Below are 144,179 nucleotides of genomic sequence, written 5' to 3' on the forward strand. Positions count from 1 at the left end.
AATATGGTGTAGCTGCATGTACATGTACGGTGTCCCTGAACGTTACGTCTGCACACAGAAAGCTCGGACAGCAGCGTGCTCTGCTCTGCGTGTCATTTACTATTTCATCCTTTCATTCAGAGGCTCAGACCTGGACAGATGAAGGTACTTATCCAGAAATGGTTCATTACCTTTTGAGCAGCTGGAGAACACGAAGCATACTTTATTTATCTGATCTCCTCGTGCCTCAGAAACAGAGGAATAAGAGCCGGTTGAGTCTGTCTGACCTTAGTTCACCGTGATGAAAATACAGATTTCAGTTATTAAACTACAGCCTTCACCGTGGTCCAATTCTCTGCTAAAGTCACAAAAGTCGACACTTCATTTCAGCACCTCACTGAGACTTCACAGCGCTAAACCGCGGTGAGCGGGAAGGTCTGGCCACGGACGGCTCACCGTATCTTGAGAACGAGGCGTCTGCTGCTGTTCAGCGCTGTGTGAAGAAAACTCGGGCACCATTACGCTCTAATGTAGAGCGAGACCTCGGAGAGACTGTAACTAATTACCTGTCCGGACACTTTGAAAGTCAAAGAGAGAGAATTATCGCCGTGGCATCTACTGTCCGCAGTGACAGCTATCCGTGTTGCTGGTGGGAAACGGATCGCGGCCGCCGCCGGCTTTTGACTTTTGAGGTGTGAGTGAGCCGCGTTGTGCGTAATGAGATACAAGATTGAAGCCTGTAGGAATTGTTCATCTAACTTTGCCTGTTAATGAATTGCATTTTTCATTACGCGATCTCGATGTAGTTCGCTCTCTTTCTCTGCATTTGACTTTTTTTTCCTTTCTGCTGCAGCAGGGCTCCACTTTCCCAACAGGGATCATTAAACTTTCATTTCATCAAATCTAAGAACCTTGTAAGCTGCACTTGGACATTTTCTGGCAAGCCACTGAACTTGCTGCGGTCTGTTTTATCCAAATTATTCAGGGTGTTGACTTCTTGCATCTTCTGAACACACTGTGTGTAATAATACATGCACACACGGCCTCAGAGGCCCGACGTCCCTCACTTGTGCCACATTGGAGACATCTTTTACACTGGTGAGCCTCTATATGTGGTCATGTCTCTGCATCGCTCTGCCGTTCTCACATTACAGTAGTTACATGTGTGCCTGTGTAATAAATGAGTGTATTAGAGAGAACCCACATTTGTGTCTCACACTATGCGCCTTCTGGGGACAATAACTTTTTCACACACTCACACTAAGGGGACTCACAAAAACCTGGGGCAGAAAATCTCGCGTTCAAACAGTCAGTGATTCATTTTTGAAGTGTGAGGTTTGTTAATGGATCGAAGGTTGAGTTAAGGTTGATGTTTGTTAGCGTGCCGGCTGAAGGCGGGATAACGCAGATTACCATTATTATATCTGCCGTCATAGTGACCAATACATTTAGTATGTTGATCGCAATGGGTGGAATAGTGCAGGAGTGAAAGTGGAATGATCTATGATAAGCATTTATCGATCCAAGAGGCTTGGTACCAATTTGACATTGAGATTGTGTTGCATGAGTCAGATGTACGATCATACGGACAGAAACCCACCATAGTGAACAATACCTGCAGTCTGTGTCTGGTCATGCGTGTGTCCCCCTGCTTACAAAGCGGTTAGCTGGTTGAATTTTGTTAGTAATGTAGCACCAAAGTTCCTTTAGAACATTAAAGAGTTTTAAAATTGAATTAAACGAAGATGATTCTGTACCTGGAAGACCTTTAGGTCCCCAACGATTGTTTTAACCAGCAGGCACTCGCTTCTCCGTGCGCTTTCATTCAGGGTGTGTCGACATCTGTGTACACGCGTGTGCGTTACCTCCCTCTGTGCACTGGAAGTACCAATGCTCTTTCTGTTGTGGTACACGATGTGCTCATGGCGTCCCAATGCGCCGCTGTAACTCGGCAGACGAGGGGATCGGCTCAGCAATGAGTCGGCATTTTAGCGCTTTGGGCCTTTTGGGCTTTAATCATCCCTCTGCAGAGCCACATAATCACCGCTGCTCGCTAACTCTCCACGGCAGTCATCAAGAATGCGCCTCGATGCCGCCGCCAATCTGAGTAATAAATAACCTGCGATCGTCAGAGGAATGAACTCTGGGGATAAATACAAAACAGCAGGAGCTTTTTCTTCCGTGACTGGGTTAGGGTTAGGGTTACTAACCTGGATCACCCAGCGCCGGGAGAGAGGGGACAGGTCCTCTCTGCAAGCAGTAAGTATTAATTATTATAATAATAATAATCAAAAGGTACCAAGCAGTTTTGACAAGTGGGGTCATTTGTGGCCGCTGTGTGACTTTAACCAGCGTCCGCTGGTGCTCAGTGAAGAAGCGTGAACTCACCCGGGTTGAAGCTGCCGGGCCGAACCGACGCTCTGCAAGAAACTCCTTTAAAAAAATGGTCTTTAGTAGCGGATTTCTTTTCTGGCCAAAACCACTGAGACGGCAGATTGGCACAAGATTTCGATGGAACCGACAAACCTTCGATTCTAGCAGATCACTGGAGGTCTTTCGGTCGCACTCGTGGCTTTTTTTGGTCCCAGATCTCATTTCTCGCTCGGTGAGTTGAGCGAGCGGAGAAGCAATAATGAGACGCGCGTGATGATTGACGTGAATGACAGATCGCATCACATGAATGGACTCAGAGAGAAGGTGTGTGTGTGTGTGTGTGTGTGTGTGTGCGCTTAAGAAGTGGCAGCAGACAGTGTGTATCCCTGACAGGAGGAGGTCAAAGGCTCAGTGGCAGCTTTAGTGAGACTCACAGCAATTACGGTTATTGACACCGTGTGTGTGTGTGTGTGTGTGTGTGTGAGAGAGGTTGTTTAAATGACTGACAGGCGTAAGTCCTGACAGTGTAGATAAAAAAAGAAAAGCATCACTCCGGTATTGACTGTGTGTGTTTGTGTGTTTTATTTGCTTGCATTAAATATTCTGTGTGTGTGTGTGTGTGTGTGTGTGTGTGTGTGTGTGTGTGTGTGTGTGTGTGTGTGGGTAATACAGTTGTGTGGGGTGATATTTACATTTCATCCACCAAGGCAGTAAATGTGAGCGGCAGCTCTGCCACAGTGTGTGTGTGTGTGTGTGTGTGTGTGTGTGTGTGTGTACATGCATTGCCTAGCTGTGCGTAGTAATACCACGTTGGACCAATGTGGTTCTCTCAGGATTTCTCCCCAAAATTGTGACAATACTTTGTTTTATTTTGGCCCATTCATTTACGTCGCCTTGCAACTACGTCACTAGGAACTAATAAACGGAAGGTCTTCTACCTTCTCTGATAGACGATATAACGCACACTTCTCGCTAGAAATGCCATCGAAATGCATACAAATGCTTTCTTAAAATATTGTGTTTTTTGCGATTTTGATCCCCCCAAAATTGTGACAATACTGCGCTGGTCCAAGTAGTATTACACGTATGTACTGTGACTTTGGGGGGTGACTGCTGACTCAGCGCAGGAATCAGCGCGGATCCCTGAGACTGTTTCATGCAACAACTTCTCTCGCAAATGCGAAAATGAGTGTCGTTGTTTGAGTTGAACTTATTTTTAGTCGTCTCTGATTTGAAAAGGTGTGGAGCCGCGCTCGTACTCCATCTTGTCAGGAGTTTGTGCGCCGTGTTTATCAGACCAAAACAGACTCCTGTCATTTACTTAAAAGCCAAATCCGTCATCCAAAAATAAGCCAAAGTCAGAGTGACACATGAAGAAGGGAAAGCTTTTTATAGAGGAACTATCCGCCGCCGCCGATCCACACGTGGGAGAGTTGAAGACGGGTGGAGGACGTCTTTTCAATCTTAACAAGATTAAAGCCCAAAAAGTGTAAAGATGAGAAGCAAGCGATGTTTGGTTGGATGCAGAATATTAAAGTTGTGACGGAGCCACGTAGAATCTACCGGATGGTGTTTCCTTCAAATATATACACCTTCATGTCATATAACTATTATTAGTTACTATATTATGTAGTGTTGTAGATAGTCATTCTGATAGCACCGCCAATATTTGAGGCTTTCGGAGAGATGTAACATAAATAGAGTCCAAAATCTTGGTAACGGCAGACACAGTGGGACATGGGACATCTCCTGATGCATCGTAATCGTGGCCAATGAGCTTTTCTATCAACGCAGCTAAAGGGATTTCATTCATAACGCTGAAAACCATCCTCCTGACACACTGCGTTACCATAGTTACCCTCTGACTCGAGCCCAAGCGTCACCATGTCGGTGTAAAGGGGGAACAGGAAGACAGAGCTGGATGACAAAGTAGGTTGAATTGTGTCCTGGATGGATGAGGGGATAGACGGATGGCTAAAGGGATGGATGAGGGGATAGACGGATGGATGAGGGGATAGATGGATGGATGAGGGGATGGATGAGAGGATTGAGGAGAGGATGGATGAGGGGATGGAGGAGGGGATGGATGAGGGGATAGATGGATGGATGAGGGGATGGATGAGAGGATGGAGGAGAGGATGGATGAGGGGATGGAGGAGGGGATGGATGAGGGGATAGACGGATGGATGAGGGGATAGATGAGGGGATGGAGGAGGGGATGGATGAGGGGATAGACGGATGGCTGGACGGATGGATGAGGGGATAGATGGATGGCTGGACGGATGGATTTGGCGATGGATGAGGGGATAGACAGATTTCTGGACGGATGGATGAGGGGATAGACGGATGGCTGGACGGATGGATGAGGGGATGGAGGAGGGGATGGATGAGGGGATGGATGAGGGGATAGACGGATGGATGAGGGGATAGACGGATGGATGGACGGATGGATGAGGGGATGGATGAGGGGATAGACGGATGGATGGACGGATGGATGAGGGGATGGATGAGGGGATAGATGGATGGATGAGGGGATGGAGGAGGGGATGGACGGATGGATGAGGGGATGGATGTGGGGATAGATGGATGGATGGACGGATGGATGAGGTGATGGACGGATGGATGGACGGATGGATGGGGGGATGGAGGAGGGGATGGATGAGGGGATAGACGGATGAATGGACGGATGGATGAGGGGATGGATGTGGGGATAGATGGATGGATGGACGGATGGATGAGGTGATGGACGGATGGATGGACGGATGGATGGGGGGTCAACTACACTATACAATAGGAAGTAAATTGAATTTTTCATTGGAACAGTTTTGCACTTATTTTTCTTTATTCTCTATTCGTTCTCAGAGTTTTACCCAAACTGAACTTAATGATCCGCAAAAGTTTTAATTCACAAAACAGAAAACACTGAGATTGTAAAATCTGTCCCATTTGTCCGTGCCAGCTTGAATGTGGATCTCCTGACTTCACGCCGCGAGGTGGCTTCTGGATTCCACCGTTTTTTTTGTCAGTTTCCCAACTGTGAGCTGAGTCAGCCGGGTGGCGAGTAACGCTCGGCTCTTCTGCGGTTCGCCGGCCAGGCTGCGGGGGAGGGGGGGGGGTCGGTGGGGGGGGTTTGGACCTCGCCGCGCCAGTCAGGCTCCACGTGACTCCTCGCTCACACGTCTCTCCGCCAAATCGGCGAACGGCGTCGGCCGTGCGGGCTGCCAGCGGGACGCGTTTACGCACCACATGTTGTCCTGCTATTCGCACATTGGCCAACGGTAAACGGTCCCGGTGTTAAAACCCGCTGGGACTGTGACGGACACGAGAGGTCTGAACACATAGAATACAAAACAGTCTTTACCGTTGGAATTATTACATTACGACACGTGTCATTTATCTGACGCTTCCCCAGACCTCCCACACCTGTCAATCAAAATCTGATCTCCACAAACATTTCAGTTACATGAAGTGTGATCTGATACCATCAGAGGCCCCACAAGGTCATAATGCAAAATACCGGAGCCTTTATTGATCAGTGACCCGGCTGCTGCTTGACGAGCAGGTCAGCAAAGCTTTTTATTGGCTGGGGTCAGAAAACCAAACCTCAAGGCACAAAGTGGATTTCTTCTCTGTGCAGGTTGACCGAGATGTTTGTGTATATTTGTGGAGGGAAATCATTCCAGCTTCATTTTCTTTTATTCCTCATGATTGCCTTTCTCTTTGCCCCCCCTTCCCCCCGCGAGCTTCAGTATACATAACCAGAGGAACGCGGCTTGTCCGACTCCACTGAGGTTTAACTCTGTGGGCTTATCTCTGCCTCCAGACCAGTTCTGTTCAACTCCAGTTTGGCATGTGTGAGCGCACACACACACACACACACACACACACACACACACACACACACACACACACAAAGAAAGAATCATTTTTCCTGATTGCAGTTCATCCGTCCTTCTGTCTTTGTCTGAAACCCACAGTAGCTCATATTCTGGAAGAGCTGCTCGGAATCTGTTAGTGAGTCTGAGGGGAAACTCGCTGGGATTCGTCCTTCATCATATAAACCCAGATTATACACCCAGTCCCATCATTTATCTCTGTGTATTATAATTATATTATACTATTATATATATTATATGTATGTATACTTGTATTATTGTACATCATTTAACTGATCTTTCTATGATGAACGAAGGTGGAAACGTGCATATTCCATTAGATTAGATTGTTGCTTATTCAATGCACTCGGCCTTTTGTTGTTGGGTACCATTGGGATCGATGGACTGTCGGGTTTGCTGTTCTCTGGTCACACATGACGCTCTTATGTGGTGATTTAGTTGATGCCCGTTTCCATGGTGACCACTTGCTTTAGCCTTCCACCTGTGCTGACTGTTAAAACCAGCACCCGACCGCTCACACAGCAGCAGACTTCTGTCCCCAGAAGGCACAAACTTTAGAATGACCGTGGGTGAGCGTTTCGTCCCCCCCCCCCCCCCGGAGCAGGACAGGTAGCGCAAGATGAAGCTGCAGGAGACAGATTGGATCGATGCGAGAGCTTTTCACAGCACTTAGCCTCCGTCTTTGAGAAGTCTGAGCGGCCCTCAGCGGCACACTTTGCAGTCAGCGATCATTTGAACGTTTTGGTCTATTAAAACTCCGACGGTTGCTCCAAAACATCGTGAAGCGGGCGAGTTTGTGAATGTTTGATTTGCAACAATAGAGGAAACTGGTGAAGCTTAATGTGGAACCCTGAGCGGTGATTTGTCTCGTACGGATAGGGGGGGTCGGTCCAACATCAATAACTGCACCTCGTCTCCGTCCTGTTCACAGTGTCTGAATGCTGCGCTCGTCTTCTGACAGCCCGTCCTGCCGGGGGGAAGCAGTGTGTGTAGATGTGCGCAGAGCCCGGGGGGCTGCGGTGAACACGGCCCACCAAACGATCCGCAACGACTACAAGAAAACACAAATTAATTGTGGGGGGGGGGGACAGAAACCAAATGAAAAAGAGGACCGAGGACGAGCAACAAAGGAATCATTTGAAGCCATTGTGGCGCTTGGATCATCAGCGGGAAAATAAATGAATTATTCTGTGCGTTTGCTGCTCTTTTTGCTTTTGGTCGCGCTTCTGATTTGGGGCCTCGGGCGCCTCACCGAATCAGACCATATCAGGTGTGTCCGTGGTTCTCCAGACGCGTGCAAAGTGGAAACGGCCACTGGGTCGAGTGTTTTTCGGGGAGCTGAACAAAGGCCGAGGCCCTGAAGGCAGCGAAGAGCTGGAGAGAGAGAGAGACACAGGAAAAGAGACGCGTCCCGTTGGGCTCCGTCTAACGGAGAAAGACCGTTCCTGTAGTTCGATGTCGAGCAGAAGGTCGAACAACAACAACAGTTTCTCTGGTCACTTCTCTACATTTCAATTCAACGCCGTTTCTCTCGGTCGGGTCGGTGAAGTGGCTCCATGCTGGCTCTAAAACCCGAGACGGGAGGTCTTTCAGTGGGCGACAAGGCCGCGTGCACGGAGCGAAGATGTCAGTGAAGTCAGCGAGAAACGCCTGGAGGCTTGTGGACGTCCCGCTGAGAGCTTCAGACCAGCTGGGGGCTGTTTCACCGTCACTCTGCGACCTGGCGGTCATTTTCTGAGACGTTCACGGAACAAACTGAATATTGGAACAAGGGTCTTTTGAGCCCGACCACATCTGTCAACTTTTCAATGCAGACTTAATCACAATGTTTGGGGTTGTTAAAAGTGGATCATAACATGGAGACCCTGGTTATAAAGCTGAGGTATGTTGGTGGTAATAATACTTTTTTTCATCGTGAACATGTTCATTACCTTCAAAGGGCCACTTCGGGGTAAATGAGGCACTTTTTCAATAAACATCAGCCACAAAACCTCGTGGCTGAAAGCGTCAGTGAAATATGAAGTCAAATCCTCCATCTGCTCCGTTTACACTCAACAGCTTTCTAACCTCAAGAGACGAGGACGAGGAGACAGAAGACACAAACATGCCAGAAGTCCAGGGCCGCGTGTGTGTGTGCATATGAGCCATATGTGTGTGTGTGCATGTGAGCGTATATGTGTGTGTGTGTGCGTGCATGTGAGCCATATGTGTGTGCGTGTGTTACATTTATGATGATTAAACCTCAGGTTGGGAGGAGTTCAAGGCTGCTGTACTGCCTCGAAAGGCTGATCTTCCATTACTGAGTGTGTGCACGTGTGAGTGTGTGAGTGTGTGCACGTGCGAGTGCGTGTGCACGTGTGAGTGTGTGAGTGTGTGCACGTGCGAGTGCGTGTGCACGTGTGCATTTGACAGTAATTGCACCCTTGTTGCAGACTTCTGTGCCGTTTGAGTGCACACGTTTCTTTTGTTTGCAACCTCTTCTTTGTTTTGATATGTCTGTGCGTGTGTGTGTGTGTGTGTGTGTGTCTGTGTGTGTGTGCGTGCGTGTGTGTGTTTGCGGGTAAAGTGATATTTATTTGAATCTTACCTATTTCACAGATATAAATAAACCATATTTATGGCTGATATGGCGGCTGAGGCAGATTCAGCTGACAGCTGCAGTGTGCATGTATGTGCGTGTGTGTGTGTGTGTGTGTGTGTGTGTGTGTCCATGCTCACTCTTTGTGTCCTGGGACTGCAGCTTCCTACATGCAGACATTTAGCCTCTTTGGAATATGTGCGATGGAAGTGACTTAAAGTGCTTCAATGAAACTCTTTAATGTTCTCTAAGTGCGTCGCAGCCTGAACACACACACACACACACACACACACACACACACACACATATCATCGTACATGTTTTGTCAGTACTGCAAGATGGCAAAATGTGTTGCTGGATCCCGTGTGCTCAGCAGTGCGGGTTGCTGAATATTCAGTGATAGACACTTGATTGTTATTCGCCTGCTGGCTGGTGTGTACCTGCCAGAAACACACACACACACACACACACACACACACACACACGCACACACACAGGCAGCGAGGCTTCGGGCCTCGTTGCGTGTGGCGTTTTGGAAAGGAGCGCGTGTTGTTGTCAGGGTGTCGAACAGCTGAAGCACCTTTTGACGAGTCGTCGTTTTCAGCTCTCCTCATTTTTGAGGGTGATTCCAATCAATTTACGGCGGGACGGGGGGACGGGGACAGGGGGGACAGAGGGACGGGGGGACAGGGGGGACGGGGTCTGCAGCCACTCATGTGAAGGACATTGTTCATCTCTCTGACTCAAAGACAGACAAAAGACAAAAGCTGCCAGACATCGATGGACGGGAGGCAGCAGTGAAGGCATTTGGTGAGTTTACAGCTTTCGGATGCCAAAAAATAAAAAATACTTTTATTGATATCAGGGGGGACGGGGGGGACGAGGGGGGGGGACTCCTCTGGTTCCATTTCTATGAGAAACTACTTCTCTTGATTTATTCCCTCAGTAAACATTGTGAACCAGAGTTTGTGGTCTCTGGTTTCAAGTCTTCTTCGATGCGCCATGATGTTCATTCAAGTATCAAGTAACGCAAGCAGGTTGCTCACGTGTGTTTCCACGGCGACGTCACACACGGCAAAGCGGCCTGTGGTTACTCGTCATTAGTGACTCACAGATCCGTGTGGATCCGGTGGAAGGACACACACAGCGCGTTCACACCTCAGCTGTCTCCACCAGTCACTTGTTTACGTTTGGCTGCCAGCTGTTGGATGCAGCTGGAATGGAGGCTCCACGAGGGGATCAGAGCTGTTCTGAATGCACGATGTGGAGCGGCGGCGGCGGCGGATACTCAGAGAGGGATTTCGGTTACTTCGGGGAGACGCTTCGTGTGACAACACCCAAATGCACACTGACAAAACAACAACAACACACAGCTGTCATGGGCCTAATCAGGTACAAAAGTGATGGGACCAACTCAGAGACGGACAACGAAACACACACCGAATACAAAGTGGATCTCACCTCCATGCTACCGTGTGTGTGTGTGTGTGTGTGTCTGTGTGTGTGTGTGTGTGCGCTTCCACACAACCTGCATTAAGCAGAAACCAGGACTTGGACACACAGAGATGTGTGAGTCACACTGATTAGTCAGTCTGTGAAAGCAGCCAAGCCGTGGTTAGTATGCGGGGGGTGTGTGTGTGTGTGTGTGTGTGGGCGCTTGTGCATGATGGGCAGGTAGCGTATTAGCCTGCGAGGAGCTAGGTCCTTGTTAGCATGTGTGTGTGTGGGCTTGTGGGTCCTTGTTAGCAGGCATCAGGCAGGCTGGTAGATGTAGAGTGACAGAAAGGTTCACGGCGTTCTCTCACACCCACCGACATAGACACACACACACACACACACACACACACACACACACACACACACACACACACACACACACACACACCTGTTTTCCCAACTTATGGGGACATTACATTGACTTTTATTCATTTCCATAAAGCAGTAGTCATGTCCTTGTGTACCTACGTACTGAGAGGTGATTAGTTGTTGCTCATCTGGTTCCATATCGGTTTGGGTCCTTAACTGCTTCTAAAATAATGAGGATATTTGGGTTTTTCATACAAGTGACCACTGGAGAAATCATAACGAAACTGTCATGCGATGGTGCACAGTGCCTTGGTTCTGTCATGCGATGGTGCACGGTGCTTTGGTTCTGTCATGCGATGGTGCACGGTGCCTTGGTTCTGTCATGCGATGGTGCATGGTGCTTTGGTTCTGTCATGCGATGGTGCACGATGCCTCGGTTCTGCCATGCGATGGTGCACAGTGCTTTGGTTCTGCCATGCGATGGTGCACGATGCCTTGGTTCTGTCATGCGATGGTGCACGGTGCTTTGGTTCTGTCATGCGATGGTGCGCGGTGCCTCGGTTCTGCCATGCGATGGTGCACAGTGCCTTGGTTCTGTCATGCGATGGTGCGCGGTGCCTCGGTTCTGTTATGCGATGGTGCACGTTGCTTTGGTTCTGCCATGCAATGGTGCACGGTGCCTCGGTTCTGCCATGCGATGATGCACGGTGCCTCGGTTCTGTCATGCGATGGTGCACGGTCTCTTGGTTCTGCCATGCGATGGTGCGCGGTGCCTCGGTTCTGTTATGCGATGGTGCACGATGCCTCGGTTCTGCCATGCGATGGTGCACGGTGCCTTGGTTCCCATAAAAAAAAGGAGATGTTTTATTGTCAGGTTGCTACGCTGGACGTCCATCCGTCAGTGTGATTCACCGCTCGGGGCGTAGCTTGTTTCCATCAGATGTTCAGTGGCTCTGGTGCTTGAGGATGTTTTCTGCCCTCTGATTTGCTCCAAATCTTCTTCTACTTTCACGGCTGCATATAGAATGTTAATGTGGGGCCACAGAGGGACACTGAGCTCCAGTATTACCGCGGCAGTGCATCGGTCTGCAGAGCGGCGCGTCGGCTCCATCTGCTTCTACTTGCGCTCACGTCCTGTGGTCCAGATGTGGAGGCTCGCGTTTCTCCAGGTGTAGGTTTGACCTCTTCAACTTAATACCAGTGAGTTTGGGCTTTGAGTTGAATATAAGAACATATCTGATGTGTGTGACTGGTGTAGTGAAAGGCTAGCAAACACTTCCTCCAGCAAAGGCCTTTTTTTTGTTTGGGAAAAAGCATGAGGAGGGTCAGCACCTCCATCTTCATCCCTGTCTTGTAGAAGTGCGCTAGCTTTTATGTATTTGTTATAAATGAAATGACAAAGTGACTGACTGAAAGCAAAGCAAAGCTGGGTTTGGCTAATATCCGGTGCAGCCTGATGCTCTGCAGCGTCTCTGGGCTCTGTGCTTCAGTGTTTACCTACAGGAGAGCGGGATGAGCGGTGGTTCCACACATTATAATATGTGCAGATTTCTGTGATTGATCGGCTCATTAGAGAACTGCAACCTAAGATTTCTGCTTTGATAATCCAGGACAACGTTACCCGCTTAGAAAACCCGATTGCAGACACGAGATGCAATAAGAGCATCTCTCGTGTTTTCCAGAGCAAAAGATAACTCGTAATGAAACAATACTTTACGCCGTCACACCAGTAGGACAGAAGACACGTTGCACCATAGGGCAATATAGCAAAATAAAAACACAACTACCAGTAAATGAATCATAAAGGTGAATAAGAAGTTATACGTTATAAGATGGAAGTGCTACTGCATTGAATATTGTTGAATATTTATGATGCCCCCCCCCCTCCCTTAGGGGTCTGTGTATGTGTGAATGCATGTGCATGGCGGCAGGAGGTGACATTTCAAACAGACATGAGTTGATTATTATATCTTATTACAGTCTTATTAAGCCTTCATCATAATAATAGTTAATTATAATCATATAAACAGTCATAAAACGTCTTATTACAGACTTATTACTGTCTTATTACAGATGTATTACAGTCTTATTACAGACTTGTTACAGTCTTATTACAGACGTATTACCGTCTTATTACAGATGTATTACAGTCTTATTACAGACTTGTTACAGTCTTATTACAGACGTATTACAGTCTTATTATAGACGTACTACAGTCTTACTACAGACTTATTACAATCTTAATATGTTGTATTACAGACTTATTACCGTCTTATTACAGACGTATTACAGTCTTATTATAGATGTACTACAGTCTTATTACAGACGTATTACAGTCTTATTAGAGACTTATTACCGTCTTATTACAGACGTATTACAGTCTTATTATAGACGTACTACAGTCTTACTACTAATAAAGCCTTGTGGCGCTTGTGGAATCCGCTGAGGCGTCAGTAGGATGAGGCTCTGGCCTCGCACTCTCGGATATCGACCTTTGACCTGAGTGATTGTTGCAGAGAATGAAGGAACTTTCTTGTGTTGCTGAGCAGAGGAAACCAGCTGTGTAGGGTGGGGGTGGGGTGTTTTTACTTCGGGAGGATGCTGACGTCACCTGTCACAACTGCTGAGTCACTGTTATTGATCGACACCCCCAGCCCGGCTCATAGATTATGGTAATTTGGTCCAATGGGCCGGAACATTCCTTACTTACTTTCCCTTAAAATGAAATAATCAACATCTCACATACAAATTGGCCCCAGGTGCTCTCTCTCTCTCTCTCTCTCTCTCTCTCTCTCTCTCTCTCTCTCTCTCTCTCTCTCTCTCTCTCTCACACACACACACTCGCGTTCTGGCATCATCAGCATTCATGAACGTGGGTCTTTATAGATCGGCTCATCTGCAAAACCGATGCAAGCGCATCCTCAGACGCCTACGTGGCTGTTTGAAATGTGTCCTCTGCATTTGTAACATTCCACTCTTCTCTCTCCCTCCTCCTCCCCCCTCTCTCTCCCTCCCTCCCCCTCTCTCTCTGTCACAAACACAATGGATGCACACACCTGTTTGGCGAAGAACCTCCGCGGTGTTAAAGTGTTTACTGCCTAACAATGGATGTCTGTGGGGTTCTTTGGTAGCAGCGCTGAGGTTTCTCAGAGGACGTTTGTGTATTCTGTAAAAGCAGAAGTAACCGGATGTGACACCTCGTCCTCTCTGACTCTATTTGAATTCGGTTCACTTTGACGGGGGTTTATTGGCATGAAAGTAAAGAATAATGCTGCCAAGGAGTCAAGCGACAAAAGGAAAATTTGCCCACCGAGTTCTCATTTCCACTCGTGTGTATTTGTGTGAGTTTGTGTGTTTGTGTCCCAGCGTCAAATCACTGACTGTGTTTGGCTGCCATCTGAATAAAGACTCTGGACTGCAGAGGCACGGGGGGGCTGTTGCACTGTACGTGGGGAATTGAGACCATTTCTGTTTGTCGTTGTGTGCGTGTCGTTGTGTGTGTTTAGGACAGCAGGGGCAGAGAGCACGAATCCCATTAACAGCAGGAGTTTGTGGAGGGAAAATTGCATTTTTTTCAAGTTTTTTAAAGGCCTCGTTATCGAGTCGAGTTGGACAATTACCATCTTGCAACCGAAAATTGCCTCCCACCATTTCTCCACCCTGCTGCCCTCCCTCCCATCACTCTGTACCCCACCCTACCTCCTTTCCACCCCACCTCATTTGCTCATGAGCCTCCTCCTCCTCCTCTTCTTATAACCGTCCCTTTTTACCGCATCTTTATCCTCGTACGTTCCCGCATTTCGGCCTCTTTCATTGTCCAGGCGGATGGGAGGAGAAGCTGATGGATGGTGGCAAAGGCAGAAAGAAATTGGCAAACATGAGCTTAGGCCGAGGTGGAGGACACACATATTGACTCGCGCGCGCACACACGGGCCGAGCTGAGGACGAGCTGGTAATTGACAGTGCAGCGTCCATCCGTCCATGAACTCCCAGCCTGTCTTTAAAAACCCAATGAAAGAGTTTCTGTCTCAGCGCGGCTGCTTCAGCCAAAGTGGGATTACGGGATGGAGACACTCACATCACATGTCAGTTATATAAATTGGAGTTCTGTGTGCTTTGGGAGTTTAATTGAATCCGGAGTGCAGTTGCGGCTGGTGGGTTTCTTTTTGGTTGAGCCAGTTTCAGTTAACGTCCCAGTATGACGGGTATCAAACGCGCATTCAGCCCAAGCTGAGACAAGCGGAGAGGACGCGCAGGAGAAGCATTTTGCGCAGATATCTTAATTTACAAATATTACCGGGTAAATAATCCACGTTCCAAAAATTTCGTCAGAAATACGCAAATATTGACTATTTGTAAATAATATTTTTAATGTAACAAACTACGCAAATGTTCTTTTTCTTCTTCCCGTTGCTCATGTTGCCCTCTATGGACCAGCCGCCAGTCCAATATTTTGCCAACCTGGATTAATGTCCTAAAATATTATCTTTCTTTTGATTTTGATTTCTTTTACATGAGGGTCTGCTTAGATGGGCTTCATCTGACCAGACCTGAGGCTTCATGAACAGGGCAGAGCTTCGGCCAGGAGACATGAGCTGAAACATTGGAGACGTTACCTTACTTTTTCCTTTACGTTCACTGCTCGTTTCTCTTTCCTAACTAGAAGAAAAGTCCCTCTGGAGATCAACATCACGTTCCACACCAACAGAAGCGTAACAAACAACAAGTAGTGGTGATGGACCCGGAGGAGGTCGGGCGGCCTGGTGCTCTGATGCCGCCTCGTAGGGCCGGTTTCTAGGCTTCAGTTGGTCTTGACTTGACATCATCAGCAACAAATGACGAGCGGCACCCTGAGACACAATTACACACGACTGCAGCGGCAAGAGTGGAAAAACGACTCGGCCCTCTGGGGGGGGGGGAGGCGTTTGGCGATTGGCCGTCGGCAGCAGAAAGGGACGGTGGGACGAAGACGACGCCTGAGACAAAAGGTGCTGCGGGGCTCTTGACCCACAGGCGTCCACGCCTCCTGTTGCGTCCTCGCCGTCGTCTCACACCTACCGGACGCGAGTCAAGTGCCGAGCAGGCGGAGACCACGAGTGCTGATTGGCTATCGGACGAAGCGCCGACGCTTTCCCGATGCGATGTTTAGAGCGCGCTGCGGTCGCTGCTGTTTGATTTCCCCCGTGTGTCTTACAGCGCCGCTCCTGGAATTAGTTACCGCGATCCCACGGACACACACACACACACACACACACGCACGCACACACACACACACACACACGCACACACAGGTTGCCCCTCTAGCGCTTCATCTTCCCTCAAATAATTGACACGCTCCGACCGACCTGCTTAGTAAATAAACAGCACAAGGCTCAAAGAGTCGACGGGCTCCGGACACCTTCAAGGTCCTATTAATCAGTCCAGGTGCAATTTGTTTAAAGATTCAAGTGGCGGCTGTGCGAGCGCCTCGCCCCCGTTAACAAGCCTCGTTCGGCGCCTTTATGCACGCAAGCTGCAACCTTCCGAGGTCGTCTCCTCTTTGTTTGGAATGGAGAATGGTTTTCGGAGGAGAATTTAACAAGGCACCCGTGAAAAGACACGTCGCCTCAATAACCCAGAAGACATGCGGCCCTCTGCTGGGACTCCTGGGAGCCGCCGTCCAGCGAGCCCCCCTCCTGCGTGTCCCACAGGCCCTGAAAAACTCCTCTACCAGGATGCATCAGTTACGGTGTCCTACGAGAAGGTGGAGACAGGAGGCCGCTGCCTGCGTCCCCTGGGAAACAGGTGTTGGTTTTTAGCGAACCGCAACTTGTGTCTTTTTAAGTAGCACAATTTCTATTAAACCTAAACCACTATCTTATCCTAAATCAAACCCTGTACTTCATGGTCCCGGGGTGGAGACGTAACGAGCGCTCGTGCGTCCTGGACTTTCCTCCCGAAGGAGGCGAGCAGGAGGCCTCGTTACCGGGCGCCAGATCCGCTGGCTTAGGAGCTCCACGGTGGTCCACACTCGGGTTTCTCTTAAACCAGGAATCCCCCTTTTCCACCAACAGCGTTACCGGACACCTCGCAGAGAAAAGTCGCAATGAGGCCTTTCGTCACAATAAAACGGCCGGCTCACGGTCCTGAAACGGCTTCAACGCCTTAATTACGCGACTCACTCAGGCCGCCTGGTTAGAATCTGAAAAAACTGTAGCTGAGAAAATGATCAATGCGAGTGAATCTCAAGTGCTGGTGGTGTCAACCGGTTTTCCACAGTCATGTGACACGTGTCAAAGAACCACTTACAGACGATTGCACGGACATTGTGAAAAAGCTGTGAAAACGTAGGAAGCAGCCGCCCACGCATGTATTTTATAATTGATCATCGATAACGACTGAGTAGCCTGAGAGTTTATTAAGTCTCCACCTTATCGATCCCCCCCATCTCCAGCTTTGTGTCCATGCAGAAAATCATCTCAGTAAATAAATCCTTCGCCGCGACATGCAGATTCAGGGAATGAAATCCATGAAACACCACCCGAGAGAACGTTTGCCAGCAGTTATTTTGAAGAGCTGTAACATACACAGCTGTGCTCTGCAGTTCCTTCTGCAGGCGGCGCGTGAAGAGCTGAGATCTCCTCCGCGTGGGAGGCCGAGCGCCGAGGGAAGGATTTAGGTCCACTTAAGTGACAATATCTTCGCTTTTTCACTCTCCGCTTTTTGTCTGTTTAAACTGACACAAAAATAGCTGTATTGGCAGGTGTGAGTAAAGTTATTATCAACAGGTGAAAGGAGATGAACACGAGGCTCCACAGCAACTCAAACTGCGGTAATTCCATTTATCGTAAAGTTAACAACCCGTTTATCAGTTTTGAAGGGTTATGATGCCTGAAGCGACGCTGCTGTTGGTTTTACACTTTTATACATTTCCCCACTCAGCTCTTTAAACGAAGCAAAGTTCCACAGACTCGGGGAGTCTTGTTATCAAAGGTCATAAAGCGCCGACGCCGCGGCGCCCAGCTGCCATCTCGCCTGATTAGCGGGACATAATTGGTCTCGGCGAGTGCGTAACATTCATACGGCTGTCAGGCGGCTGTGGAGACGAGGAGCGACGGGGCGGACAGGGTGATGGAGAGGGGGAGAGAGGTAGATAACGAAGGGGGGTGGGGGGGGGAGGCGACGCGGCCAAGGTGAAAGGGGGAGACGGTAAGTGAGGCGGTGACGACAGAGACCGATTGGGCGGGGACAAAGGGACAAATAGAGAAGGAATAAAACGCCTTTTGTCCTGCTGCGGAGGGACGAGGGGACGGCCTCCGTGGAGACGATGGAGGAGGGGACGTCAAAAAGGTGGAGACTGGAAGAGGAGACGGACCCTCAACGTCTCACGGAAGACATGACTGTACAAAACACCATTTAAACATTGATAATACTTCTGTAGGCTTCATGCTATTATGCATGCATGTGAACACCCTTATAAATACTACATTTTCTTATATACTGCTGAGTTCAATGTGATTTGACCTTAAATTATTTAGGAACCATCTGGTTGGAATGTGGAGGCTCCGGCTAGTTTACTCTATAAACCTTTTAATTTGCGGCATCTTGCTCCAAAGCAGAAGATAAGACGTCGCGGTTTTATTTCACGTGACTATTCAGTACTATTCAGCTCCCTACACATCAAATTCTGAACATTTATTTTCTAAACAGTTACTCGGACGATACAAGATCAGATCATAGCAGATGTCTCCATAACGATGCTAACGATGCTAACGATGCTAACGGAATGGGTTCTACTGTTGTCTGACGGTTGGTCTCTACTCCCCTTAGTTTGGATTTAAATATATTCAGCATCCTTAGTTACTTGTTAGATATTCAAGGCCCCCAGAGGATGAACCCTCAATGTCAATCAACAGAGAAACAACAAGCAAATGTTTGCATACAAACAAGCAAAGGTGAACAATTTACCTGCCTGACATCAGCCTGTGAGCATTGTCATGACCGATAGCATAGCGTTAGCATATGTTTGACAGTATTTGTGTCTCTCTGATGTGTGAGTATTACTGGTGTCTCCAGTGGAGACTCCATGGCGCCGGCCGTGGTCACCGGCAGACGCACACGACCTCCTGCTGACACACGTTTGCCTTTAAAGCACTTACCAAATGTTATTCCTGGTAAAGGCTCCAACTGCGTCATTAAAATGAGATATCAGTGTGATTAAATAAAGGATAAAGGACGAAGGAGAGCAGCGATTGGTCAAGTGGAGCTGAGAGGTGGATCAGACTGGGGGGGTGTAGAGGAACCAAGAGGAAATATAAATCCTGTTAAGGTGGCATTAATGTTCTTAAGCATACTGATAGTTGGTGTGTGTGTGTGTGTGTGCGTGTGCATGTGTGTGTGTGTGTGTGTGCGAGGCAGCCCAGCAGCGCTCTGGGCTCATTAAGCTACAGGGGAGAATAGCTAAAAGGATTCGAATTAAAATGGATTATCTACGCATGAAATACTGGAACCAAAGAGGTGGAGACGGAGGGAGAGAACGGGGGAGACGGGCTGCATGTGTGAGAGAAGTTGAGAATATAAATATGTATGTCGAGGAATATACGCGGGGAAGAGATGAAAAGAGGAAATGGGGGACAGAGATGAGGGAGAGAGACCGGCGGAGAAGATGAGGTCTGAGATTTAAGATGCGGCCACAGATTGAGAAATCTGCAGAGTGTAACGGAAGGAGCAAGTGGAGATGGAGAGATATAAAGGAGGGAGAAGAAGATGACAAATCAGGACAGAAACCCCAGAGAGAGAGAGAGAGGTGGGAGACGGGAGCGCCGAAAAGTGAGACAGAAATGAAGCAGAATGAAAGGAGGCCGGCCGGAGACAGGACGGAAGGAAGACAGGAGGACGTGACGGAGAGAGGACGGAAGGGACATCCACAACGTGACGCCCCCTTTGCTTTTATACCCACAATCCACCAGCTGCAGACTGCCGGTGGATTCAGGAGAGACGTGCTGGTTGTGGCTGATGGAAGGACGACTCTACTCAAAGCCAAAACCTCCTCCCACCAGCGTCGAAGCGTCGAACAGTTGATACAACGATCCGTGTTTCGGAGCTGGAGGACGCTAAGAGGCAGATCGCAGTGAATCAAGCGCTCCCTGATTGGTTTCCAAGCTGAGATACCAGGAGGAGGAACGATTTGACTTGGGCGTCTTCTCGGGTCTTTACCAGGAATCTGCAAAACGCAGCCAGGCGGATCTGCAAACGCTGGCTTCAATCGGGGAGTAGGACGCTGATGGGGGGTGTTAGCCTCACTGACGTAGCAGCCTTCATCAGAACTCCTCATGTGAGCGACGGTCCTGCCCCCTATGACCCCCCACGACCCCCCACAACCCCTCCTGCACCCATCCAGGGTTTGGACCAAGTCTCTAACACATGCTCTCTTCTGGGGGACAGACAGGAGACCAGGACAGCTGCTCTCTGTCGGTCCAACTGACCCCTTTTGACTGCAGAAGAGTGTGGGGCAGGGGGGGGGGGGGGGGGGGGGGGGGGGGGGGTTGATCCGGCAGACCCCGACACATGCCACTCGCCCTCTGGGACCGAGTGGACTCAGCTGTGGCTGTGAGAGAAGAGGTTGGGGGGGGGGTGGAGGTGAATGACACTGACACCCCAACGCCCCCCAGCACAGGAAATGGGCAATGACACGATCACGATTTGGGAGAGGGAGCCGCATGCAGCCTGACAACATGGGTGGATAGACACACGGGGGGGTGCGGTTGTGCGTTGTTGTGATGTCACACTTGGATCCCAAACACACAAAGTCATATTTAAACTCCACGCAGCAGATGTGAGGTGTGTCTTTATTTGTGTGTGTGTGTGTGTGTGTGTGTGTGTGTGAGGACAGCATTTCTTCCTTCTGGAATTTTAAAACATTTTGGAAGTTTTCACTCTTCACGGGCGTCGCGTCCTAAGACTTCAGCTCAAAGCTTGAGGACGAATAGTCCCAAGATACATCTGAAAAATAAAAAGCCTTCATATTCTTCCTCCAATTTAAATAACCAACAAGATCAGATGAATCTGAGCATCAACGGATTGAAACGGTACATCTTTGTTTACTGTTAAATATTTGCTCACAAGGGAAAGACAGAGAGCTTGTCTGGTTCTTTGTGCCATGTGGTGTTTGATTGGATGGGAAAGGCAGATTAAAACACGACGTCTGCAACACAAGTCTGAACAGCTGACTGTTGTTTAATGACTCGGTGGGAAGCCCCATCGAGACCGTTAGAAAAACAAAGGAATTCTCTTTTTAAGGATACCGGATTAAAACCTCGTGCTGGTTGTTTTAGGGACAACCTGCTTCCACTGTGAACAGAAGTCGCAGCGATGCCGTCTCCAGGTCAAACTGGTCTAGTTTGCTGCAGGTCCGTCAGAGAGAACTACCAGGGGGTCTGGACCCTCGAGAACCAGAAGCAGGTTCCATTGTGAGTTCGCCAGATGCAAAAGGATCTGGATCTGAAGAAATATAATTCACTCCAGAGAGACCCTCCATTGCTGCTTGTCTTACACGTTTTCCTTAATCTGAAGCATTGGGTGTCCCGTGTGTCCCGGTGTGTCCCGGCGGGTCTTAATTGTTAATTGGGCCAGTCAGGAACATCCAAATCCGCCCGTCCTCACAGCGGTCGTGTCGGTTTTTAAATTTCCTCTCAAAGCGGTGAGTTCAGGACAACAAGATGTGGAAGTGATCCCACTTCTGCACCCGGGGGGCTTCACAGGGATCACAGAATCCCCTCAGGGTGCTATTGGCTCTTCATCTCTCAGGGTGAATCAGTGTGTGTGTGTGTGTGTAGTCAATGTTGGACAAATGAGGTGGATCTCTGTGGGGAAATGGTGGATATGTTTCAGCAAACATTTACAATAAATATATTCTACTCAAATAAAAACTGTAGAACTAAAACAACCTGTTTGACAATCAGATTAAAAAGGTCCTGATCCAGGCGGAGTCCTTGTGAGTAGTCGAGCAGCGCGCTGCTTTGGTCCCATGCTGGTCCACCTCGCACAACCACTCTCAGCACATTCGACGCACACGACGCGACAACAACAAGCTGCCACTTACTGGAATTCCCCACTGAGGACATCGAGGCTTTTTACTTACAAATGGCAGAGCGAGTCGCCAGAGTGCATCATGGGAGTCTGTTGTAAAAGCACCTTGAGCCGCTCGCAGGGTTCATATTGATTTTAAAAACGCTCTTAAACATCCGTCATTATGAATGCAGAGTGGGAGGCTGCGCTTCAAGGAAACGGCTCTTTTTGTCCCCTGATGAGAAATCTGTGACTTTCCTCCAGTCGGCGACTGATGGTTTTTCTGAGCCGAGGACAAAAGAACATTATTGTCCTCGCTTCATGTGATGGGCTCACACGTGACGTTCAGCCTCTCGCCCTCTTTATGGATTCATGTACGGCTGTTAGAAGGGAAACACTGTTGTACTTTAATGAAACTGACCCAGTGTTTCCCGGGTGAGTCGACTGTGTCTTTCTGAGGGTTCAGAGATTCAAATGTAAAGTTGAATCATTTGAATTTAGACAGCATTTCAGCAAAGAAATACTGTGTAATACACAGAGTACATTAAATATAAAATGCACATTTTAGTCCGACTATGGATCTATAAACACAGAAGAGCTAACGGGACAACTAGAGACAGACGGATTATTCTTGTTGGTACATCGACGGATTCATAGGAACTAGTCGACACCGTGGGCGTAAAGTACCTGTGAATTCAAACTGAGCAATGATTTGACGACTATCTTTTTAATGTCACTCCCACATTCCATCCTTGAGCTAAAGAATAGTGAAAGTTAGAGAAAGAAAGGAAGTAATGTGTCCAATAAAGACGAACACTAACCTGAGCAGGAAAGGTGGAGATCTGACAGCTTAATGTTGAATCAAGAATCAGGAATCAGGAACATTTATTGCCAAAGTATGTTAGACATGCGAGGAATTTGACTTGGTGGTTGCTGCATGACGTCGGACAGTAAAACAATGAGACAATGGACAAAAAGACAGATAACAGATGCAGGGAAAATGAGATGAATGTCCTCCCCTTCGGTCGAAGGATGTCAAAGCCAACACAAATTTCTGCAGCAGAATCGTCACACTCGATCGACCGGAAGCAGAAATCTTTAGCTTACTCAACACCTGCTCAATCTACACCACTTGTGTGAAACAGGAAGGCTCACATATCTCTACAAATGCTTTGATAAGCCCACAGAGCACAAGAGCTCGTCTCCGTAAGCCAGGCAGCAGGTTCAGGTTCTTCACGCGTCTCAGCAGGGAGACAGGAACATCTGGAGACACCGCTGCGGGGAAATCACGCAATGTGAGAAGTTGTGAGCAGCAGGCGTCCTTATTAAACACACTTCCAGCCCACATAAGTGATGTTTTAAGGGATTCATTTATGTCTCCTTGTGCAAGTGATGAACTGAAATTGAAAGCTAAGACAGCAACGTAACCCCGACGGGCTTTGAGGAAAACAATTAGACAAATATGTTGGAACACATAGAAAACAGAGAGACAGAAAATGCCACTACAGCGATTGTCAGTCAGTATCAGTATTCTACCACACGCACGTTTATAATGATCTAATCAAGTGTCCTCATCCTTAACGAGCTCTCCATCTCAACTCAGCTAATTACAGCACATATTCAGCCAAACCCTCCGATGAGACGCCAGATTAGCGCGGTGAACACAACGGGCCGGATATGGAAGCAGGAGGTGAAAGATGGGCAGCCAGATGTTGGGCGGAGGCGGGAGGAGACACAGAGAAGCTCGCCGGTGTCTCCTGAACACATTAAGAGAGTTTGTACACAGCGACTTCGCGTCCTGTTGAAGTTTCTCCGTCAGCTGAGAGAAGAGAGTCTAAGCCGGCGGCGCTGTCCGTGGTGCTGAAGTAGGAGACGCGTTTATGATTGTGATTTGTTTAAGAGGAGTACTGGTGACATTTCTTCTTTCTTCTTCTTCTTTGTCATTTTTCTGTTTTTCTTTTTTCTTTCTCTCAATGTTTTTAAACCTTTAAACATGTGAAGGCTTTTTCTAAGGTAGCTGTGATTATCTGAGATATTGTTTTTTCTAAGAACGAAGCCTGTTGCAAAGCATTAAAAGTTAATCTGCTGTAGTTGAATCCATTTTTTTATGCTCATAATGAAACAATTACGCCTTCCAAAGTGTGAAGAAAAGCTGCTTCATAGAGTGTATTGGTCATTTTCTAGTTATGCCAGTGTATTTAATTCAAGAAGTGCACTCAATCCTAAGTGGTTATTGTTTTGTAACATTTGTGAACAAATGTTCACCTCCAAGTGCAATTTGTATATTAAAAGTCTGTAGTGCACTGAAGGAAGTTCTACTTCAGTAAATTTATCCTCAAACAAGTTTTGTACCCTTTCTTTTCTCTTCCTAACCTTAGTCCTGAGTTTATAAACTGACATATTTGCTCCTGTTGGGCCACAGAATCGAACGTTTACGACCTTGTGAAGTTATTGTCACGCGCTCCTTCTGTTTGTGTGCGCGAGCTTGTTTCCTCCCAAACTGCCGGCGCCAACGCCGGGTCGGCGGCTGCCGGTTGGTTTATTGCGTATTGGGCGAGCGGACTGAGAGCGGTTCAGATCTTATCAAGCTAAATCAGCACAACCGCATGCATCTTAATGCATATTTGTATCGCATGGGTTATTGGAAAAATGCATCTTACTGGCAGCATGAGTCCTGTGTGAGATGTGTACTCTATAGACTCTATCTTCTCTTATAGAGTCCGTCATCAAGGCCTTCAAGCAGGAAGCCGGTGAGTCCGGGTGCTAAAAACATGTGACCACAGCAGATACAAACCACACAACGTATGACAATTATGGAAGAAAAACGAGATGATGGTTGTTTTTCTACCCACGATATTGTGTATATGAAGTATTTAGAGCATTTTTGTGTACACAGATTAGTGTAAGTGGGTTGTTTAGCTCATGAGCAGTCGATCAACACGGTCATTTACAGGCTATCATTCATTTGCACAGGGATTAGTATTACACCTGTACCTACTAAATGGTTTTCCAATTCCCCCCAAAAAGCAGTGGTCCTCACAACGATAGGTTTGAGAACATCCGTGCGCACACACACACACACCCACCCACACACACGCGTGATTTATGTGACAACATTGCAACAGACGACCTCAGAGGTGGAATCAGCAGCATGTTACTGTAACGCTGGCGTGACTCTGGCCGTCTCAGGACGCTCCGGGGGGGTTCACCTCCGCTCGAATCCATTTCCTGTTCAATCCAGTCAAACACAGCTTGTTGCATTTAGAAGGAGAGTGTGAACCTCTGGCACGGAGTTAATCACCATCTGATATTCACCATCTCATCTCACCTGGTGCATCACATCAGGTACGTGGGTGTGGAGTCATACATGTTAGAACATGAAGGCTAAAAAGGGGCATTTTTGTGAGTATATAGTATTATAGTTCATGTAGTTATTTGCAGCAGGTTAGCTGATGCAAAAGATCAAAAATATCAAAAATTACCAACCTCACAGGATTCAACATCGATACATAAGTGAATGGAACACGATGAAAAGACAATAAAAGTTAAAAAGGTGACAATAAATATTTAAAACGTAAAACTTTAATGAAATATTGCTGTTTAGACACCACTGTGAACTTTACAATTACAAATACACTGTAACCATCGATGCTTTTTCCACACAAACACTAACTCATACGATTAAACGAAGCCGTGCTCGTGTCATCCAGAACTGCTGCGATGTCCCTCTGAGTCCGCGGGGCGCTCCGACCCGAACGCCGGCGGTTTTGGCCGCGCCGCCCGCCGGTCTAGTCGGTCGCAGTGTGTCGGCCGGTCGGCCTCCTGCCACGTGCGCCGTGCCAGCGGCGAGAGGACAAACGGTCTGTTCGTTGGCTGATTGTCAGCGGCGGTGGCGGCTTCCCGCTGAAGGTCGGGGAAGTGCCGCAGGGGCGAGGAGGAGTGCGTGGACGAGCTAATCCGATGCTCGTGAGTCACACTTGGGCACCGGAAAATGCCAAGTGTCATCGCGGGTATGTTTGTGTTTACGTGGCGTCCCTTAGCCTCCTCACACAAACTCAAATCCCACTTCCTCCATGGCTCCGTGCGTCCGTCTGTGTTTCCTCCTCCCTGTCAGTCATGCATATTCTTAGAATCTTAGTTTGCACTATACATAGACGCTGCGTCTTAGCATCGGACGGCAGCTGATACCAGCGTTATTCTCCTGCAGACGATGGTCATCGATGAACTGTAGGTCTTTTAAGAGCAAGAGCAAAGGGTTTTGGTAAATGCTTTACTGCTGTTACTGCCCTGGTGTGCTTTCCTCTGTGAGTATGATTGCCTGGCGTGTGGCTGATTGTTTCCTCCTGTGTCCAATCACTCCACCTTCCCAGTGTATTTAAACCGTCTCCAGGTCGCTTCTTCATTCAGTGTCCCGTTACGTGTCCCGGCGTTTTGCTCGGTGAGTCTGCGTTTGAGTCCTGATGCCCAGCTGACACACCTGACATCCGCCAGACGGTCGTTTGTCATTTTGTTGTTTTAAATTGTTTCATGTTTCATTGTCACCAATGAACTTGTCGTTTGTGTTTGGACGGCAGTGTGTGAGTCCGCTGGTCCTGGTTGTTGTTTCAGAGTCGGCTGAAGACGGATCGCTCACCTCCTGCACACCGTCCGCTTGCCTCCATCTCCTCTGAAGTGTGATGTGGTCTCAAACACAACTCAAACACAGTGTAGATCTGCTGTGTCCCTCCTCTCCCCCCGTCTCGGAGTGACCCATGTTTGCTCCGGTGAGGACGCGTCCCAGCTCGGTCTTTATACCCGTCAGCAAATCGTCAAGGAATCGGTAGCTCAAGGGGCAGTTACTCTCGTCCAATGTCCCCCCTCAACCCTAAACCCTTGGGGCCCCTACTCAACCCTAAACCCTTGGGGCCCCTCCTCAACCCTAAACCCTTAGTGCCCCTCCTCTACCCTAAAACCTTAGGGCCCCTCCTCAACCCTAAACCCTTAGTGCCCCTCCTTTACCCTAAACCCGTAGTGCCCCTCCTCAACCCTAAACCCTTAGTGCCCCTCCTTTACCCTAAACCCTTAGTGCCCCTCCTCAACCCTAAACCCTTAGTGCCCCTCCTAAACCCTTAGTGCCCCTCCTCAACCCTAAACCCTTAGGGCCCCTCCTCTACCCTAAACCCTTAGTGCCCCTCCTTTACCCTAAACCCTTAGGGCCCCTCCTCAACCCTAAGGCCTCAGTGCCCCTCCTCAACCCTAAACCCTTAGTGCCCCTCCTCTACCCTAAACCCTTAGTGCCCCTCCTCAACCTTAAACCCTTAGGGCCCCTCCTCAACCCTAAACCCTTAGTGCCCCTCCTCAACCCTAAACCCTTAGGGCCCCTCCTCAACCCTAAACCCTTAGGGCCCCTCCTCAACCCTAAGTCCTTAGTGCCCCTCCTCAACCCTAAACCGGGCGACGATGGCGCATGAAGTAGAGAGGGAGCACTGGGAACCGCAAGGTTAGTGGTTCAAACCCTGGCTGCTCCATGTCCCATGTCAAAGTGTCCCTGAGCAAGACACCCAACCCGTAATTGCGCCCCGGGCCAAATGTGAAAAACCATGGGTTACAAATGCAATGTAAGTCACTTTGGATAGAAGCGTCAGCTAAATGCTAATGTAAACCCTTAGTGCCCCCCTTAAACCCAGAACCCTTATTGTCCCTTCTTAACCATAAGTCCTGAGATGAGGTCATTTTTTTTAATCAGGTTTTTACTGTTTTCTTGTTAAAACATCTTTACTGACTAAATGAAATATTTGCTGAATGAATGAATAAACGTCTTGTGGGTTTTTCCCTTCGGTCTCTAATCCTTAATGTCCCTGTGTAAACTCAAATATGTCTCATGTTGTGGAGGCACATGACATTCGTCATGCTGAGGTGCAGCTCTCTGTCTCCAGCGCTGCATTCGACTGGTGGATTCACTGCCAACACAACCTCCGAATCCCATTCACTGACTCTCGTTTCAAATTGCAGGTGGTGTCCTGGGTGATATTAAAGTTTCTGTCAGAGCACAATGCATCAAGGACGTGTAGTTGTTAAATAAGATCGGACGGGAAAATTGATTCTTTCCTGGCGTCGTGTGCCGAGAGACGCTGAACTAAATGTCTCCATCGGCCGAGTGTCAAATGAGCTGCTTGTAAAACCAAGGCTCCATTCTCACTATCGGTCATGTGACACGCAGAGGACGTGTGTTCACATCACCTCGGCTCAAAAGCTCTCCAGGTAATTTGACACACAATTCATTTAGGACACACAGGGTGGTTAACAATGTTCCCCCAGCGAGAGACGCTTTTTACATGTTTATGGGTAAAACCAGTGTGGCAAATAACAGCTTTTGGCAGCAATGGACCCCCCCCCCCCACCCCCCCTTCAGACTGCAATCACAGCAAACGGCTGGCTTTGTGGTGCATTACCTTTATATAATGGTTATTGACACAACGGCACTAAATGAAATCACAAAGGCAGCGTGATGGTTCTCACATACACATGTTTTCCATCTGGTTCGTATCGTAAACACAGAGAAACAACAATGTCTATACAGCTCATTTAATATCTACAGGGGGAAAGCGACATGCTTGTAAAGCCAACGTATGCTGCAGTGACTGTGGCCTCAATATCTGCCCGGTTACCGCATGAAGGGTCGACGGAAACACGAGGCCGCTTTCAGGCAGCGGCAAGCCGAAACAAGAGACCCAACTTCCAGATGTCACCCAGTGAAGGGATCTGAAGCTCCTAACGTGTGTGTGTGTCCTCGCAGACAGACGCAACGGGGTTTTAAATGCGCTGCTTGTGACGTTCCGCTGCAGAGTCGATCGTTGAGCCTGAAGTCGGGGAAGCTGAAGCTGGTCTCTGGAAACAGGCAGAAACGGCCCGCTGGGCTTCATCCAGCCGTCACACAATCAACCAGCGGCCAGTTTGAAGCTGAATTCATACGTCACACTCTCTCCTGGCGGGACGCCGTTGCCAAGCAACCTCAGTCTGACGCGTCTGACTCGTCCTGAATTATTAAGAACCTGCGAATCCTCCTTTTTACAGCAGAATCAGATGTTTGAGATGGAAGTTTTGACTTCGATGGATGTTTTGTCACCAGTGGATTTTTAAATCTGTCCCCAATTGCGGTGGCAGCTTTAAAACGTTTAAAAGAAGAAGCTGACAGCTGAAACCAAACCAATCAAAAGTGAATGTAAGATAAGATAAGATGTTCCTTTATTAGTCCCACAGTGGGGAAATTCACTGGATCGCAGCAGCCAAGTGGACAGTGCACCAGATCCATGGTAAAAACCAGCGCAGCAGCATCATGATCATGATGCAAATGAGAAGGATAAGAATAAAAATAACATTTGGTAGGTTAAGAATTTAAACAAACCAAAGCAAGTTTGAGGAGATGTTAAATGTGCTCTTATGAACGTGTCCGTGAGCCTCTGAGAAGATGAAGGTGTCTCTTCTCGTCTTGGACCAATCTCAGTCAATAAAACACATTGCAGGTGAATTCCAAATGACGACGTAAAGCTAGAGGACCACGAATGGAGCGATGAATCCGCTCACACGCGTCGCAGCATCAGGAGCTGCTTGTGATACGAGTCCATTCATTGACTGATGAGGTTAAAAGCGTTTTTCCTTCCGTACGTTTTTATACAGACGGCTTCTTTTTAAATGTCCTCTTCATCTCTTTTAGAAACATGTTTCACACTCATTCGATACGACACGTTTCAGGAATAAGAAGAAAGCCTTTTTGCGTTCGTTCTCATTGGACGATCGACATCGTGTTCAATGTAACATTAATAACATTAGAAGACACTTTAGATCCACACAATGTCACATTACAACCGCAGGAAGTGAAACACCAACAGATAAATATCTATATTTATATCCTCTTTAAGTAAGTAGTGGCTGTTTTAAGAGAAGTCAATCTAAAAATAGATCTTATCATAAATATACTTCGTTTATGGCCAAACTTGCTCCACAGGAAGTTAAATTCTGCTCGCCAGTAATCTGACGACAAACAAATAAACAAATAAATGTCTCATGAAAAGCTGCTACATGAAATCTATTAACACTTCATCTAAAGCATGGCAACAATAAGAAACACTTTAGCTTAAAAACTGTGTATTTAAAGCTAAAACAAACTTGTGTGCTGCGTCAGGTGTCCCGCCCCCCCCGCCCCCTCCGCCCCGACAGGGCTGCCATATGCTTTTCCACTGTGTTTGTGTTTTTGTTGTTGTTTGTTTGTTGTTTATCCACGTTCCAATGGCCCGCCGCATCCGGGCCCCCTACCGGCACCTTGGCCCGTCGTGTGCCGTTTCCATGCCAACCCCCGACCAGGGCGCCCGCCCTAATTGGCTCGCGAACGTGTTGTGGTGATTCATGAGAAAAAGAAAAAACAACATGCGGCGAAATGTGTTTTCTTAACGAGTGAAGACGCAAAACGCCGCGTTCACGCCCAGAAGCCTCAAGGCGGCTCGAAGGAATCCATCTGTAACCAGTTCGCTTCCTTCTTCATCCATTTGTGTTGTGTGGCTTCAGTGTTTAGAACGGCTGTGAGTGTGTGTGTGTGTGAGTGTGTGTGTGTGTGTGCGTGAGTGCGTGTGTGTGTGTGTGTATGTGTGTGCGTGCGTGTGTGTGCGTGTGTGTGTGTGTGTGCGTGTGTGTGTGTGTGTGCGTGCGTGCAGAGGTAACCTTGGTACCGTCAACTGTGAGGAAAATATAGTGAAGCAGCCTCATGCAGGTTTTACATAAATGCATTTATTAAGGAGCGATCATTTCCTCCAGCATCATTTCCTTTGTTAGGCCATGTGTGTATGTGTGTGTGTGTGTGTGTGTGTGTGTGTGTGTGTGTGTGTGTGTTGTGAGCAGGTTCCTCTGAAGGTTATTCTCACACAAGCTGGAAAGACGCTTCACGTTTATTATCACGTTTGATCGGACTAAATACGCTCAGCCGAGAACTGTTTCTACTTATCCAACGTGTTGAACGCGAGACTGAGCTGTGATTGGTTCAAAGCTCCGTAACGCCGGCTCGGCCCACGAACCGGTCCACAATATATCGACACGGCTGGTCCTTCTTCCTCCCAGAAACAAGTCAACATGCAACAGGAGTTTGGGACCTTGTCCCTTTCAGGAAGTAGACGGAGACCGTAGGGGATCGTCTCGTGAGGGGAGGAGTCAAGGGACGTCTTTTCGTTGTATTTTGAATCACTGTCTTGCTCATCGGCCCTTTGTTTTTCTCCTGTTGGCCACTGAAATGCTTTTACATCAGCAAACACTCTCAGAATCCCCCCCCCCCCCCCCCCGCCTGCCCCCCCAACGCCCACTACACATCCTTCTCCACGTTAGCGGTGCGTCGGCTGCATTAAATGCCTCTTTGTATCCCGTTGAGTCATCTGTTTTGAAGTGGCCCACAGAAGAAGCTGAGCGTGTGCCCCCCCCCTCAGCCAACTCGCCTTCCTCACAGCCCCCCCCCCCCCCACCCAGGGTTTCCTCTGGTCCCGCCGTCCACATCCCGCCCAGCTGTCCTGTGAATAGTCCTGGGTGGTTGAAGGCGAGATGGTTTCTCTTCGTGGGGGGGTTGGGGGGGGGTCATGCAATCACATTTGTCCAAAGGTTCTAAGTTGTGTGCTGCTTTAATGAATGTGTGTTTGTGCGCTGTGAATCTTCTAGCGGCACCGGGGGGGCCGTTACATGAAGGGTGTGTTTAATCCACGCGCCTCGGCTCCATAATTATTCCAACAATTCCAAATGCAATCAGCCTTTTATAATCCACAGCGCGCTGCAGGGGAAGAACCGGGGGCCCGTCAGCATGATCCGAGGTTCCTGATCACCGACACACACGGCTCCTCTAATGAAGGAAACACAAACGTAACTTTGAGTTTTTAGTTGATAGAGTCACATTGAATTAATGTTCAGGTCAGAACTCATCAGATGCCTTATTAGCGTCACAGAGTAAATCAGCTTTCACTTAATGTTCTGCCATAGATTCATGGTTTTAAAGATGGTTTCATGCTTGAGCATTGCTGTGTATGAATATATAAACACAGTTTGCATATTTATATAAATATATATATAAAAGGGACATTTTAATGAAGTGCAGCAATTGAAATCAGTGTTTTTTCTTGCAATCAGCCGGTGATTATCTCGGGCGGAGAAGAAACAAACACTTCTATTGTTCAGGTGTTTCTCTGGTTTGGATTCACGGGTCTGCAGCCGTATGTGCTACTTTCAGGAAATAGCCATGGCCTCGCACTGCCTTTTATACCAATACCAATGGAGTCTAAACTCTCTTTTAGCTGCTGAGGTTGTACGAATCAAACTAACCTGCGACTTTTGAACCCCCGAAGACGAACGTCTTTAACTCGCTTCATAGGACACCTCTGAATACGAATGGGAGCGTCTTTGTTTATGAAAATGCTCCTTGATCTGGTCTCTTCTGTCTCTGCTGTGTCTCTGCTGTGTGGACGGGGACGGTGTTGCAGGTTGCAGCTAACGTTCATTCACACAGAACTGCTGATGACAAGCGGCCGTTTGCATGAATCTTTCCACTAAGTTCACATTTATTTAGTGTTTTTTTAATTTAGCGTTCGAGTCACCGTCTTTGTGTCCGAGGAGGACAAGGAGGACGGTGTTGCGTCTGCATGGTAACCCATGAGCATGCTCCCCTCTCTGCTAGCACAGAGGGGAGGATGTATGAGAGCAGGAGAGGTATTTCGGGGGTAGCAGGAGGGTGTGAGGGAGGAGGGGGGGCAGCAGTGATGATGCACATTAAAGGGATCATTTGGCTTGAAGTGAGTAAAAGTGAGAGGAAGGGAAAGAAAGAGGCTGTGGTTGCCACGGACAACGGACTAATGGGAACTCTTTGTTTGATCCTTCTTCACCCCCCTCCTCCCCCCTCCACCTCCTCCACCTCCTCCGCCTCCTCCGCCTCCCTGATCTGTTAATGGTTCCGTTCTTGCATCTCTGTTGCTCGTGTCCGTGGAGGTAAATGTGTTTGTCTTCTTCCACCTCGCGGCCCATCTCCTGCCCACCAGCTGCCCCCCCCTCCCCCCTTCTCACCACTCTTTAGTCTCTACACCAACAACTGGGGGTGTAATATAATAACAATAATAATATATAGTAACATGTACTTATTTTAGAAAGAAAAACTAATATTTCATAGAACCTCCGGGGGGAACTTACAGGGGGGTGGGGGTGTTTAACTCCAAGGTAAACTCAAGGGAGAATCTCTGGCCACTAATATTTCTATAGTCTGATCCTCCAGCTTCCATTCGGACCTTCGTTCTCACCACATCTACATGGAAGATGAGGGTTCAAAGTACGATTATTACCTCTACTTGTTATTCTACATCGTTTACTGCGTACAGATCCGATGGGTCTTCAAACACGCTAGTGTCATTCTTCAATAAGGGATTCATTTGCATGAAATAATTAAAATAACGGTTCTGGGTGAAGAAGTTGTGCAGTTTGCATCACAGCTGAGTTGTGGTCACACATTGGACACGGTGTGTCTCCTGGAGCACCAACCCACCCTGCAATCCTCACACTGACATACTGACGCTTCTTCACCACCACGTGGTGGACAACATGGAATAAACACCAGTTTGGAGTGCAGGACTTTTGTACCAACTACAAACCGCACACAGGCTGCAGCACAATAAGAACAACAAAACATGGAAAGTCAAACAGATGAAGGCACCGTATTAATTATTCACACTCTGGTTTCTGTTATGACAGTGAACACATTTGGTAGGCGAGTCCTGTGAATTCCCAAACTGAGCCGAGTCCACAGATTAATGCTCACTGCACAAAGTTCATAAGCTACAAAAATGTCGGGATAATTGGACCTAAGGGACCGTTTGGTAACACACAGCCTCACACAAGTCACGTTGTGCTGCTTGATAATCAGTCTCCAGAAGTTTGGATGTGACCATTGAAGACAAAGGACCAGCAATTAGAGGCATTAAAAAAGAAATGCGCTTTGATTGTCTCTGCTGACGGTTACTAAGCAACATGCAACTGTCACAGACTGTGGATTCAACCATTTGCACATCGTCTCATTAAAGACATGTTCCTTCCAACATGTGGGCTGCCGGGTGCAGTGACATGTAGTGTTACCCCCCCCCCCCCCCCCCCATATATCACGGTGGGAAGGTGCACGGGTCGCATTCGATGTTCCTCAACAGAACGTGTGTGTGTTACATGGATCTGACTTCTCGTAGTTCTCACGAGCGTTTTATTGGCTACAGCTGCTGTGTCCTTTGTTCCCTTTTACCACTTTGGAGAGTTCATGCGTGTGCGTGTATGCATGCATGTAACTTTTGTCTCAAATGGTATTTGAAAAAGTGAGATATGTGGCTCTTTGGGGGGGGGGGGGGGGGGGGGGGGGGGGGGGTCGTCCACTGCTCAGCGAGGGGCCATTAGATACTAAATGTGTCTTTAAAATGGACAATCTGCGTCAAGTGACCAACAGATCTGCATTTTGCGACGGTTCCCCAAACTGCAAACAGATACTCGACACCGCGGTTGAAGTCGGGGACCCCCCCTCTGGCATTTAACTTCAGTCTTGTCAACGTCCCCCCAGACGAGCTTCCCTATCGTCCCTTCGTCTTTTCATTCCCCCTTCTCTCTCTGACCTTCCCTGCCTGACCTTTACTTAAGAAAAGATGTACATGAGACATCCGGCTCCGTCCTCTTGAATATCCATTTAATATCTCTCACATGCTGCAGCGCCGGCGCTGAACCGCGACCGAGTGCTCTGATGTTTCAGTGAGCAAAGTGTCCTTTTCGAAAGTGTACATATCCGCACCGTGTCAGATGAGCGGCTGTCATCTCATCCGGTCAGCTCCCCGCGTGATTGGACGTGAGACACATGGTCCTCCCGTCTGAGGGACGAAGATCGGGGGCAAGTGAGAGACAAGGTGGGCTGATTAAGGCCGTTACTTTTTGGGTATTTTGAAGAGACGAGTCCAAGTCAGTCCGGAGCAGCTGCTGCTCGCCAGTGAGCGAGGCTTTGTCCCCGTCCTCGTCATGGGACGCCGTCCAGTAGCTGCTGCCGAGGTCTTGACGTAGAACAGTTTTCTATTCAATTAGAGAGCATTGTTTCATGTCGCAGCACAGCAGAGATGTTTCAGCTCGCCGTTGCATCGCTGTTACATGGCGACAAGATAATCATCTAAAAAAAAGAAATGGTGTCGATTGGTGTAAAATGTGAGAAACACGCTGAGGGAATCAGGTGGATGTCCTCTGCTGTTTCCGTAAGGTTTGGAGACCTGACCGTAATTACAATCAGAAAGTCGCTCATAAATATGAGGAAGCGTTTGACGAAGCACAATCAGAAAAAGGACGTTTTGCCGTTGCACTTAATCAAAGCTGTGTGATTAATTCACACCTTGCCTTGATTTGATCTTCACCCCCCCCCCCCCCCCCCCTGCGTGACTCTGTGTAATTTATAGTTGTATTAAAGCCTCCTTCCCACTTCTTCCTCCTTCTCTTCTTCAGCTCTGCATCCGAGCTCTCTGCTTCTCGTCGCCGGTGAAGCCGGTTTAATAATAAATCAGGCCGATCGGATCGGACCCCATCAAGGTACCACAGAAGATTAACATCGTTGATGCAACTACCAGAACTATTCTCTCTCAAATTGAGGACCATCTAGACGCCTGGCGTCCAGACGGCAGGACACCCCCCCCCCCCCCCCCCCCCACCTCCTCGGAGTGATCCACTAAAGCACAGGTGAGTGATTCACAGTAAACCTCTTACCTTCTCGTGTGGATTGGCACGTGTACATTCCCTGGTCCAGCCTGGCCGGGGAGAAGCCTCCGTTGCCATAGCAGCCGGTGCTGATCCATATGCATGACTGACGTGGCGTCTCACACTCGATGGTTTTCCTGGATCTGTCATTTGGGCGAAACGCACCGGCTGCTTTTGGCTCCGTGTCAACGTGGAGTAGAAGTTGTGCGCTGCACATGATGCACGATGATGACATTTACTGACATTTAGAGTAAAACGACAGAAATCCCTGCAGCAGTTTTCTGCAGCCACCTCTAGCTGTTGTTTTTCTTCAGTCGAGCTTCCTGTTCGGTTCCGTCCCACAATGTGCTGATTATCGTAGTATTATATGTTATCATATTATTGGGTATGGAGCTCGTTGTCCCGCCTCTGAGAGGAGAAGCTGGGCGGCTTTTTAAACGCTCATGAATATGTCTATAACATTTTTAAATATCAAGCAGACACACAGAAGAGATGCTAACAGAAGCTCAGTAAACATCTCCCTAACTTAACAGTTTTCAAGGCGGCGCCGTTCTGATGTTGTGTGATGATGTTCTGATGACCTGATTTGGAGAGTTTGGGACCTTCTTCTTTGGGCTGACAGAAAGACTCGACATGTCTGAGATTAGTCTTATCACGATGGATCAGTGTGTAGTTGTGAGATATAATTCAAGAGCCGTGTGACACGTGTGTTGCTCTCCGATAAGAAGACCTGAACCTGATCAAACACCAGCTAAGCTCACTCCACACGAGCCGCTTCACACTCAGATTCCATCTTCCACGTCAACATGGCGCATAAACTCCTTGTTAATCTCTTGATTCTGATCATCGGCTTCATCTCGTTTCCCAGAAAGCAGAATACTTGCAATGTTTAAGCGACAAACACATATGTTGGATTATTCTTAGATTTCTGGAAGTTCTTTAAAAAGCTTTCAAATGCACATTTGCAGTAATATTCTGGAAAAGAATTAAATGTAAATGTTCCACCGTGTGCGCCGGTCGCTTCACATCATCCTCATCGCCATGGCGATAGCGAGGCGCGTTCACATGCAGCCGTCTGAGCATCAACAGCCTGCGGACACGTTTCCTCGACAGTGGTCAGCTTCGTCCCGAGGGAAACATCTCAACATGTTTGTCTGGCGCTGAATGATTGCGTAGCTTCAGGAGCTTTTGAGTGATACAACGTCTCAGAAGGAGACTCTGGCTGATGGATCTTCAGGTGGAAGTGAAGAAAATCTCCACGTCGCTGACAGATGAACACACTCATCCCACTAAGAATCAATCAGAGCAGCAAAGGATCGGAACGAGCTTCAGCATGACTTTGGGACACACGGTGGATGCGTCGTCCTGCTGCCTCCTCTGCCTTTGAATCCGTGTGTGTGTGTCTGTGTGTGTGTGTGCTTATCGATTAGACCCCTGCATTCAATATCAGCTGCTTTTAATGCCGTCAAAAGATCATTTGAAGCTGATTCCGTTGTGATTGCTGCGCGTCACGCTGAATAAAATCACCGATCGACTGCTTAGTGTTGTTCGTGTACTCGTTTGGTGTTGTGTGTATTTGTCGGAGGCACAACCGACACTACACTCCCCAGGGGGTCTCGCTAATCCGCTCATCGCCTCTCCGCTCCATCCGATCCCCCCACTGTTCCTCCCCATTCTGCCGGTCTGCAGTGCCAGGTTCTACTGGGGGGGGGGGTGGAAGGAGTCCAAGCTCTCCCCCCCACGCACCCACACAGACACACACACACAATGACACACCTACGTGCACACATTATTTTCATCGCGAGGCTCTGCTCGCTGCAACACCTCCACCTGGAGGTTCCCTCCTCTTCCGGCCCCTCGTGGTGCTTCGCAGGTCCATTAGTGGAGGGGGGGGGGGGGCTGCAATCGACCCACACATCCTGGACACCCCCCCCCCCCCCCCCCTGCCTGGCCGAGCGCCTGCTGATGTGGAGAGAGGGAGAGCCGTGTGCATTAGCCATGCTAATCTAATTAGCGCGGCCATGATTGAATCCTGCAGGATCGGGCCCGGCGCTGTCGGGGGAGACCGAGGAGCTCGTGTATTATTAAGAGGTTCGGTCCGTCGCCGCGGCGATGGAGAGGTGGGGAAAAGGAAGTTGGGGAGAAATGGTCAGTCAGGGAGACGTAGTAGGAAGGCGCGTAAGAATTAGAAGGAAAGAAAACAGCTAACGCGAAACCATCTCTTTAAAAGTCGGAGTCAGATCGATGAGACACAACGGATGAAAAAACAGAGAAAACTTGCGCAGCAGGAACGACACGATGGGGAAAAAAGACATCTCTAATTGCCCAATTACAGCAGTGAAAGCTAACGCGACTCCTAACGCAAAGTCACAAGCTAAACAAACAAGTTCATCCACATTAAACAGTACGAAGTGGTGAAATAAAACTAAGAACCTTATCAGGCAGGAAGCGGAGCGTGACTGAGCGCCGCTCGCTCGCCACAAGCACGGAAACAAGAAACAGGAAATACAGGATAATAAACCATGTCGTCCATTGCACCTCAGCCGCAAAAGCTCCGGGGCAACGGTCAGGTTCCCCCCCAGAGGACGCCGTGTCCACGTCGAGAGCCCCGTGGAGGCGATAGAAACGCTCCTCCGAAGGGAACTCTTCTCTTCCTCACAAGTGTGTCTCTGGAAGCCTCACTGTCCTCACACCCTCGTGTCTGTCCTAATGAAACCCCTCTCGTCCACTAGTCCGTCCCGCTCGCTTCCTGACGGGCTTATTCAGCCATCTGTCTGTCGCTGGTCAAACTCTGCTCCTCTCGCCTCCACAACTTCCCTCCCGAAACTTCTCCTCCCTCGGCGATCCCTCTTCCCTGGTGTATTGTCTTCATTCGTCCCCCTCACCCGGAGGAGTTCCCTGTTCTCGCGCTGCTCTCGTGGCGTCTGGAACCATCGCGCGCGCAGACGGTTGTTCCCACCGTCGTGCACTCGATCAAAAGAAGCGCAGCGGCCTGATGGTGTTTGGTGGAGGAATCGTTTCTGTTGGGACACCTGAAATGTGTCCCAGTGCAGTGCAGTGTGATGCCGTTCATCTTTCACCTCTTCCCCCGATGCGTCCTGTCAGAAACCACCGTGGAATGTGGTTAATGCCAAAGACCTGCCTCTGCTAATACTCCCTTTCCCTTTTCATTTCCCCTCGTCCTCCGGCGCCTGACTCCTTCCCCTTCACCACTTTGCTTTGTCTCTCTTCATTTAGCTCACTTTGTCTCACAGATGACCTTCCCAGACTCCCCGTCTCTCGTTCCTCTTCCTTCCTTCACCTTTCTTCAGATTGTCTCTCTCGTTTTGTCTCGGGCGTCTCTGTCAGGCTTCATCAAGTGAAAGATAAATCAGCTCCTTTTCCTTCAGTGTTGCTGATACATTTCTGTTTGTTTTTACATTAGAGGGCAAATTATATCATATTAAAACTACTAATCTACGATAACTAAATCTTTAATTACTTTAGAACTTGAATCATGGCGTTATGAATAAAATAACACAATGAGTTACAGTAGCAAAGTAACATTTTAATAATTGATGGTTTATGGACATGCCCAAAAGATAATAATCCAGCTGCTGTAATGTGGATGGATCATCAAAGATCATCTATTAGTGTCCGCGGCAAAAAAACGTGATCTCTAAAAGGCCCCTGACTCCGGTCCTTAAGTCCTTGAATCCTTGAGTCCTTGAGTCCTTTAGTTCATGAGTCCTCGAGTCCGTGAGTCCTTGAGTCCGTGAGTCCTTGAGTCCGTGAGTCCTTGAGTGCGTGAGTCCTTGAGTCCGTGAGTCCTTTAGTCCTTGAGTCCTTGAGTTTGTGAGTCTGTGAGTCCTTGAGTCCGTGAGTCCTTGAGTCCGTGAGTCCTTGAGTCTGTGAGTCCTTGAGTCTGTGAGTCCTTGAGTCCGTGAGTCCTTGAGTCCGTGAGTCCGTGAGTCTGTGAGTCTGTGAGTCCTTGAGTCTGTGAGTCCATGAGTCCTTGAGTGTGTGAGTCTGTGAGTCCTTGAGTCCGTGAGTCCTTGAGTCCGTGAGTCCTTGAGTCTGTGAGTCCTTGAGTCTGTGAGTCCTTGAGTCCGTGAGTCCTTGAGTCCGTGAGTCCGTGAGTCTGTGAGTCCTTGAGTCTGTGAGTCCATGAGTCCTTGAGTGTGTGAGTCTGTGAGTCCGTGAGTCTGTCTGTCCTTGAGTCCTTGAGTCCTTGAGTCTGTGACTCCGTGAGTCCTTGAGTCCGTGAGTCCGTGAGTCCGTCAGTCCGTCAGTCCGTCAGTCCTTGAGTCCTTGAGTCCTTGAGTCCTTGAGTCCGTGAGTACGTGAGTCCTTGAGTCCTTGAGTCCGTGAGTCTGTGAGTCCTTGAGTTTTACGGTGCTGATGCCTCTTAATTTCTCACCATCACTTTCCTTCTTCCTTCCTGCTCCTCTGTGGACCTCGGTGTCTTCCTGCTCTCACATTCTCCCGTTCACTTGCCTGCTGCTGGACTCTCATCTTGTCATCTTGTCCCCCCCCCACTCCTCCCTTGTCTTATTTGATGATCTTCTACTTCTCTCTGACTGGTTGGTGGTTCATTCATGCTGCCGCTGCATTCGTTCCCATCAGCATAATGAGAGTTCTCCTTCTGTTCCACGCTCTTCCCGTCCACGTGTTCCGTCCCCGTCTCATTTCAGAAAAAGCTTCTAACTCATTTCTCAGCTGATAATCTCCCTACTTGTCTTTCCCCTCATGCATTCCATCATATCTGTTAAATATGAAGCCGGTAAACTGTATACGGTAGAATAGCAAACACCATGCGGCTGATGCCAATCGTGGATGGAAGCGTTTCAGACTGCGGATTCTATTTGGACATCCGGTCCGAGGAAACATGGCCGAGTTCCCAGCGACAAAACCAATTACCAACAAACCTGTTCAGGAGTTTAAACAGGTTACGTCAAACGATGGAGCACCTCTCTTTGCTGCAGGACCGCTGTCTATAAATGTATTATATATATATATATATATATATCAAAATCACCAACTGTCCACATTAAAAAACCTCTAAGAAGACAAGAAAAGAAAACGTCACATCCGACGTATCGATTATTTGTGGAAGGTTTTGTGAATCCGCACAATAATAAGACAACGGAGCCCGTTGTGTCTTCAGTCTCCCCTTGCTGCGTCTTGTTGTGCCGAGACCGAGACAGAGGCTGAAAGGGGGACAGACAGAAAGACACCAGTTGGCGCTTACTTCCTCACATCCACGAGGACGCGCTCACGTGTGAATATTATTTACATAATTGAATGAGGTAAATGTTTATAAGAATTCCCAATCAACCAAAATGTCCAACTGAGCGCGAGGGGACACGTCCTCCTGACGGACGGCTTCGGATGTTTGCTCTTGTTTGGAGCTCAATTAGCCGGCAGTTTAACATCTTAACAAGTTGTTGTGCAGATGAAATGTCTGTGCAGACATGCTGCATGTTCTACACAACATGGTGTCTGTGATTGTTGATTATAGATTATAACAGTAAACAATAAGAGAGAATATGTCCAGACTGCCCTCTAATGAACGAACGTATGAAGATGTTGAGGTGAAAGCTGCTACATCGCCGTGGCGACAACAAGGAGGCCAGATAGTCATAACAACAACACACCGCCTGCACCCAGATGAAATATTCATGCATTCGCAGTGTGATCTACTACTTTGAAAAGCATGTGACATGTAAGGGGAAGAGAGAACAGCAGCGTGTCGTTATTCACAGAGATGCATTGACTTATTTGGTTGTGTCGGGGGGTATCAATAGAATGTGCAATAATTATACTCTCCAGAATGAAACTGTATTATTTCTTATTAAATCCCAAAAGATCCTTGAGCGGAGTCGAATGCTTCTTTAAATGATGCTTGTTGACTCGCAGCCTTCAAAAAGCTTTCTACATATATTTACTTTCCGGGCTTTCATTGTTCTTCAGCATGACTCAGCAGCTCTGAGCTCCAGCTAATGCGTTCGGAGGTGATCGCAGCAGGAAACCAGTCACTTCATTGTGAAGGTTTTCATTTCAGAAATGTGTGTTCAGCTGAGCAGCAACGTGACCAAACCAGCTTTTCTACTCTGATGCTTTAGCTTTCCCAGTAGCATCGTCTAGTCTCAGCATCAGGCCTCGCAGCCTGAGAGAGCCCCCTCCGTAGTGACCAGCAGGGGGCGACTCCTCTGCTCCCATAGACGTCTATGAGGAAATGACTCGACTTCTCTGTAGTGACCAGCAGGGGGCGACTCCTCTGCTCCCATAAACGTCTATGAGGAAATGACTCTACTTCTCTGTAGTGACCAGCAGGGGGCGACTCCTCTGCTCCCATAGACGTCTATGAGGAAATGACTCTACTTCTCTGTAGTGACCAGCAGGGGGCGACTCCTCTGCTCCCATAGACGTCCATGAGGAAATGACTCTACTTCTCTGTAGTGACCAGCAGGGGGCGACTCCTCTGCTCCCATAGACGTCTATGAGGAAATGACTCTACTTCTCTGTAGTGACCAGCAGGGGGCGACTCCTCTGCTCCCATAGACGTCTATGAGGAAATGACTCTACTTCTCTGTAGTGACCAGCAGGGGGCGACTCCTCTGCTCCCATAGACGTCTATGAGGAAATGACTCTACTTCTCCGTAGTGACCAGCAGGGGGCGACTCCTCTGCTCCCATAGACGTCTATGAGGAAATGACTCCTGATTTATTCCCTCAGTAAACATTGTAAACATGAGTTTATGGTCTCAGTCTCTAGTTTATAGTCTTCTTCAACACAGCATGATGTTCATTTAGTGGCTTATGGTCCATCTGGAGTCAAACAGACCATAAAGCAGGAGACAATTTAGGGCGGGGCTTACTGTGATTGACACACCAACATGGTAACTTCCGTTCATTGGTTTCGATGCCTGAGACCTATTTCCTGGTGACTAGTAGCACATGTTTGCATACTGTTGTATTCCACTGGAAATAGTGTGTAAGTGTTTTTGGGTTCATGCGCTGGTTTCTGTTCCGGGTACCAAAGAATGGAAATTCTGACTGAACCCTTTTTGAATGAATCACAGACTTAATTCAGAATTGAGATGTTTTCTGCACCAGACGAGCGTTTTATAATGAAATTACTCTTTGGAGGTTTGTGTATCCATCAACGTCAGCGAGAGAACAACAACAAACACACCACGTCATCCATCAGGCTAATCCGTTGCACACGGGGGTGATAATGAGCCTAATAGGACATGGAGGGGTCTTCACTCATCTCAAGTTATCATATGCACTTCATTAAAAACATGACACATGGTTAATGAAGGCACACAGCTTGATTGGTGCTTGACTAAATACGACTCCATGTTCAGCATGAATACACCTCTGTGACCTCCGGTGGCTTAATACATAAACGTGGTCCAGTCGCTGTTAGTACGAGGGTTACTGGGAGGTCAAAACCAGTCACGTTCTATTCCCTTTCATTCATTGGTGGTACTGAGGACGAGGGCTTCACGGCGAGAGTGAGACGTGTCCGGAGGATCAGCCAGACACAACTAATGGGGACTGTGGACACAGAGTTTGAGCTGCAGCAAAACACACACTGGTTTATTGGGCTTATTGTGTGTAGACGTGTGTGTGTGGGGGGGCGGGGGGATTATCTCCTGTGTCACAGGGAGGAACTGTGACTTGAATGTCTTTGATTATTGGAAAAAAGGCTTTCCATTTAATTATTCCAATTATGAAAGTGGATCATTGTGTAAAACCCTGGAATCTATTGATCCGACAACGAGCCAATGAGGCTCCTCTGCTCCTCCAGCTCCTCTGTGAAACATCCGGTAGATTAACAAAAGACACGGAGAGAGCAGACTCCTGCTGAATGAGTGGACTTTCCTCCCAGATGCCACTCGTCCGCCACTGGATCGCTTCATCTTCTCTGCGTCTTTAACCAAACACAAAAAACAGTTCTATTCTTTGATCCCTGGTGGTGCAATGAGATGATTTCATCCTGAAAAGGATGAAACAACGTGAGCCTCCGTCGATCGTCACTTCCTCCTTTGAGCTCCAGATCAACACTCCTTTAATTTAAGATGAGGACATTCTCAGAGACACTTTTAGAGAACAAAAGCAAATGGACGTCAGAAAGAGCAGAAGAAGCACCCAAACATCTGTCTGAAGATCCGTCAACAGCTCCTCGTTTGTTTCCCCTTCGCCTCCGTCTTCGTCTCCTGCTTTCACTTCTTTCACTTCTCCCTGAAGGCCGAGTTCGGCTGTGTCTTCTTCCTCCGTTCCTCCCCACGCTGTCTTCTGACCTGTCTTCCCCTGTCTCCTCCTCTCTCCTGGCCTCCTTCCTTCCTTCCTTTTGTTCTCCTGTTATCTTACCAGCTCCTCTCTCATTTCACATCCCGTCCTTCTCCCTTTCTTCTCTCGTCCCTTCTGTTCTCATCTGGTCTGGAGTTTCTCCCTCCATGTGTCAGCACCAACAAAGCTCGCTGTCCACTCACACACAGAGACAATGGACACGTGGACGGACGTCTGTGAGTGTGACCCTCGGAGCTCAGGAGCATCTGAGGAGCATCTGAGTTGGAATGAAAAAGAACTTCTGTAGTGTGTCGAATGTTTTATTTTGCCTCCTCCTCCTCTTCCTCTTCTCTCCTCAGCTCACTGACACCATTTTCACTTTTCTTTTATGGGACTTTTTTTGCCCAGGAGTTAATTTGAGATTCATACATCCACAGTGTCTTTGGGGATCGGCTCTTGTACGTCATGTTGAACTCCTCTGCAGTTGTCCCCTCATGATTTGGGTCCTGTTTTGAAGATAGAAGGTTAGTAAGAAGTATGTGCACAAAGATAACATGCATGTAACATTTAAATCCAAACGTTAGTGAGTATTGCACATTCGTTTGTGGTTGTTGCATCCATGCATGCATGCGTGTGGTTCAACAGCAGATGATCATCGCTGCCCCCGAGGCCGAGCAGACATCCTCTATTCTCCTCGTAATGAGGAAGGAGGGAGTGGTGGGGGGGGTCCCGGGGTACCAGGAAAGGAGGAAGAGGAAGATTCCCAGAAGGACCAACGAGGTGAAAGGCAGGAAAAGAATGAACGTGGAGACTCTTCAATCGTCCTCGATACATAAGTGAATGTTTGGCGACGGGAAGGACTCACGATTCATGATTCATGTTCAGAGGCGACGGTCAGCGCAGGAAGTGACATTTACTTTAACGTGTTCGCTGGCATTTGTTAGCATCCTTGATCTGCCTTTACCTTTCCTTATCTAACAATGCTTTTATTTCATTTTAACTCTATGTTTACTGTATTTCAGTTGCCATTAAAGTGCGTAAACCTTATTGCACAAAGAGCGCAGACCAGACCCACTCCTTCCCTTCTTACCTGTCACAATAAAACCTTCTTACCGGAGGGCCACTCAAATTATTCAGCATTTCGCCCGAGGCACATTAATGAAAAATGTATTCAGACATTAAATTCAAATAGTGCTGCAACTGTTGCAATGTCCCTGCTGCTGTGGATAAACGCTGTATGACACATTCGCAGTAGTTTGCATTTTCCCCCAAAGGCTTCATTGATGAGTGAAGGGCTACGAGTCCTTTGCAAATAGCATCTTCGAACAACGTGGCCCAGAAAACAATGAGTGTAAGTTAAGCAACCTAAATAGTAACTGCTTACAAAAACCCCCACTAGTGACAGAATTTGCAAATAGAAAAAAAAACCTTCTGCCAGCTGAGTAACAGGGCACACGAGTTCAACTCGGACAAAATGCAATTTCTGCCCTCCCTCGGAGGCATAATGAGCAACACGGTCTTACATACAGCAGGTGGAGAGGAAAGTATAGGAAGGGGAATTTAAAGCTTGAGTAAAGAAGCAGATACGAGGGAAGCGGTGAAGCAAGCAAGCCGGCAAATGCAAAACTTAAGTAATGAGGGAGTGTAACCAGAGGCAGGAAATAGACTCCAAGTGGATCGTGGTGAGGAAAAGGAAAAGTTCAGACATTCTGGGACCTGGATAATAAGCCCAGGAGGCACAAGAGGCTTCGCTTAAATCACCATACCGTGCATTATTAGCCTGGTGCGGCTCCCACCAGATCCCCGGAGCAGACGCCCACCTCGTATCCGACCGCTCACGTGCAAAGTTCAACTCCCAAGTGCCTCGGCCGGGGACGCCGGCAAGCTGACGAGCCCGAGGTTCCAGCAGACATGAAGGCATTATCCACTTGCGTTGAGTTGAGTTAGGAATTCATACCTTTGCCCCTTCATGAACGTCTGATTGAGTAAATGCGTCGTGATAGGGGGCAGTTAGGTAGTGGAGCTGAGCTCTAATCTGTAAACACTTCTAATAAACTTCAGGCTCATTTAATACTCTAACTACACTGAACCGAGCCATTAGCTCCACTAATATATTTCCATTTCAAATAATTTCCGTCCACGTGGGAGTTTTAGCACAGTTTTAGAAATGATTATGATTGGTGCTACCTTTGGGAAAAATAAAAATCTATTTTACCCACACTGACTTCTCAGTAGTGAAGTGAGTGGACGCCGCCGTAAACGTAGCAAAGAGAGAAGAGAAATGCCTTTTGAAATGGAAACAAAACGTTAGCGCATCGAGTTGAATGTGTCATGTCAGGTTTGTCACAGTGAGCCTGATGGCTGTTGGATGTAATGATTAATGGTTGCCAAGGAAATTATCCTGGATCCTACGGATCGCGCACCTTCAAACAGCGGATCCGCCGCGGACCCGCACACTGAACGCGCCCTGTTTCCCAGTTCAAATACTGGCAAGATCGGGTCTGGAGCAGTTTGGCAGATCTTTTCCGGAGCGTTTGATACCTTCAGGCCGGATCTCGGGAACGCTCCCGGTCCGCATCATGAATGTGGTGTTGTATATAAACCGTTGTTGAGAACATTTTTGGACAGAAGTGATCCCGGGGTGAGTGAGAAATGTGAGCTGAGTGAGGAAACGTGTCCGTAACACGTTAAAAGGCTTCAGAGATCCTGGAGATTTCCTTTTTTTCTTCCTGGCCAGCTTTTGGAGCATGAGAAAATTAGATTACATATAACAGATGGGCAGAGCTCCCCAATGCATTTGCTTCCAAATGACATCCTCTGATAGGCCCAGAATAATCTTTTTAAGAGAAGCTATTTGATGGGAGAAGGGTCCTGCAGCTCGCTGCTGGCACCACAAAGGAAAATTACCATTTCAAATCCCAGTTATGTCACAGAAGTACGGTGAAATGAGCCAATGAAATGACCCTGATAGACACTAACCAGGCTCTACCTAGGGGACACTAACAAGCGTCTACCTAGGGGACACTAACCAGGGTCTACCTAGAGGACACTAACCAGGGTATACCTAAGGGAAACTAACCAGGGTCTATTTAGGGGACACTAACCAGGGTCTACCTAGAGGACACTAACCAGGGTATACCTAAGGGAAACTAACCAGGGTCTATTTAGGGGACACTAACCAGGGTCTACCTAGAGGACACTAACCAGGGTATACCTAAGGGAAACTAACCAGGGTCCATCTAGGGGACACTAACCAGGGTCTACCTAGAGGACACTAACCAGGGTCTACCTAGAGGACACTAACCAGGGTATACCTAAGGGAAACTAACCAGGGTCCATCTAGGGGACACTAACCAGGGTCTACCTAGAGGACACTAACCAGGGTCTACCTAAGGGAAATTAACCAGGGTCTATTTAGGGGACACTAACCAGGGTCTACCTTGAGGACACTAACCAGGGTATACCTAAGGGAAACTAACCAGGGTCCATCTAGGGGACACTAACCAGGGTCTACCTAAGGGACACTAACCAGGGTCTACCTAAGGGAAACAAACCAGGGTGAACAGCCGCGTACCTCTGGTTATGGCGCATGTTACCAAATGGCATTCAACCCGCTGGCGCTGACTCGTTCAGGGAAGAGATCCGAGTGTCATGTGCACCACACGTGGTATCAGTTTCTACCCAGAATCCTTTGCAGCGTTAGACTCCAGGTGCAATTCACCTCTCACCATTTGGGCGTCGTTGTCTTTCTCTGAAAAAAGCCTCTTTGAGGTTGAAATGGAAGCAGTAAGGCAGCAGGGAACACTGTTACAACGACAAATGCACAACAGGAAGCTGGCATCAGTCTGAATCCCACGAGAACGCACACATCCAGCGCCGCGTCTTCCCCACTTTGTGCACGGACTCGGTTGTGACTGATCCTGAATCAGCATTCGTCTCTCTGTGATCTGATGAGCGTCTCACGCTGCACAGCTCTGCGTTTGTAGCCCTGAAGGACGTCTCCTCTCTGATGTCACTCCGTCTTGTTGGCTTTCATTGAGCAGTTGCACAGTCTGCATGTGTGTGTCTGTGTGTGCAGGTGTCCAAGTTTATTTTTGAATATGTACAGTGTGAGTCCATTATCATTCCCCTTGTGCTGCACCCGCCACCACTACCTTCCAATCTCCATCGTATGTCACGGTGTCACACACACAGACACAGACACACACACACACACACACACACACACACACACACACACACACACACACAGACACACACAGGTGTCCTCAACAATCCTCCTCATCGTGTGAATCTCTCTCTCCTTCTTGTCACTCCCATCTCTGAGCCCTTTCCCATCTTGACCTTCACCAAAACCTTTTGTTTTTCCTCTTCTTCTCGCTCTTTCTTTCCAGTTCTCTCTCAACCCCCCTCCCATCTTCTCTCTCTCTCTGTCTCTCTCTCTGTCTTGCATTCTGTCTCTCTCCCTTTTATCTTACTTCCTTTCTCACTAAAAGTCTTCCTCTCGCTGTCTGGAAAGAAATCCGGATGTGAACGTGTAATGAGAAAGTTTAAGTCGCTCAAAGAGGATTGTACCATAGCGTGTAGTGAGCTAATCTTCCACACAGTGTGTGTGTGAGTGTGTGTGCGTGTGCATCTATGTGTGATTTTCAGGGAGTGTGCGTGTGTGTGTGTCTGTTCTTTTATTTACCGTCATCACTCCTGTTTGTTCCTGAGATGTTTCGTCTCAAATTTAGCACATTTTCCTCTTTTGTCAGCAACTTCTCGAGTGAAATCCCACCTGAAATGTATTTAAATGGTCCAAATGTATATTTATCACATCATGATTATTATTTATGACAAAGACACACAGCCAGGCTTCTAAACCAGAGCTACTCGGTCGTTGGTACCAGTTCAACATATCCTCATGCAGCACACCTTTTCATATAAAAAGTTCCCAGATTACATTCATTGAAAACCAAAGAATACATTTTAACTTCACTAACTGCATTCTCCTTATTTCTCCTCACAGCCCTTTGAATTGCTTCCGCCCGGTGTTCCCTCGTCCTCTCACCACGTCTCCGTTTCGACGAGAAATGAGTCATTTATATGCATGAATGTGTCGGAGGGACGGGGGGAATTTGTTCCGTCTCTTGCCAGGACGTTTCTGACCCCTGCACTTCTCACTAATGATTCCTTGGAATGTTGGCAGTGAAATAACTTAAGCCGATTGTGTTGTTGCCCTCATTGTAAACGGCTCTGGGGTAGATAACAGCTTCCACTTCATGTCTAGAATGTAATTGTGATGCAGGTGAGGGGATGTTGGCGCCGAAGGTGTAAATCACCAGCACATTGGTTTGGTTCCTCCTGTGGTGAGCAGCTTTCCCTCCATTTATATTCGTTAAGATACTTGAGCAGTGAAAAGCCGGAAGGATGCCACATTTCTTCCATCCCAATGAAATGACTTGAATGTCCCATATTTATAATGCCAATAGAAACAGTACGAGACGACCTTCAGGGCAGGAATCACCGATATACACACACATAGATATATATCTACATAGAGATATAGATATATATGTCTCTCCGTTTCTTCAATGTCTGAGAAGGAACTTTGATGAATCTCTTTAGAAATCAACTCAACACGTCAGCAGGTCTGAAAGTTTCCTCTGAAATACTTTCTGTCGTCTGTCTGAACCCCAAAGTTACACCTCGGTTGTTATTTCCCCCTCGTGACAAGACAGAGAACACAGCGTGCAGTTATTACATCACGTTCCACATGTTGCAGAAAGTACTGTGAGTCTCCTTTACCGCTGTGACCCCGAACACAGCAGCTTCGAGGTCCGAGGGTTCAAACCGGTGGCCTTTAGAGAAACAGCATCCACACGGGCCTAATTAATACCCCCCGCCCCCCCCCCCCTCAGTGTTCGCCCCCCTCCAGTAACCCTTGCCCAGCTCGGCGGCTTCCCAAACACATCCAATTACCGCCCGTCCAGACGAATTAAAAGTCATCTGTCGTGCCAAGGAGCCAATTAGTGAGGCCGGAAGCTTTCAGCCAATCACAGAGCGGCGGAAACCGAGGGTGAAGGGGTCCTAATGGGAGAGGTCCACGGGGCGGGCGAGGGGGCGCCAGGCAGAGTGATGCAGTCTGTGTGTGTGTGTGTGTGTGTGCGTGTGTGTGTGTGTGTGTGTGTGCGTGTGTGTGTCCATCCGCTGGTTAGGTCGAATAATCAGATGTTTCCCTCCACTGGGAGAGAATTAATTAAAGTACAAGCAGATGCAAAAGACTCAACTATTTGTTTTGTATGTTTACTTTTTGAGAACGTTATTTGGGCTTTCTACATGTCCGAGTAAACAACAACAAATAAACAGCCAGCCGTTTACTCAAAGGAATGAAACAGGTGCTATGTGTGTGTGTGTGTGTGTGTGTGTGTGTGTGTGTTTTGAAATGTCCAAACGATATCGAAGGGCTTTCTGAGATCCAGATCTTCTCATCTTCAACATTAATCACAATCAGAGCTGAATTCATAATAAATAACAGCGTCTGTTGGAGCAGCTTTTGATAGTCGTGCGTGTGCGTGTGCGTGTGCGTGTGTGACTGGCACACGACGGGGATACGTCACACACACCCTTCCTCCCCTCAGTGCCCCCCAGGACTTTTTAAAACTAACTTCAGATCACTGGATTGAGACGCCTTTTTTCTCTTCTTTTGGGTTCTGCTCAGATTTCTACCCCCTCCCCCCCCACCTCCTCTTCCTCTTGCTCCTCTTCTTAACATGTCTTCACTTTGCTCAAATCGATGACTTTTTTAAAAAGCGAGTTTCGTTACCAGGCAACAACGCCGCTGCTCGCGGCTCCGAAACATGCCGGTTCTCACAGCGAGAGCGTGCACGTGTTGGTGCACGTGTTGGTGCACGTGTTGGTGGGTCTGGAGTACATTCATCTGTTCATGCAATAAGAGTCATAGCGTGTTCAAGCGACAGCTGTAGGAGACAAGAGGAAATAAATGAATAACAAAAGAAGTAAATGCGACAATTAAAATTAAAAACAAAAATAAGAGAAATGGTCATTAAGTTGTAGTTTGTGTTCCACTCGCCTCGCCGTAGTTCGCCGTAGTTAGTCCAACATTAGTCCAACGTCAGTCCAACGTCAGTCCAACATTAGTCCAACGTTACAACATGTGATGAAGACGAAGACAAAGATGCCCCCCTGCTGGTTTTCCACTACCCAAATATTCAGTGTGTCAATGTCTGCTTGTGTGTGTTTGCACACTTCCTCCTCCTTTAGTCTCGAACATGTTTAGACATGATATTTCTCTTCTGGTTCTTCTTGTCTTCACTGCACCTGAACGTCTTTCTTCTCTTCATCAGGTTTTACAGTTTTACATCTTATTCATGACTATATCTCACACCTTATTTATGACCGCACTGAAACAGACTTGATCTCCTTTGGTACTTTCTTCCCGTCAGCCACGCCTGTGGGGGGGGCGAGAGGAGGGGGGAGGAGGTGGGAGGAGGAGAGTTGGAGGTTTATTGATGCAGCTCGTTAGAAGGAAGGGAGGGGAACACCGAGCGGAATGAGGTGGAAGAACAACATGTGAAGCACAGTGAAAGGAGAGCAAAGGGGGGATGGGGGGGGGGCACTGCTCTCAATCGTCTGGTTTCATTAGGTCACTGGTTCCCATTACTCATCGGCATCCGTACGGTCCGGTCCCGCTTTGATCCCTCCCCTCACCCCATAACTCATCCACGGGCCTCGTTGCGTCGGGCTCGCGGGGTGATGCTGTTGTCTCACACACACACACACACACACACACACACACACACACACACACACACACACACACACACACACAGCAGACCTTCCATTGAACTCCTCGCTTCCTCCCACAATGGGACTCGCAGAGCGTGTGATGCGGCATTTGAGCTCCATCGCTGGTCGTTAACCCGCCGGTCGATGTTCCCACTCACGTCTGTCGGAGCTCGATCTGAACGGGTCGAGGATCGGCACGAGAACATGAATCCAAGGAGAGAAGAAGGAAACAGCAGGACGTTCAGCAATTAACAGGCAGAAAGAGGAGACGCCTCATTTGTTCAGCTCCTCCCACATGGCGAGTCCGCGTGGATCCACCCGGGAGTCATCTTGATGATCGGATCTAACGGGATCCAACGAGATCTAACGGGATCCAACGGGATCCAACAGAATCTAACGAGATCTAATGAGATCTAAAAGGATCTAACGAGATACAACAAGATTTAACGGGATCCAACGAGATCTAACGGAATCTAACGAGATCTAACGGGATCCAACGAGATCTAATGGGATCCAACGGTATCTAACAAGATCTAACGAGATCAAACGGGATCTAACAAGATCCAACAAGATTTAACGAGATCTAACGGGATCCGCTCTCACAGACTGGATCTCCGGACGTGACAGATGATCAAAGCCACGTTGAAAAGACGGCCGTGACCACGCCGTCGGTCTCCCCGCGACGACACACCTTTTTTATTCTTCTTTATTCTTGACAGGCCTTCCGACTGAAAGACGTCTGCGTCTTTCAGCTCGGCCCAACTGACCCGGAGAGCCGGAGACATCTGTTCCCACAGAGGAACACGGAGCGCTGCCGTCCCGGGCCAGCGCACCTAGCTGCGAGCTCTTTGGATGGCGGAGATGAGGAGTGGGTTTTGAACTGGAGCGGCTGGCTCAAAACATTCTGGCATCTGGGAGCCGCTGAGATGCCTTCAAGCAAGGCAGTGATCCGTATCCACTCCGAAGAAGCTGCTCCATAAACACTGTGGGATTATGTTAACAAAGAGCAGATGCTAACTTTACAGTCACGTATTTATCGGAGTAAAACCTGTAAGAAAACTTGTTCATATTTCTGGCTCGTACTCTTATTGCTCGCTGTCTTTCTTTATCATAATGGACATTTTACAGCATTGCTGTTTGTTCTAAGCCATTTTTATATCATTTGGACCGTGGAACATTTACTAAAGCATGAAACAAACCGCCCTTTGCCTTCATCTTCATCCGCCGGTGGTCCTCTGAGACACAGACAGATGCTGGTTCTTGATCCTTCCTGTGGATTTAGTTCAGGTGGAAGATTCTCTCATGACTACCAGCAGGATTCTGGGTCACAGGTCCAAGATGTTTATCCTTTGGTCAACAGCTGTGAGGGCAGTGATGAAATGGTTTGAAGGAGACACATAGTGAAGAGTGGACAGATGTCCCACCAGTGTCCTTTTGAACCTCAAAACCCTTCAGAGGTTGAGTGAAGTCCTTCGCTATCGCTTCTCTCTGCTGACCTGTCGACCTCTTGAATAACTCACGTCATGAAATGGTCTTTTCCCTCAAATTCAATCTCAGGACTAGTTTCATCTCCTCAATTGATTCCCTCTTTCAATTAAGTGATGTGAAAAATGACTGTGAGGACGGGGAAAGCAGGCGGGAGACAAGAAGGCGGATTGTTTACATGTGCACCATGTTTTCTTATCTATTTATGCTCCCAACGCAATGAATCAAAATTCGATCACGGGAAGCAGAAAATGGATGATGTGAAACCGACAGAGGAGGAAAAAGGACTTAAGTAATCTGATCAGACGTGGACAGGATGCCATGTTGACTCAGGTTTAAGTCCTGTGTTATTCATATGTTAAGGTCCTTCTCAATGTGAATATCTCTATCTCATCTTGTAAAAATTCTTGGTCAACATCGGTCAGCGCAGCAGAACCACACAGAATAACGACGGACGCTGATCGAAACAGCAGCTGGACTGAATCCAATTGAGTAGATGGGAAGAAGCGCTGGTGTGAAGGGGAGACCGGTGGAGAGGTGACGTGATGGTAAAAGCTGAGTTGCTGCATTGTTAAATGAGAGAGGTGACTTAGCAGTGGAGAGATGGCGGAGGCCAAAGGGGAGACAGAGACGCTCCTTTAAGATGTGATCCAAAGAGTTTTTATGTGAAGCGGGAAGCGGGCGCCACAAGAGAGCCAAGCGGAGGGAACAAGAATCAGTAAAAGACTATTTAAAGAGTCTGATTGTCACCTTCTAATCTCTGCGGCCCATCACTGCTCTCTGTTTTCTGAGGTCTCCTCACGGCTCTCGGTTCCTGCCTCCGTCTTCCAGCCTGTGAGGATTCGGGTTGTTCTCCATCTGCAGCCAACCGATCCGCTCGGCTTCACTCCATCGGCTCCACGCGGGGATACAAAATCAATTCCAAACTCCCAATATGAAAATAAGCTTTCCGGATGGTAATCAAGATAAACTCGAGGCGGGGCGACGCTATCGCCGGAGAATCTTGATTGTTCGCGAACACTTAGGAGCCTGGAGAGGGTTTGAAAATAGAGACGAGGCGCTCTCAAACCTCTTATCTAGTATCTGCGTGAAAAGGGGAAGGAGGCATCCACCTGCGACGGCAGTCGGGGATTACAGGGGCGGAATCCTGATGTAGCGGCATGGTGATACCAGAGTGGCGTCCAACAACCAAACCAAGACAGCTGTGATCTGCTGTTGTTCGGTCCTCACCAGAGTCCAGAAGTTGTCTGGCTTGTTGGTTTGTTCTGTCGAGTGACGAGGTGACGTGCCACAGCAGTCTGCTGTACACTAAAGCCCCTCCCCCAATGGACAACCCCTCCCACCCCCATTAAACTGTCATCAGGGGCGAATTCATTCTGTGGACGCGTGACTCTCAAGTAGTCGGTCTTAATCGGTTCTAATCGGATCGCAACTTTGTTGAATTCAACTAGGATTTGGACAACTGTCATGATTTATTAATGTACAAAGGAGACCATTTAAATGTTGAGTCAGACAACAGTAATTTGACCAGGCTGTGATAACGGAAACCCTTCAGTCACCGAGTGGGACGTTGTGTGACTTTCACTCAGATGAGTAGATTCAACAAGCAGTGTTGGAAAGTCAGCGAGGACGCAGTCACTTAATTAAAATGATTCCTGAATAACGTTCCACATCAATCCTCCGGAGCGGGAAGGTTCCACTCGTTACGCCTCTTTTCAAATCGAACTTCAGACAACTTCCGATCTCACGCCACTGAACCGGCGGCTCCGGTTGGCGGAAGCAGTACTTGTTGTGTCAGTATGTGTGTGTGTGTGTGTTTGTAATGTGGAGCGCACAAGGTCACTCATTCATTGGACGGGAGGTTTGTTAACCTGCCGTCAAACCGATTCTATTTCTTGTAACTGAAGCTAAGCCTGATTGGCTCACAGGCGAAGCTGATTGGGATGCTTAGGAACACGGATTCATGAAGAAAGTGGAAAAGAATCTTTGGTGCAGATGAACAAGGAGATCAATACAGAAGACGTCACTAAGCTGAGTTGGTGCTATCCACATTCATGCACGATGGTTTGTTTGATAATGAGCAGGTATGCTGGTGTGAGCAAAGGGAAACAATAAGGAAACATCTTTATTCTACCTCAAAGTTTGCCGGCTGGTATTCAACCTGTGGCAAAAAGGAAACCGCCTTTCTATCAATGTCTTCATTGTCTTTGGTTCTTATCAATGTCTCCATCGTCTTCGGTTCTTACCGATGTCTCCATCCTCTTCGGTTCTTACCGATGTCTTCATTGTCTTTGGTTCTTACCAATGTCTTCATTGCTTTGGCACTTACCAATGTCTTCATTGCTTTGGTAATCTCCATAACGTTGATGCGGTGTGAACGCCGTTGGGATGTTTGGGTTGTTCTGTTGGCAGAAAGTTGGAGTTCAATTCAAGGACTCGTGCAGTCCTCCAGTCCTCCTCCTGCTTCCAGTCGATCCATCATGAAGGCAGAAAGTGGTCTTCTCTGTGCGGTGTACCTGTATTCATGTCTGTCCAGCCCCTGACATCCAGACGGCCTGTAATCTATTCCAACCCCCCCTCACCAACTACTGCTCTCTGCTTTCCTCGGCAGGTGCTCATTACTCGCTTCGCTGGAGCTGCTTCCAGACGCCGTTCTAGCCAGTGCAGGTGTGCACACAGGTGAGCTCGCCTGGTTATGGATTCCTGGTTTGTGTTGCTCTTCTTTTGGTAATCAAAAGTCTGTAAGCAGAGTTCTTATTAAATGAATCTGCATCATCGATATTGTGGGACAAACACATTACCAAGACAGTGAAACCCAGAGAGTCATCGTGGATTTATCTATATTTCTCTTCGTAGCATCAATAACACACAACGTATGTGAAGTAATTTTGTTGGATTTACATTGTTAACCAAACTGAGGACGTAATCCGGGACTAACCATGTTTCCCTGGATACATAATTGAGGATGGAGCATATTTGGACGGGTTTATCTGTTAGCAGGAAGCCGAAGACTCCGACCTCTCAGTCCAAATGTGTAAAACCAAGGAGGGAGTTGGTACTAAAGAAGCACTGGGTCAACCTTTGCCAGTTATACACGTCGTTGACTCTAAAGCTCAGGCCTGAGCCGAGTACACAGCCGCCAGGCTCTGATCCATCCATGACGTCGTGCCAAACCTCGGGTCATCCGCCGATTCTCACGCAGCATTTATTTATTGAACATGTTGGAAGAAAATAAAATGGCAAGGTGATCACTGACTTAATTAATCAACAGTCTCATGAAACTCAGGCTGGTGTTGTGGGGGGAACAGGTTTGGTTCTAACAGCCTTCTTCTTGCTTTGGAGCTGTGGGATTTTCCCCAGTTTCCCTCCCGCTCATCGTTCATCCACCCGTTGCCTCCTCCAGCTGTTCTTACCCTCTCCCTCCACCCACCTTACCCTCTCTCTCCACCCATCTTACCCTCTCTCTCTCCACCCACCCACCTTACCCTCTCTCTCCACCCACCTCTCCACCCACCCACCTTACCCTCTCTCTCTCCACCCACCCACCTTACCCTCTCTCTCCATCCACCTCCCCACCCACCCACCTTACCCTCTCCCTCCACCCACCCCCGTCCCTTAATCCATTCTCTTTCAGTCTCCCATGAATGTTTAGCCCGCTCAGCTGCCTCCCCTTGTCCTCTAACTTGTTTGGTCTCCCATGGTCTTTGGTGGTTCTCCTGTCGCTGTCTCTCTTCCTCTCCAGAACTGTAAATGTTTTGGACGGGCTGCTTGGCTCCAGAAGGTTTGGGGGGCAGCGAGAGAGATGAGAATGAGAAGAGAATAAGACTCTAGAAGTCATTTGGAGAAGAGCAAAGGAAAAAGGGAACCAGTAATACAAAGATTCATCTTTTTTTACATGACAAGAATGATGTTCAGCTGATTATAAAAATGGGCTTCTGAGGCTTCTTATTTAAAAAATATCTGTCATTATGGTTTCATTTTACTGCGGAGGCTTTTGCCGCCCATTCTTACCCACGTGTGTGACAATATGTCCTCTGGTCCCATTTGACTTCATAGTAGAGCTCATGTGCAAACTCACCACTATGCAATGAGCAGGATCCGTGTTTGAGAGACGAAAGAAGAACGTAGACCCTGCATCACAGCCGGGTCCCTGCACAAGAACCTCCAAGCAAGATGTGGGGTAAAGAATGTCAATTTAGTCTGGGACTCAAACAGGCAACCTCTCTCGACGGCAATGCGTTAAAGCGAACGGAGGACTGTGACTCCATTAAAACGCAGCCGCCTCTTTGTTTCACTAATGATGAACCAACCAAGAAAAAAGCCAAATTGTACAAAATGACTTTTACCACAACACGGTTTTAGCTTGATTGAACATTAAATCATAAAGTACTTTGCTTCCAATTACTGAATTGTTCTCCGAGACTTTTTACAGCTGCTTGAATAGAAATAGAATACTAGACACACAACGTTGGATTCACCTCGAACAACCAAAGAAAAGTGAGGAAAAATAATCGCGCACTTTACTAAAAGGACGCAGTAAATTGGCCGTATTAACAGTGTGTTTCCACCCACTGCCGGGAGGGAAACGCATTATTTTCTTTTATTAAGCTCAAGTTGAATACCGATATTGGATTTTCGTACGCAAGAACATTGCTGCCGCCGCTCGGGGGAAATGGGAAATTAAGAAACAGCCTCCTGCAAAGTGAAGAAAGTGTCGAGGGAAAAATGATTTTGTCGGATTGAATTTGCTGGTGTTTACCAAGTTCTCCTGATAAAAGCCCGTTTGGTCGGCGGCCTCCATCCGAGCATCTCGCGGCGTGGAGGACACATTGGAGATGAACAGATATTTTCATGGTGGGGGGTCGGGTGGAGGCTGTGATGTGTGATTTTCATAACAACAAACCAGCGGCGGCTTTCGGATCGTGCGATTTAAGGTCCACCGATGTCGCTGATGTTCTTTCTTTCCCCGTTAAAACACACAAGACTCTTCACACCCGTCGTATGGCGGGGGCCCTGCCCCCCCCCACAGGTGTCCTCTCTTTTGCCTGATTGCAGGTCTGCACTGTGGGGGCGTGTACACGCTGTGCTGGGTCGGTATCCGCCTCACTCCCCTGCAGCTGCTTCCCTTCCAGGAACAGAACACCGCGTCACAGGAAATGTTCAGGAGAACAACAAGCTAATAGGAGCCGCTAACGACACGACCTCTGTGTCCGCCGGGGGGATGGGACGGTTTACAGTATCCGTCTTTCATATGGAGTTTGTTGTGTGCGCTACTTGCTGGTAAAATGTCCAATTCCAACCAATGAGGACAAAGTGAGGCAATTAAACCGACAAACATCTGCGTGGGTGAAAAGGGATAATAACTGGGAGTCATTTGGTGTTTGACACCAGTCTGCTTGTGTGTGACCGAAACAGCCCGACAACAATGGAAATTGTCAACTGGTTTTAATTGGTCGGCCCAATAAGCAACATCAAATCACATCAGGACCAATTATGACACTGTGGCATTGGCGAACAAAGCCGCTCCAGAGAAGAAGACGATCACGTGAGCCGAAACGATGTCTCTGCCTCCAGAAGCCACTTTAGTTGAAGTCGTCGTGCACGCACGGCAACCATCATCATCGCAACATGAGGTGCAATAAAACCAATTTACCAAACACACAGGCAGCGCAATGCTGCAGGTGGCGGCTGCAAAATGAGTAAAGGGAATAATGTTCCGCTGTTTGCCTGATTGTGTTGTAAAAAGAGATTATGTTCCTCGAAGGGTCTCGTGGAGAATCATCATTACGGACATTGTGTGTCGGGGGGGCTGACAGCAAAGCAGAGAAAACAGTTACATGTGCCGCCATGCCTGAGCAGACATTACTGGATTGCTGGTAAGAGGTGTGTGTGTGTGTGTGTGGGGGATGATGTTTATGTGATGTGGCAACATGTGACTGGTGCTGTAAGTGAAACATTGCAAGCAAGCGACTGCTGTGCGATCCGTCTCCGTGGGGGATTCTTCAAGATCCTGTTCTCCCTCCCCTTCCTCCCCCCCTCCCCCGCCACGCTCCCTCCTCTGTTCAAAATGGCCGCACGCGTCTCCCATTCACCTCACTACTTCAGTAGCTTGTGGCGTCGCCGCCGTGAGTTTTCTTACCCCCGTTGTCCCGTCCGTGTGAGGGGCTCATCTGGGGAGTTCTTGAGGCAGGACAGCCCCCCCCCCGACCCACCCCACCCCAATGTGCACCACCAGAACCTCCGTCGCTCTCTGTGGGCTCGTTAACATCTGGAGCCACACACCGCTCACACAAACGGAAGCCAAGTCACAGAGGAAAGTGTCACATGTCCGCTGTTGTTGTGAGATATTCGTGGCAGAAGGTTCCTCCTGTGAGCCGCTGGATGGACACGGGCGGTAACGATGAGAGAGACTCAGACCGCAGCATTAGCAGAACATTGCAGCGTTAGAAGGCAATAAAATGCTTCTGAATACAGAGTGACTGTCTGACACCAGCGATATGAAACACGGGATTGATTGTACTTCATGAGCTTTTATGGAGAAATCACAGAGCTATTAGAAAGAAAGGAAGCCTGAGATGTCTTGCTGGGGGTCTCCTGTTATTCCTTCATGGAAATAACATCATATGTCTTCCACCATAAAACGTTGGGTTTGGGGGAGGGGGGGGTCTATCATTCTAGGCAAATCCCCATTGGACTAAAAGGTCTTCTCTCCAGCAGGGGGCGACTCCTCTGCTCCCATAGACGTCTATGAGGAAATGACTCTACTTCTCTGTAGTGACCAGCAGGGGGCGACTCCTCTGCTCCCATAGACGTCTATGAGGAAATGACTCTACTTCTCTGTAGTGACCAGCAGGGGGCGACTCCTCTGCTCCCATAGACGTCTATGAGGAAATGACTCTACTTCTCTGTAGTGACCAGCAGGGGGCGACTCCTCTGCTCCCATAGACGTCTATGAGGAAATGACTCTACTTCTCTGTAGTGACCAGCAGGGGGCGACTCCTCTGCTCCCATAGACGTCTATGAGGAAATGACTCTACTTCTGTGTAGTGACCAGCAGGGGGCGACTCCTCTGCTCCCATAGACGTCTATGAGGAAATTACTCTTTTTCTGCTGGATTTATTCCCTCAGTAAACAAGTCTTTCAAGTCTTATTCAGTACAGCATGATGTTCATTTAGTGAATGATGGTCCATTTAGAGTCAAACAGACCATGAAGCAGGGGACGCTTTGGGGCGGGGCTACACGCTGATTGACAGGTCTCTACCTGAGAAGACGCCGACATCTGATTTCCAATGTTGTGAGATTAAAGTTTGATGGAACCTATTTTAAGCAAAGCATCTTTAAGGCAAACAAAACCGGAGCCCCCCCGGGGGAGGGTCCAGTATCTGATAAACCCGTCCGCTATGTAGTCTGGTGGAGACCCGTCACTCACAGTAGCCCCGCCCCAAAGCATCCCCTGCCTCGTGGACTTGTTTATTTCAACCCTTTCCCTCAGCGTTGTCGGGTTCCTTCTTGCACGTGTACATGTTTTACAATGAAGTCACCTGCCTTCGTTTGAAGTGCAACGTTTTAGTCCAAATGAGTCTTTTACGATTGTTTTATCATTTTTATAAAAGGGTTCATTTACGTGAGCCTAAACTCAAGGGATGATGAGCGTTGAGGCAGCAGAGCAGAGGCATTGTGGGAAAGATACGGCAGTAATGCAGCGGACACAATGAGGAATGGCTTCATAAAAGCCAGGAGAGAGGGCGGAGAGCTGGAGGTGCTCGGAGCGCGGCAGGTGATGGAGTCAACGCATTGATATTGATTAAACCATTACACTATCAATCAAGCATACTGCTAATTTACTAACGACACCTGAACTTTAAGAGCAGAGGAGAGGAGCGACCTGCAGCTTCTCCATGCACAGGAACAGACAACATCGAGGCCAATGTGGCAGATTCCATTACACGATTCACCACAGTGAGGGGGGCCACTGTGGGTGAGTGGGGATCGCGGTCGTCCTCCAATCAGAGGGTTGGCGGTTCGATCCCAGGCCCGGCTGACCCGCATGTCCGTGTGTCCTTGGGCAAGACACTTAACCCAACATGGCTCCTGTAGCTGCGACGACAGTGTGTGAATGTCCGTGACTGGCGGGCCGGTAGCGCTGAGTCTGGTTCTGCTGTCATCAGTGTGTGAAAGGGTGAATGATGTCATGTGGTGTTAAAGCGCTTTGAGTGGTCAGAAGACTAGAAACGCGCTCTACAGTCCATTTGCCCACGAGAACGGACCTTGAATTGAGTTAAAAGCACTAGTGAAGCTAGAAACATCACATAACAAGTTAAACACAGCAGTTTGACAAAAGACAGCTTTTGTATTCAGCTTTTAGAAGAAATAAATCACTGCTGAATGACACATTGATTGAGTCACATTTACGCTGAGAGTCAACCAAAGTAAATGTAGAGAGCTCATCACAATGCCTGGAAAATTCAACATGTAGCGTCGCCTGAGACACCGTTAGGACACCATGACGCCTCTACGGGAGAGATGTCCAAATGTCTTTAACCAGGCAGGCGTTAGTGACCAGTAGAGGGGTGTCAAACTCATCTTAGGTAGGGGGCCGGACCCGTGAAACCATCAGCGATGGTCTGGTCGACGGGGGTACGACGCGCATGGTACGGTTGAGGGGGGGAGTTGTGCGCCGTCAGAAATGCAATTTATGTCTTTCTGTCATCCGGCTGCAGCAGTGGACCCTCCGGGTGACTTAGTTCTTTAACGCTTTGATGTTGGTAGTCTGGGGACTCTGTAGAGAGGGTCCTCCTTCTTCCCGGCACCACGATGGGACCAGTGGGAGACGTTGAAGGTGAAGAAGCAGATTCAAAGGCTCAGAGGAGAAGGCTGTGGTTCAGGTTCTACAAGCTCCTGCGTCGGTTACACAACAGGACGTGAACAACGTCGTTTCAGGTTCAACACCACTCGTACACTTACTACAATATGTTACCAAACCAAACACTGAAGCCTGTTCACTTCCTGCAGAAACAGCATCTTTCTCTTCCTTTGGTCTGGAGGTGTTTCGATATGATTTGGTTCTTGTTGTTAAATTGCCGTCCATGAAGTCGGATAAAAATGATAAATCAAACGGAAAAACGGCAAATATGCTTCCAATGATCATCCGGCGTGTTTTCTCTTCACGCCTTATTTCTGACAATATTCTATTACCACAACATCATTTGTCAAACGAACACTGACAGAGATTCAATAGAGTTGTAATGACACGCTCTGCGCGATAGCGGGATCAAACCTCCGGTGGGGGCTTTGTGCCTTCAGGGTGAGCCCCCCCCCCCCCCCCCCCCCCCCGTAATCCCGTAAATGGTTAAAAGCGCGCAGGAAGGCTTTCACGTGGCCGTCTAAACCGGCAGAGAAACCTCGGCTGTGACGCGCCTAACCGGATTAAAGGGCTGAGGTAATCCGGTAATCTGGAGGTTAACAAGCAGCTTTAGCGACATTCATCAATTCAGCAACCACACCGTCGGACGGGCCTTTAGGCAACGACTCCTCCCCCATTTCAAAGGGAGGCTCCGCCCATCTCCGGCCTCACACGGAGGTCGCGATGGCGTCGTGCGAGTCCTCCCCTCGTGCTCGAAGGCTCCATATCTCATGTTCACAACACGTGGGAGTTGTTAAAGCACAGCTCCACCATGCAGAGTCATCGCCGCGCTTCACTGAGCAGGAACACGGTCCCGACGAGGCGGCAGCCGCATACACAGGAAGTTAAAAGAAATCGCCATGGCGATGAGCATGAAGTCCATAAGTCGACCCCGAGTGCGCACTGAGAGTCGGAGCATCCCGGCTTCTGTTGCCTTGGTGTCGAGGACCTTCGTCTGGAAGCTGTGAGGAGCGAGCTGCTCCATGTGCAGCCTGGAGGACATTTTATCATGTTCTTCCCTCCTCAGAGAGGACGTGTGAATGCGACGGGCAACAAGGTGAGGAGCCGGGGAATTAATCCTAACACCCACGGTCCTCCGGCACAAAGCTCGACGTTGGCCCGTGTGTGTTTGTGTGTCTTCATATGTGAGTTCCTGCGTGTTGGAGAAGTACTCTGATACTTACAAGAGCTGCACAAAGTCAAGGGTCTGCAGTGTTGCATCACTGAGTGTGTGTGTGTGTGTGTGTGTGTGTGTGTGTGTGTGTAGTCTGAAGCAAAGATAAACCCCAAGAGTCTCTCTCTCTTTCTTCTTCTTCTTCTTCTGTAACAATGTCTTGATTTCATCGTTGGGTCTCCTCACTAATGACCTAATTACACATCACTCCCTTTTAAGGAGAGAGAAAGCCAGGAGGACCCGCCCACTTTTAATGACTGCTACATCAAACATTGAAGCTGCAGACCCCCCCCCCTCTCCCCCTTCTCCCTCTGTTGGGCGTCCGTGGGGGAGAGAGAAAAGTTTTAATATTTTATCCACATACGGATATCTTTCGTCATTCAGTTGCGAAATAAGATTCATCACTATTTCATTATTTTTCCTCTATGTTTCATTTCCTGCCCCCCACCGCCCCCCTGCCCCCCCCCCCCCCCCCTTTTCTTTGTCAGTTGCATTTGTGTGACACTTTCTGGTTCTCCACATCCTGGTTCTCTTCTTTCACGCGTTCCATCTCTCCACCACAAACATCTGCACGTTTTCAATTTCAACAAGAACTGAAAACCCAAAAAGAAAAATGGCAATAAAGTGCGAGGAGGAGGAGCCGAGTGTGTCAATCAAAGGAGAGGTGATACAATAACGGCGGACGGGACGAGAACTGCAGAAATCATTTCCACTCATGTATAAATATATACGTATATACATATTATGTGGGGGCTCCTACAGTCCATGTAGTTCTGGAGTTGCTTCCTTAAGGGGAAGGACAAGACAATCGATACGAGGCCATTTGGTGGGATGGAACGAGATGACAAACGATGGCTGGATTGGCGGGGGGACGACGGGGGGGGGGTGGGCGTTACAATTTCTGTTCATCGATTGAAAAAAAGCCAACATGGCGACTCTGAGGCTTCATAACTTCAGTCCACAAACCGATTTGAGCAGCGACTTGGTCCCCTTCTCCTCCACATCTGTGGTGTGGAAACGACTCACAACGACGTTACAAACCGGATCAACGGCCGTGATGAAGCACGACGCCTCAGGATCAATGGAGGAAAAGGTCATTAAAGGACCAAAAGGGGACAAATGAGGAGCTGTTATTTGAGGACACGATGTCCACATGTCTCCTGGACGTCATTGGCTGGGGGGGGGGGCGACACTGAGGAGAGACGATGAAGTGCTCGTCTGCCTCCTGTAATTAATCACAGATCATCAGTGTCTGGTATCGTGCCTCCTTTCAAATAGTCCCTTTCGCCTTCAGCGTACATCCGTGTTTTAATGGGCGTCAAAGGGGAAACCGGTCTGAGAGCTCATGTCTCATCATTCCCGCGCGTTGCTCAGGACTCATTGATGGACGGACGCTTTCCATGTAATTTACAGCTTCACGGTCGCTACACATTCTCATTTTCTCGCAGTTGAGTCAGTCAGATCAACAGTAGGCGATGAAAACCACACAGTTAGGAGAAAAATGTAATTGTGTTGAAATATTGATTATGTGTACATGTATAAGTTGGACCAATTTCTTTGAAACTTTAGTGAAATGATAACTGCAAAATCCATTGGATGTTTCCACTGAACACCTCGGCTGCAAATTGTTTGTGTGGTTTTTTGTCAATACTTTATTATACTCCAAAGAATCAATGATATTCATGAAGCCTGTGAAGTGGTTCTTGTAGGAAATCCTGGTTCTCTGTAAAAGACTTAAAGGAGCATATGAGCAGAATTAGAGTCGTCCAAATGAAGTCAACATCCCGCTATGACAGTTTGCTGAATGAGAGCTTTTAAACTCTTAACTGCTGGAGCCTCTCATTAGCTTTGGCTCATTTTACAGTTTGGGATGTGACATGTTTGCAAAGTTAGACCTGGAAGAATCACAGCCTGCATCTAGAAACCGTACTGCTTTAAATATTATGGTAAAACTGTGCGTTGCCAAATCCGTCTAATGGTCTAATCCGCCCTTCTATCCAGGGACGGCTTCTTCTGAGTGCATATTTTCATTTCCATATTCATACAAGTATTCACAGCCAGCCCCCCTTTAACACGTGTGTAACTATCAATCAAAAGCAGTGTGATTATAATGAGCTTTGATTGACACGGCGTCACTGACACGTTGCACTGATGCATCAGGCTCAGTGTTCACACGTCACTGACCTGATCCAAGGGTTCCTTGTTTGGGAAAGCAGGAAATGCACAAACCACCAGACGAGTGCACAAAGCTCACACACATATTGTGTGTAAAACGGCCCCGTGTGAGCGGCCCGAGATGATGGAAGCAGGCACAGAGCAGAGCTCAGGCCTTTTCTCGTCACTTATCTGGGGCAACAAGAGGTGCCCCAGATAAGTGACGGATAAGACATCAAAATGGGAAATGACTTACGGCGTAATTAGAAACAGGACAAACCAGGTCAAGAAATTCAATTTTCATCCTTGTTTTATTTGGGAAAAATAGGACGGGCAACGTTGTCCACTACGTGTTGGAACCATCAAGTCCGAACTAAGTGAAAATCTACTTCTGACCTAAAAGTACTCCAGAACTTCAGTATCAGGAGTATCAGTATGCAGGAGGGGGGGGGGGGGGGCATCGTGCACAGTGGAACCTTCATCAATGTGTGATGCGTCCGATCGTCGCAGGAACGCGTCCATAAAGCAGACGTGAGCCTCATCAGGGCGACGGCACAGACGCATTACTCACTTTCCTTTCACCGCCCCCCCCCCCCCCCGTCGTCTCCTCGCCTCACCCTCTCACGTCGCCGTGTTTGACATTCCTCATTTCTTCTTTGGATGGCTTCTTCCTCCCCACATGCCGAGGCCGTCTGTCAGCCGCCTTCAGGCCTGTTGCCACGGAGACGCCGTTACTCAAACTCCCCTCTCACCTCTCAGCATTCACCTCTCTCGTTCGTCTCCACCCAAGCACGGGGCGGTGTTTGGGTGGAGGGTCCCGAGGTCAGCAGCCACAGTTGAAACCCTACTAAGTAGTTTGTTGGCTTTGTTCGTTGTGTTTCAATTTACAATATTGCTCACGTCTCCAAACTGTGAAATCCTGAAGAAAAGTATGTGAGACTTAATCTACTGAGCTGTTCGGTACCGACCGGGTCGGCTTCCCTCCCCGTTTCTACTTCCATTAGTTATGACAACTGTCTCCCTTTTCCGTCCCCTCCGTCTTTTATTTGCTCCTCTCGCTATAATTCCCTCTCCTCAGCATCATTCCTTAATTCCTCTCCTCTTCTCCCATCTGTCTCCCTCTGGTCGTCCATCACTCTGCTATCTATTCATCCCCCTCACACCTCGTCTGCACATCGCCTCGCTGTGTACCACTCATGTTCACACCGCGTGCTCCCGCGTTGGGGTGCGGTGGGTAAAAGACGTGGTGACGTTGGTTCAGACCGTCGTGTGTCGTTGAGCACCAGGACTCAACAGGTGGAGGTCCGGTCCGTGTGGGCAACCAGCTTCTTGCTTTTGAAGCCAAATACGCGTCGGCGGAATCGTTCGGCAGGAGGAATTGTGCGACAGGTCACTTTGTGCGCGTCCCGTCACGGCGTGATTGATGCGGCTCTTAAAAGAGGAAGCGTCTGTCTTCCTTTGTCCCTCAACGGGAATCACCTTTCACGTCTGCTGCGTGTTTTAAAAAGAGCCATGTCAGCGTTTTATGCCCCCCCCCCCCCCCCCCTTCAGGAGACGTTCTTCCTCTTTTATGGGCGGGATGAACACACTGTGGAAACGCTGAATCAGACTTGAATTAAGTTGACAAATGTGAAGAAATAAGTCCAATCCAGTTTAAAAGCTTGTTCCTTTGTCGCTTTGGTTCCGTCAGGTGATCCTCTAGTGAGAAGCTCCGATTAAAAGTAAGAGTTCAAGGTAATACAGCATTTAAATGAAAGAAGCCCAAATGACCATTTGAACGTATTCCGTGCGGATGTTGCAGTGTGACGGATGTTGGAAGCGTGTGCAGATGGCCGTGGCTACGGGCGTCGTAAAGACTCCAATTATGTGGAAGTGAATATCACCAGCGTCAATGTCAAGCGTCCTCGTGGCCCTCGGGGACTTTGTGGCGAAGACGTGACGGCAGCTGGAGGTTGACGTTGTCCTCCCGAAGGAGACGTCCTGCGGCCCGATAATGAACATCAGCTGATTTGTTCGGGTCAAAAATGATGCAAACGCAGGACGGCAATTCCAGTTGTGGATGTTAGAATAACAAGTCCCCCTCATACGGACTCGGGCCTTTCCCCCAGGAGACCCCTGTTTGTGTCCTTGTTGTGTTTCACGTGCAGCAGCATCCACATGGGAGGAATCCGGGTTTGGCTGAAGCACTTCACTGAAGTCTTAAGATCATCACACGTCTGCCTCGTTATCCGCTCACATCACTGTGGTTTCTTTCTTTAGGATCAGATGTGTACACGCCTCACGTTGCCGGATAGCCTTTAATTAGGATTTTAGCCCCGAGTTGTCCGGGTGGAGGAGAACTGCAGTAAACCAGCGTATTACGTATTAGCCTTGTTAAAGATAGAGCAGAAGTCTCTTCTCTCCTTCCTCTGATCTACTGGGTGGTGCTGGCCGTGGTGCTGGACGGATGGCACCTCTCCATGTGCCTGAGACGCTCCGTAATCACCCCAACCGGCCGCGCTCGTAATCTACTGCAATGTTGCGGCTCGGAGCGCTTCATCGCTCTGCTGCAGAAACTAATGTGACCCGCACACGGAAGCTTCTCCATCCCAGTCACGGGGGGCATCAGTGGAATTCAACCCTGGTCACCGTGGATACGGGAGAAGCACAAAGCACATCAAAGCTCGCCATGCTGCCTCCGGACGTCACGACCACGATCACCTCTCACCGTCTGCCGAGGCCAGCAGGACTACGCCTTCACCTCCAACCACATCTTCACACCCGCTCTGTGAAACATCTGGACCTGCGTAGAGTGTGTGTGTGTGTGTGTGTGCGCTTCTGCCCGTTGTGCTGACCGAGGATCAGCTGGGTGGCATCTATCGGCCTGTCTGGTGGATGACAAGAGGAAGAGTCAGAGGGAGAAAGAGATGAAGACGTAGCTACTTCTCCTCCTGAGGAAGATGGAGGTGCTTTCTGAGCCGTTCGTGGGCAGAAGCAACGTCTGGCGCTCTGTGATTGGAGGGTGACGATCACTCAACATCGCAGAGATGGAATCATACTTATTTAAATTAAATGAATGAAGTCCATTTCAAGTCATTCATCACCTTCATCACTGTCATCTCCTTCTTCACCTCCATCTCTTTCATCTTCTTCACCTTCATCACCCTCTTCCGTCCGCGTGGAACCGAAGCGCCGCAGAGGGCCCGTTGGATGTTGAGGACTCCATCCTCTTCCTCTCTAATTGGGGTGTAATTATGAAATGCAGTGGCTCTAATTGAAAGTGCCACCTCATTTCCGTCCAGCGTCACTAAGCGTGCAGCGCTTTGACGGGCCCGACCTTTAGGCGGCCGGCTACGGGCAACAACAAACACACCCGGGCGGCAGCATCGCACATCTGGACTGCCACAAGATGATTTATGGCCCGGAGGCGGCCTGCTGTAAAATGACGAAGCACATTTCAGGGAAGCAAACAGCAGGTTTGTTTGCGTGTGGACGGGAGCGCAGAGCAATGAGTCAGAGCTGATGAAAAGGTGCAATAATGGAGTCTCTTCCTCACCGAAGGGGAGACTGAGACAAAGATTGGAAAGACGACAGCTCGTCAAAAAATGAAAGAAAAGACAGTACATTATGCGTAATCTGTTTACTGCTCTGTTTGAGCTGCGCTCGCTCTGTGATGCCACTGAGCCGCTGAAAGGGTCACTTATGACATTAAATCTTCATGTGTCAACATGTCTGAGGTAGATGTTTCTACAGCGAATCAAATAGATATCAGAGAAATAATTGTGACATATTTAACGTCCTTATGCAAGTTCCGAGTAGATTTTTTTCTTTGATATCTAAGCACATACGTCATTAAAATACAATGATTTATTTCCAACAAATGGAAATACTGAGCGTAATGTACAAAAAAGAATACACGGCTTTTTTGTTGTCATTGTTGTTATACAATGAAATTTACAACGAAAGATGAGAACATTTGACGGTTCACACAGTTGTCAATTATTCTTAGGGTAGAAAAATAAATGATATCATATACATTTTATGTATTATAAAATGAATTAGAAACAGCTTTTAAACATTGCTTTAGAGTAGATCCGTGATCTGAATGCTGGAAGAAGAGAAAAATATTGTTTCATCAGTGAAGCCAATGCTTCTTGAGTTAAAGCTGCATTCTGTGTAGTGACCAGCAGGGGGCGACTCCTCTGCTCCCATAGACGTCTATGAGGAAATGACTCTACTTCTCTGTAGTGACCAGCAGGGGGCGACTCCTCTGCTCCCATAGACGTCTATGAGGATATGACTCTACTTCTCTGTAGTGACCAGCAGGGGGCGACTCCTCTGCTCCCATAGACGTCTATGAGGAAATGACTCTACTTCTCTGTAGTGACCAGCAGGGGGCGACTCCTCTGCTCCCATAGACATCTATGTCTATGAGGAAATGATGCAGATGATGCAAATTATGGAACAGGACACAAATCCCTTAAATAAAGTGAATGTGTAAGGTTGAAGGTAAAGATTGTTTTTAAATCTCCCTCACAACCAAACCGAGTTGGCCTTAAGTGTTTTTTTCATCTCATTTCACTATATTGTGACGTTTCACTTCTATATACCTATAGAACCAACACAGCACTTCCTGTGAGCTGCATTTACTCAGAGAAGGTGGCGAGCTGAAGCAGCAGAAGAACTGCTGCCCAGAGGGAAATACACCGCTGGCTTCCCCTCCAGACCGCGGCAGTGATTAATGTGTGTGTGTGTGTGTGTGACTGCAGTCCTCACAGTGGAGGATGAGCTAGTGTGTGTGTGTGTGTGTGTGTGTGTGTGTGTGTGTGCTTATCATTGGGGGCGTGACAGCTGGTGACTCACATGTGAGGTGGCTACTTGAGAATGAAAAACCAAACCTGTCATTCCACCTCAAAGCTTGTCGTTCTCCCCCACCTCTGAATCACTCTGCCTCCATTTGTGTGGCCCAGTGACCCAGTGATGAATTGGGTTGTTTTCCCGCGGCCTCCCTTGAAGCCTGCTCTCATCGATTCTCATTTGCCCTTAAATGAAGTTGAATTACAGTGATTACCTCCATTCTTCACACACTCACCGACTCTGTTACCTGCTTCAGCTCTACTCCTCTCGCTCCGCAGGAGGTGAGGGGGGTCGGACAAGTTGTTGGTGAGCTACTTCTATAAGATGTGAGGCCCCCAGATGGAAAGGGAGCTTAAGAAGCTGTGTGTCCACATGGAAACTCCGTTGTGCTCACAGCTGTTGCTATGCTACCGCTACCAGCTCCTGCTCAGAACACGTAACAACCCCCCCATACACGCTTTAACGTGGTATTTACCGATGTAGTCATTGTTTCTATTCCCCAATCCTCGGAAATCTCACACTGTGAACAACTAACCGAGTGAGGAGAGCTGCTAACGTTAGTGGTGCTGCTAACGTTAGCGAGTTTGGATTAGCGATTTTGGAGAAGAATATTGGAGGAAGTGAAGGGACCCACATATGTGGGTGTGTTGATGGCTCAGTGAAGGATGAAATAAACCCACAGCTCAGTGGGGGGCTCGCGAGTTTATCAGTTTGACACAGTCGGAGTCATCTTGGTGTGTCCATGTGATGTTTTGCCGCGGCGGGGGGGCTTCCAGCTGTCCCAGAACCCGCTTGTTTACGGCAAAGTCAGTCGGCCTTTCCTTTATCAAACGCTCGGCAAACTCTGAAGGATTCTTTTGAAGCTTTCGAAAGCTTTTTGAGGGTTACATTGCGAAAAAATTTTACTTACACACATGCTGCTTTTCAATGGTTCAAGTTTTCCTCATTACTCTTACTTACAGATACGTTACATGAGAACCGTCTTTGGGTGTCAGATACTGATCTGATTTTTTCCTGTTCAACCCATCCACCTTGTAGTGTTTTATTTTGTAGTTTTATACTTCCTGATAAATGTCTCAGAAAACATATGACTGATTTTGTGGGATAACTAGGTGCTAATGAACACATTCATTTCAACCCGAGGGCCCGAGAGCAACCTTCTTGGAGATGATGAGGGTCAAAGTGAGATATGTGTGTATATGTATGAGACAACCGGTAGGCATTAGTTGGGCCGAGTGAAGCCGCTGTGGTGTCTTAAAGTGTCTTAAAGCTGCATTACCGCAAGTGACCACCAAGGGGCGACTCTTCAGGAGGCAGAACCTCTACCTCGTAGCCAATTTAAAATCTGAACTGAAAAGTTCTTCAGCAAATCGTGAATCCCAGACTTGTTGCTTTCTCCAGATATTTGCATTGGTGCCTCTGTGTCAGAATCTTCTTCAGGAATCAGAAATCAGGAACATTTATTACCAACATATGTAAGACATATAAGGAATTTGACTTGGCGGTTGGTGCATAGAATCAGACAGTAGCCTCCTGCCAAATGGAAGGGAGGTGCAGCTGTTGGTGTACAGGGAGAAGAGCAGAGGGGAAAGAACGCAGCCTTGGGGGGAACCGGTGCTGATGGTCCGAGAGGCTGAGACATGTTTCCCCAGCTTCACATGCTGCTTCCTGTCAGACAGATGGTCAGTGATCCACTTGCAGGTGGAGTCGGGCGGTGCAGCTGGGAGAGTTTGTCCTGCACCGGAGACGGGATGATGGTGTTGAAGGCAAAGCTGAAGTCCACAAACAGGATCCTGGCGTAGGTTCCTGGGGAGTCCAGATGCTGGAGGATGTAGTGGAGGGCCATGTTGACAGCGTCGTCCACAGACCTGTTGGCTCTGTAGGCGAACTGCAGGGGGTCCAGGAGGGGGTCGGTGAGGGACTTCAGGTGGGACAGGACTAGCCGTTCAAAAGACTTCATGACTACAGAGGTCAGGGCGATGGGCCTGTAGTCATTGAGTCCTGTGATCCTGGGCTTCTTGGGGACAGGGATGATGGTGGAGGCCTTGAAGCAGGCTGGTACGTGGCATGTCTCCAGGGAGGTGTTGAAGATGTCAGTGAACACCGGAGACAGCTGGTCAGCACAATGCTTCAGGGAGTGAGGGGAGACGGTGTCCGGGCCGGCTGCCTTTTGGGGTTTTTAAAGAGCCGGTTAACGTCTCTCTCCAGAATAGACAGGGTCGTTGCTGGTGGGGGAGGGGAAGGTGATACAGAGGCGTGAGCGGTGGGGGTCTGGGGCAGGTTGGTGAAGCTGTGGGGGATGGAGTCAGGACCATCTCCGATCTCCAATTTTGTTTTGCGATTTTGCGTCCTACCAACAGACCAGCCTTTTACCTTGACAGCAGCTCTGCTCTGACTTTAATAATCCCAAATGCTTTTCTCTTTTTCAGGTTGCTCTTTGAATTGTTAAACTTTTGACATTTGATTTGCTAATCAATCATAACACATTTGGGAGCTCATTTCAGTTACAAAGGTGATTAACCACATGTTTGATGAATCAATTAACAGCTTTAATCGGCTTGTAATTGTCACATTTTACACCGTGCTGGAGATCAATAATGGACTAAAGTGGTCCTGTTAAATTAGCTGAAAACCCAACTTGGTTTCAAAACAGGTTGGCGATTAACATAATTAGAGTCTACTAGAGTATTGACATCAACGAAGATACAATCTGTTTCATGCATATACAATTGTTGAAGCTCTGTCTGCATTAAGGGACAAACATGCACGTTGATAAGGCAATAAAACGCAAAATCCCTTCAAGATTCAGGCGCTGGATGACTTTTAAAAAACTAAGTTAAGTATTGAAACAACCCTGCAATGAATTAGATGTGTGTTGCTTTTCTCTGGGAGACCAAATAAAGAAAAACATTAGTTTTTGCCTACGAGTCTGCTTGGAAGTAGAAGAGACCCCCGTGGTTCGGTTGTTTGGTCCTCACCAGGGTTTGATTGACACCTTCCACACCATCCTTAGTGGAACCATCGGTCTACACGTCAGCGCTCTCTTTTCCTTTATTTCTCCTGTTCTTGATATTTCTTGTCATTTACGTACCTCAGCTTCCAGTAGTTTGTCTGCTCTGAGACGAGGTCCTTGTATATTCTGGCTACACTCATCCTCTTATAAGAGCACACGAATGAAGCCTCACTAACTCGTCCTTCCCAAAGACTTTGAAAAGAAAGAAATGAAAACTTTAAAGCATGTCAGCTTAACTGCAGTGCATCCCTCTTTGGAGCTGTCATTTTTCCTCGTCTTTTATAGGCGGTGGGATGCTGTTGAAAGGACTCAGGGGGCAGCAGTACCTGGAGTGTGAGTGTGTGAGGGAGCAGTAGGGCGTGAAGTGGACTGTGGTTAACAGTCTATGATCTAAAGCTGCGCCTTACTGGGATGAGTTACTCCCCCTCCGCCCCCGTCTCACTGCCGCACTCGCGTCTTTCTGCTCCTGCTGGAGAAATCGTCCTTCATTCGGCCGTAGGCGCCTTCCAAAAAGCGGCGGCTGCAGCGCGAGAGTCGGGTGTGTCCCCGCAAGAAACAGTTGTTCGTTCTTTGGTTTTGAAACACAGTGAAACTACTTCTCCTCGGTTTACTTGAAGTGTTGTTCCTCACAAAACTCACATAAATGCTCCCGAGGCCACAGGAGAGCGTTTCATGCAGGAGATGGAAACATGTAGGTTTGGATTTACTGGCACTGAAGTCTGAGTCACAGCCAGCAATTAGATGTCTCTACTTTGATACGTACACAGAATAAATGCCAAAACAAATGTTACATATTTTACAACATCAAGCTGAAGCGTTTTGTTTTCCTGCACGCCAAGTCGACACAGCTCAACGCAACAGTGCTGCAAGGAGGTGTTTCAAGCACTTTGAAGATGTCCTCAAAATGTCCTTGCTTTCACAAAAACGGCGTCCTTTCTCGGATAAGCGAAGAAACACACACACACACACACACACACACACACACACACACACACACACACACACACACACTCTCACTAACAACTAAAATCTTGATGAGTCTCACTCAAGCGACTTTATCAAGGTCAAAATGAAATGGCAGTTATTTCAATAGATCATCTGCCAATGTGAGCAGTACTTCAGCAGCTAGAACAGTAATAGGTCCGTGTGTAGGAGTGTGTGTCTGTGTGTGTGTGTGTGTGTGTTCCTCCCCATTCGTCTTGTGTTTTGCTCAAGTGGCCCAGTGAAGACAAATGAACTGAGCCTTTTCTCCCACTCTGTCCCACTGACCGTGGTGTGGTTGATTGACGGCTCGTCCCCCCACACCCCTCCCCCTCCCATTGGCGTCTGTTATGCCTTTAATGACTGATGAATTTACAGTAGATAAAATCACAGGAAGAAAGGATTCTGCTGGTAATCCTCACAGCTGGATGCAGATGGGTGAAGCTTTTATCTCCTTTGTCAACAAACCTCAATCACACGCACACTGACTCACGTTTGCGTTTCACGTCGCACAAATGTGTTTCTACGGGTTCTTTAAGTGAACAGCAGGAGGCGGCTTTCATGGCATTTGTGTTTGTGTTCCAAACGTGTAATTAAACCCAAACAAGTAGTTTTCTCACACGGCAAAAAGGTGATTTTGTTGCATTTCTCTTTTTCTGTGTGGATCGGAGCACTTTGGTTCTCTTGGGATGTTGAAGGAGACAGAGCTGCTCTCAGGCAAAAGAAGTACAGCCTTCAGTTTTCGTTTAAAGTGTTCAGACCAAACCTGAGAGCAGCTAACTTGTACTTGTACTTGTAGTCGAACTGGACCAAAGCGGTTGTCCTAGCAACAGTATAGCAAGAAGAAGACATATAAAAACAATGTTACCTCAGTATTATAGACGCAAACTACAGCTCTCCGTGGTTTGTCCTGTTTGTGGACTGACATAGACCACCACACCACCGGTCTTTGGTCCCCACATGTGGGTTCCCGGTTCACCAGTGTTGGACCAGCTGTGGAATCGGCGGCCTGGACACCGACGCCTTCCACTCACACGTCTGACACATTTCATCCTCCCTTCATCCCAAAAAACAAACAGAACAACTGATGTCCCACAGAGACGTGGTCTTTATGCCGCGAGGTCGAGGTGTCTCAGTGTTTGTTCCTCCATGTGGAGCCTTCCCGTCTCCATCGGATCCTACTTTGTGCTCTTTGATGAAGACAAATGCACCAATCAGGGAAACTCCTCTAGTTATCCTCCACTCACCGTTTGGTGTCAGGCAGGGAACCCCCCCGTCCCCCCCCCCCCCCGCCCCCGACCACCACACACACCTTTTCTGTGAGATGACGACAATGACGGTTCATTCAGCTGCCTTTCTGTTTATTGCAGACTTCCATCGACCGGCAGACGATCTGAGGACATTAAACTCCAGGTAATTATTCCCATTGTTGTGTGTTGTATGGAGCCACAGTCCGCAGCATGAATAGGACACACACCTGCAATACGCACGCACACACACACACACACACACACCTGTCAGGACTGCAGCTTGTCCACCAAGCGGCCCTCTTCAAGTACTGACGCTCAGTCAGAAAGGCACCTTTAAGCCTCCGTCGGCGACGTCCAACTCGGTGGAACTGCATCCAGTTGAAGGCTGAAGGCTCAGAACCATTGAAGCAGCAACACGAGCGAGTCCTTGTAGGCCGGAGAGGCTGCGTAACGGGGTCAAATATGATGATTGTTCTACTGGATGGAACACTGCTGCTCTTTGCTGAAGTCCTCCAGGGAGCTTGTACGATATTTAGACAAGTCGAGTATGCAACGGTTTCCTAGACATCATTATCACGTTAACGCTTAGCACCTTCATTTTCTTCTTCATTTCATTGTCTTCATTGATTTAAAGCAATGTCAAAGCCATTTAATTTGACTTTGTGTCTGCTCTGAATTAACAAAGTACAGCTGAGGCCAGTGAGCATTTGCAGATATGACGTTTAACAGGGTGAATTTTTGACTTTTTGATAGAGAGATGAAAAGAATTCAAATTGATGCTGCGAGGAACATGAACGTCTGTACCAATCTGCACGGCCGTCCATCCAGTAACGGTTGAGACGTTTGACTCAGAACTGAGTGTGTCATGCGCCGGGCTGCCGGGGGGGGGGAAAGTCCAGAGAGCGCCCGAGTGAGTGAGCGCCATCCGATGGAGCCTCAGAGGTCGCTCAGGTATTTCACGCCGGTTAGAAGCAGAATGACCAACGCAGCGTCGAAAAATGAAAAATGGAAGTGATGGTATTTGATTGACAGGTGATCTATTGCCCCTTGGTGAAATGTGACCACAATCAAAGGAAGCAGAACTCTCCCAGATTGTCACTCTAAATGTCAGAAGTGGGAATAGAAATGAGGCGTAATGGCGGCTGTCAATAATAGACATGTGGCCGTTCAGGGTGAGCCTCTTCGTACGTTGATCTCTATCATTTTCTTTCCCCTTGAAGCGGTGACAGCATTTGTCACCCGGACTGACAGGCCTCCTGTTGCGTCCGCCTCCCACGGGGGACAGATGTGGCGGTGTGTCCGTCAGAGAGACAAAGAGACCTTGTGCCGCTTCTTCTTAGTGTCCACGTTAAGTAGCGGAGGGAAAGCAGAATGCTAACGGGAACCGAGACGAAAACTCGACGGTCAGCGTTATTTCCACACGCGCACACACACGCGTGGTGGCTGTTGTGTCTCGAGTGGGTCGGTGCTCATTAGGCCCGGTTGCAGATTGCTTTCTATTCTTAGCCGTTAGCAGGCGGCCGTTTGAAGTGGCGCAGGCCTCCGGTGCGCCGCCTGCTAGCGAGCTGCGTCCGCTGTCGATGGCTCCGCGGGTGGACGCGGATGTCGGCGTGTTGTGGGTTAGTGAGATCCGGGTCAGTTATTTATTTATTTACATCCCGCATGTCGTGTGGTACGAGGTAAGCAATGCACTTTGTTCTGTCTCCATCGCTTTGTTGCTGCTGTTTGAGCGTCCAAAAGTCCTAATCAATTAGATTCAGTTGTGCAGCACACAATGTATTACTGCCCATCCGCTTTGCTCAGGTACGAGTGCAACGGGCATTGGAGTTGTGTGTGTGTGAATGTCTCAGTTAAAACTAATACGTCCGAAACGATGACAATTATCACAAGAAACGCTGTTAAAAAAGGCTTTCTTTCCTCGGGCCTCTGTAGACCCCGATGGTCTCACCCCTCGGAAGCTTCTGGGTTCCTGACAGTGGAGGCCGGGGCTCAACTATATCTATAACCCACTTTCGCATCACAAACATGTAAAAAACCTTGTTTGTTTTTCCTATGGAGGAAGGTGTTGTCGAGGCAACAAGTCGTTCGTACTAACTTCACACCATTGATGCACAATAAGAGAATCACACAATTAAATGGACCTTTCAGAGGACAACCTGTTGGTTGGTGATTATTGATCTGAATCGGGAATCGTGCACAGTTCGGGGTTCCTGGTTATCGGCCTCCCCTGATAATGTCGTTTCACACGTGAAGCTATAATTGATAAGGAAAGTGAAAATTCTGTGCCAAGTCCATGTCAACTTCTACAGAGGAGAGTTCAGCCTGTGAATATCAGACGTGACGGCTCAGAACCTGGTGTCCGTCCACCAGGCGTCCCCCCGCGTTCAGCCCACAGGGTTTTTGCTGTGTCACATGAGGGGCATCTTTCATTCCTTTGGGCCTCGCGTATCGTGGAGTGAACATATCCTTGAGCCTTTGATTGGATACGATGTTCGCCAACAGAAGAGAATCTTCTAGAGCATCTGATGGTCGGCCGACTGGTTCCAATGACGTTTCGCTTCAACTGACTGAGGAGCAGCTGCATGGAAGCCCTCTCACTTGAGAGCACTTAGTTCTTGGACCCGTCACGAGGGCCCTTTGTATTGGTAGGAGCATTGTTAGAGCTCTGGGGGAGAAAAGGAAAAGCTTTAGTTTTTGCTTCACTAAGAAACGTCGACGTCCTAATTTCCTTTTCATACTTTTCCTTTTCACCTCCTACACTTTCCTCTCTCAACTCTTTACTCCTCCATCAAAACTTTCCCTCTTATGACTGAAATACCTATAATATAAAAATAGACGTCATGTTCGACTACTCCAGTTCATCACTTACATTAAAATGATTTCTTGTCAATGTGAAGACAAATCTACAGATATGAGTAGATAATATGTAATATTGGAGGTTTTATTTACACTGGTCGTAAGAAGAAGTAAGAATAGTCCAGAGTCGGCCAGTAGAACACTGTTTTAGCCCTGGGGGGCAGGTCGGGGGTCCAATTTCCTCTCTCCCCTTTGAGCGAGTTGCCATCAGTATAAATCAAACACGAGGCAAACGCTAAATCTGATACAAAGCTGGAAACCAGATAAGAGTGTAGAATTTACAAGGTGTTAAAGCCCCCACCCTCCAACCCCCTCCACCCCCCTCCACCCTCCTCTTCAACCACTGCACCTCCTTCTCTCCAAGTCGTGTTAATCCCTGCTCTCCCTGTGGGGAAGATAAGCCATGGAAGGGGGGGGTATAGGAAGGATAAGGCTATCCACTGGGATCATTCGCCACACATGGAGACGGTGGAGGTTCAATGACTGAAGTCTGTGGAAGTTTACTTGACTCAACTTTCAGAGTTCTGTCCTGTGACGTCGTCTCCAGTGAGACGGACGGATCTCATGGGACCATCTAAAGGTAGCACAGCCTGTGCAGACCTTTCACAGACTGACAGAATGGTTTTCAGCAGAACGATAGAGGTTGTAATTTAAAAGGGTTAAAAAAGGAGAATTTGTTCGCCGCCTGCAGACACACTCTGCCCCACTTCGCACCGCTGCTCCCCAAACACCCGCCGCGAAGGCCACATGGCAGAGGTGGCAAAAGCAGAGCTTTTGACAAGGAGGGAGGCGAGATTCATTCTGTGCGAGAAAAGGGAAAAGAACACGCCGCCACGGGAGCGACGCGCCGAGGACATTCGGAATCAAGCAGAAGGATTTGAGTCGTGAATGAGTCCAGAGGGACAGACAATGGTCCTCCTCCTGCGAGGCGGGAGAGACGGATGAGTGGGAAAGAGACAGACGTGGAGTCCGAGATGGACCGAAATAAAGGGAAAAGAAAAGAAGCAAAGAAGGAAACATTAAGGCCAAGAGGGAGGAGGAGGCGGCATCGGCCAGAAATGTCAGCAGCCATTGTTTAAAATACCAAGAGGGAGGAAAGAGGATGTGAGGAGGCAGGAAATGGAGTTGAAAGGAATTTAATAGAGAAAAGGGATTTACTGACAATAGTGAGATGGAGAGGAAGAAGAGAAAGAGCAAAGTGGGACAATGAAGAGGGAAGAAAGACAAGTGATGGGTAGGAGACAAAAGGTTAGCGAGCGACTGAGAAGCCCATTAAGATGCCAGCGGGGAGGAAGCACCTCGCTTAAACCGGCAAGAACCCCAAAGGACCCAATGTCCTCTCCGGGTCGAGACGGAGCGCGAGGAGGGGGAGGAAGACCGGAAGGGGGGAGGAAGGTTGCAAGACATGGAAGCTGCAGGGAAGAACACAAATAATAAAAACCATGAGAAAATGCGTCAGGCCGTCAAATCAAGTCCACTGATTAATGGAACATCAGTCAATTTCAGTTAAATGAATGAAAACTTCTCAGGAGATTTAAAACTTCGGATTTCCAAAAAAGGCTCTAAAAGATTAATTCAATTAAACTACAAAATCTCTCCGTAAATCGATACGTTTTGCACAAAGGTTCCAGGTGATGCTTTCATTTGATTTCCTCCCACTTTGTCTCTCGTCCCGTCCTCCTGTTTTACTTCCCGTCTCTCGCCTCCCACCTCGTCAGGAGCAGCTCCACACGCTTTTACACGCAGGTCCGCTGTGCTGCGCGTTCCCCAGAGGGTAGACCTTCCTTTCAGGAGAACAACACCTGGCACACGGACGCTTTTCACACGTCTGCCACTGTGAGAATCTGCCAACATCTGTGAACCCGCGTGGGTCTTTTCCTAAAAATGTCCTCTGCTCAGGGAACGAATGGAGATGCAGATGTTCCCTTCATGGCTCCTCGTGCTGTGCCTGCTCAGTCACGGGGTCACATCTCAGACCTTTGTTTAAATTATGAGCAAATTCATTCACTTTGTCCTCATCAGACGGAGGTCCGGGCCGGAAAAGGAAATAATGAAAAAGAATTGAACGTGAAAGGCAGTTTCTGTCTAAAGCTTTGTTCTGGTCCACAGCGACGGGATGTTGAGCAGAGACAAACTTCATCTGAGATGTCTGTCTGGTGAAGTGCTTCATATCCGAAGCTCTGTGCTTCGATGCAATGGAGCGACTCGGAGCTTCTAACCGTAGGAAGGCTTCGGCTCCTCGGGGGCTGGAACCCCCCTCCTCCCCCGTCAGGGGGAGACAGCCAGGGAGGTTGACATGGCGGTCAGAGAAGAAGTGGAAGTTAGTGCACAGTAACGTGCACGTTGAGGCCTGAGTGCTTTGGTGACATTATGAGAAGAACGAGAAGATTCTCCATCATTCTCCGGCTCAACGAAAGACCTTCAAAGTGCAACGTCTGAGCCCAACGTTTAAACACCAGCATTGGTTTTCATTTTAAATGAGTTAAATGTGAAGTACTCTAAACTATTTTACATTTCACATCTTTTTCTTGATGCTCTGTGTGAGATTATAGATTACAGTCGATAGTCGTGTGTGTGGATGAGCTTGAATGAGCTCTTTGTGTTTCATTTCTATTATTAGAACATCTGCAGATGCATTATTGTCTGTCAGCATCTGTGTTAAACGCAGGAGGTGAGAACGCTGCCGTTTCACAGCGATTAGAGCTTCTTTGGGAACACGCGTACCTGTAAACATGTAGCGCTGGTCGATAACGCGGGGGCGGGTCCGGGGGGAGGGGGGGTGGGGTTTGTGGGGGCGTTTGTGAGCCTGCGGGGCGACTGAACGCTTGAACGCGTCGACGACTGGACCGTGATAGGAAGGGCGACAGAGACCAACGGAGATTTAATGGGCCTCTTGCCACAGACGGACGGATGTGCGGGGATGAAAGACGGATGGAGGGACGGGTGGGGACGGATGGAGGGGCGGCTGGGTGGAGGAGGACACGTATGGCGCCGTTTCTGAGCTTGCACACAAACTGCGGGGGAGAGTTTGGGTGAAATCCAGCGAGGACTCCGTGTGAATAAGAGACAAGCGCTCAGTGAGGAGAGCGAGGAATTGACGGGTGAAAAGGACGAGCGGGGGGTCAGAGGTCAGGAGGCCGAGCGGAGGGAGATGCTCCATGAAGGGACCCTTCAGGCCCGTAACCGCCGAGGTTTGGTTCAATCCTCAAGGTGATTTTGCAGCAAGGTTCGTAAAAAAAAGACAAAAGCATTAAAAAAAATCAAGCGTCCGGCCTCTTAGGTAACGTCAGGAAGGGGTTAAAATGAGTAACGTCAAAGGTTTGCTACCCTCGAATGAAGCGCCCCATCAGCACTAACTCCAACACACCGTCTGAAGTTATTTACATGCAATGACACCGCGTGTCATTTTAAACCACGTCGCTGATGCTAATGCGTCCGCGCTGCAACACGCAGCACAGTTAGCTACAGAATATTGGAATGTTGGAAGCAAATTATCTATTCAAATGAATTAAACTCTATAAGTATTGGCCCGTGTACGCTTACTGTTAACTTCTATTCAAAGTGTGATTTCCTTTTTGTTCTCAAACGTTGCGGCTGAATGCACGATGGCTGCGCTTCGCTCGTTCACATTTCCTTCAACGCTTCAAACACACAGCGTCAGATGGTCGGACGTCACAACAACTGTATCATCAGGTGCATGTTGGGTTCAGCCATCGTATCCTGTTACTCTGCAGGGCCTTTACGGGTGCAACCTGCAGCATTCCTGCTGTCCGCCTGGATGAGTGTCGGTATTTGAGAGGGAATCAGCCGGCCATCGTGCTGCAGGACCTTCTAAGTAGAGAGGAGAGGAGAAGCGGCACAAAGCTTCGGCCTCTTCTGATTGCGGCTTCATGCTTCCCCTCACGCGTCCCACATCGTGGACGGATGCCCCCCTGGCTTTGCGTCGCCACAGAACTCGTACACGTCGAAGCTAATCGGGGTCCCTGGTGTGGATCACGGAGAAAGGATCCCTTCTCTCATCCGCGGCTGGAGGGAATGAAGCTTCAGGGGAAAACACAGGCGTGTCCGAGCCGAGTTACTCGCTGACCTCATTATGCGGCTCGCAGTGTGAAGCAAATGCCGTTGATTAAAACGCGCGCTTGGAACCAACGATTTCTCATTTGTCACCCTCTCTTCCATTTTCACGTCTTTGTCTCACTTTCTCCCCAAGGAGACGCCGTGTCCATCGCGTCAATAAGACGTACTGTCAAAGCAGAGCTGCAGGCGAGAAATGACGGCCGAGTCGGTTTCGTGCAATTTCCAAGAGAAGGTCATCGTGTCAAACGGCTCGACCTCCTGCATCAGCTCTTTGTGTCTTCTTTTTCTGAGTGGGCGAACTTCTCTTTCTTCTTCTTCAACGTCCTCTATGGTTCATCTTTCACCCGCCAACCAATAAAAGCTCATTTCTCGCTATTCTCTCCATAGAATATTACTCCCATGTCATCATCTCTCAGTGAGACTAATCTCCTCTTGTGCTTCTGTTTATTCCTCCCGCGTCGTCCCTTATGGACCTTCTCTGTGTGCAGCGGGACGGTGGAGGTCCACAACTGCCACCAAGTGTGTAAATGAGCCGATGGTAGTTACATTTCTTCACAGTTCTGTTGGTCCTGTACTGAATAGGAGACGTTGCATGAAAACCTTCCAAAGTGACGAAAGGTTCCAGCGCTGTTTGTCACCTTCTCACGTCTCCCCTTCTGTCCTCCTGCGTCCTGAGTTTGCTGCCTGCTTATTGCTCGGAGAACATTCGACGCGGCGGCATTAATATTCAACGCCTCCTCCATCCTCGGAGCGCTTGGATTATTGATGGTGCGCTTATTGGGTTTTCTCTTTCTAGTGTGACAGCGTCATAACAGCCTCACCTGAGCTCTCTGATAAGACGGCGGTTCTGATTCCGTCTGGTGTTGAAGGTTTTCAGCAGTGAAGCTCACGGCCTCGATCACACAGCCCGGGTTTCCAGTCCAAACCGGGAAGCAAAAAGTGTGAAAAGAAATGACGCTGCTCTCCCCTTCCTGCATGCGTGGTCCCTCAAACCCGACCACGTGACCGGGGGGGGGACGTCACTTAAGTCGACCTCGCAGGGATCGTCCAACTCCGTCTGTGCAGCCGACACTTGTTGACGACGGATTCTTTCTTCGGTTTGTGTTTCAGATACTTCAGGGGTCGTCTCTGCAGAATCCTTCACCCCCGAACTGCAGCTGATTTGATTTCCAGCCCTGCGTTCGGTCGTGTAATCGATCCCCCCGAGGAGACGCTTTTGCTGCAGTATTTAGCTCACAAGATAAATTATGAATCCGCTTAGTGAAATGCCCTTTGCACACTGTAATGGTGGGTTATGAATATAAGAATTACCCTAATTTACTGTCGGCATGAATGAGTTTGGAGTGTTACCCGCCCGTGGCCCCGGGCGCTGTCTTTACCTGAGCCCTTTGCTCCGCAGCTTTGAAGATTTCATGCCAGCTGAGTTAGATTTGGAACCTGTGACTTTCCATCTATGATTCACTGGCATATAGCTGTGTGTGTGTGTGTGTGTGTGTGTGTGTGTGTGTGTGTGTGTGTCTCTGCGTTGATGCAAACGCAAACAAGATCATCTGTCATGCAGCTTAAGCGTTGTGGCGTGCACACACACACACACACAAGCAGTGAACCATCGCCATGGCGATGATGGCGCTCGTTTGAGACTCAGCCAGCGAGGGATTCAGATCGCTGCCAACAGAGTGATGTAAATAAAGACCAATATGGACTCTAATGGTCCGTCCTGGGGTTTCGCTCTTTTGCATCGTCCCCGTTTTCAAAGTTAAGAGGAAATGATCCTATTTGAAGGCGGTTAAATGAGACCCTCCCACAGATCAACTCATACGTGTGTGACTAGGATTCCTTCACGTGGTCTGCCAGTGGCAGCAAGACAAGCAGGAAACAACTCGCTTTGTCAATATTATCAAGGCTTCTCTCCTCAAACAGCTTATCAAAGTAAATCTGTGGTTCTCAGGAGGTTAGAAACTGAGAGGCCTCGACCTCCGACACTTATGGCGCGACCATGATAACCATGATAACCATGATTCGGCGAGCGTTTCCACCGCCAACAGTACCCTTACTTGATAGGCGTGGTGTATTCCAGAAAGTAGTGATCCTGTTCCTGCTTCTCGATATGTGGCTGTTTGTCACAAGGAGACGACACTCTTTGTTTGAGCAAAGGCTACATGCTGCAGGCGTGTTACGTGTGTTGTCTACGCGCAAATGTGTCGCAGCCCTCAGCACTCATACCCCCAGTAATCAGATGTGTGGAGAAAAACTCCCCCCGGTGCTCTGACATTTCAATGGCTGCTGCATGCAGAGAAGCCCCCCGGGAGCGATGCATGGAGCAGCTCTTCAGCCGCACTACAGACTCACACACAGACGCACGCACACTTTGACCCACGAGACGCGTGTTCACTAATGTGCGTGTAAGTCCTGCACACGCAAATACAATTACACACGCCGAGCGCTTTTATACGAGTGAACCTGTTCATTTTAAAGTAGAAAACAGAAAACAAACTGGGGGGGGGGGGGGGGGGTGGGGGGGGGAGTGGAGAGGAGAGAGAAGATGACGGGTTGCGAGTTCGAAGTCGAGGAAGTTCCAGAGAAGGCGTGAGAGACGAGGGGAAGGAAAGGGAGAGTAATGCTGAGGACCACTTCACAGCTTCTCGCCTCCACTTGTCGCCACCTCGACCCCCCCCCTGACCTTTCCCTTTTAAAAACAGCTCCCGGTTGTTAAACCTGACAGCGCTCACACCACAGCAGCTCGACAAAGCTGGAGAGGGCAGAATTTCCTTGCATTCAAGGTCCACCCCCCCGCTCCCCAAGCCCCCCCCCCGACGGAAAACAGAGCAGTCCATCAGAAGCTCAGAGCCATCAAGTTGATCTCCAATTCCCCAACCAACCCTGAAGGTCTGGAGGTCGGTGTAGAATATGCGTGTTCCACCCTGCAGACAGCAGCATGAGACCATCTGTCCACCCAGGACCCCCCAACTGTTTTAGGTCTAGTGGTTCTTGATGGACAATAAATAAATGCCAAACTTTCTTAAAGTGGAAGGAGTGTGTAGGCCTGTAACGTCTCCTCTGAGCTTCTCACCAGGGATTCAATCAGTCACATACGAGCTGAGAGGTTCCTGCAGACCAACGTGACGAAGAGCATTTATTTATCTAACAGCATTCATCTTTCAGGATTCAGGATTCATCTTTGTAAGAAGGAACCTTCTGCGTCCCTCCATTCGTCCATGCTGCTGGGCGCCTCATGATGGGACCACCAGCATTATTTTAAAAAGACGGATGGGGGCCGAAACCCAAAGCTTTGCTGTGACATCTTACTGCCGTCAAGATGCAATTAAGAGTCCATCTAAAAAGCGACTCCCCATGAGCACTGTGAGTGATGCAGACATGGGGTCAAAGGTGATCTGTAACAGCATCCCGGAGGACAGAGTTCCTGTCCCCAGAAGACGCTCCTTCAAAATGCCCGTCAGGGGGTAGATTGATCGAGTGTGACCGCGGCAGCAGCTGTTTGTTCATAAGCGGCTGGAGCAGCAGAGCGGCGCTCCGAACACATCTGTGCAGTGACATCTGGGTTGCCAGGCCTTAATTAAAACAACCCCGACTCATCCAACCCCCCGTCTTGCTCAGTGGCCCTGAGCGTCAAGCTTTCGGTGCCCCCCCCCCCATAGCTTACGCTTCCGAGTCTGGATGAAGTTTCAGTTTGTGGTTTGTTGAGGGTTCGGAAAGCCCTCGAAGGAGGCCTCGCTCGCTCAAACTTAAAAATCCAAAAGTATTTAATAACCACACAAAGTGAAATACAAAACGAACCCTAAAATATTTTGCGAAATAGAGAATCCTCTGAGCAAGTCTATAGTTACTCATCAAAGTGGCAACAGTCCTTCCCCGCTTTGGTCCTTTGAAAACTCTTGAGGTGTGTCTGGCTTCTTCTTCAGAGTGTCCCCTCCTGGACTGTCCCCTTCACATGGAGGTGTGAAGCTGCAGCTGTAACCTGAACCTCTTTGTCCTATTTGTCCCTCACATTCCAACATTCAATGTAGATACATTTGGCTTTATGCCTCAATGAGTGAATATAACAAAGCATACACAGTTTGTCTTCATCTTATAACTAGTACACCTTCATTACAACCCATCATTAATGATCACCGTTCATCACACTTCATCATGAGATCTAATACAGTTCACGTGGTCCAATTCTCAAGACATTGGCCTCAGTTGCTCATCTACTACCTGACAGGAGAAAAAACTCCCAAAAAACCCTCTTTGGGGATAAAATTGGGAGAAATCCATAAAGGACGGCAACTAGCATCCGTCCCCAGGTTTTAACATCACATTGGGACAGAATATTAATGTGTACGGTGTTCATATGATTTACATGACTATGAATTGTGTTTGACTCATATTGTATTCACTTCATCTAACATGTTAATGTAATAACTAATGTCTAATAACACACAAACTACATTTCTAACACTAAACATTATTACACGTATTATAATTTCCACCACTAGGGGTGCACTTCTACTTCTTGCTTAACTCCCTAACAGCTTGATACCTGCGTAGTGTCTTTTTTAAAGGACTTTTTACTTTCACAACAAAACGACTTAGTTAGTTTTGGGCAACGCAGGAACTATGGTATGAAAAACCCGGTTAAAATGGAGAACGTTTTTATTGTGATTGTGAGTGAGCATCCAGGATTCTGTCCGTCACCCCGTCCTCCTCCCGCTGAGTCCATTGGTCGATGGACGAAACCGCATGAACTCTGTGAGTTTCCTTCATTGCCGTCGGAGGAGAGCTGCGTCCAGCAGATGAGGCTGACCTCAAATTAAACTCCGATGATGCCTAAATGTTTTCTGTCTGCGCAGACGAATTGACACGTGTCGCTGTTAACCGATACTGTACATGCGTGATGAAATGTACATACCACTTTCCCCACTCGGAGCATTCTCTATGAGAAACACTGCAGAAGTCCTCGTGAGCCGATCGCCTGAATCCATTCATGTGAGTGAGCGAGTGAGTGCACGTGAGTAAGTGCACGTGAGTCAGTGCACGTGAGTCAGTGCACGACACCCAGACACAACGTGCAGAGCGTTTTCACTGAAGGATTTCAACAAAGGGAGAAAACAGACAACATTGTAAAAGCTTCCACACGCAAGCGAAGGTTTTGTTTCAAATGGAGAGAAAAAGCAGGAAAAGAGGTTCAGTGAAGTAAAAGGAGTTAAAAAGAGGACATTTAGAAAGGAGGACAGAACAGAGACCGTGTCCCAGATGTCGGGCTCCAGCAAAAGGCTTTTAATGGAGAAGAGGAGGTGATGGATCACAGGGTCAAGGTGTGAGGAGAGGGGAAGGTGCCAGAGGAAGGAAGAAAGGAAGCGAGTGAGGATATGGTACCACCTAAAAGGAGGTAAAAAAAAAGGAGGCTTGAAGCAAATCAAAGAAAGAGTAGAGAAGAAAAGGAACGAAGTCATGAGTTGTGTGCAGTATAAACTGACAGGGGGGTAATTATAGAAGCTATAAAGCAATGAGAGAGGGGAAGAAGCTAACGGGAGGAGAAAGTCTTGAGGGTAACATGAGAGATGCTGTGGAGAACAAAGGAAAAAGGAAAAGGAGGAGCAGAGACTCTTTAGGCAAAGATGAACAACGGCGTTCATGGAGAGAAAAGGCTCCTAAAATGAACCAAAACCAGCAGAATCTCAATCACTTTTCAGTTTAAAACCAGTCTCAGCTTTTTTTAAGTGCCACAGGCCTTGACCCCTCCCCAAAGGGACCACCGGACCCCCCGATGAGATATGGCACTTGGTTTGGTTGAATAATCATGTGAATTCTCTTATTTTGAAGGTTCTCCTTGATGTTGTGTTTCAGTCTCATGTCTCATCCTAACTAGTGGATGGAATCTGCTTCATTAAAAAGTTTGATTGGCTTCTCTTTCCTCTTCCATTTGCTGTTTTCACCACTTCTTTCTGTCCTTTTCTGCTCGTCTCTTGTTTCATCACTTTCATTAGCGATGTTCAAACACAAGTATTCTCATTCTACCAGCAGCTTTAATTACTTTTGCTTCCAAAGTGGTCTCAAAGTCAGTGTGTGTTCGCTCGACAAGTTTAAAACGTGGCTCTCTGGAACCTGCAGACGTCCTGCCTCTCCGTCTGCACCTCGCTCTCCCGCAGTGACGCTGCCAATTAAAATAACTTCACTTCAAAGGCGTCAGATAAAAAGTGAAAAGTAAAAAAAAAGGCTTCGCTATCACTAAAGCAGCAGAGCGCGAGGCGTCTTTCCCTCCCGTCAGTAAGAAAAGCTTCAGGTTGGATGCGACCGGCTTTGCATGCAGGTGACCCCCAACGACCCCCCCGACCCCCCCAGCCACGGACGCACCGCCTCAACCCGCTCTGTTTCCGTTATCAACGCTGTACCCGGCATTAACACGCCCACATGCATGCTGGGAAATGCAACCTGCAGCCTTTCCCCTCTCGGCCTGACGGGGCGAGAGGGGAAAGCGTCCGAAAGACCTCGATGCAACGTGGCGTCTCAGAACCTTTCCTGTGGTTCTCTGTTCAGCTGTGAGGCGTCCAATGATGTCACAGTGTGGGGATGATGTCACAGTGCGGGTTAATGTCACAGTGCGGCGGTGATGTCACAGTGCGGCGGTGATGTCACAGTGCGGCGGTGATGTCACAGTGCGAGAGGTCGTTCGCTCACTCACTCTCCTCTCGGTGGTTTGGGATGTTGTGTTATGTTACTTTACCTCAGTCGGACGATCTGAGTCCAGATCCCCAGCGGCTTCTCACTGCGGAGCGAGTGCATGATATTTTTTCAAAATAAAGTTCAGTGTTTAGTTGTCAGCCAGCGTCAAAGTGCTAAAAGCATCGGTTGACTACTTACAGCTGAGAAAGAAAACACATCGTCGATGTCGACACATTGTTGCTTCATGCCGCCGGCAAGAAGGTGTGAAGACTCCTTAAGGTGGGAAAACATGACTCCTACTAGCTTTGTTCACTCGTCTAATGCTACACCTCACCGATGAAGAGTGTGTGTGTGTGTGTGTGTGTGTGTGTGTGTGTGTGTGTGTGTGTGTGTGTGTGCGTGTGTGTGTGTGTGTGTGTGTGTGTGTGTGTGTGTGTGTGTGTGTGTACTAATTGAGAGCAAAATCGAAAACATTTTTTATATTCAGTGTTAAAAACCTTGAGACAATAACGATCTGTTATCTTAACTCGACCGTACATCATAGGTTCCGTGTCCCCTCCCTCCTCTTCCTCCTCTTCCTCCTCTTCCCCCCCCCCGGGGCCCCCTGCCGCCCTCGTTACTCGTCTGAGACACGAGCGGCGTTCTGAGGGACGATGTGTTTGCATTGCGCCGCGTTTAGACGGAGCGCCTCGGCCCCTTTAAATGCAATTACGCTGACGGATGATTCCCACCCCGTCCCTGTGTGTATAGCACCGTGGGGGGGTGGAGGAGGGGGGGGGGGGAGGGGCAGGCTGATGCTTGTGTAGATTGTCAGAGTCTGTGTGACTTCCCACTAAAGTCCGGCACCACGTGTCAATTTCTCGCTAATTACAGTTGATGCAGAAACCAGACTGAGGTTCAGGCATCGCATTGGACTTAACTGGTGGGATGAAATGTTGCGACTTAAAGCGCGTTTTGTCTTTCCTTCCTGTTGAAATCCAGCCTGCTTCTAATTGTGTTCCTTAATAGATGTGATTAATTAACACCACTAGCTCCTCCTGAGTGAATGTCCTCTGTTTGTTTGACCAACGCAAAAACACATTATTTTATTATTTGTTGTAATTAAAAATGATGAAGCTGAACGAATTGCAAACAAATATATATATATTCCACTTTTTTCTGGCCAGCTGCTTTCAGTGTTTCCTCATTCTGATGAACCTTTGGGAAAGTCCTCTTCCAGCGTATGTGAACACACAACGTTTGCAGCTTTTAAATAAGCCAAGCACTCACACGGGAAGGTGTGTGAATGTGTGCATGTGTCCATGTGTGAATGTGTGCATGTGTCCATGTGTGAATGTGTGCATGTGTCCATGTGTGAATGTGTCCATGTGTGAATGTGTCCATGTGTGAATGCGTCCATGTGTCCATGTGTGAATGTGTCCATGTGTCCATGTGTGAATGCGTCCATGCGTCCATGTGTCCATGTGTGAATGTGTGCATGTGTCCATGTGTGAACGTGTGCATGTGTCCATGTGTGAATGTGTGCATGTGTGAATGTGTGCATGTGTGCATGTGTCCATGTGTGAATGCGTGAATGTGTGCATGTGCAACGTGATCTCCAAAACCTGTTCGTAAAAATATATACGAAAATCTTGAACGTCCAAATTCGTAACAATACATAGGAACTGGCGGCGGTTAACCACGCCCCCTGAGTGAACAACATGGCGGACCATGTTGGATTCTTGAGTGAACGTCTCTCCGCCATGTTGGATAATTTGAGGGGGTTAGGGTCAGTATTCTATTCTTACAAGTTAACATTGATTTCACGTTAAAAATGCAATCATAACACGTTTATTTGACATGGTTGGACTTCACAAAGTGTGTTTACGGGGCGCAGGTCCCCGTTCACCCTGAACAGGGTGACGTTATCAGTTGCAGTCCCTATTTATTTACTATGTATCACTACGAAATTGTATGTTCAAGATTTTCGTATACATTTTTACGAACAGGTTTTAGAGATCAGGCTGGTGGGCATGTGTGCATGTGTCAATTTTTGCATGTGTGAATATGTGCATGTGTTCATGTATCCCTGTGTGAATGTGTGCATGTGTGTATTTGTGCATGTGTCCCTGTGTGCATGTGTGCATGTGTGCGGCCATCTCCTCCTTCTCGTGTAGCTGCAAACAAAAACCAAAGGGAGAGGAAAATCAATTAGTTATTCATAGTGGATTATTATTGTAGTACATCCAGACCCCCCCCCCCCCCCCCCCCCCCCCCCCGGATTAAACGGGATAAATACAGTCTGCAGGAAGACGTGTGCTTCTTTCAACTTGCCGGATATAATAAGAGGATAAAAACGTCTCTCTCCACCTTCCCGTCATCGTCCTCTTCCCCTTTAAAGTGATGCCTCATTTCCATGAAAAGGTCGAGCTCGACAATAAGGAGGAGAAACCCGGCTGGTTGAACCGGCTGAATTAAAACTGATGAAGGAAGTCGTGCCGCTTCTATTCCGCCTCGCTGCTGTGCATCTTCTCTCCCTCTCTTCCTTCCTAATCTCGCTCTCTCTTTCTTCTCCTTCTCCTTCTTCTGCCCCGCGCTGCCTCCCCAGAGGGCCGAGCGGCGCTGCAGGGGAGAGGTCCTGCACGGCTTCGTACCAGTAATTAAGACGCAGAGGAACAGCACACAAAGGCCCGCGCCGAACTGTAGCGTCTCCGTGCTGCTTCTGCATGTAGGAGCTCATTACTCGCACACGTGCGCGCCGGCTTCTCGCTGTACTTGTGGGCGGCGCCCTAACGAGCTCCGAAACCTGATCGACCCGCTCCAATGGAAAATGGACCATGAGGATTATTCATGAAGAACTGCTGTCGGTTTTTGTTGCATGTAATTATTTTTAAATCTGGGAGTGAAGTCGAGGAGCGATGGTTCGACTACATCCTCTCATATTACACCTCTCGCCAATCGAGACTCGCCGTGATGGCAGACCGGACCAATCACAGCGCGGCTGTGACGTCTTTTAAGGTCTCCGCCTCCTTTTCGTCCTCACAAGGATAGAAGAACAGTTGGTTGAGGAGAACGAGAAGATCAGGCCGGAGGAGACTCTGTTCCATTGTAATCCAAGAAGACCAAACCACGTTGTATTCAAGGCGCCTGCTGGCAGAGAGCAGCAGACCAAAGCAGAGAGGATTCACAGGACGGCAGCGAGAGACGGGATCAGTGGATCAGAGATGGAGGAGAGAGGAAATGAAAGGAGCAGAAATAGCAGGCTGCTATTCATCAGTTGTATGTCGCTGTGAATTCATTTTAAAACTAGATTTAATTACTCCGAAGACACCGTTGTTGAAATATTCATAACCTTTATTGTCAGAGATTTTTTTAATTACTTTTTCATTAAGCCGTGTACAACAATTCATTTTCATCTTAAAAAGAATGGGTTATTTCTTACATTTGTGCCTGAGAAAGTCCATGACGTGGTTCTAAACAGCAGGTCTGGTCGTAGGATGATGAATCCCAACATGTCGTCCATTGAAAGCTCCTATTTAGCATAAGTTAACTAACGTCAAAAAGACGCTGGAGGCCTCGACTCCAAAAGAAACTTCAGTAATTCCTTAGTGGAGGTCGGCCTGGCGCACGTCATACACCAGGGCAAGTGCTTTGCATAAAAGCTGATGACCGAGCAGCTGGTCAGACGGTAAGAGAGAGAGAGAGAGAGAGAGAGAGAGAGAGAGAGAGAGAGAGAGAGAGAGAGAGAGACGGCTGTTGGTTCAAGTCGGGGAAAGAAAAGAGAGGCAGACACAAACATTAGAGTGGCGTTAGCATGGAAAGGAAAAGAGACGAGAGACAACAGCGAGGAAAAAGGATTCGAGGGAAATTTTGAAGGTGACGCGGGCGGGCGGCTGGTCGGCTGGTTGGTTGGTTGGTTGGTTGGCTGGCTGGTTGGTTGGCTGGTTGGCCGGTTGGTTGGTTGGCTGGTTGGCTGATTGGTTGGTTGGTTGGTTGGCTGGCTGGTTGGTTGGCTGGTTGGCCGGTTGGTTGGTTGGCTGGTTGGCTGATTGGTTGGTTGGTTGGTTGGTTGGTTGGTTGGTTGGTTGGTTGGCTGGCTGGTTGGTTGGTTGGCTGGTTGGCTGGTTGGCTGGTTGGCTGATTGGTTGGTTGGTTGGTTGGCTGGTTGGCTGGTTGGCTGATTGGTTGGTTGGTTGGTTGGCTGGTTGGCTGGTTGGCTGATTGGTTGGTTGGTTGGTTGGCTGGTTGGCTGGTTGGTTGGTTGGTTGGTTGGCTGTTGGCTGGTTGGTTGGTTGGTTGGTTGGCTGATTGGTTGGTTGGCTGATTGGTTGGTTGGTTGGCTGGTTGGCTGATTGGTTGGTTGGCTGATTGGTTGGCTGGTTGGTTGGTTGGCCGGCTGGTTGGCTGATTGGTTGGCTGTTTGGCCTGCTGACTGATGGACTGGAGTGATTGCTGTCAGACAGAAGATGGATGCTGGATGGTTTGATGGTTCAAAGTGGTTTATAATGTTTTCCTTTATCGCAGCCATGAATCTCAGCTGGACGCTCGCGTGAAAAAGAAACAGAGCATCCAAATTACTTAAATGTTTAAAGCAAAAAAAGTGTATTCTTTAATTATCTGGGGAGCCATTTTTGTCCCACTGAGTTCACTGAGAAGGTTCCTGCTTGGAATCACACTGGATGGTGGACGATCGGTCCAGTGGAACGAGGTTATAAGTGAGATGGCATCTATCGAACGACATTGTGCACAGAGACAAACACCCGTCTGAGGGTGTCGCTCGATGATGTAAAGGTCAACCCAGACACGAGTCATCAAACAGCTGTTTAAACGAAGAGAAAAGGGTTTTAATGTAAAATGAAAAGTAGAGTAAAACTATTAATGAACTACACAGAAGTGAATCTAGGAAACATTGTGTGCTCTTAACATGAATCCTGCAGAATCCTGTAACTAAAACACAAAGTGGTAAAAGAAGCAATATTGTTCTGCCCTGATAAGCCTTCAAAGCCTTCAGACGGAATCTTTGTGCTTTTTCAATAAAAGTGTTCCAGCGTTCCGACTTTTCTCCTGCAGATCAAAGCCGCTCTGAGCTTTTCTGAAGATGACATTGTAGATCTTGTGGATTATTATCAATCGTGAAGAAGATGTAGTTTAGAGTTTCCAATGTACCACTGACTGTAGTATCAGCGCTCGATAGGAATGAAACTACACATTATTACTTTCAACTCTAAGAGCTTGTCCCCTTTGCCAACGAGGACAAACACCCTTGTTTTTCTCCCAGAAATACTTTGGGAACCTTCCATTTGTTCCTGTGACCTGACATCATTAGTGTTGTTTTTCACATGCAAAGCCTTAATTAAGCCGAGCTATCGGGGATGATAATTAAGCACAAAGGGAGCCCAGTTCGGAGGAGAAAAGGAGGAGGAAAAAAAATGAAGGCTGTCTCATCGCTGGCTCCTCGACAAAATGAAATCAATGGCAAGAATGTGATGAAAGCAGCAAGCAGGGGGATGAGATGGCACGCAAAGGGTGTCAGCTTGTGTTTTGGCGATGAAGCATCTTCATTTGTGTTTCTACTTGAAAGGCAGCGGAGAAAAAAAAAAACCCGACCTAAAAGCCGGCAGAAGAAAGAAGGAGGAGACAGCCGAGAGACAGCGTGATGAGACGAGCCCGGACTGCTGTGGTCATCACAGCGTCTTTAAATTAAAACGAGCCCTGTGCCGAGGAAGCGTCTCCAGAGTCCGGACCATCTTCTCAAGTAGAGCCAGAGGCCGGCGCTTTCCTTCTACACAAGGAGACGGATGCCTGAAGGTGTCTTCAAAGTGAGAGAAAAGAAGGAATCCAGGAGCAGGACGCGAGAGGAGATCACCGTCCAATCCCTCCGTTCATACATAATCCATTTCCCTCGCTCCTTCTCATCTCAACGCTCGCACACACACACACACACCCTGATGAACGCACAAGACTTTATTAAAGAGAGACTTTAGTAATCATCAAGGTGGCGAGGGGACACCAGCCTTTAGAGACCGTGACAATAGCGCCGGGTCAAAAGTTAAATTGGGTGGAGGAATTGAATTGTCGATACCAATTTGAAGGAGGAACTTGAGGAGAGGACGGAGAGACGCGTCGGGGTGAGTTTTCTGCAGCGATGAGAAGTGACCGGGGGGGCTGAGCGAGACGGAGGACGAGGGGGGAAGGACGGGCTCTCCGGGGTTGGCCGGTTTAACTGACTTCCATTACTTCCCACTACATATATATTATATTTCCTCCATCTGGCAGAGACGAGCTGAAAAGGGAAACGTGTTTGTAGATTGAGACGTAGAAGCTACTTAAAGTGGCAATCGGGAGGATTTTCATCTGAATCGATGTCGGCGGAGTCTTTCTATCGCTGAAGGTGATGGAGCCGGTGTCCCTCTGATGAAAGCAGCATATTTATATTTACAGTATGTCTGTAATTCACTGAATAAAAATGCTTTTTGTTGCATTTATACAAAAGATACAAAAAGGCTCCAATAAGCAAAGTTCTGTTTTATTCTGTTACGACCGGCTGGCAAGTTGCAAGATAACGAGGGACACGACACAAAGTTTGACACAAAAACTTTAAATTAACGGTTTATAACTTGGTAGAGACCAAGGTAATGTTTGGGTCCAGAGCAGGTTCTGGTGCCAGAAGGTGAGAGAGGGTGAAGGTGGCTCATCCCGTTGGCCCCAGTCACTCGTCACAGATCTGCACCTACAAGTCAAAGACAGAGACGATTGTCCTCAGTCAAACAGAAACTCCAAACCGACGAGGGCTGATGTCACGTTAAGAAGGTTCTACCCCTCAGTGGTTTCCACCTGCCATTCAGGTCGTGGCTCGATAACTTTTCTCCTCGGAGGGAATCAAAACTTTGCAAACAAATTAAAAGAGTGTGAGCGGCGGCCATGAGAAACCTCACATTTTATGCTGGATTAGAGCCTAATCCACCGTTAATCCCCCGAGAGAGGTAAATAGCTAAATGTCAGCTAGTATTCTGTTAAACATGCAAATTACAACTGCCTTCCACTTCCAGCCCCCCCCCAGATTTTCCCTGTTTCATTATGTACCTCCAAGTCCAAACAAAAGAAGCCGGGCTGCAAGCCGTGAACGACGGCAGAACCAAAGGAAGCTTTCGTTGCTTTCCTCGTGTTGCTGCGGTTCGTTCTCATCATAGAAACGTGGTTTCATTTGAAATGTCAAACTATATTTGCTGGGTTTTTAATGGTGAAAGAACCATGTCAGTTAATTGATTTACCAGCTTGAAGGGATTGGGACGCATTGGGATCAGGTTCACACTCCTTTCTCTTTTACATCATTCGGAACCATTCAGTGTTATAAGAGCGATATCATCATTATCTCTATTAATGTAGACATCCGCCCCCCCGCCCTCTCTGCCTTTCTCTCACAGGGATTATTTCCCCATCAGCGTTGTCGAGTCGTGCGGCTGTCAGAGGCCATGAGTAGCTGCTGGGGAGACAGTTTCCAAAACCCTCTGACGTGGAACACCTAAAATGGGGAAAGGACTTGGCGCCATGCTGCAGGCTCAGCTGTAACTCGTTCCGTTCACGCCGCTCTCTCCACTCGGACTCGGCCCGCTCGCCGCTGACCCGCCGCCCTTCCTGTCTGAGAACTGCTGCCTCCCTCCCTCCCTCCCTCCTCTCTCTCCCTCCTCTCTACTGAGGCGATCTCAAACGCTCTTCATCCCAACCATGGCCAGCAGACCCGGCTCGTCCTCCCGTTGGCTCCCCCTCCTGCTTCCTGCGCTGCTGCTCCTCCACCTGCCCGCCGCCGTGGAGGGGGACTGCTGGCTGATTGAAGGGGATAAAGGCTACGTGTGGCTGGCTATCTGCAGTCAGAACCAGCCTCCGTACGAGACCATCCCCCAGCACATCAACAGCACGGTCAGTAAGAACTCATCCCGCCGAAGGCCTCCTGCACAGCGGCACTAATGAACCGCGTGTCTTCATGCGCTCGGAGCTAAAAACGTGTCGGCTAAAGAGCACATGCCATTAACAGCATCGGTGGCTTTCGAAGAGCTTCCAGTGAATCTTGTGCTTTGCACGGCGAGTATAATAATGTTTGCGGCTTATTGGGGGCTTGTGATGGTTGTGATGATGTGTTGATTAAAGTGATTAATAGGACGGTGACTGTAATACAATATTCAAAAGGCTTCAAAGCAATGCATGCTGCATCTTCTTAATGAAATGTTTGGTAACGCTTTATATTAAGGTCCTTGTAATAACCATTAATTAATAGGTAATAAGCATCTTATAAGGACTTACAAGGGCCTTATTACCTCTTAATTAATGGTTATTACAAGGACCTTATTATAAAGCGTTACCAAATGTTGTGATAATCCATCCAATCATTCTGCCGGCTTCCCCAGTGACGGAAACATTCTCATGTGTCTGTGATGAAGACTGTAGGATTAACTGCTAATGTAGAAGACTTACAACAACCAAAGAGTTTTGTGGTGATGCTGTTTAAGCATTGCAATCTCAATATGAAGCGCTGCACAATCTGCAGCGGACAAGACAAAGCTCAGAGCCTCACCGTAGCCCAGCTCTGCTTTCCATACAACTTTAAAGTCATACGAGCTACTGTTGTTTGAGAAAAAGGAGCCAAGTCACTCACCATCTGCATTTTACAGCGATAATGATCAGAAATGAAAGCGTTGGGTGCTTTAATATTAACCAGCGGCGCCACCAGCATCAACACTCACTGCGGCTAGACTACATCTCAGGTGAGATGCTCCGCTGCATGCGAAACAGACGGATTAAAAACACAGATCGTGACCCGACGCCCAATTGGGGGGATTTACTCGTCACAAGTGTGCTGCAATAGGCATCTGTCAAAGAGCGCAGGCTTTCCTACTTAGCTCCCAGATTGGTAGGCACGACCCAAAGTCAGCCTCTCTCTCTCGTCTCCGACAGGTCCACGATCTGAGGCTGAATGAGAACAAACTCAAGGCTGTGCTCTTCACCTCCATGTACCGCTTCACCAACCTCACGGACCTAAATCTCACCAAGAACGAGATCAGCTACATCGAGGACGGGGCCTTTGCTGGACAGGCCAACCTACAGGTCAGAGAACACAACTTTGTTCCTCATTTACACCAACATGCCATGTGTTGCCATTATAATATATCTTCATTTATTTCATGATTTATTTAAATTGAGTCAAATTGAATTTACAGGCACTTCTTTCTTATTAGTACACAATGCTGAACATTAGTCTGGAGTTGAGCTGCAAATGAATTCTGAAAACATTGAAACAAAAACTCAATTTACACTCAATTTTTATAGAAATTTGAAGTCTGATGTTTGTGTCTAGTGGTGGTGAAAAATCCCACAGCAGGAAATTGTCTGAGCCAACCGTAGACAAAACCTCCGCCAAATGAAAGCAATTAGTTGTGATGAGTCTTGTTTTGTAAAGAATTTGAAGGAAGAAATTCTCTCTTTCTGTCTCAGGTCCTCCAGCTGGGCTACAACAAGATGACCAACCTCACTGAGGGCATGCTGAGAGGTCTGGGTCGAATGCAGTGCCTCTTTCTCCAACACAACCTTGTTGAGGTCATTGCCACCAACGCCTTCTGGGAGTGCCCGAGCCTCAGCAGCCTGGACTTGTCTTCCAACAAGTTGGCCCGTCTGGACCCGTCTACCTTCACCGTCCTCAACAGGCTGCTGGTGTGTGAGCTGGCAGGAAACCCGTTTCACTGTGGCTGTGACCTCTTCAGCTTCCTCACCTGGCTGGAGGCGTTTAACAACGTCACGCACACCTACGACCGCCTCCAGTGCGAGACCCCTCTGGAAATGAACGGCTACCCTCTTCTGAGCCCGGTGCCCGGACACGGAAGAAATGCCCGTTACACTCTTTTATCCATGTGCCGGGATGGTGTGATAATACCAGGGATGACTTCCCAGACACCAGATCAAGATGGATCTGGCCTGGGCTTCGACAACCCCGACCAAGGTCTGTACCACCAACCGACCATATCGTCCACTGCTGACCCCACCTACACCCATCAGATATCCATGAAGCTTCAAACCGTTTCCCTCTACAGCGCTACCCTAATGGTGCAGATCCCGCGACCGTACAGTAAGATGTACATCCTGTCACAGTATAACCACAGTTTTGGTGAAGACATCAAGCCCCTGAAAAAAAAGAAGGAGATACTAACTTTGGACAAATTGAAACCACACACAAACTACACCTATTGTGTGGCTTCCGTAAGCAAATCCCAACACTACAATCACACCTGTCTGTCCTTTACCACACGGGCGATGGGACCAGAGGACCCGCGAGTCAATCCATCCACAACTACCCACTACATCATGACCATCTTGGGATGTCTGTTTGGCATGGTCATTGTGCTCGGATTGGTCTACTACTGTCTCCGACGGCGACGCATCCAGGAAGAGAAGCAGAAGGCTATTTGTGTGAAGAAAACTATTTTGGAGATGAGGTACTAGTTTTAATGTTAAGTTTTAATGTTTGTTGTCTTAAGGGCCCGATTATAATCCTTTGCAATTACAATGATTTGTTGTACCATCCACTGGAATTTAAAATAATTTTCCTCGAACCACAGTTGCTTTAATTAAAACAGCGAGGATTCTGTCAGCCCTTGGAATCACAGAGAAGACATATTACACTTGTCAGAGGATACTGTTCAACAATTTTGCAACCCTGCTGTTTAGGATAATGTAGAAAACAATATAAACAATATTAGATCAGAAAACGAAACTGTGTGTAATTATCGCGTGAATCTGTTATTCTTCAGGTACGGTCCTGAGGCGGCTGCTGCTGTGGCTAATGACCCTGGCGCCATGCAGCGTCTCCAGGATCAAGCTCATCACCAGCACCACCATTCAGGAGGAGCAGGAGGCAAGCTGCCCCCGTCTGCCTCTTCTAGCACAGGCATGCTCCACGGTTCCGCCAACACCAGTTCGTCCCGCCTTTCGACCTTGCCACAGGTGGAAAAAATGGCCAGCGCCTTCTCTGAGGCAATGGGTGGCAAGGGCAACTACATGGATGTGAGGACGGCGGGAGTGGCAGGGGAAGGAAGGGAGGTTGGGCTGGGAGCTGTCGGAGCAGTGATCGGAGGGGAAGTAGTTGCGGATAGGCGAGGAGCTGCTGAGAATGGGACAGAGGCGAGGGAGGATTCAGATGACGATGGCCGTGGCTCAGCATCGGAGATCTCCACTATCGCCAAGGAGGTGGACAAGGTGAACCAGATCATCAACAACTGCATCGATGCCCTCAAGCTGGACGCCTCTGCTAATGTTGTAGCCACGGCTGACAATGGCAACCCTGCATCCTCCTCCCAGCCGCAAACTTGCATTGCGTCCCTCCCCCGCAACCTCTTGCCCCTCTCTCCAGGTCACCTTGGAGATCAGATCATGGCTTCCTCTCCAAAGGTGCATCCAAAGACTCACTCCCAGCCTCACCCTCAGCCAAATCCTCATCCTCAGCTCCATCAGCAACCTCACCCACCTTCAATGGCGCCGGTGCCCCTTGTCATGCCTCTCTCTGAGCGGCCAGGCATCAGCGGTGGGGGGTTCCTCTCCCCTCCATACCGTGACCCACCCCCGGCTAATGCAGTGCGGCCCCTTCAGAGGCAGTTGAGCGCCGACACTTCAGTGGTGAAGAACCGTTGTGGTGCCCCGCCTGCAGGACCGCTCAAGAGCAACAGGGTGTACAGTGTCGATATCCCTGAGCAGCGCAGTGATCCGCCCAAGTACCCAACAGAAAAAGGCAGCCCCGTCGGTTGTAGCGGAGGGGGTGGAAATGCAGGAAAGGGCGGAGTAGGGGGCTGCAACGGGATGGGAAACATAAATGGCGGTGGAGTGAGTTTGAATGGGGGTGGGTTGGGGTGTAGTAACGGTAGTGGAGGTGCAGGTGCGGGTGTTGGCCCTGGACCACAGCAGCATCACTTGGAGGTTCAGCCGGACTACCACAGCTCCGAGCACCGGCACTCTTTTCCTGCGCTGTACTACGAGGGTGGCAACGACTCGCCCTCATCGGCCCAAAAGGCCTCCTTCCTCAAGCCACTGGGCCGCACCAAGAGGGACGCCACAGCCGCCTACTCCCAGCTCTCACCTTCTCGCCACCACAATTACAGCTCTGGCTACTCCTCCAGCCCTGAGTATTCGTCTGAGAGCACACTGCGGATCTGGGAGAGATTCCGACCTTACAAGAAGAGTCCCAGAGAAGAAGCATCGTATATAGCAGCAGGCCACGCCCTGCGCAAGAAGGTGCAGTTTGCCAAGGACGAGGACCTTCATGATATTTTGGACTACTGGAAGGGAGTTTCTGCCCAGCAGAAGCTGTGAGCAGAGGACGCTGAGTTAAATGCTGTCAGGAAGAATGTGAGGTTGGATGCCAACATCAGACAATGGAAGAGGGACTAGGACTAGATTTTATTGTAGCAAGATGGACGATGATGGTGGCGTTTCCACTGACTGGCTCATTGTCCTGCTGAGATCCAGAGTTAAGGAGGTACTCCCTGGGTGATTTGGAATGAAAATGATTCTATAACAATTCATTGATATTTTGAGATGTTGTTTCTGAGGTTGGCTGTGTTCAGCACAATATGATATGTAAGAGAGATAATTGTTCAGCATTCTAGCTCTTACTGGGCACTTTGGTCCTAACAGGCTTCCGTAGGCCCGCTGAATCCCCACTAACGAGCAAAGAAAAGGTGGTAACGAGCAATGTCTTCTACCTCATCATACACCCCCCCACCTCCCCCCAGCACACACACACACCTTCTCTCCTCGGTTCTAATCCCATCAAACCTTCTTTCACAAAACAATCATTTCACTGCACCGCAACACCTGCTCTCCTATAGAAGCACCATTTAGGGAGATAATGAGGGAGGGAGCAGGATGAGGAATTAGGTGCGTTTGTTTTAAAGTAGCCTGAATCCCCCTCTTTGGAGGACATTAAATGATACTAATTGTTCTTCCTGAGAAATAGCCAGTGTACGAGTCGGTCGGGGAGGGTGTGTGTCGAGCATGCTTATCGATTCGAAACACCTAACTGCATACGTCGCCCCGTGTGAGGGCGTATAGTTTGTGCATGCCGGCGTGAGTGACGTGTGTGTGGGCTGGGAGAACAGGGGTTGTGGCTGGGTCGCCCATTGTTCTCAGCCTCTGTCTTGTAAAGTGGATAGCTTAGTGGAGATGCTTTGCATACAGATACGAGTCCGGTTGGGGAGCCGTGTGTATGAGTGTACAGGAATATGTTTGGCCCAACCCGCCTGTCTGTCTATCCAGATAACGGGAGGTAAGACCCTTCAAGAGCTGCAGGCCTTTTTCCCTCCCAGCCCATTTCCTATTTTACAGGTGCAGCAAATTTCTTTTGATGTGGGAAGCTATGAGCCAGGAAATCTACATTTCAATAGTGTGGGTCACGCCGCATGGGTTGTGCAAGGTGGCAAGACAGGTGTTATGTGCTCCTATATTAAAGTAGCTGGTAATTACATTTTTTAGTAGTGGCGTATTGAGAGCAGGTTAGAGGTTGCTGCACCTCATTTTGAGCATGCAAGTAGTCAGGAGACCATATACGGCCCTTGTGTCTGCTCAAGGCAAGGTTGCAACAAAGTCCGAATATGTCAAATGCTCCCTCCACTACACAGGGAGATGCAATTGATGGTAAGCGGAGTGAAGGCCTGAGGGATATACTCCACCTCAGACGGCATGACTCAGTATGAGCCCACGTTGCTCTGGGCTGCAGCCTGACACGGACCGAAGTGCCCTTCAGAGGTGTGTTTCACAAGTTCCTGTTATATTTATTGCATTGGTCTTTCTCTTTTTAGTGGTTAATAGAAAACAATGCAGAGACAATAGCTGAGAATATAATTGGCTGGGTAGATTTTTGGTTTCTTTTGTAACATTTGGGTTGAATTTCATGGGTGTGGCAATGAAGTCCGTGGAAAGGAAGCGGAGCGAGGCTTGGTACTATTACAAACCATACAACATGCTTATCAAACGTTTTGTTTTTCTTGCATTCATGCAAAGAACGTACTCATACACAAGTGGCACAAATGCAGATGATTAGTACTTATCATTCATGTAAATGATATTCATGCATCAAGATTCAGCTGTACTTCTTTCCTGGCCAGCATTCCTAACCTAAGCCCTTCTACCCTGACCTCTCTTTCTGTAATGGGAAACATCTCCATCAAAATAAGGTATGAAATGTATTTTAAAACGCCTAATTAATTCACTCCCCTCCGTGTTTTTCCCCCTGCGCGCCACCTCTGTCTAACTTAATGGGGTAAATTAATGAGTCATTTGCGGAGGTTGATGCCAAAGCATCATCTGAGGTCAGAGAAGCGTGCTGATTTTATTAACTCAACGGGGAGCCTGATTGAAATTAACGGCGGCGGCGGCGGCCTTCCTCACTGCCTCTCTCGTTTCATTCTTAGACCTGCTGGGTGCAACCTTTCTGTTCTGCCTCCTTCTCTTGCAGACACGAGTGATCCTCAGTAAAAACAGAACCCTAGATCAGACTTCATCAACTTGTCTCTGCAGGTTTTCAGTGGGCGGAGATGAGCTGGTTCGGGATCTAGCATCTGGGCGCTATTCTTTATCGCTCAGGAAGGACCAGTCTAACGGAGGTCACTTATCTCTATTTGATTTCCCACGGGTAGAACTTGAAAATCATCGTGGCGACACAGCTTGAATTCACCCGTCTTTTTTCAGGTGTGAGTTGTGTGGAAGCGGATGGTGGAATTTACTCTCTGACCTACAATGACCTCCTTCTACAAAATGGGTCTCTCTTCAGGATGTCAGCAGACAGTAAAAGAAGACATAATGCATTATTTCCCAAGGAACCTTTTCACAGCAACGTCTGTTACCTTTGATAACCAGGATCATTTTTTTAATAATAATGTTTAGTTGCTGTGAGAACCCGAGAGCTTCACCTCAGCAGTAAACTATCTGAGCCGCTTTACCTCAAGGACTTAAAGAGATAATGTTTTAAATTTGCATCAGCCAACCGTTTATTTCTGCAGTAGTGATGCAGCCACACTGTTCAGCTTTCTGTTGTTCATTTGTGTTTGACGGGAATGATGGCTTCCCCTCTGACCTCTCTCTGTCATCCGTGGCAGGCGATCCGTTAGACCCACCAGCGCTCACAATGGGATGTCGAAAGAGCTTCATTACTCTGCTATCGGATCAATAGGACTTCATTTTGGTGGGTGAGACCAAATAAAAAGACAGAGCAATCTCCCCATGGCGCTCAGTCGGACAGCTTTCAGTTGTTACAAACAGCCCAGTTTTCTATTTTGGCCCATTGTTCAAATTCCACCGGCGGCTCCCGTACAGGTTATGTCCACAGAATCAGTCCGTTAGTTTTGGAGCAGCACCCATGAGCTATTTAAATAACGGCATGGCTTCATTTGAGATTTGAGAGTGGGGGGAATAGTGTCGGGGTTACCGAATTACTTGGCCTACAGGGTTTTTCAAGGGTGTGTCCAACTAAAGAGCTCTATTCATCTCTGTCCAATGGTCCAGAATTCTCATTTAAACCCAAATACTTTTACTTAAATTTGTAAAGCCACAGCTCACCGCTACAGTACCACACCGCCGAGCCTTGCTCCTCTTCCTCGGTTTGCATATTCTTTCCTTAGTATGTATTCATCCACACAATGTTTTTTTTTTTATGTTTCACTGGGCAACCAATGAGGGGAGGCTGACTCCAGCCCTCAGGAGCCAGAGTCCTCAAATTGAGACTGAAGGATGTACAGTGGCGGAGCCGCAGGGACCGCACGTGTGCTTCCCCTCCAGGCGGCCCAATTAACAGCAATGATGAATCAATGTGAGGCGATGGCTGACAGTGGCAGGCTTCCAGAGGAAAACATGATCGGGACAAATTGAGACGGTACAACCCGTGGCAGTCTCTGAGGAGTCAAACCTTCTCAGTCCACAGCAGTGACTCCCAGAGGACCTTTGGAACCGGTGATCCTGCATCCTGCTTTGAACAAAATCATAAAACCATCCATCCAACTCATTGGTTACAAAGAGTCTACAGAGAAATGAGTTAACGTGAGAATAACGGTCTCTGTAATTAACTGCTGCTTTGACCGGAACATCTCTGGCGAGGAGGCAACGCGCTTTTTGTTCATCTAAGAACGAGTGCGGATAATTCATGTAGGTTTCACACTCTTCTAGACAATATTGCTGCCGGCCTCGGGGACTCATTTCAGTTGAGGCTCATTAAGAAAGACCAATGAAGGGTCATGATGCTTTTGGAGTTGCACATGCTCTCCATGCAGACCTTTGGCAGAAAAACCGTATAGATGCAACGGTTCCCCGGGAAGGGCAGGGAGGTCTCTTTGTCCCGGTTTCATTAAACCTGTGAATACACACGGGAAAGGTTTTCAGTGGAAACATGGACTTTGGTGCTGTAAGCACGGAAACATTGTCCCCTTCCTCCCTCACCATTAACAAGTCTCTTGGAGTTCAGTGTCTTTACAGGGACAGAAACCCAGCAGAATGTCCCCAGATATTTAACATACAACTTTATCCCCATTTAAAAATCTCCCCCTGTTCAGCTTAACATAATAACATATTTATGTAAAATATACTACCTTTCACATCAGATACATTTCAACAGCTGCAGTTTGGTGCAATGTGAGGATACTTATGTTTGTGCTACGATGGTACAGGGAGGGACGTCCTGTTTTCCACTACAGAGATAAACGGCTACATTTATGTTCCAGCTTCTTCATTCAAGATGTTCTCCTGGAGAGTTCTGTAGTTTAATTTACATACTGCATTTCTTCCAATGCCTTATGAAGACAATAATGTGCCAATTATTGCCCTTTTTAATTCAATTGTGGTACAGTACACTGTGTTCAGTTTTTATCCACATGACTGGACTGCTGCTGTACCTTCGGGGGAGGACTCGTCTCCATCTGTGGAGAATTTCGGTAGGCAGAGCCAAAGGTCTCGATCATGAGAGGAGAACCTCCAGTTTGAGGGACTCGGCGCTTCTTCAAGAAGCTCACTGGACCAATGAAGCAGGCGGTAAGTTTCAGAAAGGTGGCCAACTGTGACGGCACAGATAATTCCTACACAAACTGGCCAGAGTCATGTAAATGTTTACCTGCAGACGACCTCAAATGTGCACAAATTCACACGGCTTTCGTCTGACGACATGCGTGCTTGTGCCGTTTCCAATTCTCCCTGGGAGCTTTAGATTTAGCCGTCCATGGACACGGCAGATACCTCGGCAGAGGGGTTCTCTCCTTGAGTGAATTTCACACTTGATATTAGTGACAGGACAGGACGTCGATGACTCTTTGGCTCTGTCTAGAAGAAAGGACCTTTTTTCCTTTCCGAGATGCCCCTCCTTGACATTTTTGTATCCAACTGTAACGGCGGAGAGGAAATGGAACCGGCGACCCGTCAGCGTGAGACCAGCCGAGCTGACGAGGGTCCTGGCTAGTTTCACTCGCCCTAAACAGGAAGCAGAACCGCGTTCCAACCGTGAACAATGACGTCTGTCTGTCGAGTCGTTTACGTGTCTATTGACCCGATGCGTTGGTCATGTGACTCCCCGTACCCCCCCCCCCGGATGGCAAAGACTGAGGACGGAGGGGGTCCTTGTGTGCGTCCAACAAACAACTGAAGTGGAGGAGTTTCTACCGGAGGCCAACTGTGACAAACGCACACTCTAACACAATCACGCGCACACACACACACACACTAATGTAGAGAATCAATGAATATACTGTACGTGTTTGAATAGATTAGAGTTACACTATATGGACATGAAATGTGACAACACGCACACCATGTACTTCTCCATGCAGAACACACACACCTGCCCACACAAAATATGGACTTCTTTATATCCGCGTTTACAGACACACGTGGTCTTAAAAAGTGCCAAAACGTTGAGTTCATGTGCAGACGAGAGGAACCAAACATCTGTAGAAATGAACTAAGTGTCTCAAAGCCTCAGTGTACTTCATGCTTTCTGTCATGTGTTTGTTTCTCTGTACAACCAATGCTTTCTTTTTGCTCAACTGTCTTTATTATCGGCGCTTCCCATTTTTGTTAAAAACGCTGTGTGTGTTGGTGCGAAGTTGCTCAATTTGAATGTCACATCTGGAGTTGTCATGGGTTCTTCTGATCTGTCCGACTGCAAAAAAACAAAAAGGAGACACATGCTGATGCACATAAGATTTGAGAAGAACAGAAGAAGCTTTTTGATCTGCAGGGACCTCATATTTAAATAAACTAACAGCACAGTCTTTATCCAACCGGGAGAACCAATTATCTGTAAATATTCAGGATTACAATCAATTATCTCCTGAAAAGTACAAAATCTTTGTTGAAATGAGTCAGTGGGAGGAGGACGGGTCCCAAAACCATCGATGATGCAAACAAGTGCTTCCTCTGAGGTTCGTTTGTGCATTTGCTCGTCATTCAGGCCAAAGTGGTTCTGTAGTGCGTTTTGTTTTGATCCAATGAACAATATTAACCTGCAACCTATCCAGGAGAAGAGAGGTTTCCCCTTGAAGTGTAATTGAGCAGTGTGGGAAGGCAATTTTGTGGAAGACAGGCTTGTCCATCCACAGATACACAACACACACACACACGAATGCACACACGCGCACACGCTGTGTTGGAGGGCTGGATAATACGCCCGTCAGCGCTGGCCTTTTCCAGGGCCTTGTTTGTCAGGCGAGCCGGAGAAGAGAAAACAGCAGGGAGAGCTCGAGCACGTCCTTTTTGGGAGGGTTGAACGTCTGTGCGGTGAGAATTCGTTTTATCCTGAGCATCGTGTGTGTGTGTGTGTGTGTGTGCGCTCGTCAGTGCTGGTGTGACAGTGTGTGTATGCGTGTTTGTGCTTTCAAATAACCTGTCGAGTCTGACGGTGCAGCTCTGCACGAGTGCCTCCTCAGCAGAGAAGCATCCATGATGGCATGTGTGTGTGTGTGTGTGTGTGTGTTTGTGTGAGTGTGTGTGTGTGTGTGTGTGTGTGTGTGTGTGTGTGTGTGAGGGATTTGCTCCTGACGGAGTGACTGCTGCGTTGTGAGGATCTCATTTCAATTAATCTGCCTGCAGTCTGCCGGCTTCTCCAATAAGTCCAAGCTCATTCCCATACATACTGTCAGTCACACACACACACACACACACACACACACACACGCTCGGTGACACGGGGATTGTAATTGTATGCTGTCCACTTAGCACACACATCACAGGCACAAATGCACTCTGAATGCAAACAAACAGAACAAATGAACAGTTTTCGTGCCTCACGCAGGCAGTTTGTAGTTAAGCACATGCACACGCGTGCACACACGCACACTTTTTGCCAACACAAGAATGTTGTTTCTGGTAATAATTTCATTACTGCGCGCACACCCTCACTGACCGCTGTCCCCTCCACCCTCCCTGTTGAGGGAATTCCTCATTTGCTGTAAAGCTTTTCCTCCTGAGCCCCGTTCCTACCTGAGTAGCATTAGCGCAGCAGGCTAGCTAGCTAACACCTGCCCCTGCTGACGGGCCCTGCACACACCTGGTTGAGTTCAGGGGCTTTTTATACACATACGATGCCTCGGACCAACGCCCGTCAACCACGATGAGCTGGAAGCGTTTTGTGTGAGTGATTGTTTAAATGTGAGCGGGTGAATCGCACCGCGCGGAGCAGCATTGTGTCCTCTGGTGTTGAATCACTTTGTCCTGGTGGAACGACGGCGACATAATGCGCTAACAACTCGCAGGCAGATCGCTGTCAGCTGTTACCCGCGGGCTGGAAACTTCACAGGGAGTCCCGGCAGATACAAAGGAGAAGACGGCGTTTTCCATTCGGCAGATTAAGATATTAGCGGCAGCGGGCCGCCCCTCGTTCCTCGAGCTCCTCTTATGTAACAATTGCTTCGGCAATTACAAACTCTGGAAAATCGTCCGAGGGAAATGCGTTTGTGCTTTAGGGCGTCCCCCTCCCCCCCGTGACGGGGTAATAACAGGCATTCAAATAGAAAGTGCGGTCCGGGGTCCAGACAGCATGCTAGCGTGCACGTGACTGTCTTGTGGGTCTCCGGGTTCCACGATGCCGATGGTCCTGTTTCGTTGCGTGGATGAGATTTCTTTCATTTCTTCGGTCTATTACTCATCTTTCATATCCACTGGAATTGTGTACTCGTGTTCTTCTGGCACTTCACAGCAATAAGGCTGAGAGGAGTTATACCACTTATTCTTGTTTTATTCAAAATGCCCAACAATCTGTAATCTCTCTATATTAACGGCTTCCCCCCCAACTTGTTCTTCAGACCTTCCATGTTCGGTAAACGTAAAATATGGACAGATCACAAACGTAGCTTTTCCCGTTAAACGCTTTCCTGGGGGACGACGTCATGAACTACGTCTTCTGTCCACAGACCTGGACGGTCCGTGATGCCACGTGATGCATTGTAGGTGCCCCCCCCCCCACCCCATGTTGCCGGGGGGCGGGCCGGTTGCAAGGCAGCAGATAGGAACACTTCTGCCGTTGTCGTATTGGGGAAAGTGCACATCACAGCGGGACGCACACACATCAGAACACACAACACACACCGAATAATTGAATGACCTCCTCACAACAGCATCAATCCATCTGACTTCAGAGTGGAGACGGAGACGGAGAGGAAGGCAGTGGGGAGAGGTTCCTCAGAAAGATTGAAAAATAATGGAAATCCATAAACAGGAAATTACTGTATTTATTCAATTTCAAAATGTGATGTGACCCCCCCACCGCCACCCAATTTATTCTATCAGAGCTCTGGAGCAGGCCCTACCTTTTCCAAATGATGCTAATGAATAACCATGCTGAGAGTTTCATGTGAGCCACATGAGGAGATGTGAGTCTCTTCAGCCGTCCGGCTTCAGTCGGATGGGAACCTCAAAGACGCAAACATCAAACGTGTGGGGCGTCCCGGGGACACCTGTCTCATTAAAACCGGCTCCGTGCAATGAAATGTGAGCATTGTTGTACTTTCCGGTCGACAGGTTTAATTTGCAGAATTTTCCACGGAAATGGCTGCTTGCGGGCGGTGATGTCATTCTCCAGAGACCCCGATCGTTTGATCTGAGGGAGCCGGGCTCGCTCCCATCACACGCTGCCACCGCTTTCTGCTTTGCACGGGGCTCCAATTTAAATAATTACCACACTAAACAACCAGCAGCGCGCATCTGTCTTCTCTTAAGCCCGTGATGAGAAAGGCACCGTGATTAAAGATTAGAGTGAGTTTCACTGACCCTCCAAGGGAACAACCTGATTAAGCAATACAGTGGTTATCGTAGCGCTGGAACACTGCACACCTCGGGCCATGGTCACGGGGTCCGGACCCCCCCGCCTCACCACGACAACGGAGACGTGTTTTTAAGCTGTGGCTTTTTACATTTCTGCCGGGGAGAAATTAGGGGTTAGGCGTCTTGCTCAGGGACACTTTGACTTGGGGCAGCCGGGACTCGAACTACCGCTTCCCAGCGCACCCTCTCTACCCCTGCGCCACGACAAAAATTCCTGGTTTTGTGTGTGGCCGTTAGCGTCGATCGATGATCCTGTCACGCATTTTTTGTTGTAAGAGCCACTTACACAGATTGGACGTAATGAACAGAGAGAGAGATTGATTTTTAAAAATCTTTATTTTCTTTAAAAACGCACAAACAAGACTCCATCCACATCTCCTCCTTCGTCAGCCCACCAGGATCCTCCTCCTCCACCGGATGGACGCCGCTCTCAGTCCACAGAAGCACCTTCGCTTCCTCTATTTAGGTTCAGGATGATCTTCGTCATCCAGAAGACTTCCTGCTGGCTGTATCTCCCACTACCCTTCTTGCTCACGCCCCCCCGAGCACTGCGAGAGAACTTCTCTATTTTTTTTCCAGCTCCTCTGGCCCTTCTTCACCCCCCCGAACCCACTGCTGAACCCCACTCACACCTTCTTCCACTCTTACCCTCTCTTGACCAAGCTGTCTGACCCCACCTGCCTCTTCATTCACCCCCACACTCACCTGGCCCACCTGTTGGGCCTCAATCGTCCCCTCAGTCACTCCAGGCCGGCTGGACTCCACCACCCGCCCCCCCACCTTCCCCCCTCTCACACACCTCACTCTCCCGCTGGACTTCACTTCTCCCCTCCACACACACCTGCCCTACCTGTTGGACTTCACTTGTCCCCTCCCCACACACCTGCCCTACCTGTTGGACTTCACTTGTCCCCTCCCCACACACCTGCCCTACCTGTTGGACTTCACTTGTCCCCTCCCCACACACCTGCCCTACCTGTTGGACTTCACTTATCCCCTCCACACACACCTGCCCTACCTGTTGGACTTTACTTGCAGCAGCACGCCGTCCTGCAAACTCTGAAAGACTGCAGATACAGTCAATGTGCACATTCCCACAACGCCGTACAAAACGTAAACTTTAGAAAGAAATCGGCATAAATCACCGCAAGCGCTCTCGGCTCAACACCTGCACGCTTCCTCTGAGATCAGAGAGAGAGATGGGGACCGCGGGCCGATTCATCAATGGAGGTTGTTAAGGGCCGGGGGCAAAATAGCCGACTGCGTCTTCCAAACACGATGCAGAAGACGCTCCACCTGACGTCCTGTATCAGAAAGATGTTGTTCATGTTCACTTTATTATTCCAAGTATTGGATCCTAACAAAGTTTTCTATGAGTTGCAGTTAAGAAGACATTGATATCTTCTGAAGGTACCTTAAATGTAAAATGTAAATCAGACGTTGCCAATATCAGTTCTAACCCGTTGGGTCAAGTTCCTTTTTATTGACGAGACGTTCTGCATTGACATCGAGAGACGAGATGAAGAGAAGAGCACAACACGCAAGCCTTTCACCGCTGCTGGCTATCAAACGTCAGAGTAAGGTGGCCTGCTATTTGGGTCATCAGCTCCATCAGCTGGTCCCTCTGCCTCCGACAGCGTGAGGTCACATGTGCGATGGTGCTAAAACGTGTTTGGTACCAACAGCTCATCGCTGTCCACATGCAGCAGAGACGGAGGGGGAGATTTCATTTTTTCATCTGTTTGCTGCACAGGGAGATGGTTGGATAGCTGAAATATTGAGTCTATAAGACGAACGCAATCATGAACTTTTCATCCAACAGTACTTTCAGCGAGTGAATCTCAGCACAAAGAATAAATGACAGGTTCCATTTATGACTCGGCCTGCAGCAAAATGGATCTCTAGAAGATTTACTCATTATTATTCTCCCCAGCGCACAGATGTGACCCAGTGTTCCCATACTCAATTTGCAATATAGACGTCTTCATAACCTGACGTTTTTTTTCACGCAACCTTGTTAGGTGATTTGTGTCTCCATAGTTACAGTAGACTCTTCTGAGAAGAAAGCGCTTAAAGACTTCTCAGAGCGCTATCACACAAATTCGCTCCATGAGCCGTCGTATGACCTTAATCCCAGAATCCTAATCATCCTCTCAGCCCACATCTCCAGCTGTTGCCATGGCGACGGCCCCAGGTGGCACGCTGGTGGACTCCGAATCGGCCTCTGAATCGACCCCATGTTCTCACGCTAGCGAGAGATCATTCCCGTCTCAATTAGTGGCCAACAATAGTCTCTCAGAAGTGATCATTTGCAAAAGAAGCCAAAAAACACAGAACGTTCGTCCCTGCCAGCCACTTCCTCCTCTCCAGTGATGGAGACGGACGTCCCCCGTGCCCCTTATTTCCTCTCTTGTTGGCTTTGCCCTCCATTTCTGCTCCTTCATCTCCAACAGTTGGAAGAGGCAAAAAGCCGCCAGCGCACTCTTGGTGCTCGTAAACCAATCTAATATTTAAAATGTCTACTTTCTGAATGTACGTTTCATAGTTATGCATGGCAGCAGATGTTTACTGTGGTAATTAGCACGGATGTGGTTAGTCAATCTCTGCTGGAGAAGTTTCTGAGGAGCTGAAGTTCATAAACTTCATAAACTCATTTTTACGGTTTCAATCTCTAGTTTAGATCTAATGCGACTGGAAAAGACTGAAAGAAGTAACTAGTGGAGACCATGTTGGTGTGTGTGTGTCTGTGGGTTGTGCGTGTGTGTGCTATTACTTGCACATCACCTTAATGATGTGCCCTTTGTATTCACTTTAATTGGCCTGTTCGTAATTACACGGGAGAGTTTCCTGTCTAACACACAAGGTGACCTGGTTGTGACTTTGTACTGGAGAGCCGGAGAAAATAGAAGAAGAAAAATTCCTCCTCAGTCCTTTCTTTGACATCAGGAAACAAGTAACAAGAAGTCAAATGTAACCATGACCGGTTACGTTGCCCAAGAACCCCTGAAGATGAAGCCCTTTCCGCATCATAGCCACAACATTTCTGCCCAAAAATACTAAATATGGTAGCGTAACAAACACGCTCAGATTAAAATAATGGAGGTCCTATGAACTCAATGGCAATCGCTCCATCTTGGTATACACGGGACCAACTGAAGGAATATGAAAGCACCAAAGACGATTCATTTCCTGCGGTTCAGTCTGATGAGCACGGCAGCCTCCAGGGACCATTAGTGGGATGTTGATTTAAAATCGTTTACAGTCATTAGCGCCCAGACGAGGGATTCGTGTTTTACTCCATTTCATGAAAATAATCGTACCTTTTTGAAAAATTTGAAAACACCTCTTACATCAAAAAGGTTCAATACATAAATCATTTTTATTGTTTAAACGAGAAAACTGCCAATCTTTATTATTTATTTGATCAGCGTTTTATTTTAATGTGGCTCCTTCAGCCAAACATGAGTGTGAGTAATGATGAGGAGATGTGTTTATGAATATATTACATACACATATTATATTATATATACATATTATATAACAACACATGTTTATGTGTTGTTTACTGACAACCACAACAGCAGCAAATTCCCCAAATCTTCGAACTTACGTGGACATGATGAATCCACACGTCTCCTCTAATGAATGTGGCGGATATCACGAGTTGAGGTTGTAATGCGAAGCGACCGATCGGAGGGTAACCGTGACAACGTGGTGTGACATGCATGACGATGGATGAAATTCAGACAATGAGGCGAAACGTGGACATCGTTTGTCTCCCCTGTACTGCAACCCCCCCCACCCCCCACCCCCACACACACACTGTGTTGTAACAGCCGGTTTGTGTTCACCTTGTGTACTCTGATCTATTCCTGGTGTGTTTTACAGCAGTTTGGTTCCCCGTCGGACAGGAAATGTGTAAACTAAACAAAGGAGGCAAACAAACAAGAAAAATCTGTGAATTTTGTACAAACCGTAGGAACAAGTGACTGTTTTTCTACTGAGCCTGTTATCTCTATGTGTTTCTCTGGTGGGGGGGGGGGCACGTGTGGGGGGGTGTGGGTGGGGGGGCCAAGACTTTTCTGTAAGTGGTCGGGAGTGTGCAATGACGACTTGTAATTATTATCAGAACTCAAGGTATAAAAGAAATGTCCCTCATGATAAATGAAATAAAGTGTTATATTTGCATGATTTCCTGTATTTTCATGGAGCAGATATTAATGGTTGTTTGAACCGAGTCGATCACACTTCACATTCATAAGAGTAAAGTAAATGGAGTGTAGAGCGTGTTTCTAGTCTTCTGACCACTCAAAGCGCTTTAAAACTACCTGACATCATTCACCCTTTCACACACTGATGACAGGAGAACCAGACTCAGACCAACATTCACACTGTCATCGCAGCTACAGGAGCCATGTGGGTTAAGTGTCTTGCCCAAGGACACATGGACATGCGGGTCAGCCGGGCCTGGGATCGAACCGCCAACCCTCTGATCGGCCCACGTTACCACGTTACTCACTTCCGTCTGTAAATATCAATAGAGCCTTTTATGACTAACTGGAGCTGGTTTCATGGCGCCTTGTTCCTGTCTCAAGACGCCGTATCTGATCTTTCACAGTCCCCAGCGCCCGTTCAAAGACTATTTAGTCTCCGATGATCTTGTGAACCTTCAGATGAAAGGCTAACAAATCCCCCTTCCAACGCTCTCCAATGAGACACATTTGCATTTCTGAATCAAGGCTTCCAATGCCACCACCTCACAGAATGACTAGATGCATTACCACGGACCTTTAGCTGTTAAAACGGTTGCCAGCAGAGAGGAGTCCTTGCTCCCCATCACAGCGCCATACGCACAAGCCTGACAGCATTTCTCTTGTGTTGCTCTCAAAATGCAAAGAGGAGCCGCAAAAAGCAGCTTTTAATATGAAAGAGGAAGTGCCGACATGCGCAAGAACCAGTCGAAGAAGGTCAGCTGACTGATGTTTGAGTGCGTGTGTGAGGATGAGGGGAAGGAAAGAGGAAACATTTACACCAAATTACACACTCTTACACACTCAGACAAGTCATGTGTTATCTGTATACATATATATATATATGGGTTTATATATGTATATATATATATAAAAAACCCACATTCATTTCACAAATAAATAGGGTTGTACTACATACTAAAATTACATTCACCTTGTGCAGCTGCTGCATTGAAATCCTGAGGTAGCTGCGGAATTAATACCAAGATCGGCTGCAGAATAAACGCCTATAGGGGCTGTGTAATAAACACCTCTGGGGGCTGTGTAATAAACACATATAGGCAGTGCTGTAGTGGTAAAATTAGAGGTGGGTAAACTCTGAATTTTGTGATCATACAGACCTCGACGCGATGAGAAGCAACGCAACACAAAGCGTTGCGACTCTGTAAGGCTGTCCGGGCTATATTGCATTATGTTATCAGTAAAAGTCATATACAATCAATGACAATGAATACATGTGTTAGTAGTTTGTAGTTTATTAAATTTAAGAAAACAGTAAAGAAAAGTATGTCAACACAACACAACAAGACAATTGCAGATTAAGAACTATCTACATATGGAGTCTCCTTTTTACAGTAGTGCCCAGAGGGCCTCCTTGTCCTCCACGTCAGGTCCTGCCTTGCACAGAGGAGCCATGAACCCCAGAACACGTGTTCCTCTGTCCTTCTCCTCTCTCTATTGGACCTGGTGTTTCTGCTATATGTTCAACAATAGAAAACGTAATCTTAGCTGTTTTAAAATTACACCAAGTTTATTTCGGATTATTCCAACGGAAGAATACAAGGCGCAGGGAACTTTGAGGTGCGTAAACGCTATTTAGAGGTGCGTAAACGCTATTTATAGGTGCATAAATGCTATTTCCAAAATTCTAGAGGTGCGTAAACGGCGTTTACGTACGTTTACCCTCCACTACAGCCCTGCTTATAGGGGCTGTGTAATAAACATCTATAAGCTGTGTAATAAACACCTCTGGGGGCTGTGTATTAAACATCCATAAGGCTGTAATAAACATATATAAGTCTGTGTAATTAACACATAGGGGCTGTGTAATAAACATCTATAAGTCTGTGTAATAAACACATATAGGGGCTGTGTAATAAACATCTATAAGCTGTGTAATAAATACCTCTGGGGGCTGTGTAATAAACATCTATAAGCTGTGTAATAAATACCTCTGGGGGCTGTGTAATAAACATCTATAAGTCTGTGTAATAAACACATATAGGGGCTGTGTAATAAACATCTATAAGCTGTGTAATAAATACCTCTGGGGGCTGTGTAATAAACATCTATAAGTCTGTGTAATAAACACATATAGGGGCTGTGTAATTAACCCTTAGGACAGATGACAATGAACATGAGGCGGATTTCCTGCTACATAAATCTGAGTCATCGAGGCTTGTTCATACCTCCTGTTGGCGAACGCCGCTCCTGCACCAGTCAAACTAGTCAAACTCCATTTAAAACTGGACTATTATTTGAAAACTTGGACCCCCCCCCCCCACATCCCACACGAGCTGAATGCTTTGAGTATGCGGCTCATGCTTCGGCTGTCTGAACTGCATTCTGGGAGGCCGTGCGGCTCGCACACTTCCCTGCTGGGGGAAAGCGGCCCGCGGAAGGGCACTGGTGGCCTGCAGCATCAAATGAAGATAGGCTGGTGGATGCGAGCACTTGCCCCCACCCTTTGATGGGAACTCATTGCGTTCTGACCTTTAAGTTCCCCCGATATCTCCCTCCACGTCTCCCTCGCTGTTTTCCTCCCTGGATCTGGCTGTGAGGCTCAGGAACCTGACAGCTGATTTCAAGCGCTGCAGCAGCACCGGCGTTCTGTTCAATTAACCCTCCCCCCCCTCCTTCCCCCTATCTGCACCTTCTGTGCACTGGGTCTCAATACTCTTTCACCTGTGATTCTCTCTCTCTCTCCATTGTTTTAATGAGGAGAGTGAAAGCAGGAGCTGCAGCGTTGCTGATCAGTATGCAGAGCAGGAAGCCGGATCCTGGACCACAAGACCAAGTCCACTAACATTTCATATCACCTGCTCATGAAACGGCAGAAACATTAAAACTGGATGAGGCTGAGGAGCAATCGCACGGTCGCAGAGAATAAACTACTTCATATAACGTTGACCCTCTTTTTAGAACCGCCACACCTTCTGTTGTATCACTTTCCTGAACAAAATGCTTATTTGGGGGCGTTGCTGGGATCAAAGTCTGGGAAGCCCTGTGTTTGAATGCAACCCCGGATGTCTTATGGCCTGAGCGAGAATGTGGGTTCATTCTCTCCTAATCAGGGGGGGTGGGGGGGTAGCCATTTGAGAAGAACACATGCTACCCGGGGTGATATTTGACTGTAACCGGTTGCACACATTTGACTTAGCGGTTGGGGCGTAACAGCAGACAGTACGGCAATGGACGACAAGACAACAGCGCACAAGGAATAAAATGAAATATAATGCTATGGGTTAGTTTAAAATAAAGGAATAAGTGTTAAAGTTAAAATGTTTAAAAATTAAAAATAAAGTGCACCAGCTAACAGAAAGTGACGAGTGTGTGATAGACTTGTCATTTATTTAGTGTCCTCATCATGGAACACGCTGTTAGGACCAGAAAGAGGACGTGCTTTGCCAACGTCTTTTAATTCAGGTGTTTGACCTCAGGAGCCTCAAGCGACCGGTCGTACCAGGTCATCACAGGTCATCACAGGTCATCACAGGATGCTGTTCAATCTAAGTTATTAGCATCGTGTTCAGCCCTTATTGGTGCTTCGAGCTGCAAAAGGGGAAAGCAACACCCCACTACCCAGTAATTGGGTTGCCATCGTCTGGAAGGAAAATACACTGTGATGAGCACAATCCATTCTAGTGCTAAAAGACACAAACGCTCACAGCAACATTTCCATAATGAGTTTTTACCCTCCACTCAAATTTCACATCCAGCCCCCGTCCCCCTAACGCCTTGTCATCTCCCCTGTCAATTTATGTAGAAACATCTCGTTGTATGTTTGCAATAAATTGTCATTGAGGAAAGCTCATTTTTCCGATTGAGTCTCGTCTTTATGCTCATTATATTGAAGAGCACTAAATTAGCTGACGGTGGAGAAGGTTTTGTGTTGATTGTTCGTAGACAGAAAAGCTGAACGTTCTTTTATTGGACGTGCACATGTGGCACCGACCCGAGTCCACGATGCTGCGTCAGCAGAGACAGAGACATTTAATGTGATCATCGTCCCACAATGACCCCCCCCACCCCCACACACACACACACAAAAGCCTCCACCCTGAAAAGAGGCCACTACAAAGTGGTTCAGCAGGGCAGTTATTAGTATGCAAATAGGTAAATTCCGCATAATTTAGAGGAATAATATTTCCTTTGTGGAGACCCTGGTCCAGGAAGTGCTTCTGTGAACAGCTGCAGAGAGGTGGACACAAGACGAGCCACAGCGTCATGTGAGACGTGTCATTGCTCATATTAATATGCATTATATTATATCGCATTCCACATGCAGATCTACATGGCACTTTGTTGCATAATTTGCTTTGGCTCTTTGTAGCTAATGCTACATTGTAGCCGTATCCGCTCCATAGTGTCTGTCGGTTGTTTTTAGAGAATGGCGCAAACAGGGCTAAAAATAAAGCCCCCCCCCCCCCTCCTCCACCCATCATTGGCTGGCTCCCAATGTGGCATTTTGATACACACCTGGCGATTCATCACCTTCCTGCCAATGTCCTGGACGTGCGATCAATCCTACCAACAATCCCCCCCCCCCCCCCCCACACACACACACACACACAGAGCTGGGATTAATCACAACTCTGACCTAACACTAATTGCAGACGAAGCAGTTTTTCCTGCTGATTGCGTATCTCTTTATTGTGCAAAGTCTGTTCTTTTACTCTGAAACAAGACTTCCTGTGCTGAGATGGCGAGATCCAGACAGAGGAGCACCACTCAGTTTGGAACTCGTGCTCCCTTCCTTCACTCCCCTCCTCTTGTCTCCTCGTATCTCTCCTCTGATCTTTTTCATCCCTCCTTCACCTCCCCTGCGCGTCCTCTCCCTTCTCTCTCGTCCATCCCGTCCAACCCGCCCCGTTAGCGAGAGTGAAGCGTCTTCTTGGATGCTTCTCGTTGGCTCAGACAGAAGAGGCTTCCACTCTCGCCTGGTTTCATCAGCAAAGTGATTTAGAGAGAAACAGGCGGTACCATGATGTCCAGGAAGACATCCCTCTCTCTCTCCCTCTCTCTCCCCCTCTCTCTCTCCCTCTCTCCCCCCTAATTGGTATTCGGCTACCAGCAGACTGTTCGACCCGCCCTGAGCTCCGCTGACACCGGCCTTCCAATTAACGTCTGATTATCGTGACACCACAAAGACTAAGCAACGGAATGCATTTCAATTTTTTCTATATATGTTTCTCTACAAATGCATAATTTGTCGCTCCTGTTTCATTTGACATCATTTGCTCTTCTCTTTCCTCCCAACTGGGCAGGAACATTCTAGTTTGAGGTGGTTGCTCCTCGTAAACTGGCAGCAGGGAGTAGAAACAAAACATTTTAGTCTGAACTGAAGTCTGAAGTGTGAAGTGTGGTTTTCCAACAGATATTCTGTATTCAGGCGTCTCACGTGGCGCCGTTGGGTCGATGGTCTCTGGACGTTATTCTGCTGGTACGAAGCATCAAACAGGACAAGCATTGCTCTCATGCTAGTTCGTTCAGACCTGTGGAGATAAAAATATACCTTTTTTACAACCTTTTCTATGTGTGTGCAGATTTCTACAGAAGTGTCTTCCACATGTGTGTAACGTGACTAAACTTCCCCTTTGTGATTCTCCCATTTGTTCCTCCTCCTCTTCCATCCTGCTCCTTTTCCCGTCTCTGTCTCTCCACTCGTGTCCGACCTCTGCTTGTCCATCTCCATTTGACTTCCTGCAGTCCTTTCTCCTTCATCTTGTGCACTTGCCTCATCTTTTGGTTCCCTCCAGAGCTGACCTGACAGCCGGGTTCTTCTCCTCTCTGCTTGTGTCAGCCTCTCTTTGCTCTCCTTTTATTCATTCTTTCTTTCTTTGTTCCGTCCTTCCTGCTTCTCCAAATCCGCCACATGCCTTTTTCATCTGTTAACGTCAGAAGGTTTGTGTGTCTCGTGTAGAGAAACAGCATTTCTTAGACTTTTAGTCTTTTAGACTGATAATTATTCTGAATTCACTTAATATTACATCATCTGCAGAAGAAAGGGAAATGACTGTTGATCCTCTGACACATTTAAAACCTCCAAAAAAAGGACGGACTCCAGACTCCAATCCATCGCTGGGTGCATCTCCATCGTGGAGATCATCACGCATCATGGGGGGCTGAACTGGGCTCTTCGCCCTCTTGCTTTCTTAATGGTGAGCTGCTGTGCTGTGAAGTAATCTATGAAGTTGTTCTGCTGATCTCCAGCAGAAGAAGACGATGCCCTCCGGCAGACAGGAGAATAATCCCCCAACGAACATCCTGCTTCGGAGGCTTTTCCTTCCCCTCCTCTTCCCACGTGGGCAGAGAAGCGTCGCCAGCGCTGGTGGACGGATGGCGTGCGGCGTGTCGGTGTATGTGGACTGGACAATAACGCCAAGAAGGCTTCACGGATCTGCATCTCTATTCAAGCACACCAGCCTCTATGAGAAGATGATACTTGTATCAGCTAAAGGAGCCTGTCGCACACTTTATACACTTGATCCTTTTTCCAACCGTAACCAACGCATCCGTCGGGTGCAGAAACTAAGAGACGTCTCTACTTCTTTCCAGCGAATGGGTCGAAGGCCTAAAGCCGGAGACGTCATGTGATATTTGTGTTTGACGAACGTGACTTTGGGTTGATGAGTTCTTGGCTGCAACATTTGGAATTCAAGGCAGATTTTCCTGGGAAATTAAAAAAATGGACGCGATATTGTGCCACGCGGTTAATAACAAAATGTCAATGTGACAATGAGACATTTAAGATAATATATTGGTCAGAGTGACAAATGTCAAAGGCAGAATGTAAATGTCACATGATCATGTATCAGTGCGGATAGCTATATTTATTACAGATAGTGTTACGTTTGATCAATGCTCGTATTGACAGGGGCCTCTTGACCTCTGACCTCAGGGTACGTGACTGAGGCTTCTGTGGTTACCCACAAGTCTCTCCTTCGACACGGCTACCTCCAAAACAATGAATCCTCCATTTGGGGCAAAATATATATATACAAAATATACATATATATATATGTATATGGTATGTGTGCATTTATGTGTATATTTATACTTTGAATATATCCCTGAATAACCGCCGTAGTCTCTCTACTTAAATATGAATCACACATATTAATATGAATTCATACGGAATCGAGGCCATGAGGTCGGAGCCCTGAAGGCCCCTGAACAACATTTCCTCATTAATAAAAGAAATCCAGCTGCATTAACGCCTAACAAACTGCCAGCATCTCACACTGTGCAGCCTGTAGTGACTGGAAGAAGCTAAGCTAGCCTAGCGTCCATCGTTAGCTGCCACATTAGCCCCACGCTGCAGAAACGCAGCCGGCTGAACTCACTTCCAGAGAGACGAGCCTTGATTTAGTGAACAGTAATCTTTTATGCATGGCGGCAATAAACAGGAAGTTATGAGTGCTCCAAACACGCCGCTGCACCGCCGCCGCCGCCGCGTGGAATCTCAAACAGCCCACTCATTTATTAATGGGCCTCCCCAGACGGAGAGGAAGAACTCTTTTGTCTTTTCACTGCGAATATTACAAGATTGCATCAGTCTTGCGGGAACGGAATCCTGCGTTTCCTCACAAAGATGTTTGTGTGTTTGTGTTTCTTTTTTTTAAGTGCAGGAAGAAAACACATCGGGCCTCTTCAGTCATGCGCTTTAATCGCTGAGACAATGAACCCAGCGGTGGTGGCGTGTGCTCGCTCGCTGAGCGAACAGAACTCGGTTGAGTAACCTGCACACCGGAGTTCCTCCTCGTGGACTCAGTTGTGTTTATTAGCTGGTGTCACAACGGCGTTTGGCTGCAGAGCTTCATCAGCAGAACAATCCTCCTGGGATGCTTTTATTGTGAAAATACTCCAGTCTGATGGTCCGCTCATCCGTTCAGAACCGTCCAGCAGTTAGAAGCCTTGATGAATACTGACGGGTCACTGTCAGTTTGATAAGAACTTCCATTCACTTCTGGCCTCGAGAACCTGAACGATTCCACCAGTAGAACCAAGTAGAAGGAAAAGTAGGTTACGAACTGGAAACAAAAGACCTTCTACAAGAGTTCTACAAGTTCAAAATACATTCAGTTTCATTGGACTTTGCCAAACTGTAACGCACACGATGTGTATGAAAGTACGAGGAAGGAAGATCAAGTCCTTCTTTCTTGTCCTGTCCTGTCGTTCTCTAACGGAGGGAAGAGGAAGCCACAATACGGTTGGTTGGATCCCAAACACATTGGATGACTTTTTATTGTTAGATGATTCAAATTGAAATATGTGTGTGTGGTTTCCTGTTTCTGCATCTCTTCTCCAATGAAGACCTGCTAAGTGGATCCCTGTGGGCCGTCCAACATGACGCAACTTCCTCTCTACTCATTGAACTTGGGAGAGAGAGAGAGCGCAGCGTGGTGGGCGGCGGCGATTCGCTGTGTGAATCGATGAGATTCCGTCCACGCAGGAGCTCCAACCGCCCGTCGGCCATGTTGAATTGGTCCTAATTGCATTCCATTAGCAGGAGTCTGGGACGAGGACTCGGGGGGGGGGTTGATGCAGATTGTGCATATGACAGTAATACACAAACGCTCTCTCTGACTCAGCAGACCTTTTAAAAGTCCTCTTTTCACAGCTCGCTGCTTGGGCCAAAGGGCACACATCTCAAGTCCAAACACAGCAGATAAACAGATTAACAGCCGGCGCACGATGAGCTCCTGGAGCCGCGCTCGCCTTACTGGGCCCGCCGAGGTCACTAATGCACGCAGTGGTTCACTCGCAGTCTTTGGTCGAAGGCACGATTCTGAGCGGCGTCACAGACGAACTACCACAGAACTAAGAAAGTGCTTCAAAGACGGCAAACTAATAATGCCGTAAGACATTAACGTCCAAATGAAATGGCAACAAAACACGGACATAACGTGCATTTAAAGTACGTCGACTCTTTGCTTGGTAACGTGGATCCGCTTAGTCGGTGACATCATCAGGAATAAGGATCCTCACCGACTTTCCTTCAGCTGACGAACACAAGCAGTTTGTGTCCGTGTGCATTGAACCGATAAATAGCGTTTTGTCACTTTCTGATGAACTCGGGTGATGGAATCATTTTAACTCAAACCACATCACTACGTCGGATGACTCAGTGTAACATAAGTGTCACTCTGTGTCTCACTTTACTCATCCGACACATCTGTGGCGCGTTGTCGATTGCCGTTGGCCGCCAAAGCTGTTGCCTTGACAACTCCAGCGGCTTCGTTGCCTCGAGGCGTGTTCGGCACGAGGCAACAGCACAGCAACACTATCCAAGAAATAAGGAAATAATAGTTTGGTCGCGGCTTCAAAGTTCAACGTTTTTTCCTGTGAAATAAAGCCACTTGCTGCTGGACCCACAGAAGTGTGAAGGAAATGCGAGACGAGGTTCTCCAGAGTGAGCATCAGCACAGAGAGGCGTGCGGCGTGCTGACATGTTCCAACATTGTCCCAAATGAGATCGCTCTGGTGTGAAGAAGCTCCTCATATTAAAGCAAACAGGTACGAGAGGCTCTACTTTATCGTCCAATAACAGTTGTTACGGCAACCCTCGAACTGTTACATTATTGAAGATGAAGTTCTGCCTCAAGTACCTTGTTGCTTTTATGATGCGGTTACCAGCGACATTATGAATAGTAAGTAAATAGTCGCCTTTCAGCGCAAAATAGTTGTAAACACCAAACGTTGTGTCGCGTTTCAGTAGTCTAGAGAGAAAATAGTCCTCATACGCGCAAAATCATTCATTCACATCGCTCAGGACGTCCAACATTGTCCGGTTGTGAAAGCTCGCATTGCCCCAAACCGATCAAACCGATCAAACTGATCAAACCGATCAAACCGATCATACTGATCATACGGATCATTTGTGGGATTTCCGGGTTTTTACGGAACGCTCGGGTCAACGAGAACAAGCTACTGCACATTATCGCCCAACAGCGTCCCCCTCGTGACTCGCTCTCAACCAATCAGAACCAATCAGAACCAATCAGAACCAATCATTATAAAGTCTTTGTGCACCGAGCAGAAGCAGAATTATCTCTCACTATGAAAGTTAGCATATCTTTCTTCCTTATAATACGAATGTATTTTCCCTCTCTTGACATAAAGTCAAGGGGCTCAAACCATCACACTGATTCTAAGCTGCTAATCCGCCTACAAGCCTGTTAGTGAGACTACGTTCATCCTTCTTGTCGGTACCTCATCATCTCTGCGCGGGGAGCATTCTGTAAGTGGACTAAAGTCCCCACCAAGATCTCTGATGCTGCTCACAGTGAAAGACGGGAACCGGAGGAAGTCCGAACACAGCAGACGTGCTCCGTGGTCTCGTCTGCCGTGTGCAGGTAATCGAGCAGCGCCTGCGAAAGGGTTCCTCCTCCAGCTAAATGCTGCACACATGTCAACCACATGGATCTGCGAGGCGCGCCGTCACTTCTCGTCCCCTCGTCTGATCCGCGACGCGTCAACGAGCCCTCGAGTGTCACATTCCCATCATGCCAATTTCCCGTTGGCCCGATTACCGTCTGCCTGGCATCCTCTCTGGAACCGGCGCTAAGCTAATGGCTTGTTGTTGGGCAGAGTGCAGGAGGGGAGGGGGGGGGGGGGGCACTTGAGTCTCGGCAGGATTTCGAGGCAGATGCTGTTGTTATTTGCCAAACTAGTCTTTTGACACATGTCCTCTGAATCTTGTGGAAATAACAGGGAATTAAAGGGTTTGTACTAGAGACTAGAATCCTGCATCAGCTGTGACCCTCCTCCACCCTCCTCCACCCTCCTCCACCCCAGACACCCCCCCATCTGGCTTTCTTCACCGCTAGCGTCCGGACCGCAGCATCACTCTCATGAATCCCCTCAGCAGCAGGTCCAAAGACCTCGTCTAACAAATGACGTTAGATCCAAAGAAGTGTCTCTCAGACCACATGAATGAACGAAGCCAAAATACGGATTTACACTCGTCGTGCATTAGATTGTTCTGAACGGCCTTCTTAACCTTTACATGACGTTTATCAGTCGGATATTAAACACTGAGAAGGAGGTAAAGGAGAAGAGATGTCCATCAACACATGCTGGTTCCGTTTGTAATGTTAATGCGTGGGGTGGTGAGGGCGGGGGGGGGTGATGAGGGCGGGCGGGCGGAGGCGAGTAGGAAACTTTAGCTGAATGTCAATTAACCAAAGACACAAATGAAACCACTGACTTATTAAAGCGACGTTGCATGAAACAAAGTGGGGGAAATGAGTCGCGTGCGTTAACAACAAACAGGAGAGAAGAAGAAGAAGAAGAAGGGGGGGGGGGGGGGCTCGGCCTATCGGCGCAGCAGGTTGGTCGCCCCGTAAGCCTCTTAGGGAGACCTTTACCGAGGCGAGCAGAATGTCAATTTGGGCGCTTTCTGCAGCGGTAATTAGGCTCCTTCTCCGATGCCTCATTCTGCATGCGGACGGACGGCGAAGTCTCGGCGGGGGGGATCCGGCAGAGGAATGGCGGCGGCGGCGGCTTCAAGCAGGCCGCGGCGGTCTAATTGGTCCACGATGCTGACGTTGACGGGATAAAGCGCTTGATACCCTTGGTGAGGGTTGTTTGTGATTGACAGGTCAATACAGGTGTCTTTTTACAGATGTGAAAGGAGCTGGAGGACAACAGGTTGCAGATCAGCCGTCTGTAATGTCACCAGGACGCTTATTTACACCAATGTCACACTAAATAATGAAAGAACCTCTGAATAAAACATTTACACGCCGGGCTTGTTTGAGTTCCGCATAATGTCTCGTCTGCGATGCAACGTCAGCGTTCTTCTAGAGGACCCAGTTCCATCCTCAGTCCAGAGATCAGTCCCTCCCATCTGGTCTGCATTGAGAGGCCTCCCTCTTGTGGGTGTGGTCTAATTAGTGGGAACAGATCCGATCGCGCATCTGACTTCCTGACATTATTCATTGTGCTTATCCCCCCCCCCCCGACCCCCCCACACTGACATAATCAGAGTAACAGTGAGGGCAAATAGAGGATAACATGTGGAGCAGAGCCTCGAGTGGGGGGGGGGGGGGGGTGACGTGGTGCACTTTGACAGTGAAGCTATTTAACAGAACCGTCTGGCCTGAGGGGGGGCGAGGGTCTGTCCGCATTATGGTCAAGTGGTCAGAGCAGTGTGTGTGTGTGTGTGTGTGTGTGTGTGTGTGTGTGTGTGTGTGTTTGTGTGTGTGTCTTTCACAGCTCTGAATGTGAGTAATTTGGGTGCTGGATATCCACAATGTCCCCCCCCCCATAATAGGAGAGCACTATTATGGTGAGTGTCGCTGGCTAAACGCTGGTTCTCCTTCTCTAAAGCTGGAAGCAGCTAATTAGTAGAGAGGCTAAGCAGTGGGAGGGGGTCGATGGATAGAATGGGAAACGCATGAAAGAGGACGGAGGAACATGTTGGTTTAACCGTGTGGATCAGACAGCGATTAACGTGTCAGGAAACATTAAATAAAATAAAAACAGTTTCACCACAAAGTGTAGAAGGAAGCGTCGCACAATCAGAGGGCTCTGATTAAAGCCCCCCCCTCCCCCCCCCACCAGAGCCAACCTGCTGAGATGGCTCAGGTGGGGGGGGGGGAGACTTTCCTGTTTTAATGAGATGCTCAGCGTTTTACTCGTGTGCTTGAGAAGAAACAGTCATCACACACATTATTCCCACGCGAGACGCCGGGCGCGCGTTATTACACAGGACCCGATGGTACGGGCAATAAGTCACCATTAATGTTAACCGTGTACACGTACACGCACACATGTATACACACACGCCCCAGGTAGACGCACATGCTGGTTCACACGCACGCCTTTAATCCTCACATCCTAATTACAATATATTCAACTTGTAATTTCACTGCGAGTTCATCATCTCCACCATGTGGATGCGAGTGGACGCGACGGCAGCACTCAACCTTCTCTCCTCCCAAGCCGCTCGCTTCCCCTCATGTCACCGTGGCAACCGAGTGAGCTCCTGACTCCTGGGGGGGGGGGGGGGGGGGACCTGTTGACCTGTTGACCTGGGGGACGTCGTGGTGCAGGGGTAGAGAGCGTGCATGGGAACCATGAGGTTGGTGGTTCGAGCCCCGGCTCCTCCGTGTCCCGTGTCCCCAAGTGTCCCTGAGCAAGACACCAAACCCTGATCTCGGACGTTCCATGTGTGGATTGACGGATGGGTGGGTGGGGACACCTGGGGGGGTCACAGAGGTACAGCGGACTGTCCCGTGGAACGCTTTGAAGGCGGGTCAGGAAGTCGTGCATTCTGCTGCTGCGTGTCCTTCTCCTGGCTCAAGGGTTCAAAGGTCGGAGAGACGGGAGGGTCCCAGAGGAGAGGAAGTGACTCTGCTGACTGGAGACTAAGTTCACGTACATGTAACTAATGATGGTCGATGCTGATTCCATTACATTTGGTAATGAAGCCGTGGACACGGAGACGAGAAGCGTGTCCTGTGGTGGAAGGTGTTGTGTCTCCTCTGGTCGTCCTGAGATGTTCCTCATCGCGTCACCTCTGTGTCATTGGGTCACTTACTTCAGAGTTTAACTAACTACATGATTTTAAACCATATTCAGAGTTATTTTTTGGTCTTTGCCCAAAACGTTCAGTGGGACTTGGGGGCGTTTTGCGATTCAACGTTTTTCGCACCACGAAGATAATCGGCCTGGATTGTGAGCGGCGCTCCACTTACCGAGAGTCGTGCAAAAACCCAAAGCAAAGAAGCGTCGGCACGAGCGATCACGCGATGAACAATGAACACGTGTTCTCAAACAGGTGTTTTATTATTGCGGCGGACAAAGGGGCCGCCGGGGGCGGGGCCTCCTCTGCCATTCAGGGGCATTCATCGCTGCTGACGCTCCATTCGGTTTCTCCGCCACACAGTCGCCGCTCCGCTCACAATAACGGCAATCACGGCCCGGCGCTGACGCACGATCCCCGGGGGGGCCGTGGGTGCAGGTGTGGTTCACAGGGGGGGCCTGGGGGGGGCTGGCCGACTGGTTACTGTGGAGTAATCGGCACGGCGAGGGTTGGAACGCTTCGATATTTAAACTGCACAACTGGAAGCCCTCGATGCATCTACATTGTGATGAATGAATCTCCATTATGACTTGATTTAAGTTGTTGCAATGTGAAAGATTTGTAGAAATGTAACCATGGAATACCTGATGAGCTCCGTCCTGCATGGTTTGCTGGCTGCGATGTGAACATTATCCAGGGTAGAATTTCCACGTTTGCAGTGCTGCTGTTTGTAAATGACTTAAACCAGAGAATCCTGCTGCTGTTAGATTGTTATCACTCATTACGTGGGAGACATTCCCAGACACAACAATAACTCACGGAATCAAACCACGGATCTGCCAAAGTCACACTTTACTGTGTGTGTGAGTGTGAGCGCCCGCTGATTTCCATTTATATTTCCCTTTGGTCCTCTCACGCCGCCTCTTCGCCTGGCGCCGTCCCCGGTGCCTTTTGGGAGGTCAGTGGTGTTCTGAACGCTCTCGCCGTCGGGCCGAGGACGAGGGGCCGGGCGGAGCGTTAACCACGTCAGGGAGGCGGATCGTCCTGCAATCAGAACCTGTCGCCTTGTGTTCAAGGCGCTGTTCAGGTCTCACACACGGCCCTGAATGTCTTAATGATGCTCTGTTTTATTCCCTCAACCTCTAAACATGAATATAATGTACAGCACCAGTCAAAAGTCTCTTTGAGTCCAAACTCTAAAAGAATAATTTATGAATCCGACAATTGTGCAGAATAGAGCCGTCGCTGTTGAATGTCCATATTTCATAAATCAGTGGGCGAGGTTGGCTTTACTTCTGTTTGTGGGTTTTACAAACAGGGCTGTTATATAATGTCTTATTGTTTCTGGTATTATCGGTTGACTTCCTACTGACTTCCTGTTTCTGGTTCCCTTCCAGCTCTCGGATCGGTATCACAGATCCTGGAACCACGTTTGACTTTTTCCTCTCAACCTTTCCGGAGACATGAAGTGTGTTTCATACTTCTGGGTCTTCCTCACGGTGGAATAAGTCCAAAAAACACCTCGTTTGTAATGTAAAATATGATGAATGCGATGAACGTTTTCAGAAAGTCTTCATCACCGCAGTTATTCTACAACACTAAAACTGATGCTTCTCACTCTCGACACTGATTTCCTTCCTTTTAATTCTTAAATATATGGTCAGGAAGTGGGTGTCGTTTCAATGATGCTTTCTATGAAGGTACCAGTGCCATGTTTTTTATTCATTATCAGATGTTGAAAGAGTTTCGTTTTGTTCACTGGACCAGGGAAAGACGTCCTATGAGGAACCAGCGGCAAAGTGCCCAGAATGTGGCCTTCAGCACGCAAAGCCATCGATGTGACGGACAGTGGGAATGCGTGGCTCCCAATTCGCATACGTCACCTCGCCTGTCTCGTTCCGTCGGCTCCTCTGAAGGACGAGGGACGCGGTCCTCCAGGAGCCGGTTTGGAGGACACATCTGATCCGTCCTTTGCGGCCCAGCGTATCCCAGACCGATATGAAAGTGACATCACGATATAAAACATCACATAGTTTATGAAAAGTCTCAAGTCACGTCACGTTGGTACCCGATGTTTGTAAGCACATAGGACGTGAGAGTAACTCCATCCTGCTGCCCCCCACCCTCATACAGCCCCTCACCTGAACCCCCCCCTCACCTGAACCCCTCCTGATGCAGCCCCTCACCTGAACCCCCCCTAACCTGGACCCCCCCCATGGTCCATGCAGCTCGCCCGTCGTTATCAGTGAAAAGTGACTTTAATGACAAATAAAAAATCTCCTGTTGTTTGTTGCTGTGATTATAAACGACCTTCACATTTGCTTTTTGTTAACGTGATTTCCCAGTTTTATCTGACCGAGCCCCCCATTCATAACCAGCCACATCCCCTCGCTCACACTTCTTCCTGTCCCCCCCCCCCCGTCCCCCCCAGAAGCCCCCGTCCCCCCCAGAAGCCCCCGTGGCTCTGGGCTGTTTGTCAGATCCATTAAGATGAAGGCGTAGCGAAGGCGGAGGCTGTCGCTGCGGCGGCGTTTGACCCGCTTTGACCTTCCCGTCACCGGGGGTATCGGGGGGGGGCGGGGCGGGGCGGAGCCCTCCGGGAGGTTCTGGGTGTCTGGCTGGGTCCGGGTAATTGGCCGGCTGGCTCGGAGCCCCGCGGTGGGGCCCGGTCCTGACAGCTGGGGCTGGATGCTGTACACCAATTATTGAAACAGGGCGCGAGGCAGAGGTGCAGCGTGCTGGTGTGATCGCGGATTAGTGAAGAGACACGAGAGCACAGTTTGGACACGTCCTCCTCCAAGCCGGGACAAACAAACACACTTTGGCTTCTCCGAAAAGTCATTTTCTAAATGCAGTTCAGTTTCTTCTGCAGGAAGAGAAGCGGTTTCATTGGCTGGTTCAGAGACACACACAGACACACACAGACACACACATTCACATAACAGATATTGACTGAAGCTTGAGGGGGAATATCTATAATCTGCCGGGGCTTCTCATTAAATCCGTAAAACCGTCCTGAATTAGTAGAAGTAAATTACCGTCTGGATTGTACAGAATCCATAAGAAAATCTCCCAGTCTCGACTTTCAAGTCTTCTTCAACACAGCGTGATGTTCATTTAGTGGATTAGGGCCCATTTAGAGTCAAACAGACCACGAAGCAGGGGGCGCTTTAGGGGGCGGGGCTACACGCTGATTGACAGGCGTTCGGTCCGGGAGTTGTCAGTGAGTATTTCCACAAATATTACAACAAATTTGTGACCTCGAGAGGTTTTCTTTTATGTCTGGTTGCATAAAAAGCCCAAATCACAAGAAAAAAAGATGGACGTCCATTTATAATCATTAGTGTGTGTTAGAGAATAAGTGTTATTAAAATGTTAAATGTTCACAATGACATATTTGCATCATGGCTGAGTGGCTTTTATCCAGATTAATGTGCCCATTTGTCACAAATGGTTTTGGGTTTGTAAGAAGATGAGGACCCCCACAGAGATGTGTGCTTTTGGGACGGTAACAATACGCTTTAAGGTGCTTTTATCGTTGAGATTAAGCCAAAAGGAACACCGTCGCGTTACAAAGAAAGGAATCACCGGTTACTCGGGGTGACAATGATTGGATGAAAGCAATTTTCATGAGCAGCTGGACGAAAAGGTCGGAGGCAGAAGCACTCAGGACTGATAGACCCTTTTCTCATCTGTGTAATTACTCTTTGCTTTTTCGTTTGAGTGGTGTACGTTTTATTTTCATTAAAAATACGGCATCTTAAAAAGCTTCTTTCTAAAGTATCCTTGTTCCTGAGTGTTGGCTTCCATCCTCGGCATCGGATGCACTTTGTTCTGACAAGAAATCTGATAAATCTCAACTTAAAACGCGTGTGAAATCCTCCAAACGTCGATACTGAGTCAAAACGTTTTCCATGTTTCTACATTAATGTGGAAAATGAAATGAGAGGATGCTGCGCTGGAAACACACACAGTGTGTGAGCAGAGTTAATCACAGTGACTCCTCATTATAGAAGTTTTAATATTTAGTAAGTCATTTAAGTGGGGGCAGAGATATACGGAGCCTTGAAAAGTAAAGACCCCTCTTGTTGTTTTTCCCATTTTGTTGTCTTACAACTCAGAATTAAAATTGATTTTTATTTGGATTTCATGTAATCGACATAAACAAAATAGTCCACATTGGTGAAGTGAAATGAAAAAATTAACTTGTTTCAAAGAACTCTAAAAGATGAATAACGGTGGTAAATAAGTAAATAAGATCTGGTGCAACCAATTAGCTCCAGAAGTCACGTAATTAGTTAAATAAAGTCCAACTGTGTGCAATCTGTGTCACATGGTCTGCGTGTACATACACACCTGTTCTGAAAGCGTCCACAACACCACCATGAAGACCAAGGAGTTCTCCAAACAGGTTGTGGAGAAGTTCAGATCAGGGTTGGGTTATAAAAACGTATCCAAAACTGTGAACATCCCACAGAGAACCGTTAACGCCATTATTACAAAACGGGAGGAATGTGGCACCACAACAAACCTGGCGAGAGACGCCCGCCCACCAAAACCTGACGGCCCGGGCAGGGAGGGGCGTCCAAGAGACCACAGACGACCCAGAAGGAGCTGCAATGAGGTTAGACACGCAGTAAAGTGACAGATGCAAAGCATCCTGGGAAGCCGAAGGACACGCTGGCAGGTAATCGTGACCCACATCAGTCCGGCGTTTGTGACACCAGATCTTCTCCGGCTCAGACGTTACCTGTTGTCTCTCTCTGTTCTCTGCAGGTATCTCCAGTGTGTCAGTGAACGCCTCATATGGGGGTCCGACTCAATGGTGCTTTCTGCACTCGGCTCCTTTCAAAGGAGCTGAAGGAACCAGCATTGAACAAGCGAGATGTCCTCACCTCATTTTAAAGTGACTTTAATTAACACTAGCATGTAATTCTGTTTTTATTCTGGCCGTTATCTGCAGATAGTTTCAATAATCTAAATATGAATTGAATAAATACATATATCTCTGCTTGATATGCAAGTGGAGATGTTTGTTGAATGTGATGAGATCCATGAACAGAAAACTGACAATACAATGAGAAAATGACTCTTCTCTCCTGATTTATTCCCTCAGTAAACTTTGTAAACATGAGTTTATGGTCTCTGTGTTGGTCGAAGTCAAGAAGCTGAGAAAAGAGAAGCTCAAAGTTCTAATGGCTCAATATATTTTCATATCTGAAGACATTTCTGGATCAATTTCATTTCCTTTCTGGTTTCCTGATGTGGTCGAGGAAATGTGAGGTGAACATGTAGAAAACCAATATGAGACGCTGCGTGATGAAGAACCAAAAGCGTTTGATCTTCACCAATTATTTTGCAGGGAGACTGGCTGCTATTTTTAAACTGGAAACGAGCCTCATGCCAGAAAATCACTTTGCATGAAAACATTTGCTTAGTACAGATGTGGCTTTTCGAAATGTTTTCCCCGACTTGGACAAAGATTAAAAACAATCCGTCCTTCTCAAACGGACTCGATTCACTCTGAAGGGAAAGCTGACGGCTCGTTAGTCCCGGAGAGACGGAACCACACGTCAGGAGTCTTTTACTCCGTCACTCCGCTGTGTGTGTGTGTGTGTGTGTGTGTGTGTGTGTGTGTGTGTGTGTAATACTTTTAAGTACGTTGGAAACTCACAGGAAGCTAAAAGAGCAGGAAGCATGAAGGTATCTACAGGGACATATTGGTCCCACATCCACCTGTGAGCAGCTGCTCCTTCACTTAGCTTCTTTAAGGGGCACTGAACCGTCTGAGAGGAGGTGTGCTCCATAAACCCCGACTATCTGCACCTGGTCGTGTAGCCCAGACTAAGCCAATGGGCGCATGCTAAAGAAGACTCGTATGTATTGAATGAATCCTCGACACAGTTTAATGGTTAAAACACCAAAAGAACTTCAGATCCTTTCAGGTTTTCCAGATCTTTCTCACATGCTCGTGATGAGCTGCGGTGATGAACTCATTTGTGAGCTGCAATCAAATCGTCTCCGTCACACCAACAACAATATATTTGGGGGGGTCATGTTTCTGACTTTAGTGGTGGTAAACCTGCGGGTCGTAGCATTGGGGTTGCCATAGAAACCCCATGTAGGATCAGCAGCAGCATCTTCTACAAAAGGATGACGTCGTGGTCCTGAAACCACTGGAGGTCTGTGTGTGGACGCAGAAGACGCGTGCAGAATATCTGAGGAATCACACATCTGACAACCTGTTTTCAGTTTGCCAAGACGCTTCCTCATTAAAGGTAAATCCGTGTTTTAAGGCTGCTCTTTGAAATCTGTGCTGTGTGTGTGACAAGGAAAGGCTTTGAAATGAAACGTCATGTCCTTTTCTCAATTCTAACGCGTACACGTCTCTTGCTTTCCCTTCGTGGCGACGTGAGCCGTTACGTCGTGCTCATGACAGAGTTTTTATAAGTGAAGCGCTTCTCTGAGAGCAGCAGCCATCTTTCATTTCATCTCGCCGATCATTTGGATTTCAGTTCCTGTTTGTAGAGCTGATCGTAAACCGCATGCAGACACTGAGGACATCACGTCCCTCTGCTGCTCCTCATCACGTCCCTCTGCTGCTCCTCATCACGTCCCTCTGCTGCTCCTCATCACGTCCCTCTGCTGCTCCTCATCACGTCCCTCTGCTCCTCATCATCACGTCCCTCTGCTGCTCCTCATCACGTCCCTCTGCTGCTCATCATCATCACGTCCCTCTGCTGCTCTTCATCACGTCCCTCTGCTGCTCCTCATCACGTCCCTCTGCTGCTCCTCATCACGTCCCTCTGCTGCTCATCATCACGTGCCTCTGCTCCTCTTCATCACGTCCCTCTGCTGCTCCTCATCACGTCCCTCTGCTCCTCATCATCACGTCCCTCTGCTCCTCATCATCACGTCCCTCTGCTGCTCCTCATCACGTCCCTCTGCTGCTCCTCATCACGTCCCTCTGCTCCTCATCATCACGTCCCTCTGCTGCTCCTCATCACGTCCCTCTGCTGCTCATCATCATCACGTCCCTCTGCTGCTCTTCATCACGTCCCTCTGCTGCTCCTCATCACGTCCCTCTGCTGCTCCTCATCACGTCCCTCTGCTGCTCATCATCACGTGCCTCTGCTCCTCTTCATCACGTCCCTCTGCTGCTCATCATCACGTCCCTCTGCTGCTCCTCTTCATCACGTCCCTCTGCTGCTCCTCATCACGTCCCTCTGCTGCTCATCATCATCACGTCCCTCTGCTGCTCTTCATCACGTCCCTCTGCTGCTCCTCATCACGTCCCTCTGCTGCTCCTCATCACGTCCCTCTGCTGCTCATCATCACGTGCCTCTGCTCCTCTTCATCACGTCCCTCTGCTGCTCATCATCACGTCCCTCTGCTGCTCCTCTTCATCACGTCCCTCTGCTGCTCATAATCACGTCCCTCTTCCTCCACCCGTCCCATGCAGACTCTCCACAGCCTACATCTGCATCCAAAGAATGCATCTGGAAAGTTCACCCACACAAACATCTGCATCAGCACCGAGACGTGGGCGGAGCCACAGTAACCACCAGCTGGTCTTTGGTCGAGGACGACGCATTCGGGGACACCGAGGAGGACGCAGCCAGCGGGGGGGTGAAGACATGATGGAAATATGACATTTTAATACAAACGAGCACTTTGTCCTCAGAGCACACGGTAACCGTCTCAGTGGATGAAGCAAGAATATTGTTATAAAAATAGTGCATGATGAAAAGTTTAATAACGTGTTGTTCTCAAAGCGTGAATCATGTTAATGCTGCAGGGAAGAAAACTCCTTGTTTAAAATATTTACTGTGTCTTTCCTCTCGTCCTCTGAGGACACATTTAGCCTTTGTTGTTCTTTGCCGCTTCATTTCCTACAGTGGAGCAGCGCTGTTTGAAACACTGCTATTGGTTTATAAATCACTCCACTGCTCATTTCTGATCTTTGATTAAAGTATTAATATGTTCTTTCATTGCACCGTAGCTTTAAAGTGTTTTATTCTTTTGTCATTGGGTTTTTTCTGTTTTCTTCATTGTTGCTGGAATTTGCTCTTTAAATCAGGATGCTTTTCTTTCAACGTTATTCGCTGAGAGAAAAAGACGTTTCAGTTGCAAAGCTGTTAAAACTATTTTTCAAAACAAAACTTTTTTTCTGGCTGTGAATGCAGCTCTTCACGTTCTCTGTTGTTTGTGTGTTTGTGTGTCCTTCACACGGTAAAGATAAGACTCAAAGAAGGTCTGATGAATATGTGAAACTACACATGAATACTTGATGATTTCTCGTCTCCTGTTCTGCTGCTCATTACAGTAAAGAAGCTTAAAGATAAACCTTAGTTCCTACTAACACCTCTAAGTCCTCAGGTTCAGGTACGAGGAAGGAGGAAGAGGAGACAGGAATGAGCTGAGGAGGGTTGTGTAGCTGAAGGAAGATAGGAAGGGAAAAGTAAAGGTGGGAGACAAATGGTGATGGAGAGATGAAGACTCTGGATCAGGAGGAAGGAGGAGAGGAGTGATGGGAGAAAGGCAGCAGTGAAGGACGCCAGGCAAGAAGAAATGGAGAACATGAAGGAAGCAGGTCCAAGATAAGGAGACATGTAGCTGACGTATGTCAGAGAGAGAGTTGGAAGTAAGCCATCCATCATCCATCCTCCATCATCCATCATTCATCATCCATCCTCCATCCTCCATCCTCCATCATTCATCATCCATCCTCCATCATCCATCCTCCATCATCCATCCTCCATCCTCCATCATCCATCATCCATCCTCCTTCATCCATCATTCATCATCCATCCTCCATCCTCCATCATCCATCCTCCATCATCCATCCTCCATCCTCCATCATCCATCATCCATCCTCCTTCATCCATCATTCATCATCCATCCTCCATCCTCCATCATCCATCCTCCATCATCCATCCTCCATCCTCCATCATCCATCATCCATCCTCCTTCATCCATCATCCATCATCCATCCTCCTTCATCCATCATCCATCCTCCATCATCCATCCTCCATCATCCATCCTCCATCTTCCATCATCCCTCATCCATCCTCCATCATCCATCCTCCATCATCCATCCTCCTTCATCCATCCTCCATCCTCCATCATCCATCCTCCATCATCCATCCTCCATCCTCCATCATCCGTCCTCCATCCCCCATCCTCCATCCTCCATCCTCCATCATTCATCATCCATCATCCAGTGTCACGATGTGGTTTTATTTCTTGTTTTATTTTGACGTTTCTTCTTCTTGTCTCCCTGGGTAACTTCACTTCCTGTCATCCCCTGTGATTGTCTGATTGTTTCCACCTGTGTCCAATCACCTGCACCTCCCTAGTGTATTTAAGCTGTGTGTGTCTCTTGTCACTTGTCGCGTCATTGTTGAATGTCCTGGATGTGTCTAGTTCCTGCCTGCCTTTTTGCCCTGGTTCCTGTGGGCGTGTTTTGACCCTTTGGCACTTTTGTTTTCTACCTTTTGACTATTAAAGTATTTTTTGGTTTAAAGTCTGCGTTTGAGTCCTGCCTTCCCCGTATCCCTGACATCCATCCTCCATCCTCCATCATCATCCTCCATCCTCCATCATCCGTCCTCCATCATCATCCTCCATCCTCCATCATCATCCTCCATCCTCCGTTCTCCTCTGGTGGACTCCTCAGAGAGAGAGCACCTTTTTATACAACTGCACTGTATATGTGAGAAGGGACGAGAGGATCAATAATCACATTTTAACTGACGAGGAAGAGAAGAGGTGCACAAGGAAAAGCACAAATCTCCTTTAATCTCTTTTACGTCAGGTGGAAATGATTCAAAGTGATCACAAAGGCGAGCGTCGTTATAACAAATCACAGCTCCACAATAACCGAGTAAAGATAACGAACACAAGGCGTAACCCCCCACGGTGGGATCCCAGCCGCAGGTTAAACCTTTAATATCACGTCATCAACTGTAGCACACCAGTGAAGTGGATTCTCTCAGCTGTAGATTTGCCCTCTGAGGTGGCCACATTCACATATGGCGTGTTAATTCTGGACGCCCGACCGTAGCTTTAATTAAGCAGCACATTTATTAAAAATGAAGGAAGCGCCGCTCGGTCGTGCTGCGTAGGAACCTGGCTGATTGGAGCAAAAAGGACTCTGGCTAATGAAGGATTATTGCAGCTCAGCTTTCATATTGGAGAAGTTTATTTCAAAAGTACAGCTTTAGATCCACCGGAACAACTTGAAATGCTCATTAAATAAAACCCCGTCATGTGATATTAAGCCGTTTTAACTTCTTTTCTGGAGAGAATAGGTCACAACTATAAAAACGGGCGTCATTGGGATAAAGAAATGACTTCATTTGAGAAGAGCAAAGAGCATTTGATCAAAACCACCACGACTTAAACTTCCCGTGTGGACGTCTCCTGGGAGACGCTGCTCTACTCATCAGACACGGCGCTTTTAATTAGTACCTTGGAGGTTTCTCATCAAACATTTTACCCAAGACCCGGGAGCCAAAAGTGTAAAATATGAAATCTGTATGTGTATATATACATGTATCAAACATGTGATGTGGTGAAGGGGAAGAATAAGTTAGATCGGCATTGATAACGGTGAATAAGTGCAGTTATTGGGGGCTCTGTCACAGTTTATATGACATAATCAACGCGCACAACACAAATGTTTCAAATAAGTGTAATTTGGTCGCAGTAGGATGATGTAGCCGCTACTATCGATGGGGACGATATATATTATACAAAAGAGAAAAATCACAAGACAGAAGTGAGAGTTGGACTAAAGTAAAGCACTTTATGCTCGTTGCCCCGGTGACCCGATGACCTGGTGACCCGGTGAATGAAACCGCCCGCTGACCATCATTTGCTAACATCCTACAGCGTAGAACGCGGCGCTACCCGGCGGCGCTAGCTTCTGAGGCTACCGCGCGGTCGGCGCTCGACGCGCGTCTCTTTTCGTGTTATTCATGTTTCCTTCTCGTGCGCGGAGGCGTCCGCTTCATCTGCTGAGCTACAGACAATGAAAACGTCCTTCACCTGGAGGACGCGTCCTTCACCTGGAGGACGCCTTCCAGCGAGGACAGACGGTCTACGTTCACCACACGTGTGCATCTTCACACCAGGCTGCAGAAAGAAAAGCAAGATCACAAACGTGTAAAAAGGTCCGGGCCGAAAATAATTTGTAGCTTTCCTAAATAAAAGCGTACGTCACTTTATATGAAGTATTGATACGTTATGTTCTTCTACACAAGGACTGCACACAGGAGCTGATGGAAGCGCTCGCCGTGTGCCACGCCTAAAAATCAATTCAAATTTCAGACGCTGATTGATTGTTGATTATTTTGCCACAGTTGAGTTTTTGTTTATTTTTTTCTGCTTTCATCAAACACACAAATTGTGAAGGAATCGTCTCCACTTCTGTCCTTCACGTGACAGTTGTTGTAATTGTGTAATTTCTTACCTGAAACCGTCCTGAAGGCCCCTCCCTCCTCCCTCCTCCCTCCTCTCCTCCCTCCTCCCTCCTCCCTACTCCCTCCTCCCTCCTCTCCTCCCTCCTCCCTCCTCTCCTCCCTCCTCCCTCCTCCCTACTCCCTCCCTGCCTCCCTCATTCCCTCCCTCCTCCCTCCTCCCTCCTCTCCTCCCTCCTCCCTACTCCCTCCCTGCCTCCCTCATTCCCTCCCTCCTCCCTCCTCCCTCCTCCTTACTCCCTCCCTGCCTCCCTCATTCCCTCCCTCCTCCCTCCTCCCTCCTCTCCTCCCTCCTCCCTACTCCCTCCCTGCCTCCCTCATTCCCTCCCTCCTCTCCTCCTCCCGCCTCACTCCCTGACTCCCTCCTTCCCTCCCTTCTCTCCCTCCTCCCTCCCTCCCTCCTCCCTCCTCACTCCCTGCCTCCCTCCTCCCTCACCCTCCTCCCTCCTCACTCCCTGCCTCCCTCCTCCCTACTCCCTCCCTGCCTCCCTCATTCCCTCCCTCCTCTCCTCCTCCCGCCTCACTCCCTGACTCCCTCCTTCCCTCCCTCCTCCTCCCTCCTCCCTCCTCTCCTCCCTACTCCCTCCCTGCCTCCCTCATTCCCTCCCTCCTCTCCTCCTCCCGCCTCACTCCCTGACTCCCTCCTTCCCTCCCTCCTCTCCCTCCTCCCTCCCTCCCTCCTCCCTCCTCACTCCCTGCCTCCCTCCTCCCTCCCTCCTCCTCCCTCCTCACTCCCTGCCTCCCTTCTGTTTTACCCTCAATCTTTCTTTCCTCTGCCCCCCCCCCATCCTCCCCCCTCCTTTAGCTCGTGGCTCCTCACATCAATAATTCACCGTCCCCTGTAGAGACAACCGCCTGGTGGACTGATTAAACATCAGGGAGAGAGGGAGGTTACAGATGTGCGGGGGGACATGCAGCGGAATAATGACGGAGAAGATTAATGGATGTTTGAATGTGTGAAATGGACTAAATGCTAAATACAGACCTGAGATCAGCGAGCGAGTCCATGGATGATGTGCAACAATCATCTCAGGAGACATGTGTGGAATGGATGATGATCAACAGGCTACTGAGGTGTCATCAGTTCACTTGTCACGGTTCAGTTTGGGGAATAATGCGTAATGTCAGGGGGGGGTCAGGACAGGTATTATCTGTGTGTGGGGGGGAGGGGGGGCAGCATAACTCAGCCGTCAGTGAGCCCCCCCCCCCCCAGCATCACATTCATATTGTCTCCTCACTCGTCTCTCCTTCCACCCTCCAACGCGACTTCTGTTTCCTGCTGCTACGTGGTCGTCTCTCGGGGCGGGGGGGCATTTATTGGTAAAACATGTTGTGAACAGTCAAACGTCCCTTTGATTTTGGTCGTTTTTTTTAAACATCTCATTTGCTCTTTTATCGACTCGAAGGTAAATAGAAATTCGTTTTGTTCAAAATTGTTACATTTGAGATTCTAATTAATTTTTCTCTTTGTTGCCTCGTGATTCTCATTCATACAAATCTGTTATTATGCATCCAATATAAAATATATACAATTCATGGGGAGGATTCTGTTCAAGTATTGCTGGTCAAAGGTCACTGACCTCAAAAACCACCTTTTTAACGGCTGAATGTGATTTGGTGATTATGACGCTCGTCTCTAATCGGAGACAAAGCAAAGTGAGGGTTCTCCTCAGGATGTTTTAATAAAAGGCCCCACGGTGTCTTGGTTCAGGCTGTTTAGTGTCCTCGGTTTATGTTTCTCCAGCTAATTCCACTTTGCAGTCACATCGTTCCCCTCGGTGCTATCTGCTGTAAATGAGCAATTTAAAGGCAGCAGTTTGGAGTAGTTTTTTTAATAAATGCTCATTTCAACTAAAGAGCCTCCGGTATCATTATGTGGCCCCAAAATCTACATTCATTTTGGCCAAAGAAGCTCCAGGTTCATTTTCTTCAATTATGAAGCGTCTCAGAGAGCTTCTGTGTTTTTAGCAGCTTTCCCTTCTGAGCTGGAACACAAAGTCTCCTCCAGTACAAGAACAAAGGAAAGCTTTTAAAAGATAGTGATCGTATTCATTTTAACTGCAATAACTTAATAAAGTCAAACGGCAACATCAGGTTCCTAAAAAAGTAGCCAAAGTGTCTTAAATCTTCCTTCTGTCTAATAACCAGCGACTCCTCTGCTCCCATAGACGTCTATGAGGAAATGACTCTACTTCTCTGTAGTGACCAGCAGGGGGCGACTCCTCTGCTCCCATAGACGTCTATGAGGAAATGACTCTACTTCTCTGTAGTGACCAGCAGGGGGCGACTCCTCTGCTCCCATAGACGTCTATGAGGAAATGACTCTACTTCTCTGTAGTGACCAGCAGGGGGCGACTCCTCTGCTCCCATAGACGTCTATGAGGAAATGACTCTACTTCTCTGTAGTGACCAGCAGGGGGCGACTCCTCTGCTCCCATAGACGTCTATGAGGAAATGACTCTACTTCTCTGTAGTGACCAGCAGGGGGCGACTCCTCTGCTCCCATAGACGTCTATGAGGAAATGACTCTACTTCTCTGTAGTGACCAGCAGGGGGCGACTCCTCTGCTCCCATAGACGTCTAAGAGGAAATGACTCTACTTCTCTGTAGTGACCAGCAGGGGGCGACTCCTCTGCTCCCATAGACGTCTATGAGAAAATTACTTCTCTCTTGATTTATTCCCTCAGTAAACATTGTAAACATGAGTTTATGGTCTCAGTCTCTAGTTTCAAGTGTTAAACACAGCATGATGTTCATTGTTATGACCGCTATGAGGCTCAGATGGACATTTCGGTGTGTAATCGACTTAATTGCTCTCTTATTAAATAGAAATCCAGGCAAATCTGAATTCCATTTCTTCAAAATAAAAATAGTTGATCATCCGAGGATTTTCCTCAAATTGTAAAAACGTCATGATTAAAATATCTTGGTGCCTCCCAACAAGGTGAAGCCCCAGAGCATCAGTGAGATGTGTCCTCCGGTCGGCACAAACGTCCACTGAAGGACGAGCTGATCTGTGGTGGACTCACAAAAGGTCGCTGACCTCATATTTATCTGTGGTGCATGAAAATCTGCGGCAAATGATAAGAGGTTCAAATGTTTTTTTCTCAACGATGACTGAATAATTCAGCCGTAAATACGCAAAGACACAAAGGCACCTGCATTGTAACACCGATGTCATAAAACATACAACTCACCGCCGTTAAGCAATTACCACACGGAGGTCTCTGGTACCAGGCCCACTTTCACCAGACCGACGAGTCATTTAACGGTTCCTGCCGGCGCCTCCAGCTGCAGATCCATTAACGTCATGTTAGGAGGAAATGGAAAGACTTCACCACGGGGGCTTAATATTTCCATCTATTTATGGTCCTGTGAGAATGCTAATATGGTGCAACGTTACAACCCGCTGCTTCGGGCAGGTGAAGTGTTTGGTTGTGATGGAAGTGAGCTGCACAGTGACGAAGAGGAAGGTGAGCACGTTCCATCCCTCCGCCACCTCTCATACGCGCATCTAGCTGGGAGGGTTTTTTAATGAAATGGTTTAAAATAATATCTAGTAGTACGGAAACATTTGAAAAATGAGTTCCAGGTCGCGTGAGGCGGGTCGACTGAAAGGTCGCGTGAGCACATGCAGCGTCTTTAAATGGACGTTAATGCTTTGGCTCCTTGGCAGACACGGAAAGTCTAATCTGTTTCCCCGCAGGCGGCACCAAGTCGACCGTTTCCCCCAAAGAGATGCAATGGAGCACATTGCTGCTGTGGCCATTGGTTCATTGCGGCGTTTGAGTCTTTGCCAGAGATTCTTCTCCCGGCCGAGACTCGCCGACATCACCTGCAGGAACTTGTATCAGTAAAAAAGTAAATCCATGTACGTGTGGAGGAAAAGACAGCAGGGAATGTGGAACACGAAATGCGGCTGGCGTTTCCGGCGGGTGACGTCACGTGATCGTTTGCTAATTAGAAAAAGAATAGAATCAAGAACAACAGGCGAGTGTTTCCTCCGGCTATCTCGCTCTCACCAAGGGATCCATTAAGGACGCCATTTCCAAGTGTATTAATACCGAGTACTTGAATAATGGAGGCAAACTCCAGCTGTGTGTGGTCTCTTTTGTGTGCGTAGAAGCGCCGCAGCGCACAAGGACCCTCTAACCCACGACAAACACCGTTGGACCCGATCAAATACAGTGGAAAACATCTGTAACGTGCTTGAACCTCCCTCCTGTGCAGCTGTTGTCCCCACGCCTCCTCTTTCCTTCTTCGTTAGCAGCTAATGCTAACCCTTCTCCCGCCTGCACGCAGCTGTTGTCCCCACGCCTCCTCTTTCCTTCTTCGTTAGCAGCTAATGCTAACCCTTCTCCCGCCTGCATGCAGCTGTTGTCCCCACGCCTCCTCTTTCCTTCTTCGTTAGCAGCTAATGCTAACCATTCTCCCGCCTGCACGCAGCTGTTGTCCCCACGCCTCCTCTTTCCTTCTTCGTTAGCAGCTAATGCTAACCATTCTCCCGCCTGCACGCAGCTGTTGTCCCCACGCCTCCTCTTTCCTTCTTCGTTAGCAGCTAATGCTAACCATTCTCCCGCCTGCACGCGGCTTGGAGAGCCACCGCGGCTTTTTGGGCCCGGAGGTTAACGGATGCTACAGCGGCCAGCGTGACAGCGCTAACATGCTAATGTGGTTACGCTGTTTACCTTCCTGATTACGCATGTTTACA

General features: G+C 48.2%; 1 protein-coding gene across 1 annotated transcript; it reads left to right on the plus strand.

The window, feature by feature from the left end:
- Window positions 1-55,588: 55,588 nt before the first annotated feature.
- LOC120824581 (protein phosphatase 1 regulatory subunit 29) lies at window positions 55,589-106,454 on the plus strand. The gene is made up of 6 exons (XM_078079874.1): window positions 55,589-55,664; window positions 75,417-75,459; window positions 96,296-96,788; window positions 97,821-97,970; window positions 98,358-99,352; window positions 99,668-106,454. The coding sequence occupies exons 3-6, from the start codon at window positions 96,597-96,599 to the stop codon at window positions 101,217-101,219; spliced, it is 2,889 nt and encodes a 962-aa protein (XP_077936000.1). The 5' UTR covers window positions 55,589-55,664; window positions 75,417-75,459; window positions 96,296-96,596; the 3' UTR covers window positions 101,220-106,454.
- Window positions 106,455-144,179: the final 37,725 nt, after the last annotated feature.

Source organism: Gasterosteus aculeatus, chromosome 9 (genome assembly GCF_964276395.1).
Source record: "Gasterosteus aculeatus chromosome 9, fGasAcu3.hap1.1, whole genome shotgun sequence".
Classification (NCBI taxonomy): Eukaryota; Metazoa; Chordata; class Actinopteri; order Perciformes; family Gasterosteidae; genus Gasterosteus; species Gasterosteus aculeatus.

Coding starts and splice junctions, on each gene's coding strand:
- LOC120824581 (XM_078079874.1), top strand. CDS start 96,597: ATGGCCAGCAGACCCGGCTCGTCCTCCCGTTGGCTCCCCCTCCTGCTT. Junction 96,789..97,820: donor CCCAGCACATCAACAGCACG/GTCAGTAAGAAC, acceptor CGTCTCCGACAG/GTCCACGATCTGAGGCTGAA. Junction 97,971..98,357: donor CTGGACAGGCCAACCTACAG/GTCAGAGAACAC, acceptor TTTCTGTCTCAG/GTCCTCCAGCTGGGCTACAA.